At 32.2% G+C, this 144,179-nt stretch overlaps 2 protein-coding genes and 2 long non-coding RNA genes across 5 annotated transcripts; 3 read left to right on the top strand and 1 right to left on the bottom strand.

Annotated features, from left to right (window-relative positions):
• The first annotated feature begins 38,253 nt into the window (after window positions 1-38,253).
• LOC127723195 (uncharacterized) lies at window positions 38,254-40,345 on the top strand. The gene is made up of 3 exons (XR_007991936.1): window positions 38,254-38,355; window positions 39,109-39,197; window positions 40,267-40,345. It is a non-coding gene; the product is annotated as an uncharacterized LOC127723195 (long non-coding RNA).
• Window positions 40,346-40,356: 11 nt separating this feature from the next.
• Window positions 40,357-116,373, top strand: LOC127723193 (MAM and LDL-receptor class A domain-containing protein 1-like). Its single transcript, XM_052229717.1, has 43 exons — window positions 40,357-40,521; window positions 61,456-61,530; window positions 62,716-62,790; window positions 63,695-63,785; window positions 64,389-64,536; window positions 66,423-66,519; window positions 68,063-68,254; window positions 68,566-68,692; window positions 70,433-70,546; window positions 72,951-73,057; window positions 73,616-73,734; window positions 75,358-75,497; window positions 76,039-76,152; window positions 76,898-76,992; window positions 77,480-77,609; window positions 79,099-79,274; window positions 79,728-79,812; window positions 81,703-81,822; window positions 82,634-82,728; window positions 83,432-83,561; window positions 85,741-85,916; window positions 86,895-86,976; window positions 88,003-88,338; window positions 88,926-89,023; window positions 89,545-89,671; window positions 94,568-94,758; window positions 95,510-95,591; window positions 97,148-97,270; window positions 98,745-98,845; window positions 99,270-99,402; window positions 99,777-99,949; window positions 100,685-100,763; window positions 101,265-101,393; window positions 102,191-102,297; window positions 103,609-103,741; window positions 104,179-104,351; window positions 104,861-104,939; window positions 105,192-105,311; window positions 110,710-110,816; window positions 111,718-111,853; window positions 113,438-113,610; window positions 115,310-115,388; window positions 116,167-116,373. Exons 2-43 carry the CDS (start codon window positions 61,498-61,500, stop codon window positions 116,169-116,171), a joined length of 5,130 nt encoding a protein of 1,709 aa, XP_052085677.1. The 5' UTR covers window positions 40,357-40,521; window positions 61,456-61,497; the 3' UTR covers window positions 116,172-116,373.
• LOC127723194 (uncharacterized) lies at window positions 90,406-92,990 on the top strand. 2 transcript variants are annotated; one of them, XR_007991935.1, is made up of 3 exons: window positions 90,406-90,728; window positions 91,880-91,989; window positions 92,872-92,990. It is a non-coding gene; the product is annotated as an uncharacterized LOC127723194 (long non-coding RNA). The 2 variants fall into 2 exon arrangements; XR_007991934.1 differs by lacking the exon at window positions 90,406-90,728 and having other exon boundaries at window positions 91,424-91,989.
• A 13,883-nt stretch (window positions 116,374-130,256) lies between the features above and the next one.
• LOC127723192 (uncharacterized) lies at window positions 130,257-134,813 on the bottom strand. The gene is made up of 2 exons (XM_052229716.1): window positions 134,745-134,813; window positions 130,257-132,148 (listed from the first exon to the last, which is right to left on the bottom strand). The coding sequence occupies exon 2, from the start codon at window positions 131,488-131,490 to the stop codon at window positions 130,447-130,449; it is 1,044 nt and encodes a 347-aa protein (XP_052085676.1). The 5' UTR covers window positions 131,491-132,148; window positions 134,745-134,813; the 3' UTR covers window positions 130,257-130,446.
• Window positions 134,814-144,179: the final 9,366 nt, after the last annotated feature.

Below are 144,179 nucleotides of genomic sequence, written 5' to 3'. Positions count from 1 at the left end.
ATTCCAGTACTTGCATTCATAGGTTGTACTGATTTAGAGAATAATCAGTCATCAATTATCAGACGGCAATCAGTCAAGATTATAAATATCTTTCTTTTGACAACTAACAGAGTTACATGTTTGAGTGAACGAACGGGTTTCGTTGTGTAACAAGATTTTATACTTTACAGAATACAATCGATGCGAAACTCTGGCATTTTTTGTGTCTATTATGCATTCCTCTAATGAATAAATCTCTCATTACTGAAGGGATTATATTGTGTTACAGACAGAGAGTGGGAACATAATCATGATGGAGTAGAAACAATCAAATAACAATGTTTAAATGTCAATGAACAGCCTCGAAACCATTTCTTAAAACACTGCTTGATATTAATAAATTAATCAACCAATTGTCAGTATGAAAAACAACAAATAAATATGAAAAAAATTAGCAATGTATTCATTGTTTACAGAACATAAAAGACAAGGAAGTAAAAGTATTAAATCAGAGGAGAAGACTGTGTACTTATTACTTGTTAGGAAAAACAAATAAAAGGAAATTGTTAGATAATCCATTATGTTGTTGTGACAATTTAAGATCTATGAAAAATGAAATGGTGTCCCTATTATTGCAAAAATGTCAATACAGACTAAAAGCAATGTATATTCAAAGAACAATGTATTAAACTGATCTGCGGCATGCCTATTGTCAAGGCTAAACTTATGAGTTAGTGACTCAATTCTTTTGCTGTTATAATTTTTAAAAAATCAATCTAAATTACGGTGTAATCTCCTTCATGCATTGCTCTGATTCTTGTTTCTTGTTTGCATATACAAGTTTGGTCTTTATCGGTTTTTCTATTCTTCTGAGGTTGAAAATTATTCCCGAGAACTTCACCAATCAAGTAGCGTATGCTTCTGTACTGAGATGAAAAAACGGACATTGGTTGATCAATGTTGGCAGTTTGACATGGTAAGCCTAAATATTTTAAAGCCGAGAATGCATTATTACTTGAATATGTAAGGAGCTAAACATGTATCTGACCAAAAGGTACCTAAAAGTCATAGCCAAGTATACTTAAGATCGACTTTGCCTGATATCATTGTAAATACGTTTTGTAGAAAACGAACAAAACAAAACAACACTTTATAACTTTCCTGCGTCCGAAATGCTTTTTTGGATTTACTTTCATCAGGAACGCTAAAAGCCGAATATTTGGAAGCCAAGGATGAATAAAAACAGAAACAGTTTTAAATTTATCGATGAATAATTGATCATAGGTCAATGTAAATGTAGGCGTGTTATGAATAATTTGCAGTCGCATGATTCAAGTTGCGTCATTGTGTTGTCTTAAGAATTATGTTCATCTGGGATAATGATGTTTGTATTCGTAGCATTGCAAAAAAGTATTTTCAGTTTTTTTAGCCAATTACTGAATAAACGAGATATCATTGAGATGGGAGCCATCTCTGTGGGCCCCGCTGTGAATAATGTGTGGTAAAAAAATTGTATCTTTATCATTGGACATGGGGTTGTCAACTAAAACCGAAGTTTATGACCTTGAACTTTGACCTAAGAAGTTGTACATAAATTATGACACACCCTCTGGTGTTGGTTTATATACATGTCAAGTATAAACTTTGAAATCATAACGGTTCGCAAGATATAGAGCGGACACGATCTTTACCATAGGACATGGGGTTGTCAACTAAAACCAAAGTTTTTCACCTTGACTTTTGACCTAGGGAGTTTTACATACATTATGACACACCCTCTTGTGTTGGTTTATATACATGTCAAGTATAAACTTTGAAATCATAACGGTTCTCTAGATATAGAACGGACACAATTTGTTACGGAAGGACGGACGGACGGACGGACGGACAGACGGACAGACGGACGGACAGACTGATCACTATAGGGCGTCCGCCATTCGGATGGGCCCTAATTACTGCTGTCATTTAGATATTGACGGATATTGTCTCCAACAAACTGGAAACGGACGCCTAGGGATTTATTTTTATATCCTGACATCGAGTTAACTGAGCATTACAAATTCTATTTTACATATTCGTGTGTCGTTTTATCAATAATTTACAATTTAATGCATGTAAATTGAAGCTTACGTTATATACCCACAAAATGAAACAAGTATTAACATTGATAATTATAATTCGGAGTTCACTTGTTACTTATTTATTTGTACGCACAAAAGATAAAATATCGAGAGAAAATGTTCAAACATTCTGGGGCCTGTTTATCGTCCTAACTTAAGAACACCTATTAAGGTGTCTTAACATGCTTAAGATGGTATAAGAATGGTAATAACTTTAGGAAATTTGTGTATTTGATTTTTACTCAGTAAATATCTAGTATTTTTACCTATTTTTACTTATTTAATATGTTCTCGTTTTTATCCAATAGATATTACAATATCCTCGCTGATAATGAAAATAGAGGGTCAATATATATAAGTAAATAATATTAAATAAATAAACACAGTAATGGTTAAATTATCAAATATTATTTACCTTTAAAAAAATCCAGTTAAAACACACAAAAAAAGATTAGGAAAAAAGGGGGTTTATTCCCAATTCGCCTGTGATCCGTAATGAAATAGGGTTTGTACTCAATATTTATATGAAAGATGCACGAGACTTGCCTTTGAACTCGGTAACGTATAAAACCGTGAAACTTCGAATTAAACTCACTCAAAAATATATAATGATTGTTACCTACTATCTTTTATTACTTTTCACTATTTACAAATAATTTGTTCAATTATTATATTAAACGTTGTTACATTTTATTGGTTTTTGTGTTTGTTTCATAAAGTTTGAATGTACAATTGTTAGATAAATATTATTTATCATCTTTAAGATAATACTGATAAGATTACATTCCTAATTTTTAACCTTGCAATTATTCATTATTGGTGATATTTGATGCATTCATAAACATTTAAAACTTTTTTAAATCCTTTTTTTCTATACGTTAACACTTAGGACAGCGGTTAGGACATCCTAGCTAAGATAGTCCTAAGATAACTTCGATGTGCATGATGAGACATGTCGTAAGTCGGTCCTAACATTATCCATATTTATTCCAAAGATAGTCTTAGGACAGATCCTAGAACAGCTTTCATAAACAGGCCCCTAGAGTACATTATTTAAAACTTCTTTGCTCATCTGATAGTTCAAAACTAACCATTTGTAATCCAAGTGCCAAATGTTAAAGAGCAAAATATAAACCAAACAAAAAGAACAACACATGCTCAAACACATTTACATTGAACGAATAACATTGATTTTTGAACAAATATCAAATGTTTTAGGACGATTAATTCTTATATTTTAGTCCCACATTATTTATGCAATTTCTCTATGCATTATTGTTTGTTTTTATTGTTTCTCTTTTTTCATGTTTTTACCATTATTTTCTATCTGTAAATGCAATTAAGTAATTTCATGTAATCTTCATATCGACAATAGACAGCCTATGTTTAAATGTTTGATATCACTGAAACAATTTACTGTGCATTGTTAACAAATTGGGACATTATTTTTTATATGCATGCATATTGTTTGTGTGGAAAAAGCTTAAAATAGCACATATGCATGTGAAGTGCCAGTCTTTGTAAAAGTCGGGCAATTTTGAACAAAAATCAAAACATGGTAGGAAAAAAACCACCGACCTAACCATCCCATTTTGAAGTTACCCTCATCCTGAGTTAGAAATGGTAGGTCTTTCATTTCTGTGTGTCAGGTAATTCGAGAAAATATCTAGATAACTTTTGGGTAGAATGAAAGCAAATTACAGAGTTAGCTCCCCTTAATTGTTAATTTCTAGTGCATTTCAACCAAATTATATCTTGAATTACCAGAACAGCAAAAAGGAAACGAATGTTATATTCGTGCACCATTTTACATTTTAAACATAAATTAATGTAAACTTGAGTGGATTTTTTGTTTGTCATGTTTTCACCACTGCCTGATTCTTAGACATATTTACACTTAAAAGATTTTGATTTTACTTTTTGCCTAATAAATTTTGAAATGTGGCTTCCAGCATTTCAAATAATCAGTTAAGAAAAAAAAACAATTGTCCTCAATATTTTTTTGTTTCACCGCTTTTAGCTTTAAAATTGTCAGAGCACCAATTCAGTACCCTTATATGATTAACCTAATTTTTCAATGTTCACATCTTTTTAGATATCTAACCTTAAGTTTAACTTCACATGTAGAAACCAGGTATATCCTGAATTGTACATGTATCACCTCTTTATATGCCAATTTTCAACCAATGTTCAAAGTATCGTAGTGAAACACAACCGTTCGGAAGTCAACAACAACTAGAAATAACTCCTGGGTTTCTTAAAGTCTTAAAAAAGTATACTAGGGAGCGCATTAATCATCAATATTTAATGCAAAATGAAGGACAATTAAATTTTGGCTCAAAAAGTTCTAAATATATTTCTCTGTCACCAAAGGTTTCAGTATTGCAAATGTGATTGTAAGTTTAAGTAATCAATCTCATCAAAAGCACTATGATTTGTCAGGGAAGGGTTACTTTTAATTTACATCTAACACCTAAAAAGACAAAAAAAATTATCAGAAGTCTTTTGTTTTCCTCTTTTCTTAATCCATGGTCAATATGTAAAAAATAAAATCATATCTTAACATCATGCAACTTGAATTTCCTCAGAGTTCGGTGTTTTTGTTATTTTACATTGAACTTACTGTAATGTATTACTTAATTAGAAAATACTTGAAATACAATTTCTGACTACATGAACATAAACTTTGATCAATTTTGGTTGATTTTTTTCTGGTTTGTCCTACGGCTTTTAATGTTTTTTCAGCTTTGATCATGAGTTTAAACAACTGTCATACAAGTGAGAGATTTAGCTAGCTATAAAACAAGGCATTACCCGACATTTTCTTAAGAAAATGCCTGTAACAAGTCAGAAATATTGCAGTTGAGTTTCACTTGTTCCGATGATTGATAGCGTTTAATTTTGTCAGTTTATATTGACTTCCCTTTGAGAATTTTCCTTGAAGTTTAGTATTTTGGTATATTTTTTTTAGTAAGAAATCAAAGGTGATAAAGTGTCAATGATTATTGCCCCCTCCTTTTTATCAGTTATCAGTAATGTACATCATAAATTGATAAAAAAAAATGTTATGGTCATGAAACATTTTTCAATTACTATAAGTCGATCAGATTTATGGTAGAAAACTTCTATTCGCGACAATTTATAGGATTGGAGTCCATTCATGCAGTATTTACATCATGCTATGCTATCTTCCAAATACATTGAATGACACGATAATATTATAGGCAAACATCATGTTTTTTCATGAAATCTTCATGACAACAATTTGTTTGCTAGTTAACAACCTATCCTTAATTTCACAGACACAACTTACTGTGCATTGATAACAATTTCGGACAATTTTCAATATATGCATGCATATTGTAAGGATGGAAAAAGCTAAACAAATTGAAATATGGCTACCTGCATTTCAAATAGTTAATTAAGAAGAAAAAATCATTAGTTTTTTTGTGTTTTGTTTTAACGGCTTCCGCTTTAAATAGACAAAAACGTTTATCGGAAGTCTCTTGTTTTACTTTATTCTTAATCCTGATCAAAGTGTAGTAAATAAAATCACGTCTTATCATGATTCAATTGACATATTCAAAATTCGAAGCTCAATTCCGACTGGCAGTAATGTATGACTTTAATAGAAAATACTTGAAATTCAATTTCTGACTACAGCAACTTTTAATATCAATATCAATTAACCCTTTTTTCTTCAGTTATCAGTAATGTATATCATCAACTGATAAATTATACAGTTATGGTCATCAAACATTTTTCATTTATTATTAATCAATACTATTTAAGGTAGAAAATAAAGGCAACAATAGTATACCGCTGTTCAAAATTCATAAATCGATTAAGAAAAAACAAATCCGGGTTACAAACTAAAACCGATGGAAACACATCAACTATAAGAGGAAAACAATGGAACAAGAGAAACACTGAACTGCAACAAAAACAAACGCCAACATACATAGAAAAGAACTATTTGATAACAACTGTATATATAGAAAACTTTTATTGGAGACAAATTATGGGATTAGGGTGAAGTTATGCAGTTTTTACCTCAGGTTATGCTATCTGCCAAATATATGAATGACGCAACAATGTTAAAGGTAAAAAAAGGTATAATTTTAGGTAGCAAACAACCTATGTCATAAAATATATATATATAAGTAAGGTTAAAAGGTGCATTCACATTTCATGGGAGTATTTTTCCCCTCTAATGTTTAAAATTAGCCGTATTGTGATATAACTCATAATCGTATATAGTAGAGACTTAGGGTCTTTTGATTATAGGTCCTTGCTTTGAGAACTCGAAATTAAGGTCAATGAAAAAAGTAGATTTGACGTTCTAGATTTCTACATTTGCTATAAATTCGTATTTATACATGATAGAGCCATGGGGTCTTTCGCATTCGGTTGAAAGACATATGACCATGAAAAGGTGATCCGGTAGTGACCTAATATAAACTGGAAATAACCATTTACTGCACTGATGTATTTCAGAGTACCTAGAACCAGATATATTTGGATTCACTGTATCGTAGCCTATCAGATGAAACCGGGAGTGATTTTTTTAAACCGGAAGTAGCAACTTATCTGCCTTATTTCAAACAAAAGTTTAAAGAAACCATATAGTTTTGGAATAAGCGGAAAGTAAGCTAATATTTGACACCGTAAGTGACTTTGATAAAGCGTAAAGTGACTTTTTCTCTCCCTTATTTGATGACAAAAAAGTATTTAAAGTTTTTTTTTCGAAAATAATGTAAGATAAGCTATCTTCTAACACCAGACATAGTATTTTTCATCCAAAGTTTCTTATCTGAAGTTAATTAAGGTGAAAAGACCTTCCATTGTTTTCTGAGCATTTATTTTTTAATCATTATTATACTCTTTATTGGACACGGCATTGTATAATTATTAGCAAGACAAATTAATTGCAATCTATATATCAGGGTCTGGATGGGGTTGACAGGACTGAGAATTAGTGGGGGGGAAATGAACTGAGAACAATTAGCAAAAATATAAAGGATAGAGAATAATGGGGTGCAAAAGTATAAAAAATGATTATGGAAAATAAAAGAATAAGTTAATGTAATAATATAATACTGATTGCAGATCTGAGCGAAGTACAGAATAAAAAAATCATTTAATCACAGAAAAATAATTTTCAGGAGAATTTTTTATAAGCGTTATTTTCAAAGATAAAGAAAAATGCCCTTAAAATTTTTAAATAACAGACATTAAGAACCACCATCCAGACCCATATATATGTTCAGTCAAAAATATACTAAGCGCGTCCCAATAGATATATGACTGCAACTCAAATTAAACTTCACCTTCATGCAACAGTCAAAATGAGGTTAAGGAATAACCAATTTGAATGAAATGCAGATCAAAAGACGACGATTTGCTTACAAGCTCCATTGTAAGAGGAGCGTGGAAACAGGACCTGTATTTCGATCAGATTGAGGAATTATACAAGAGTTGTGTTCTAGTACTAAATGATGCTAATTTATGACATAAAGGGGGCTTTATTTACACCTACATTACTAGTATATTCCAGTCTTTTTGAATTATTATATAATGATACGATATATTAATCGATTTAGGATATTGCTTTGTCGCAGTTTTAATAATTATCTCTGCATGCATTATAAAGTATTGCCTTTTCATTTGTTTCATCCTACAGATCTCCTGATTAATATAAATCTCTGTACCTACTTCAAGCTTCGAATCCTTAGTTAAGCCTTAATCTTGATATGTATATATGAGAGTTTGTTATCGGTTTGATATAAAAGTAGACCAAAGAATTCTAAACGTGCGCTAGAAAATGACTTCTTACTTCACTCGAGACTGATCATGAATATAATGTACATAAGGTTGCATTTCCCGGGTAATCAAATAGGCAGTACGCTTTAGTATAATACAGTATTAAAATATCAGGTACAACAAATTCAATATCATTTAAACTATCAGTTCTGATTAACTGGTCAGGTCCAATCTTAGTACATTTTCCCGCTTCGAGACCAGTTTTGAAATGTCAAGAAACCCATAAAGAAAGGTAAACGTTGCAATCAAATTCTGACCAGGATGCATTGGCAATTATGGATTCCGAAAGATTTTCTTTGATCGTTATGTGCGTCTTGTTACAAAACCTCGGAATAATGGATCGTTAATTTCTGTTCAATAAGTACCGTCCACTAAGCCAATAAACGCTCCATCAGAGGCTTTGACCTTGAAATATATTGAGGACTTTAATATTGTGAATATCTATTTCGTTTTGATTTAGTGACTAGTTCACATTATTTTCCGCAGTTATATTCAATAAGTTTTCTTTAAGTAAAGATTCCATATATTACATATATGACTACAATCATATTAGATACAAATACATAGATTACTTTTGAAAACGGTTTATGATTTATCGACTTCTACTCTGATAGACAACTTCTGTTAAGAGTCTCCTAAACTGAGGGGAAGAGAGGGTGAAGGGAGACAAACAGAAAGTAGAGAGTACCGCCCGCATAGGTACAAGCATTTTAGTTCTGGTATGATTTGTATGAGACATTTTGTCCACAAATTTCTAGTTTATAAATATTATCATTTTCAACTAAGATTGAAAATCCACAGACACAGCTAATATTTGTCGTTTACGGCTGTTATGTCAAGGCCCTTATGGTTGTCATGCTTTCAAATGTCTGAAAAGTTTTGCTTTTTGGGGAGGGGGTTAACGGAATATTCAATTTTACTCGTTGCTTGGACGGTTTATTTATTTCACTTATGTACACATTTAATTCCTGCATTTGTTGGGGCAAAATATTCAACATTCTGTTCCATCCTGTTTTGGGTAAGAATATTTTATTTCAGTTCTTACCAGGCCAGAATGTTCATGTCCCAAACCCCTGGAAACAAATGGTCAATCATCATCTAAACACGTTCAATGATTTTATAGTATCTACTACATAGTTACCGCACAAGCGAAGGCAAAATGGTTTATACTTATACATAATATTTGTACATATATATTTGACATGGGACAGACACGTGAACATGAAGCAGGGTTTAACATTATTTCTTTTTATATTTTTACCCTCCCCTTTTTTGTATATGATTAGTTTAATAAAAAAAAAACAAGTATATACAAGAATAAGAACCTGAATTGAATGACCTACATGACCAATAGGGATGTTCGTTGCTCTTGTTTTTCCCTTTTTTTAGTTATTCAGAATCTTCTAATTTTATTGATGTCGTACTATTACAAAATTTGCCCGCTGAATCCTCTTCATCTTTTCATAATTTAAGTACATATAGTTTAAAAAACTATTTTTGAAAATGTTATAAAATACTTTTTATTTTTTTATAGGGTTAGAAAGAAAACAGGTGGCTATGTTAAATGAATGAAAAATCTAGAAAGAATCGTTTTCCTCCATATTTTGAATGGCTTGTATCTCAAAAACAAAGTCAGGGACCTTCCATATGTTCTGCTTGTTAAGTTCCATTAGTTATAAGCTATCAATTCTAAGCAGTCTTGCAAAAAGCTTGTTTTTTAAAACAGATGAGCAAACATCCTTACAGTTAAAATTGCTAAAATATTTCCGTTAACGACAATTTATGTCCCTTTGATGATAACGCGCTCTGTGATCAAAAACATACGATCGTCATGTGGGAAAACCGATAAAAATTAAAGGTTTATTTGACATTTACGGTGGCGAAAAACGACGTTTATAGATATAGATTTTTAATGATAAATGATACGCTGTCCAATCAGAACGATTTGTTCTACAAAGGAGGTACAATGGATAAGCGTTGGTTCGTTAAAATGATACAATGAGCCCATCAACCGAATGAAATGGTTTACAATCACTGACTATCCATTGTTTATCCACTATAAAAACCACAGTAATCAATATTCAGACGTCACTGCAGTAGTATAAACATAATTGATGAAAATTCAACTGTTACAGAGGAACTTGTCATATGAAGATTGCCAAACTTAAATCTAAGTTAAGAAACCCATAAACAACTTACAATCAACTTAATATGGATAGAAGAACCTTCACACTTGCACTATTATTATAAAAAAAGACTTGAACGGACGACGAATATTTTTGTACCGTGCTTTTTGTCTTTGTAAACGTATAACTTAATAGTTTTGTATATATTCGCTGCACAAATCTCATCGGTATTCGCAAACTTAGATAGAAAAACTCAACCAACTACCACTTGATACTTGAAATGTGTATAACAAAAGAAGATGTGGCATGATTGCCAATAAGACAACAGTCCGGCAGAGACCAATTGACATAGAATTTAACAACTATAGGTCATTGTAAGGCATTCAAACGAGAGGACTAACGATCTAATTTTTGTACAAAACAATGAACGAAAAAATTGGAAAACCACTGAATTAGAGGCTACTGATTTGGGACAGACACATACAGAATGTATCGGGGTTAAACATGTTTGCTGGCGCCAAACCCTCCCTCTGACCTGGGATAGTGGTGTATCAGTACGACAAAAAAAGGGGGCTCAACTCATTTGATCGATACAAAGCCCAAAAAAAATCTTACCACAAACACAAGAGACACAATTTACAAACTAGAGAGTACTGGAAGTAAACTGAACGCCAGTTACAAAGTCATAAATTTAAGAGATGAAAATGTAAAGTTCTTCAATTTAGATATAAAAAATAGCGCTTAAGATGTGCACTCTAAAGTTAAATATATATAAGTATTTAAAGGATATGTAGTAACTAGTCAATGAGACAGCAGCTCAGCAACAAATTACCGTTATTCATATTGTAGTTGTGCAACACATGCTTGTATATAAATAGACAAGGATGTACTGTTGAGCACTGAAAAGGGTTGATAATAATGACTAGAAGATGCAGTGAATACATTTCGTTTTTTTTTCTATCTCGATCGCTTTGACATTTTTTAATACTGGGGTTTAAACCTTCAGCACTAGAGTTTACATCTCACTCCAGTGGGACTTTACACCTTAAGCGCTCGACTTAACAACGTCAGGAAATTTTCTAGAGTTTACATCTTCAGCGCTAGTTTTTACATCGACATTGAAGAACTTTACATTTTCAGCGCTTGAGTTTATAACTTTGTAACATGACTTTACATTGAGCACTCGAGATTGAATCTTTAGCTCTAAAATTTACATCTCTAGCGCTTGAATAAATATTTTCAGCGAAATAATGTTCGTCTTATATTCAAGACTATACATCTGCAGCATTGGACTTTATATCTCCAGCCCTTGACTTTAAATCTCAAGAACTTTACTATACATCTCCATCGCTAGATTTAAATATACATCCAGTGCTTGAGTTTACATTTTCATTGCTGGATTTTATATCTACATCAATTGATTGTTAATCGTCAGTGCGTGACGTTAAATTTTAAACAATGGACTTTTCATCAAACCGTAAACGTAGAAAACTGATATCCGCAAAATAAATATAATAATGCGAATGTATGAATCTAACAAAGAAGGCTACACAATTTCGTCAAGTCTATCCCCTGATTCATTTGACGATAAACACTAAGGGATAAACCTATATAAAATAGTTGTACTATATTGGGCAGTTGTTAATAGCTAAATAGTGCAACAAAGAATTTGTTAATTTTTTAAAAAAATATAGTGTCGATATGTACATGTTGATTATCAGAAATAAAATTATTAAGAATGAGTGAGTGCTGCTCATAATGGACTGTTTCCCAATAATCTAGTGTCCCTTTCTAGGACATAGTAGTCCATGATTTAATCCTTTCGAAAGAAACTTGACAAAAGAAATGTGCAAAAAATGAAACATAGGAAACGTTATGAACGTATTTATCTGATGAAGAAGAAGGCCATTTTAAAAATGTATTTCTTATTTCTGTGTACCTGGAATAAAACATGTTTCTGTCAAATGATTTAGACCAATAAACAAAAATACTACCATACAAAAAAGAAAACAAAAAAAAAACAGCAGCTAAAAAACACCGTTACATCGAATACTAGTAACGCCACATTTTTAACAAATGTCATATATTTTTTAAAACCTTTGTAAATGGAACAATTATCTGATGAATGCTTATACTGGTTCGTTTATTTGATGTTATTGACAATATTAGACATTTATAAGTTTTCAAAGAAATTTATTTGCCAGAAACATCTGAAAAAAACACTAACAATAGTACAGAGATGTTATCTTCGACATTTCTCAAAACTGTAAGCAGAATCAGGGATTTGGTCGTTGAGAGAAGCACATTTTTTGTAGCAGAAACAGATATATGTATCCGCCATCTGCAATATTTGGTAGGACAGGCAGACATGTTGCCATTAAGAGCAATACAATAGTATCAATACAGAGAGTATATCCATATTTGATGATGGCAAACTGCTGACTAGAACTCAGGAAACTTGGAATCATCTACAATAGGTATTTTAGTATTACCGTAAATGGATGCTTGTGTTTTGGGAAAAAAGGAGGGCCAAACAACAATTCAATGATTTATCAATTATTTGGTTTTCATCTCATCAACTTTTAATTTCGTACAGGCTCACAGTAACAGAAAAAATGTAAGTCATGATATAATCTCCCAGGTTCATGTAAGCTAGCATAGAAAAAATAATTTGCAAAATTGGCCTCTAGATTCTTTAGTTTAAAGTTGTAAAGTGAATAAAGGACAAATTTAAAATAAACTTTCATTTCTATTGGGTTTCAAGTACAAATTATACGATTTTAGCCAACAACAGTTTAACCACTTAACGTGTAATTAAAAGTCATATCTTAAATATTTTGTGTATATACATATAGGATGTAAATACAGGACAATTGTATTCATTACTGATACATTGTATAAAGTAGGAAAACCGGGATGTCTTCATTCACCTTTGTGATCATTATTATTATTATTATTATTATTATTATTATTATTATTATTATTATTATTATTATTGTTGTTAGTATTATTATTATTATTATTATTATTATTATTATTATAACCACCGTGTCCATCAATCGGCCACATAAAATATTTTCCCAAATATAGTGCTTACATGTATCAGATGCACATTTATCTAAATGAGAATCAAACATATTGCTGAACAAAACTTAATTTCACAAAAGAACTACCACCACCTTGCACTTTTTTTTAATTACTACTATTATTCATAGCAACAATTCAGCATTTTTTTCTATCAGATCATCATTCTTTTTTTCTAGATTTGTAGATTTAAAATGAATTAATCAGTAAACTGCGTGTACTGTTGCCTCGTATTTATAACTATAACTATTAATATAGTAATATTTATAGACTTATTAAACAAAACAAAAATTAAAGAAATCATAAATAGAGACAATTATCTTGTTATACAATGCACTAAAATAGGTTTGATCTTAGTCAGCTGTATTGATAAGTTGTTTCGTATATATATATATATATATATATAATACTCATCACACCAAAATAGTATGACGAAAAGATGAAAATATCAAATCGTGTAAATTTCTAATCGGTTTTTTCCCTTCATTTCCGTGTGAAGTGGTTATCGGTTTTGTACTTAATTTATTAAATATGGTTCATATTATTGCAGTACATGGTTGTTACAGCATCTGGGGTAGGTTGAGAACAATAAACTAAATTATTACCATACAAAAAAGAAAACAGAAAAAAAACTGCAGCTAAAAAACACCGTTACATCTAATACTAGTAACGCAAAATGTTTAACAAATGTCATATATTTTTTAAAACCTTTGTAAATGGAACAATTATCTGCTGAATGCTTATATTGGTTCGTTTAATTGATGTTATTGACAATGTTAGACATTTATGAGTTTTCAAAGAAATTTATTTGCCAGAAACATCTGAAAAAAACACTAACAATAGTACAGAGATGTTATCTTCGACATTTCACAAAACTGTAAGCAAAATCAGGGATTTGGTCGTTGAGAGAAGCACGGTTTTTGTAGCAGAAACAGATATATGTCTTCGTCATCTGCAATAGTTGGTAGGACATGCAGACATGTTGCCGTTAAGAGCAATACAATAGTATCAAGTACAGAGAGTATATCCATATTTGATGATGGCAAACTGCTGACAAGAACTCAGAAAACTTGGAATCTACAATAGGTATTTTAGTATTACCGTAAATGGATGCTTGTTAAATATTATAACGTGAGCTATATTTGTAAATGAATAAAAGACAAATTTGAAATAAACTTTCATTTCTATTGGGTTTAAAGTACAAATTATACGCCTTTAACCTACAACAGTTTTACCACTTAACGTGTAATTAAAAGTCATATCTTAAATATTTTGTGTATATACACATGATACATATAGGATGTAAATACACGACAATTTTATTCATTACTGATACATTGTATAAAGTAGGAAACCCAGGATGTCTTCATTCACCTTTGTGATCATCATTATTATTATTATTATTATTATTATTATTATTATTATTATTATTATTATTATTTTTATAATAAATCTTATTATAACCACCGTGTCCATCAATCAGCCACATAAACTGTTTTCCTATATATAGTGCCTACATGTATCAGATGCACATTTATCTATATGAGCACATGTTTTTATGAAAATAGAAACAAATATATTGCTGAACAGAAATTATTTTCCCAAAAGAGATACCAACACCTTGCATCTTTTTTTATTACTACTATTAATCATGGCAACAATTCAGCGTTTTTTTTCTATGAGATCATCAATCTTTTTTTTAGATTTGTAGATTTAAAATAAATTTATCGGTAAACTGCATGTACAGTAGCCTCGTATTTATAACTATAACTATTAATACAGTAAAATTTTATAGAATTATCTAACAAAACAAAAATTAAAGAAATCACAAACAGAGACAATTATCTTGTTATACAATACAGTAAAACAGGTTTGATCTCAGTCAGCTGTATTGATAAGTTGTTTCTCATATATATATATATGATACTCATCACACCAAAATAGTATGACGAAAAGATGAACATATCAAATCGTGTAAATTTCTAATCGGTTTTTTCCCTTCATTTCCGTGTGAAGTGGGTATCGGTTTTGTACTTTATTTATTGAATATGGTTCATATTATTCCAGTAGACGGTTGTTAGAGCATCTGGAGTAGGTTGGGTGGTAGTAATGCCATTTGTATTGGTAAGGATACAACAGCAGACAACGAAAGCGCACCCAGTCACTTCCAAGTGGTTGTGGAATACATAACAATAGTAACAAAACAGAGAAACAGAATTGTACCCTGAGCATATTTCATTTGTAATACACCTCTGAACCAAGCGGTTGTGGAATACATAATAATGGTAACAAAACAGAGAAACAGAATTGTACCATGAGCATATTTCATCTTAATACACCTCTGAACACAGAATAAAATATCGATCCTTTTCATTATTCACTTTTTCATTTCCGTAATAAAATAATCAAGCGTAAGAAAGTATATCAACATATTCAGTACCGTTCATTTTGAAGGCATGAAATCAAACACGATTCTCTGTGAATGTACCAAGAGTTTAATAGACACATGATGGCACTTTCTGAATGGAATTAAGATTTTGCATGAAGATATTTTTAAGCTTGTTTTAGATGACTTCGAGAAACTTAAACTTCTTAAAACTGACAGAACGACCGTTTCGAAAGCAGATGAGTCATCACAAAACCTTACAAAATCAGCAAAGGTAGTGGGGAATGGAATTATAGCCGTTTTAGTCATATCGTTAGTGATTGCGATATTCATTGACTAAATGCTCAGGATGTTTACATAAACGTTGCAGGACGAAGATTCCGATAAACAGGACAACTCGGAAGGGAGAGCTAAAACAAATGCTGCTGCAATTAAACAAACCAATATCAGTATAGGGACGATAAGACAAAGGAGAAAGGATTAGCCTGATAATAAAAGGGAAAAACATTATTCTAACATCCTCTTGCTTTGTAAACAAAACCGTGTTTTGATTATCACAGTATATATCTGACACATGCGCACAAACTTTCTGTTTTAATTCCCATCATTTTCATTTTTATTCTAATGAAATATATATTTTAGCTGTCTATATAAAATTGTGTTATATATTGTTGTTGAATAAGAACAATATATTTACCCCAAATTAATTTTTTAAACTTATACAAATTACAAAAGAGGGCAGCAAGAATCATTTTAAATGCAGGTTTTGATATCTCTTCATCAGTTATGTTTAAAAAGTTAAAATGGCTTACCATTTATAATAGAATTAAATATTTTATGATAGTGATGGTTTATAAGAGTATGAATAACCTAGCACCTGAATATTTATCTGAACTATTTTCAAGTTGTTCCGTTGTTAATAAATACGCATTAAGATCATCTTCCCAAAATAATATATTTGTTCAACGATATGACACTAACTATGGTAAAAGAACATTTATGTATTCTGGACCCTTGTTGTGAAATTCCTTGCTTTTGACTTTGAAAGAAAGTAAAATTATAAATGATTTTAAAACAAAATGTGAGAACTTTTCGCAATTTTAATGTAACAATTTTACTAAGGATATACTTTTTATTTAAGTAAGTTGTAATTGTTTACCTGTACTATATATGTGTTCTTGTATGCAGTGTAGTATGTTTTTTTCTTTATTACCCTTTTGTTTATGTATTATTTTTGTTAACTGCTGTGTAACCTTCTGAAAATAAAGAATATATTATTATTTGTAGTAGTAGTAAATATGAAAACGGCTGTAACCGGTAGCCTACTTTATGCAGCTGGAATGCGGCTACACAAAAATGGAAAATTCACAATAAGAAAATTTAATTCAGCTACCTGTTATTTCAATGATTCAATTAAGAATAAGTTATACACTAGTCTCTGAAAACGATATTTTGTTTCTCTTCCTCAGTTCTTTCAATCTTCAAATAAGCCCAAGGATTGACGGATCGTCGAAATATGGTCAGGCCTGGATTTCTCTATTTCAGGTAGTAAAACGAGGTGTCCGTAAGGCAGTGCAGGATATGTAAATTCCCAAACACGTCCTTCTTAATAAGGTTGTGAAATCCTATGCATCGTGAAGGTAGAGTGGCAAACTATCTGTGCGTTAATAAACATTGCAACAACTCCCTGAGTGTTCCGTTAAAGTAATGTTTCAAACTAGAATGTTTGCCCTATTCCATTTTATCAGAATTTTTCAAAGGCAGTTGAATTTACCCATCCTTCATCCTTCTTGATCTACCTTGAAGACCAAACCATTGTGTTAATTGTTTATTTTTTCTTGATATAGATATGCATGAAATATGTGTGATTTTACGTTAAACAAGCAATGATAAACATGTTTAATTGTTCAACTAACTATTTTACGATTGATAGAAAAGGTCATGTTTAGATTTCTGTCAATTAAGAGCCTGTAAATGAGAAAATCATGCAATATGCCAAAAATTGTGTGAAAACAAGTTTTGGAAATTAATGTTATGTGACATGTAGGTACTGTGTGTATACCATCAAAAGTGAAAATATTTCATTCTATTTTTTGAAATAATCAAATCTATGTTTAGAACTTATTCAAACATTGGCACAAGTATTTCCTGTGAAAAAATTGCCATCTTTGAAAAATTTGTTTGCCAATTTATGCAAAGTGTTGTCATTTTTTGATAGGAAGCAAGTTTAGCACGTTTTAACCGTCAAATGATAAAAATCTCGCCCACTTTTGAAAAAGGATTGGTACATAGAGGTTGGTGTTGCCTACTGTTTAAAGTTTATAATTTGTAAGATAACACCTGAATTTTGTTTATTTTGTGCTTTTTATATTTCATACTGTTGAAATCTTCAGTGTGTGTAAGCTTTTGCTTTGCAAAGAAAGTTTTAGTATGTTTTAAGCATTTCAAAAAATCTAAAAAATTTAACGAAAAAAAGGAAGAATTTCAGACAGAATATCCTATGTATTTGCAGACCAACCCCTCAAGACTAATCAAAAGTTACTGATATATAGAAAATAATTTAGGGGAAAATACGGCACATATAATATTAATTAAAATGTAATGCAGGCCCTGACAAGACAGTAGTTCGTTATTTACTAGAATTGACAGAAACATATATAGAATGAGGTGAGATTATTTCATAAATCAAAAAAGAATTGATTCACACCATCATAATACTGTATTTTTCAACTTACTTACGAATAACAAATGGGTTGTAAGTAATTATACACGTATTCAACTGACCGCTCCTGCATCTAGCATCCTATACTCTCTATTTTCTCTATCTATATTACATAGTATATCCGTTTGTAAATTGGTTCATGAATGGTGTTGAAGTAGTCAAAATGTAGAGGGTCTTGTTGGGGTTTACATAATAGATAATAATTGGCAAGAAGAGCCGAATAAAGGCCAAAAAGCAAAAAATATAGAAAAAATAGACATAAAGGAATAAATAATAATGGGGAGCTTAGTATTAAATAATAGAGAATAATGAACAAAATAAATGATTTTAATAAAGAATAGAGAAATGAATGACTCCACCCAGACTCTCATAATATTTGCATTCTTAAAAAATACAAATGCTATCGAGCAATGTGGAAATTTGAATTAAAAGTGAACATGTTTGAAAGATATGTTTATTAATACAAAAAAATACGCAAGTGAGACTAATAAGAATACAATGTACATGTATTTTACGCATTTATTAGATTTTGCTAAGTGATGCATTGATATACAGTGGAACATCAAGTAAACTGATAAATAGATGAAGGTTTTACCTCCAGTATGCAGGGAAATATTGAATTCATATTCAGCATGTTCAGGTTGACAACTAGTAATGTAATACATGTATTGATATAAAACCTGCTTACAATTTGCACTAGACCAACACAATATGCCGGATTGTTAGTTCACAGTCCGCTGGACTGAAGACATGTTGCCCTACCCACACACCTTATTCTGACTCAGGGCAAATTGACCAGTCCTTGTTATTACTCCTCAATTCCACTGCCTAAGCGGAGAAGCAGCAAATACAAATGTTCGAGTCGATCATTAATCGAACCATTGGTATCCCGCATTTGGCGCGACTACGCTACAACGAAACCACTTTATTGCTTTACATCAGTAAGATAGGCCACCAAATCGAAGCATTGTTGTCAATTACTCACACTGTAATTGAAGAAGACTTTAATTGACGATAAAGATCAAATACACTAGTAAATCAATTTGGAAGGTAAAATGTCTTTTTGATATGAGCAGGTCTTTAAAGACTGAACAATTAATTGGAAATTCGTATTCATTCTTTCAGTCACTTATCCACTGCAATGGATTTAGTACTGTTCAAACAATTTCCTTGAGGTCAATAAAGATGTGCTCAGTCTACTTTTAATACTGTTCAATTGTTGTCTATTGTCTGTACAAAACAACAAAGTACTGGATTGTCTGTAAACCTGACGGACAGTATTCAGTTTGCATAGATCTGAAAAGTACATGTACTTAATTAAAAAAAAAAAAAAAAAAAAATATGCCATATATGCGTGCACACCTAGTACAATTGTGTCTGCAATAGCCTTCAACGTGCAACCACGTGACCAAAATTATGGAAAGCAAATATGTAAACATTGGAAAAGTTTAATTCTTCTATCAAAATTGTAAAAAGTTCTTCAAACGTGTACTCTTAGAAATTACATAAAGGTCAGCGACAATGAACAGTTTAATATTTAGTTTTTTATAGTAATAAATAAATATATATATATATATATATATATATATATATATATATATATATATATATATATATATATATAGTTTTTCCTTGTTTTACCCACCTCTTTTACAAAACAATAGAGTTACAGTTTAACATCTCATAAATATATATTTTTACTTCCGTATATTTTAGGTATTTTGTATTATAATACAATGTTATCAGTGAAAACAGTAATATTATATTGAGAGCGGGGAGGAGGGTTATCGTTTACATACGTAGGAAGTTTAATCATCGTAGAATTGTATAAAATGTCCAGTATTGTAGAATTACTTTGCATATGGTAATGCAGTCATGACTACATCGTTACGTTACGTTTGGTTAGCAACTGTTATAATCTGAGTTTGTCATTTTTTAAAACTACTATACATTAAATTAAAGTAACTATGCACTTACTAGAAATATTGTTCGCATATGAAAGATTTCAGATGTAATTAAAGTCAGAAGGTTCAAAGTGATAGTACTTTATCAATTTAATGGTGGCATACTTATATGTATTTTACACTACTTTGAAATTCAGAACTATTCAGAACTATTCATGAATACTTGAATTACTGTGAATTGATCATTCATTTTTAAATTTTTAAATAAAATATATCGCTTTTGAGGAATAACTATACTAAGTAATTATAGTTTAGCAATATATATTTGAATTACAAACCTTTGAATTTAAATTTTCCAAAGTCGTGGAAGTACCTTTTAAAAAAAGTTATTGGTCGAATAAAAAATGCAACTTATGCTTTATTATCTCAGCTACCACGATTATCTATTGATTGTTATGTTTAACGTATAGTCTATTGATTGCTATGTTTAAAATATAGTCGATTTATTGTTTTGTTTAAAGTATAGTCTATTTATTGTAACGTGTTTATGTATATTAGATACTAGCACTCTATTTATTGTTTATGTCATTAAAAAAAGAAAATGTGCCAATGTGACAACTCTCCACCAGAGACCAAATGGCAAAAAGTAAACAACTATAGGTCAATGTTCAGCCTTTAACAATGATCAAAACCAAACTGCATTGTAAGATATAAAGGCCCTGAAATGACAAATGTAAAACAATTCAAAGAAAAAACAACCGGCCTGATTTACTAGATTGTAACACACAATAAAGGAAAAACAATTTCTATACCAATAAAAATATTCTTCTAAAATTTGAATAAGTTTATTTAAAGGATCAATAATTCTACCCGGATCGAATCTAAATTCATGGGCTGTTAGTCTGTTTTGAAACAATTTTGTTTGCTCATTATATATATTTTTGTTACAAATATATATTAATATGTGTTATTTTTATTGTTAGATTTAAAGGATGGTTTAGCAAAGCTGAATGCATCTATTGCAGTGGCAGAAAAAACGTGTATTCAAACAGCAGGTATGTATGTAAATTAGAGTAAAAGAAAACAGAGGTGTTAGATACCAAGGGACAATCAAAATCAAGTTGAAAAAATTCGGAAACATTACATTACTTATACTGAACTTAAGTATCTGACCTATATAATATGTATCGCATATTTATTATATATTAATTAATTAGATATAGGATTAAACACATTTTTCTAGAGGTTATTGATGTGTAAACCGGGGCGATTAACTCACAAACTGAATAAAAGTCCACATCAATAACCTCTAGAAAAAATGTGTTTAATCCTTATAATTATAAAGCCAAACATTCGCGATTTTTAATTAACAATTTGTTTTTGTTTAATGGCTACTATTTACCATCAAATGCACAATTGACATGTCGTAACTAAGGAGTTAGTCACCATATTGAATTTCTCAAATACGTAAATGTTCGATGAATGCATCAGAATCTGAAATGAAATAGCAACTACCTCAAAAACTTCATTTTATTGAGATATTATCGAAGTGTAAACCAAGGGAAAACATTCTAACTGACCAATCCGTTTCAAGTATTTATAGATATGCAAATCATAAAAGAATTATTCATTTGTAATGTTTAATATTTTAATTTTTTTTATTTGAAAATTTCTAGTAAACATTACAGATTCATCAATTCCTACTATGTTTTCGTTATTTTCAAAAGCTTTTGTGTTTATATTTGAAGACGTGTCTAATGTTTATATAAAAAAATGAAAACAACACGTTATACATTTCATGCGTCCAAAGCACTTTTCTGGATTTACTTTCGTCAGGATCGCTCAAAGCCGAATATTTGAAAGCCAAGTATGTATAACTTGTTCCTATTACTTTTGCTATTCTTGGGAATGAAATGTAATTGAACTAAACTGCAGAATGCATAATACTTTCGATACTTACTATTTAAGAACAAGTAATGAATAATGTGGAGCAGGATCTGTTTACCATTCCGGAGCATCTGAGATCACCCCAGTTTTTAGTGGAGTTTGTATTGCTCCATCAGTAGTTTTCTATGTTATGTTTTGTATACTGTTGTTTGACTGTTTGGTCTTTTTTTTAACTATGGCGTTGTCAGTCTATTTTCGACTTGTTAGTGGTATCTTTTGCCTCTCTCTTATGAGGCTTTTCCCAGACATCTCTGTTATTGCATACCCCACAAAGGGTGACTGGAATAGAATAGGTCACTTTGCTTTTCCATCGACCGGCATTTGAAGCTTTGTCAATATGGGGCGTCTGTATGGCTCTGCGGGATGTACGCATCCACATCCGGTCAGAATGTATTGGGAAGTTCAACCAAATGCCCCGATGAAGAGAGAGACTGCCACGTTCTATGCACGATGAAGAGAGAGACTGCCACGTTCTATACACGTTACAAACCCTTGCAAAAACTCTTTGAGGGGTTCGTTGATGGCCTATTGCAAGGCAAGTTTTCCGTCCCTTTCCAATATACCCTCATTGTTCAGTGGCAGTCCACATTTCCACCAGCTTCATCCTGAACGGCATCTATAACAGGCCCTTATTTTTGTATGTATTGTTAATTTGTTCTCGTCCTGAACATGCATTAAATTTGTCCCAATGGACGTTAAGCAAACATTAATCAATCAATTATCAATCTGTTATTGCAGTACATAGGAATAATACATGTACATGATAAATATGACTACTTCCTAGATATTTCCTTGATAGTTATAATCTAAAATGCACTTGCCGAAGAGAAACTTACCAAATTAGAAGGTTCACAAGAATAGTGTACAAGTAACCAGATTGCATTAGTATATTACATAAATGAAAATACGAAGATTTGGTGTGATTGCCGATGAGAGAATTTTCAACCAGAGACCATATGACATAGAAGCCTTCACCAATGAGCTTAACAATACCGCATAGTAAGCTATAAAGGCCCTGAAATGACAAATATAAAACAATTCAAATGAGAAAATAACCGGCCTGAATAACTAGTATGTAAAACACAATAAAGGAAAATCAAATATGATAGACAGCAACAAACGACAACCATGGGACAGTGGTGTAACAGTACGACATAAGAGCAAACCATAAATATAACATGTATAAGTTGAAAAGGGCTTAACCCATCAAATCGACAAATCGATACAAAGCACATAAAGTCCTTAACAAAAACGCAAATGACACAAAGTACAGATCTGAGAAGACTCGCAGTTACTGAAAGTTAGTTCATAGGTATCGACAGATTGTAGAACAGGTACAAATCAATATTTTTACCGGCAAAAACAATATGCAAAGATCTAATTGCAGTGTTTAACTGGTTACCTATTTTAATAAGTTTATTTGAAGGATCGATAAGTTTACCGTGATCGTATCTAAATTGACGGGCTGTTAAGTCTGTTTTGAAACGGTATTTCGCTCAGAATATTTTTTGTTCAATATATATATATATATAAGAAGGTGTTATTTTTATCGTTAGCTTTAAATGAAGGTGTAGAAAAGCTGAATGCATATCTTGCAGCGGCAGAAAAAACGTGTACTCTAACAGCAGGTATGTATGTTAAATAGAGTTAGAGATAAAATTGATGAACGATACCAAGGGACAACCAAAATGAAGTAAAAAGGTTGGAAAAGTTACATTACTTATACTGAACTTATGTATATGAGCTACACAAACTGTATCGCACATACATGTATATTACATGTATTATATAATAATGCATAATACATAATTCATTTGTAATGTTTAATATTACTCTTTTATTCGAGAATTTCTTGTAAACACTACAGATTCATAAATTACTAACATTATTTCGTTATTATTAAAAGTGTTAAAACGCTTTATGCACGTTACGAACCCTTACAACAATTCTGTGAGAGGTCCGTTGATGGCCTGTTGCAAGGTATTTGTTCTGTCACTATCCAAAATACCCTCATTTCCCAGTGTCAATATTTCCCCAACCTTCATCTAGGACAGCTTCTTTTACAGGACGTAACTATTGTATTTATTGTTACTTTTTTCTTGTCCTGAACATGTAGGAAATTTTTGCCAATGGACGTTTAGCAAACATCAATCAATCATTAATCAATCAATATATTATTGCAAAACATAGAATTGTGTACAAGTTACCATATTTAATTAATTTATTGCATATATAAAAATATGAACATGTGGTATGATTGCCGATGAGAGAACTCTCCACCAGAGACCATATGACATAGAAGGTATCACCTATAGGTTACAGTACGGTCTTCAACAATGAGCAAAACCCGTAGGCTATTAAAAGCCCCCCAAAAAAAATATAAAATATTTTAAACCAGAAAACTAACGGCCTGGTTTATGTTAAACACAATAAACGAAACGCAAATATGATATACATAAACAAAACGACAAACACTGAATTACAGGCTTCTAACTTGGAACAGGCACATACCGAACTTGGCGGGTTAAACATGGTTGCCGACAACACACCCTATCCCTAACCAGGGACATTGGTGTAACAGTACGACATAAAAACAAACTATACAAATCCGGTTGGAAAAGGGCGTACCTTAACAGATCTATACAATGCAATATAGTTAGAATGAATTACGCATGGTATATGAAGTGTTTTATCTTAATTGTAGTGTCCTGTCAACTGGATCTTGCATGGAAATAGTTGTTACTATTTCAGCTATGATTTGACAACTTGGAGTACCGCAACGGTATGTAAATATTTTTTATCTGCTGCCTTTCGTGCAAATTTTTTAGAATATTTAGAATGTTTTATGACTCTGGTTTCTATCTAAATATGTGTGCATCAATGTTTTTGAAAGTACTACGCATGAATCTTTGGTGATGACGGTTAACATACGCCTATTATGTACACAGGCGCTTTGTAATGGACCCCCTTTTTTCCGAAGCGAAATTCATTCAATATGATAAAAGTTAAATTTCTTAATTTCTTTAGTAGTTTAACTTTATTCACGGTTTTTATTGCATACGTATGATATAACAATAACAGTATACTATGACCGATACCCCCTCTATTCTTACTTCCCAAGAAATGTTATAAGCTCCGAAAGGACGACAGCGTGCTTCCATAATTTTTACAGAAATTTTTTTATTCTTTTCAGATTGAGTGCCAAAATAAAGGCGGATACTTGGTTCAGGTTGACAATGATCGAGAGAATGCATGGTTGGTGTCAAAGTTGAAAGGTATTTATTTGCAATACTGTGATCATCTGCCTAGATCTTAATATCCTCTATTGAAGACAAAATTGGCAAAAGAATTATAAAAGACACAATTTTTCTTTTAATATTCCAAAAATTATGCCAAACAATCTTTTTCTTATTATCTCCCTTCTAATACAAATCTATCAGATATCTTGAGACGTTATTTCTGATAAAGAATCACATACAAAAATCCCGCTAAACATTGTTCTCGTCTTAATGGAGTCTTACACGTATGACGTCATCGAAAAAATTTTAGTATCAAGCTTAAAAGCCAGACATGTGTAAGCTTTGTGTACGTTTCAGAACGAGATAAAATTTGAGGTTTTGAAATACTTAAACTGAATCGTCACAGAGGACGGATGATGTTATATTGTTTATGCTCTGTCAAAACGTATACCATTTTGGACTTAAACAGATGCAATTTTTTTTTCAAATCTACATATTTTTTATTCTTTTCTTACTCAGACGAAGTATGGATTGGACTTACTGACATTCAAACCGAAGGACGATGGCGCTGGCAGACAGGGTCTCCTAGTACTTATAGTAACTGGCAATCTGGTGAACCAAATGGTGGAACAGGACAAAACTGTGCACACTACTGTACAACCAAATGCCACAAAACTTATGTTGGTTGGAATGATGGTTCTTGTACTGTTCCAATTGGATATATATGTGAACAACATTAACATCATTGAAGTTCCTTTGATACATCTTTAAGAATGATTTTTTTAGACTATTCTTTTAACTTTGTAATTTGCCGACATATTTCTATATGAAAATTAGCTTTTCTTGACATGTAAGTTGTTTTCATACAAAAGAACAGTTTCAAACCCATTTTCTGAATAAAGCTGATTGCAGTTTTATTTCTTTTGTTGGTGTTTTCAGTTAACGATATAATCTTATTTTGTTTAATATATAAACATATAATGTCATATCATAAATGTATCCTTGCACATGACAAGAGTCTCTGTGTCTCAAATAAATTGCACCTGTTACAAACTTATTTAGAAGCGAAATACTAAAATTTGAGTATCGAAACGGGCAACTTTAAGATTAAAGAGGAGATCAGTATAAAAGGCGAATGATATGATTATCAAAATTTTTGGTATACATGTAACTCAAAAAAAAGGAATCATGAATGTAGATATTGAACAAAAGGCCGCATCATATAAAGATCACCTAAAGTGTACAAAATTTAAGATTTCTTTAATCACACCGTCTCCGTGATCACGAATAACAAATAGATTATACACGAGTTAAACTGAAGACTCCCGACTCTGGCTTCATATACTCTTATTTTTTTCCTATTTTTTATCAAATCCGTTTACATATCGGTTTATGAATTGTGTTGAAGTGGTCAAATAAAAGAGGGTCTTGTGGAGTTTACAAAATAGCGAAAAGTGCAGAATAAAGGGCAAATAATAAAGATTGAAACAAGTAGGTAAAAAAAATAAAAAATATATAATAATGGGTTGCTAAATTATTAATGATAGAGAATAATGGGCAAAATAAATAAAGAATAGAGAAACATGGTCTAAAAATAAAAGAATAAAGAAACACGTGACCCCCCCCCCCCCCCACCCACTGAGACCCTCATTGTATGTAAAGAAACACATGACCCCCCCCCCCCACCCACTGAGAGCCTCATTGTATGTACATTATATGAAATATAAATGCTTCCGATTGATACAGTGCTTTTTGTCCGAAAAAATTCTTTTTGTTCCTAACTTTTGCTTTTTTTCCGCTTTGCTTCTTGTCCGTAAAATTTGCATTTTGTCCGAATCTTTTGCTTTTTATATTTTTGTTTTAGATTTCTCCCTTTGCCAAAACCACCAGTTAAATAGACGTCACGACCCCGCAACGACCCCGCTGTGACCGCACAACTTTTCGATCCCACTAATCTCTGTGACGTCTCCATTTGGACCACGTTACAAGAAAACAGTACATTAGCCCATGGTATCCTTGAAAAAATATCTTCCGTAGTTTTAGACAATGGCAACATAAGAAACTGAGACTTCAAAACATCTAAGTTTTGTTAACCCCATTTTAATTCATCGTTGAAGGCCGAAAGCATCAGTGACCTAAATCTTTGACCTGTTGACCCCGAAATCAATAGGCTTCTTTCCCTTCCCTATATTTTCTATCAGTATATGTTTCATTCCAATCATGCAAGGGATATTCAAGTTATCATTCGAAAACAGTTTATTTCGGTCGCACAAAAGGATGGACAGACGGATGGCGGAACGGACTGACAATGCGATAATATGCTCCAGATATTTTTTGGGGAGTTTAAAAAGAAATATGCTAGAAACCACTGTGAGTGATGATATTATTAATTTTCTCCTTTACAACATCTACGTACGTTTCGGCAATAAAGTTTATCAACAGGTTATAGTATTCACATGAGGCTCAGCACAGATTGCGCCCCTTTGATAACATATTTGTTCGTGTATTGTAATAAATCACAGTTTTTGTCAAGCCCTGTGAACATCCGTCTAAATCTATTTGATAGAAAAAATGTATTACACTTACCGTTACTAAATTGTATGTATGTTATTGCTAAGATTATCAATAATTCTTTACTTATACAGCTGATATATACCTCCAGGAAACAGACTTTTTAATTATGAGGAGTAGTATTTATCCCTTTCTTGATTTGACCATTTCAGTATCACACATAAAACTGTGTGTTAAAATTTACGAAATAAAGACGATTGTTTCTTTTCATTTTAAGATGATGATGTTCCTTTGGTCTCTTCTTACGGTATTTTTATTTTCATACTCGTCGGTTATGCCGTGTCTGTACTGACGTATTAGATGACAATGTTCATGATCTATGTTAAACTGGTAAAGTATCTAGCCTGGCATATTGCTACAACTAATGAATTAAAACTTGTACTGAATTCTTTCAAAGATAATAAAGATTTGGTTTGGAAGTTTGTACTTGTATTCTTGAGCTTCCGTTTCATATTATGATTTTCTTGATAGATGGTTGCTGCTTATAAGGTCGCTCTTAAATCATGGGTTCCTATTGGTAAATTTGAAGTCATTCCTCCGAATGTTTAATAGATGTCGACATATGATTTAGTTGAATGTAATGGTATATCTGTGTCCCGAGCACCTGACATCATTCCCGTGTTTTGTGTTGTTCAGTCTATTGTTATATGTGTAATGTTTTGTAAACTGTTGTTTGTCTTTAAGTCATGTTGTTGTCTCTTTCTTAATGATTTGTTAATTGTATCCTTTAATCATCTGTCTTAATTTTTTTTTTATAGAAAGGATAAAATGGTCCCTAACTTTGAAATTCATAGAAAATAGTCGTTTAATATATATTTATATATTAAATTGACCGTTCTGAAGAGAAAATTTGAGATTTCATTTTTCAAAAGACAGGTACTGATTAAAACATTTAAGATTTTAAATTTTGACCTGTCTAAATTGACTATATGTTTGCGCATTGGTCTTAAAAATTAAATTAAAATATTTCGAACTTAGGACTATTCGAGTAAATCGTACGTCAGTACTTTGGTTATTTCCCTTCCGGCAAAGACGAAGAGAACTATAGATTTGCACTCAAGATTAGTACGTCCGGCAGTTGCCATTGCATATCATCAGAAGTAACCAAGTGACGTTAGGGTAAATAAATCAGCAAAAAAATGTTACCATTGGAATAAGGAATTCTTCAAACATCTGAGTTTTTCGCATTTTCTTTTGCTTTGGTACATTATCATAACATGGGAAGTTACTAAGCGATAGAATGAGGTTCATTGAGGTTGAGCGATTTCTACCTTAGTTGTGGGCTTTGGAAACATGTTTGAAAATATCAGCTTTCCTATCTATTTTTTGTCATGCTTAAATCAATTGATTTATTCTTAAATTTTACACTACTTACTGTCGTCAAATGGAACTGTTGTTGATAGTTACTCCTCTGTTCCGTAGTGACAATCCTGTCCTCTTTACTTCAATTGTGATATCACCTAATGAGACTTATGAAAGTTTTTTACGTGTAACTAGTTTCACGACGGGTGATACCAGTGGAACAAGAACTGCTTACTCGTCCGGAGATCCAATCTTTAACCCTAGGTTTTGTTTGGTTCGTGTTACTCAATATTTAGTTTTCTGCTTAGTGTTTTGTGGTCTTTTATTTGCCTTGTCTTGTTTTTCTTTTTGCCCTGGTGTTTTTATTTCAAAATGTAAATGTAAATATGTAAATATTAAAATGTCAATTTTCAAAATGAGACTATTTTGGCAGTCTTTGTAAAAATAAGATGTGGTATGATTGTCAATGAGACAACTAACCACATGACTCCAATTAACGTGGATTTAAGCAAATATAGCCCACTGAACGGCCTTCAAGCATAAGTAAAACTAATACCGTCATGCAGTTATAAAAGGCCACGACATGACAAAAGTGAAACGTCTAAAACGACAAAACAATTAACGAAAAACAAAAATGACAGACAGCAACAAACAATAACCACTGAGTACATGTATAACCTCCTGACTTGGGACAGGCACATACGGACTGAATATATTTTCAAACTTAATGCAAGGATTATTAAGACCTGAGGCAAATATGTCAGACAATTTTTTTTTAAATATGAATAGAGATATCTGACAAATAAATGTCTAATAACTTTATCAATAGTTCTTAAATTAATAATTCTTTTTGATTTTCCAATTTAAAGAATGACTTTTTCCTATCTTTTGCTTAAATTTTTTGCTTCGATCCCAAAGAAGAAGAGCGGGAACCCTGATTTTCCATTTCAATTTCTCGAAATTATGTAATAGAAACCCTCCTCTTATTCATTTATAATTTACATATATACCTACAAATTTTATGTGATTTTTTGGGGGGAAATGCTGATGCTGCATCGCCGTAAAGGGTGGCTGTGGTTCTATTATATGCATGTTTTGCTCTGTCAATATGAATATGCCTGTGAAAGAAATTTAGACAATTGAATTTCTGTTGGTACAACTATTAAAAGTGATTTTTTGTAAACATTAGATTTAACGTTGGAATTTACTGCCATCTTTCAGTGTAAAAATTGGCTTCTCTCGACATGTATAGCTTGCTTTTTGGTGTGAGCCAATGCTCCGTGTTGAAGGTCGTACTTTGACCTATAATTGTTTACTTTTTACACATTGTGATTTGGATGGAGAGTTGTCTCATTGGCACTCATACCACATCTTCTTATTTCTATGTAAATTGTTCATTGTTCATACAAATTACCAGTTTCAAAATTATTTTCTGAATAAAGCTGATTGCAGTTGTTTTCTTCTGTTAGTGTCTGCAGTAAACGTTATAATCTTCCTGTGTTTATACAAACATGTAATGTCATATCATATGCTTGTTTTAAAGCCACAAGAGTTCCTGTGTCTCAAATTGCTTTCCACAGGGACGCTCGAGTCAAACTTTTTCATGAGAAATACTAAAACTGGAGTATCGAACCGGAAAACTGGTAAAATGTATCTTTTAATTTATTCAAGTACCGATGCACTGGCTGGTCAGATGTTATCCTGCAGGAATGACAGTCCGTCACCACTGGCACCGATCACGTGTTAATAAACGACAGGAGTGACACCATTTTCAGAATGCACGACACATGTTTGTAGAATACCCTTTTGTGAAACCAAATACGTTGCTTCATGTATAGACTCCTCTTTTGATAAATGTGTCGGAAAAGTGCAAATAATCAAAAAATAATGACGCTAGCATGCACGTGATAACAAAATGATTTCTTCTACAGGCGATTTTGTAAATCACAAAACTCAAATCAAATTTCAAGCAATGGTAAAGTTCTGACCACGAAATTGACAATAACCATGGCAACGATTGAGAAAAGCGCTTCCCGAATAGACAACGTTCATAGAAATAAGAGTTTAACATTCAAATCTGCAGTTTGCAAGTTGATATTATTAAGTAACGTGGTTTTATTGACAATGAGACAACTATCCACCAGTGACCAAATGACGTCGATGTAAGCAACCAAAGGTCACTGTTCGGCCTGAAACAATCAATGAGCTAAACTTTTATCAATTAGTAAGCTATATAAATGTGAAACAATTCAATAGAGGAAACTAACGGCCTAACTTATGCCAAAAACAATAAACTAAAGGCAAGTCGACGACACCCACGGAATTACAGGCTCCTGACTGGGGACAGGCATCAAAAGAATATATTGGGGTTAAAAAGGTTTGTAAGCGCTCAACCCTCCCTAATCTGACGTAGTTGTGTGATAGCAAAACTATAAAAATCAACCATTTTTATGTTGTATGTACTAATCGTCCATATTTTCCTGTCTCAAATAGACTTATTTTCCTGAAACATACATGTCATGTGCACTGAAATTGGTACAGGATGTTTATGTCATTACGTTTATAATGGTAATTTTTCAACTTTCCTCGCCCTTCTTCTGTTAAAATTTGAAAGTTGAAGAGAGACCGACCAAAATTAAGGAGAAAAAATCGACAAAGAGAAAACAAAGCAGTCTACAAAACACTTAAGGTGGTACCTAACACTACAGGGAGATAACTCTGTAAAAATCAACTAAACGTTTTAATTACGTTGTATTGTTAAGGAAATAGTAAGCTTCTCAATGATCAAAATTAGTGTTTGTCAAACTGCTATATAACCAATGAAATTTTTCTGATAGGTGGTTGGTTCAAATTATTTGAAATTTTTATATTTCTGTTAAAGGGTCAAAGTAAACATTTTGTCAAAATTTTATGAAAATTAAACGAACCAAATTAGTCAAGGTGTTGGGTACCACCTTAAAAAAATGAAAGACTGAGCAACACAAATCGGGTTGATCTCAGGTGCTCCGGAAGGTTACGCAGAGCCTGAGCAATAAAATTTATACCGGGATTGTATTATTCATATTAAACAAATTTTAGTAGATTCCGATGTAGACTGTGGAATACACCATTCTCTTTTGTGCGATTTTGTCCTACAACTCATGATCGAGTTACACATTATTGTTATAAGCACCCAAAAGATGAAACTATGCTTCCATATTTTTTCTTTTCTCTAAGGTTGAGTTCACCCAAAGCAAAGAAGTTTCTACGCGATGAGAAATGTGCTGTTGTTTTTCAAAATAGGTTCATTGAGTATAGCTGGAGACGGACTGGGTATAAGTTATTTCACAAACAGAATATGAAACAAAAAATGCCTCAATCAAAAAGAAAGCCCAACTCCAGCGGAACAAATATAGATAAAAAAAGATATACAAAAAGTCATAGCAATATATTAATGTTTTTGAACCCCCAAATGTCTCACAGCTAGTTTAAATAATCTAATGATATCATTATCAAAATTCGTGGTATACATGTACCTGTACCTCAAGAAATTGAAGCATATATGTAAATATTCAACAAAATATTTTAGCGTTCTTTAAACACTCCGTTAAAATACGAAAGATGAAGAGATACTGGCCAAAAATAAAGCCAAAAACGACGAAGAAACAAAAAAAGCAGTCTAAAAAATAAATACCAAATACAAAATGGAAGACTGAGCAACACGAACCTCAGCAAAAACCAAGGTGATCTCAGATGCTCAGGAAGATTAATTAGAACCTGAGCAATAAAATTTAAACCGGGATTGTATTGTTCATATTGAAGAAATTTTAGTAGATTCCGATATAAACTGTGGTATATACCATTCTCTTTAGCACGATTGTGTACATGTACGTCCTCGACCTCATGATCGAGTTACACATTATTGTTATAAGCACCGAAAAGATGAGATCGTGCTTCCATTTTTTTTTTCGTACCTCTAAGGTTGGGTTCACCCAAAGCAAAGAAGTTACTACGTGATGAGAAATGTGCTGTTGTTTTTCAAAACAGATTCAGTGAGTATAGCTGGAGACGGACTCGGTATAAGTTATTTTACTACAGAATATGGAGGAAAAAATGCCTCAATCAAAAAGAAAGACCCACTCCGGCCGAAACCAAATATAGATAAAAAAATTATATATACATAAGTCATCGCAATATCTCAATATTTTTTAACACCCAAGGTCTCACATCTAGTCTAAATAATCGAAAGATATCATTATCAAAATTCGTGGTATATATGTCCCTCAAGAAGTGGGAGCATATATGTAAATATTCAACAAAGGGTTTTAGAGTTCTTTAAACACACTTCGTGGTCATGTTGTAGCGCGCTCTCCAATAGTGCGCATGATCCTATATTAAAACATCCAAAACTGGCATCATTTGTCGCCACGACACCAATCGTCCAGCTTCGAAGACCTGGTCTTTTCAGGGACAGAATTATGTATCTTGTTAGAGCGACATGACGAAATTTGATATTCGCTTCTTTAATCAGCTTTTCCAGTTTTCATAATATGCATTTTTTTTAGAAGTCTCATTAGGAAATGAGAATCTGTATTCAATATGAATATTTAATTCCAATATAGAAAACATAAATATAATAATAATATTTATGCAACAAAAGTAAGAATTTTATAAGATATTCTAAAGTCGGTTTATTGAATTTGAATGTGTTCAAGATATTTCAGCATCTTTTAAAAATTACGCATTCCCCATTATTTATTCGCAATCAGCTATATGATAATTATTTACCAACCAGATGAAGATAATTATATGCCTTCATTTTATGTAGTAGCTAAAATGTAGGCGTGTAGCGTGTGCAGACACTTCTTATCGCATCATATTCAAATCATATGAACATGTTGTCATGATATTCATGTAATATTTGCCAATGGACGTTAACATTAATTCATTATTATGATCTGTTTCTATCTGGAACGCATCGTTATTTCGTTTTCGTTCTCATTAAATTAACAATCTCTTTTGTTGATTATTATGAGGCAAACGTATTACTTGTTTATAACCACTGGGTCGATTCCACTGCTGGTGGAGATTTCATCCACGAGGATATCACCAGTCCAGTAGCCAGCACTTCTGTGTTGACGTGAATTATCATTGATATGATTATAAATATACAAAACCTTGATTTTTCTAAATACTAAGGATTTTCTAACTCAGGAATACATCACCTTCGCTGTATTTTGCAAAAACTTTCGGAATTTCGGGTCCAAAATGCTCTTTAATTTCGTACTTTATTTGGTCTTTTTACTTTTTGTATTCGAGCGAAACTGACGAGTCTTTTGTAGACGAAACGCGCCTCTGGCGTACAAAATTTTAAGCCTGGAATCTATGATGAGTTTTTTTTTTTTTTTCTACAGAAAAAAAAATCCTTCTGATACAGATTATGTCTTCATACTGAAATGCACACCACAATGGTGTGATGTCCTACCGCAATTATTGATGTGTACAATAAAAGGTAAAATAACACAATTACCAAACTCTAAGGAAAATTCAAAAAAGGTTGGTCTTAAAATAGAGAAAAGACCAAGATAAGAACGTTTGTCACAGTAAAGAATTTGGCTGTTTTTCTCGAATATTTACAAATGTCATACATGTATATGTGTACATGAATGGATAGATTTGACTACAACTGAAGTCCATGCATATCATTCTAATATTTCTACTTTTTGAACTAACTAATATAAAAATAAAAAGGTGTGGTATAATTGTCAATGAGACAACTTTCCACCACAAACCAAATGACGTAGAAGTTAGCAACTATAGGTCAACGTACGGCCGTAAATAAGACACAAATCAATCTATGACACATGTAATTGAATTTAAGATAGAATCATTGACAACTAAAAGAGAGGCGAACGATATTTAAGGGGTATTAAAACTCGTAGTTCGATGATAGTCAAACTGACAACACAATGGCAAACAGTATACAAATCTAAAGACTTACCAACAAGAACCCCACGAAAAACTGAGGTTCTCCACAAGGAAAGTTACAAGCTTTTTAGTGTTATATTTCTTATTTTCAGGCAAAGACAAAGAATACTAAACTTGATTCATTTCTGTATAAGCAGTTTCCGAAACATCCTTTCAGTTTGTTGACATTTATTCTCTCAGCTATGAAATCAATACCAGATTGGATAGTAATTCCGGGATTGTGTTGATCAGGTTAAAATTAGGATACTATTCAATTTCAAAGATTTGTGCGAGTACATTATGTACATAAACAAAGGCCTTTTTGATCGAGAAATAAAAGTGAAATCGTAGGTCTCGATCCCTTCCCTATACATGAGCACAACCACTCTAGCCGTATTGAGTTTGAAAAGACTTCAGAGATGACCTCAGCTTTGGAGATGCTGACAATGCTACATGTGTCAAAGAGATATAACCCTTTCGAATGGATATGCTTAACTGCAGAATATAGGGTTAAAGTTAATGCAGTTTTGATTTTCATATGAATTTCTATGCATTTTTTATATAATTCATTTTGGATTATGTCATTTTAAGATCGAATTTGAGTTGTTCTTACAACCTACTATACGTTACATATATGTTTAAACTCAAAATGAAATGTGAAACTCTATCATTGTAACGAGTTAGGGACAGCTACAACTGAATTTATTTCACCAACGGTCAATTTTTCCAAAGAAATATTCTTCAATCTCTATAATTTACAGTATAACAGCTTCATGTGTGTACTTTGAGGTTTAAACAGCATTTTGTAGTATTTTCAGAGTTCAGTTTAATAAACAAATGTCCAAACGAGGGCTCAAACCTGCAATTTTGAAAACTTATGCCAATTTCGAGTACTTACCAAAAATTTTACATTTTAAACTAATACCACATTTTGCAAATACTTTTGTATGATATATAGTACCCAATAGCAATAAAAACGATATTTCTCTTGTTTGTTTATATGGTAAGTTGTTACAAAATTCTTCATTTATATATGAGGGTGTGGATGGGGGTTTACAAAATAGAGAATAATTGGCAAAAAATATAAAGAATAGAGAAAAATGGACCAAAAAAATAAAGAATAGAGAATAATGACGTGCTAAAATATAAAGAATAGAGGATAATGGGCAAAAAGTATAAAGATTAGAGAAAAATGGCCTAGAATATACAAATGAGGGACCCGAACCCAGACCCCCATATATATTTCGTACTTTGTAATAGTTGAACTCCACCAGATTTCATTCATGATATATATCGTTCGAATTGGACACCGTGGGTGAAATAAATTAACGGTAAATTGACTCTTACAGACTACATTAGTCTTTAATTTACATGCTTTTAATCGCAGGTATTTAATCTATCGTACAAATTTAAATTTCATTTAATCATAAACTAATTATTCAACTCCATTTCACTTATACCTCTTGTGGTTTATGAATAACAGTAAATGAAACTGTATACGATGAGACAGCAACCCAGAGATAATAGATAACGAATGGTTGACATTATGTATAAAACAGATAAATAAACGAAAATCAAAGGGAAGCAACTGATTTGTTTTTCTGATAACAATTAGTAACAGTCTTGTTTACTTTCGTTATATTTTGTGCAATATTCCAGTAGCAGTCCAAATGTCTACCCTTCAACCTTGCCATCACCCTCCCCGGCCCCCACACTTGAAATATCTTCCTACTTTAATAATTGTTTATAGTTACTCGTTCTGAATATGTACGAAATATTTGCCACTGGACGTTGGTCCTGAATATGCAGAATATGCATGAAAAATTTCCCACTGGACCTTTTTCCTGAATATGCATGGAATATTTCTCACTGGACCTTAGTCCTGAATATGTATGAAATATTTGCCACTGGACCTTTGGCAAACAACAATCATTCAATGATCGATGTACACTGAAACTATATTCCACATGCAGTAAACAATAAAACTGAGAATGGAAATGGGGAATATGTCAAAGAGACAACAACCCGACCAAAGAGCAGACAACAGCTGAAGGCCACAAAAGGGTCTTCAACGCAGCGAGAAAATCCCGCACCCGGAGGTGGTCCTCAACGTCTGGTTAAATGTCCAAACAGCCACAAAACTCATGGGTGACGTAAAGACTGACAATTCCTTCTGGAAAATAACAGAAGGCAAAAGAACCGAGACCTGTAATACAATTAAATGAAATAATCTCTAAGCAGAAATAATCTCTTAGCAAAGGTATGATAAGAATACTTATATCATGGAGATCTTTACTGGGTTAAAGTACTCATTTGCTTACTATAAATGATTCTACTTTTAATAGTGTAAATGACATTTAACAGATTTGTAAGTGACGTTATAAGGCGTGCATAATTAAAAAGTCTTTTCTTATCAATTACATGGGTATTAATAATTAGCATTAAATTGTAAGCCTATCACAAACTATACTGGGACAGTATTACATGGATGAAAATATCACTATACCTTAAAAGTTCAAGTGATTTTCAAACGAAAGTTCCATCCTTTCCTAATATTAGGGTACGGATGGGATTCATTCATTTCTGTATTCTTTATTTTTTCTTTATTATTTTTATTCTTTATATTTTAGTTTAGCACCCTATTATTCTCTTTTCTGTAATTTTAGGTTTATTTTTCTCTAATCTATGTTTGTTAGCTCTTTATACTGTATTTTTTGTCAATTATTCTCTATTCTGAAAACCCAATCCGGACCCTCTAATATGAACGATATCCCGCCAGTAGAATTATTATTGAATAATTACCAATATCATGAAACAGCATGTATATAATTGTATACAACAAACAATTTCTTCTTTCCATGTCGTACTTAGTATCGAAAAGAAATACACAGAGGACAGAAATTAATGGCCTTGAAAAAATAATGTTCAAAAATTTAAAAGAAATTCAATGTTAATGTTAAGATATTTTAAAGCTTCATTTAAATGATCTAATTAGTGGGGATGAAGACTTTAAAATTTGTTAGATTATAGTTTATAAAATTACTCGTCTGTGGTCAACCAAAAGCTGATTCATAGGTATATATATACATATTCCAATATACCACTTTAATCTTGCTTACTTTAAACTTAAAGTATCAAGATGCTGATACTGTATCTGTGTTGTCTTTTAACAACCTCTCTGACATACGCTTTGCCTTGGAAAGACGGTAAGAATATATAAATGTTTTTTTTAAGTGTGGAACTGGCAATAATAATTGGGATCTCTCATATGGCTTAGAGCAAAGCGTAGTATTTATTTATTTATTTATTTATTTATTTATTTATTTATTTATTTATTTATTTATTTATTTATTTATTTATTTATTTATTTATTTATTTATTTATTTTATTTATTTATTTATTTATTTATTTATTCATTTTTTATTTTTTATTTATTTATTTCTTTATTTCTTTCTTTATTTATTTATTTATTTATTTATTTTATTTATTTATGAATAAACGAAAAATAACAAGGTACGATATTCCAAGAGGGCCAGAAAGCCTGTTATTTACTATCTCGGAGAAGATGAAAGGGTTGGCAGTACAAATAAATGATATATAGACTAAATGTTGCCCTCAACATATGTCTCATGGTTAGTTTAGTCGTTTGGTTGCTGTCTTATTGACACATATCCATTATTATTTTATTAATATAAAAATAAAATTGATAAATTATGATTCTATCCTAGACACGAACCACTCAGTATTCGGTTCTGAGTTGTGTCAGAAAGTGTACATGTGTTTTAGCGCACCCAAAAAATCCAATGTAATCTGCTGGTTTTTTTTACAAAATATGGTATATTCATATCACATTTTAAAATGTTAGGTTCCTCAATATTCGCACTGTACGTTAAACACCCGATAAATTACCAAGACATGACGTGCAATATGTTTCAATTATAATTTTACTTTATTTCCAGCAAAATTAGATAGAAGAAGCGATATTCGAAGTCTTCTCCATGACGTCTACAGAATAAAAGAGAGGGAAATATACAATACAGAAAAGGAGGTAAGCGTTATAGTTTATTTCATAAACATGAAATTCAACATAGTTTTTTCCTGTATGGGACCAGCTGCTGCTTACTATTCCTTATCATATTAGTTCGTACCTGTGCTTTTGGTGGGATTTGGTTTTCTCAGTCTTAAGTTTTTCGTGTTTTGTGCACTGTTTTTTTTTTTCTTTTCTTTTGGCCGTGGTGTTGTCTGTTTTTCGTCGATTTATGGGTTTTGGTTGTCCCCTTTTATTGACTTTTTCTGTCTAATTGTCATTTTTCTTTTGACAATGATGTTGTCTGGGTTTTTTTACTTATAAAAATAAGAAGAAATTTGATATGATTGCCAATGAGACATCTCTCCACCAGAGACCAAATGACAAATAAGTTAATAGCTATAGATCACCGTACGGCCTTCAACAACTAGCAAAACCTATATCGCATAGTCAGCTATAAAAGGCCCCGAAATGACAAAAGTAAAACAGTTCAAAAGTGAACACTAACGGCCTAATTTATGTACAAATCAATGAACGAAAATCGAATATGATACACAGCAACAAACGACAACCACTGAATTTCAGGCTCCTGACCTTGGACAGGCACATACAGAATGTGGCGGGTATAAACTAGTTTGCCGGCGCAAAACCTTTCGCCTAATCTGGGACAGTAGTGTAACAGTACAACATAAGAATAAACTATAAAAACCAGTTAAAAAGGGCTCTTTTTATAATTATTGCATTGTTATCTCCTCCACTTTGTAAATGTATTTGTAGTTATATCTAAACTGGAGGAAATTGTTTTTACAATCTGATTGAAAACAAGATAATGTGTCCACGCTTTGCTTGCATGTTAAGCGTGGACACAGGGTCTGTATTATTGACAAATTGGTTACTGAATATTTCAATATAGACATAAGAAGATGTGGTATGATTGCCAATGATACAACTCAATGTCTACAACGGAAATTTATTGAAGGAATGTCTTGGATGCTCACGGTCGTTTTCTGCATTTTGAATGAAAAAGGTAAATATAAATTAATATTTTAATGGTACAATTGTGAATACAATTCTTTATTTTTATTTCTAGCCAGAAAATAAGAAGACATTGTCAGAACTGGAAGACAAAGATCTACGAAGAATAAAAGGAATACTACAGAGAGTGAAGTCCGATCCGGAAGAGAAGCAAATTGAAAAAATAAGCCTTAAGCTCCAACCAGTTCCAGAAAATAAACGAAGTCTTTTAAGGGAAAGAAAGCGTCATCTAAAGTTAGTAAATCAACGACGACAACCAAAGAAGAATAAAGGTCGTAAAAGTGAAAAATACTATTTAGAAAACCCAAAGGTAAATATGATTATCAACAACGCAAATTAAAAGTTTCGGTTCCGGTTCGCTAGCTTCTATCATAATTTGAATTTTCATTGTCATATAAATTTGCAGTCTGTTGCCACGTTTCTGTGATAATTGTTTGTCTGACATGAAATCCTATAAAATCGTCGTTGTTAGACAAACTAGTACGTTAAACAGTATATATGTTGACATATTGTATAGGCACCAGCTTTGAGGGTTTGGATGGGGGTTTACAGAAGAGAGAATAATTGGCTAAAACTATTAAGAGTAGAGAAAAAAGACCAAAAACATAAAGAATAGAGAATAATGGGGTGCTAAAATATAAAGAATAGAGAATAATGGGCAAAATATCTAACGAATATAGAAAAATGGTCTAAAAGATTAAAGAATACAGAAATGAAGGACCCCCATCTATACCCTCAGCTATTGTTGAAAACAGTTTGGTGACCATAAGATTGTTTTTGGTTATTTGTGTCGTCTGGTTGCTATCTCATTGATGTATAACGCAGATTGCTTGTTTAGATTTATATCAATGAATCCAATTTTCACATTTGTGATAGAAATAATCACCATGTCATTACATGTGTCATGATACTTTATGATGAACTTACTAGCTTATCATGTGACGCACGAGAACAATATATCCTTTCCTGACACTTTGATATATCCTTTCCTGACACTTTGATATATCCTTTCCTGACACTTTGATATATCCTTTCCTGGCACTTTGATATATCCTTTCTTGGCACTTTGATATATCCTTTCCTGACACTTTGATATATCCTTTCCTGGCACTTTTGTATATCCTTTCCTGACACTTTGATATATCCTTTCTTGGCATTTTGATGTATCCTTTCCTGGCACTTTGATATATCCTTTCCTGACACTTTGATAACCATGGGTTAACTATTTATAGACTTGTAGAATCAAACCTTAGATATTGTATGAAATATACGTCACCGACTTATTGTTTTAGCCCGTCTGGATGTCTTTTTTTTGTCGTTGGAAGTGGGTGCTGTTTTATTGGTGTATACTCCTTACTTCTCTTATTCGTGATTTGAAGATTGGGCTGGCGATAACAGTGCATGCCATTTTTCATTTAAACATAATGTGTATTGATGGTCTAGTCTATAGTTGCCGTTTCAGAATCTAATGCATTCTGGGTAATATATTTTTTAAAAGTGACATTCAAAGAAACGTTGTGATTGGCAAACAACACTCCAATTAATGGAAGTTCAATTAATGACGTGACGTCATTTTCATTTGGGATACAAATAATGATTACCAATTATCCTTTAGTTACTGAAATGGTGATACACTATGGTATTTTCAAACTTACTACTTGATTACTAGCCCTACTAATCAATACCCGGATGTGCTGAACTACATTTGTACTTTTAAAGTAAAATGAAACTTCTAAATTTATCGCGACACACACCGAAAACGGATATTAGCATGCTGGTTAATATCTGCGTAGAACTCCTCCCCTAAAAGATAAATATAAACTAAAATTTACTAAAAGAAATAAATAAATAAATAAATAGATGAAACGCTCCTAGTAAGATATTTCATGAGTTTTAGATAACTACAAACAGTTATTCATGACCATGCAAAAAACCTTATCATTCTATCACCTGAAATGCAGAAAGAGAAAGTTCCTGGTAAATGTCAAGGAATCGTAGATGAATGGGTCGACAGCATGGATCACTTAAATGACAAAATTGTATGCATAAAATTTCCAAAGCCCAAAGGTTTTGTCTTCACGGGCTTTTAAATTTTGAATTTAGTTAATAATCTGGACCTTTTCTCTGTTACATGTAAAGAAAAGTTTGAATCAACCTCAGTTCAACTGATGTAGTTCTTGTATACAAAAGTACCTTCTCCGCTCCGGATATCCCAATCCGCAACCGCTGAGGGATCGGAATCACGAGGAGTAATTTTAATGAAAAGTTTGTAGCACAAGGATAAGTTTGTAACGGTGGATAAATAAAAACTGGATCATATTCCCACGAACAATGTATGCTCCGTGGGGATCCATAGTTTACCTTACTACAGCGATAAACACTTAATGTTGTCATTAACTGAAAAATGTAGTAACAAAGTAACAAGTGCTTTGGACGCATGCAATTAAAAACGTGCTGTTTTCATTTTTTTTTCGGGAATGTCGATTTCTGTCAACTCACTTTTTTTCACAATTTGGGGTTCATTTATGGATGGGAATAACGTTGTTTTTTTTTTGTAATTATATTTTTAGAACTATAATGGTAGCCTTTTCAGCTGCAGTATGAAAACAATGTCAGATAAATATCAACTATTTCGTTCTCTGCACGAAACAGTTAGTTTTCTCGTTTGAATTGTTTTACATTTGTCATTTCGGGGCCTTTTAAAGCTGTCTATGCGGTAAAGGTTCTGCTCATTTGTGAAGGCCGTACTGTGACCTATTGTTGTTAACGTCTGTGTCACTTGGTATCTGTTGTAGACTTGTCTCATTGTCAATCATACCACATCTTCTAATTTTTATAACGACTGTGTCTGTTTTTATTTTTTGTTTTGTTTTGTTTTTTCATTTTTGCGCAGTAAATTTCTCAAAATCTACCGGTCGGACAGAAAGAAAATATACATACAAATAAAACATGCATACAGTATGATGCCAATAGTTAACATCAAATATATTTCTGTTTAAAAAGTATGAAGCAAACTGGACATCAGTATATATGAAGTTTCAATGTTTAGTCAAATAAAGATTTTTCTAATTTTCGACAGATTTTTCGGAATATTGTATTAAAAAGTTTGATTTTGACCACGATAAGGCAGGAAAAACAAAACGTTGGCCTAAATGTTAATTTTATATACAATGATAGCTTTGGCCTAAATGCTAATACCAAGATGTGTTTATTTTGTAACTAATGTAAACAATTATAGAAGTATTGCACTTTTATTTTAATGGTATAACAGTCAGTACTTAGAGATGTAATGTTAGTCTCTTATATCTTCTAAAAGAGATCGATAAAAGAAATATGAAATTCAATAAACGTAATCAAATGCACAAAATTAATCCAAATGCCAATAAGTATTTAACATCGCAGTTGACATTTATTGATAAGCAGTTTAATATTCTACATGCGAATTATGATTAAATAAATCATGATTAAATTAAGAGTGCATATATAGTTGCAATTATACAAAAGTCATGTAGTTTTCAACTAGCACAAATAATTTAGAAAATAATTCAAGGTGTACTTTCCACTGTTTTTGAAGGTTGTTTATTAAATCTGTTATGAACATTAGTTTAATAATTTACGTTTTGTAAGTCGCAAAGTGTTGACATTAATCTTTCATACACGATTTATTGGCACTTTAATGTTTATAAATATTTGCCTCAATAAGAGAAATTACAATAAAAGATAATATAATGGCATGCATCAAAATAATTTGACTGCAAACATAAAATAAAAATTATAAGTTAATTTAATAATTAGTATAGGATCAAACACATTTGCAGGAGTTCATTGATGTATAAACTGGACCAAATAAATCACAAACAAATGACTATTGAAAGTAAAAGGACTTTGAATTAAAATGTTTGTAAAGTTTCTGAATGATTTGGTCCGGTTTACACACCAAGAAAAAACTCAGAAAAAAATGCGAAAAATCCCTATAAGTTTTCAGTTATTTTGTTTTTTCAACTATCCTGATTGAAAACTTGTAGACAAGGTTTGTGCGTGCAACGTGTATTTAAGAGCCATATTGTTTATATTGGTTACGATATGATTTCGGCGAATAGGGTCTATTACTTGACACAAAAATCACTACCGGAAGTGCTTCTCTCGTGACGTCTTAATTACATGTTTTGTTTATCATAAAGCTTGATTATTATCATTTTCTATTACAATATGATCTTAGATATTCAATTATTACCATCGTTGTGCTTTTAAAAATTGAGATATAGGGAAAAATTACTATTATCGATCTTACTCGCAAAAGTATCCTTCCAAATATTGCCAAAACGGTAAACTTATGGGTCCAAGCCGGAAATGAAAAAGACGTTTACAATAATAAAATAAATAGTAAAATTTGTCATTGGAATTGATAAATTGACAATATATCCATACGAATTAAAGAAGATAAAGTGTATAAGTCACTGAAACAGTACACAAATAACACAAACGCAAACTGAAAAGGTTGGTTTAAACAATATTTTATTCGATAAGTCAAATCATGCTATATAATATAATATTATGAAAGGTTATCTTGAGGTCATCATATATATATGATCTTCACAAATACACAACTTCAAAAACAATATGTCAACCGCTAAATCGTCATGATCATAAACAATTTTTGTGAATAAAGTTAATTTTAATTTTAATTTTGATTTTAATTTTAATTTTGGTTAAATTTGAACCAAGTTCAACAAACGCAAAGGGCTCTTAAGGATTCAACTCTCCCCATTTAATTCCTATAGTGCCGTCATATTTGAAATTTGTGTTAAGTGAAATACCAAAAAGTAGACAGAAAAACGCGCAATAAACATCAGTTCAGAAATGCACTATAATGGTTGTTTGCCTGTTTCAATGGTTTTCGATTGTTGTTGTCTGCTATATTTGTGTTTTGTTTTTGTTTTTTGTTTAAAGCAGCCCGTTCGTTTTTCTCGTTTGAATTGTTCATAATTGTCACATGTCGGGCCAAGTTGTCTTTTTGGCAATCATACCACATCTCCTTAAATTCATACACTTTGATATCGGTATTACAAAAAACAAAAACAGGGTGAAACAATATTCCCCAATATTTCAGACCGTTTAAAATAACCGAAAATAAGCCCAAATGACGCCTTTTTATTTCACCAATATCGACAGCTGTACTTCCGAGTAGATTTCATGGAGCAACGATCAACAAAAATGGATAATGAATTGATCTGCACTGTGCAGATTTTTATGCCCCACCTACGATAGTAGAGGGGCATTATGATTTTCGGTCTGTGCGTCCGTTCGTCCGTTCGTCCGTCCGTCCGTCTGTCCCGCTTCAGGTTAAAGTTTTTGGTCAAGGTAGTTTTTGATGAAGTTGAAGTCCAATCAACTTGAAACTTAGTACACATGTTTCCTATGATATGATCTTTCTAATTTTAAAGCCAAATTAGAGTTAGACCCCAATTACACGGTCCACTGAACATAGAAAATGATAGTGCGAGTTAGGGATTCGTGTAATATGGACACATTCTTGTTATTGTGTATTTTAGCTTTATTGCTTATGGTTTTGGTAGGCAAAAGCGGGGGTTTTTGCACAAGTAATACCATCTATATATTTCATATCTTCAAAGTAAGCAAGCATTTAATCTTATAGGCAGTGACTTTTGTTTAGATTAAAACGATCTCAATAAAATGTATCTTTTAAAAACATGAAGATTCAAATCCTAATATATCATTTTTAATAACTGCTAAACATATTTAAATGTATGATAAGAAGCTGACAAATCATGAATAAGGTTGTTGTTCAATGTATACTGTTATTTGTAGATACATAATTAAATCATGAGAAACCTACTGGCCTGTGAAAATATGGAAGTAAATAAATCTACAAATTGCTTTTAATTTTGTTTTAAGTAAAGTCTTAGATCAAAAGATAGAAATAAAAAAAAAAACAAAAAAAAACATGAGAATATTTTGGTGCGAAAAACTCAGGGTACCGTTTCACAAAGCCTTAATTCGTAAGTCTACGTGTCATCGTACGTTCATCGTAAATAAATTGTAGGTTTTACAGTCGTTTCACAAAGCCGTCGTAAGTTAAGATGAGCGTAAATAATACGTAAATCCTGGCGTAACTTACTACAGCTATACCCAGTCGTATCTCGATCGTAGTTTTTCCGCGAATATGAATTAAACCATATCTAAGATGGCTTTATTCTCGATCAAGATGTCGCAAATGTTAGAAGACGAAGAAGAATCTTCAATATTAGAACCACACTTTCTTCGTTTGATCATTTTGAAAATGAAATGGATATTATATCCAGATACAGACTGGATAGACACAGTATAAATGAAATAACATTGGCGAAAGAACCAGATATAAAACATGATACAAATAGGTCCCATGCACTTACTCCTAAAACGCAGGTTTTGTTAGCTTTGCGCTACTCACTGGTTCTCTGGTAAAGCGCTCATTTTATGACGCTGATTTGTCCCACCGTAACTAAGCAAAACTAACGACTTCGAGTTATATATACCCGTAGCTTGTTATACTTATATCTGATATTTTTATATTTCTTTATTATCTATATTTTTAATTTTTATAAAGTTTAGTACATATTGCACAACGATAGTGATCGTACCGGCCGTCATAATGTTTTCTTCGTAAACCTGTGATTCCCGTTAATGGATAGAAGACCAAGCAAGACTAAATATTTAGCACAACATAGAGTGTGATATGAGTTAAATTTGATTATAAGGTTACCATAAATAATTTTGTTTATAAGGTAACTATAAATAATTTTGATAAATCGTCATTTATTCCAAATCATATCAGTCTTGAAAACTAAACAAAGTTGAAAACTGCAGAGATTTGTTAAGCATGTAATCTCCGTGGAATGGTATATCCTAAACAAACACCTATTTTGAAAATAAATTCTACATCCAACAGATCGATATCGGTGTCAACATTCAATTTTATACAACGTCTATCTTTAGATTCACGTATTATGCTTTATAAATGACGAAATCATCGAAATGTAATCTCCGTGGAATGTAATCTCCGTTCACGTTTTTGTGGGTGCTTTCTTTCACGTCCGCACTTCTATCGAGTATGGCATGCCAAAAAAAAAAAACAGTTTAGATAATAATTATGGATGGCGAATATATAAATTACAGATCAATAACTTACATTTTAATTCAGACGACATAAGAAGACACCATGTAACAATTTTAATTAGTCAATTGTTTTAGTGAAACAGAGTTGCTTTTTTTCTTAGATCTACAAAAAACAAAAAAAAAAAAAAAAAGGAACTGGATGTTTTTATATTAATATAAATGCAAGTAAATAATTTTAACCCGTTTTCAATATTAAAGATCTGAAACTTTTATTATTAATATAAATTTGATACAGAATTTAATACTATTAAACAATCATGCAAGTAGTCATAAAAATTGCTCTGCCTAATGAGTTTAATAAATCATATTGCACAGGGAGAAAAGCTTTTAAATTCTTTCTTTCATTAAAAATGAAATTACGACGTCGGCTGAGAGGGCATGGTATATATTGTCCGTTACATTTATTAACAACACCTTGTACAAATATTCTTTTCAAAAAAATAAAAACAGTTAAATAGAACAAACAAAACTATCCGTCACAATGATATATGAGGGTCTGGATTAGGGGGGGGGGGGGGGGGGGAGGGGTGTGTGTGTAAGGGGGGGGGTACATTTCTGTATTCTGTAATTCTTTTGGCCATTTTTCTCTATTCAGTAAGAAATATGCTTATTCTGTAAATTCTTGTGTTCAGATCGTGCATATGAAAATTTCCTGTTGTATCATGATTTTGACATGATAGATCTTTTTGTCTGTATCAACGACATATGTATGACGACACTACCCCGTGACCCCTCACCCCTGAATCTGTCACTGTACTGCATAAATGATACCGTTTATCAATTTTGATTAATATCTGATTAAACAAAACACGGGGAAAACTATTTTAATTTCTTTGTAATAATTTGGATATCTGGGATAATAAGCAGTAGATAAGATGACTTTAGGTATATTTGATCATACATGTATTTGGTTTGTAATATGAGGTACTAGTACTGCAATCTAATAAAAGTACCGGTAGTAAATCGTAAAAAGTAGATTTAAGAGAAATCTGAAATCTGATAGAATAAAAATTCGATCACCTGAACTAGATATTATTCTTGATAGCCCAACTGTTCAACAAAATATAAAAATATTGCCTATCGATCAATTGTTTTGGAGATTATTAAAATATATTTAACATTTATTGGTAGTGAAAAAAAAATGTCACACCCCCCAAAAAAAATCAAAGACAATGTTATCCGTCCTCGAGTATCAGTCTTCCAACCCTTACCAATAAATTGTTGTTTTAAATTGTAATGGATTATAGATCTTACAAATATGAAACTGAAGACGACATAAGAAGACACCATGTGCTATTTTAATTAGTCAATTGTTGTAGTGTAACAGAGTTGCTTTTTTTCTTAGATCTACAAAAAAAAGCACAAAAAAACGAACTGGATGTTTTTATATCAATGTTAATGCAAGTAAATAATTTTAACCCATTTTCAATATTAAAGATCTGAAACTTTTATTATTAATATAAATTTGATACAAAATTTAATACGATTAAACAATTATGCAAGTAGTCATAAAAATTGCTCTGCCTAATGAGTTTAACAAACCATATTGCACAGGGAGAGAAGCTTTTAAATTCTTTCTTTCATTAAAAATGAAATTACTACGTCGGCTGAGAGGGCATGGTATATATTGTCCGTTACATTTATCAACAACACCTTGTACAAATATTCTTTTCGAAAATAAAAACAGTTAAACAGAACAAACAAAACTATCCGTCACAATGATATATGAGGGTCTGGATTAGGGGGGAAAAAGGGGGGTGGGTGGGTTTTACATTTCTGTATTCTGTAATTCTTTTGGCCATTTTTCTCTATTTAGTAAGAAATATGCTTATTCTCTAAATTCTTGTGTTCAGACCGTGCATATGAAAATTTCCTGTTGTAGCATTATTTTGACATGATAAGATCTGTTTGTCTGTATCAACGACATATAAATATTTGAATCTACATTTTAAATTGATACAAAAAATCAAAATTCTCTGACCTATAGATTTTCATAAATGGAGTCTTAAATATATCCATAATAAATGCACTGTATCAAATGCATATATGAGAACAACTACTTAATATAAACTGCTACGCGTCGCATACTATATATAGAGGCATGCATCATAAATCTAAGTTGAAAGACAAATTCTAAAAGCTTTCTTTGACAAATTTTATACTAACTTCATTTTATCAAGTTTAAATTACAATTTCTAAAATAGAGCTAAGAACTGTTTGTAATATTGTAAATTTAATTCGTTTGAAATTTTTATTCAAATACGCTGTTGAAGATTACTATGCGCCAATAAAATACAATAATTTTGTATTTAATAAATTAGTGTCTTCGATAATGAAAAATTCGTCATCGAACAGTCTCATTATCATGTCGGTATTCGAAATGACTCGTTTCATTGTTATTACAAAAAATAGGCCATAATAACATGACAGAGTTTTTTTTTTTGCTTCAGAATGTAATAGATAAATATACAAAAAGCAAAGTTGTACCCTCATAAGCCTGGAAGTGGATAGTCACATATAGTTAACGGCGTTTTTCTCACAATGATGTTCTACCTCCATAAGCCTGGAAATGTCGTGGCGGGTCACATATAATCAATCCTTCTGACTTCATAACTTTTGTTAGAGAGTCGGCTGAATTAAGACGTTATATGATGAAAATTAATTAATTTCCTTCCGTGAAAATGCATCGCATGTACAATAGAAATGAATCGCCACTACAGTGAAAATGAAAGTCTAGTATCATTATTCGACAGTGAACATGAATCGCATTACGAAAACAGCATAGTGGAATTTAATTCAATTTCAACAAGCTGAATAACAAAACCTGTTTTAAGTTATACAACATTAATAATTATGTTAAAAGGTACATTTTTCTGCAATTGAAACTTAACTGCTGCTTTTAAATCTCTTGCACGCTCTGTTCGTGAACTCTTCTTAATATTTATCTATTTGTATATCAATTTTACACCTGGATGGCTGTAGGCGCGATGAAAACCCGTCCGCATCTCATACCTATATCATGAATTTATAAAAACAGTACACATTATTTCTTATTTCTTATTCTATTCAAAAATCATGAATTTGTCGTCTGTTTATTTATCATTCTACATTAGAAATCCATAACGGATACAGTGAAAATGGTATTTCAGGATTCGCACATTATATACACTGGTTTTGTTTATTTTTATTGGACTTTCTTTTAATTCTTTTTCAACGACAACGCATGCAACTTCTTATTTCTTGTTTGAAAATTCTTCTCTTGGTCATAAATCTGAATGAAATATTTGCCACTGTACATTCAGAAAACAGCAATCAGTCAATCATATCTCCTCTAAAATTGCAGTACTATAATAACTTTAAACATTATCAAATAATTGTTAAAAAATTCGTTTAATCCTTTGATCAGATATAAACACGTCTCGTCACTCTCCTATTATTTCAAATTTCCGATACAAAGAAAAAAAAAGTATTATTGAATATCAAAGGAAGTAACCCATCAAAGATACAAGGCTTATGTTTCGTCTACAAACGAAAAACATACGAACACACCCACTCACCTGATTCGCTCGTCCTTACAAATATAAAAATTTAAAATATAAAAACAATTATGTACAAAATAAAGGATAAGGTCACCCCGGATGCCGCACAAATGCCAAGGCAACGAACGAGAAACCGGAAAGGACATACTTGGATTCCAAACCGATACCGCTAAATACCCAGCTGTATTCCTGGTAGAGGAAAGCCGAAAATCTTACAATAAAGCATCTCGGAAAGAAACTACCGATCCATTAGGGGAACAACAGCTAAAACCCTCAGACATCAAATAGATTGGTCTGATAGTTTCCCACATGGAAACTACTAATGGATTCCATCTGACCACATGTCTCAAACAAACCTGAAAATATCTGCAGAAACTTTCCTCAACAAAAAAATATAATCCAAAACATAAAATATAAGATGTAAGGATAACAATATTTATCCATGAAACCAATTTGGCAAAACAATTTCAATGATGTTGAAGGATTCTCTCTGCAAACGTTAACATTTTCACGTCCGCTCTCATCGGCATGCTCGACTCATCGATCTGTGAAAGAAGAGTGTGCCATATTCCGATGTAAATAAACTACGATTCACACCTCCTGTTTATAGCTAGAGTTCCGTTTTACAATACATGTACACTTACGATGATACACAGTGCGTAACTTGCGATCAACTGAGTAGTCCTTTACGATGCCTTTGTGAAACACACGTAACGGGAACGTAGAACCATACGTAAACGGATCGTAAAATGATACGGTGATCGTAAGTATAGAAGGCTTTGTGAAACGGTGGACAGTTTATTATAAATTTGAAGGCGAGGCTATGTGCGTACCATGACATTTCTTTCTGACGTTTATTACCGGGCGCTTTCTTTAGAATAAAAGTATAAGCAAGTTATATTAACATTACTTCAGATACTTTAACCTGAGAAAAATAATAGCTGCTAACCTTCTACGTCATTTGGTTTCCATAGTGCATATTTGTATTTTACTAAGTGAAACATAAAAAAAATAGACAGAAAAACAAACAATAAACATCAGTTCAGACAATCCATATACATGTAGTTGTAGATGCCTGTTTCAAGTCAGGAGTCTGTAATGAAATGGTTTTCGTTGATTGCTGTCTGCCATATTTGTCTGTCATTCAATGTTTTTGTTTTTTAATCTTAAATCTTTCGTTGTTCTCGTTTGAATTGTTCATCATTGATGTCATGCCGGGTCCTTTTATTTACTTACTGTTTGGTATGGGATTTGCTCATGTTTGAAGGCCGCATGTTTGTTTACATCTTCGAACTTTGGTCTCTAGTGGATAGTTTTTTTTTGCAAGCATATCACATCTCCTTATACTTGTACACTTCATACTATCGGTATTGCAAACAACAAACACAGCTGAAAACAATATTCCCCTAAAAGAACGTTTAAAACAAGTGAAAAAAGCCCAAATAATGCCTTTTTCACTAGTATCGGCAGCTGTACTTCCGAGTAGATTTCATAGAGCAACGTTATCAACAAACATGGCCAATGAACAGATCTACACTGTACAGGTTTTTATTGTGTATTTTAGCTTTATTACAAATGGTCTAGGTAAGCATGGTAAGCAAAAGGAGAGGTTTGTGCACAATTAAAACTTTTATATCTATCTTATTTTCAGTAAGCAAGAATTTGATGTTTTAGGTAGAAACATGTGTAAACATCTCACCTTAAGTTTAGATTAAAACGATTCCAATAAAATGTTGTTTTTTTAAATATGAAGATTTAAATCCCAATATATAATTCTTAATAACTGCTTAACATATTTAAATGCCAAATAAAATTCTGACAAATCATTTAAAAGGTTATCTTATACTGTTTATTGTTGATTGATGAGTAAATCATGAGTAACCTATTGGTTTTTGAAAATATGGAAGTAAATAAATATACTAATTGCTTTTAATTTTGTTTAAAAGTAAAGTCTTAGATCAAACGATAGAAATAATAAAAAAAGAAATTGTAAATATTTGGGTGCGAACAACTCAGGTATCAAGGACATTACACATTTGAAGGCGTGGCTATGTGCATCCAGAGGCATTATTTCTGAATTTTATTTCTCAACGCTTTCTTTAGAAAAAAAAGTGTAAACAAGTTATATCCACATTACTTCAGATACTCTAACCTTAAAAAAAATGATAGTTGCTAACCTTCTAGTAAGTCATTTGGTCTCTGGTGGAGAGTTGTCTCATTGGCTTCTTATTTTGATAGAACTTTGTCTTCTAAATTTCAAGTTCAACAAAATCAAACGTTTCTTAAACATTCGACTCTTCAATTTTTAATACTGATAGTGCATATATGTATTTTTAAAGTGAAATATTCAAAAATAGTCAGAAAAGCACACACAAAAATAGTTTAGATCGCCCTATAGTTGTAAATAGATATAAGAAGATGTGGTATGATTGCCAATGAGACAACTCTACATCCAAGTCAAAATTTATGAAAGTAAGACATTATAGGTCAAAGTACAGTTTTCAACATGCCTGTTTTAAGCCGGGAACTTGTTAATAAATGGCATTCATTAGTTGCTGTCTGCTATTATTTTTTTTCGTTCAATGTTTTTGTTTTAGCTTAAATCAGCCCGTTCGTTTGGTTTTTTTTTCCTTTGAGTTGTTCATCATTTTTGTCATACCGGGGCCTTTAACTGTTTGATATGGGGTTTACTCATTTTCGAAGGCTGCACGGTTGTTTACATCCTCGAACTTTGGTATTTGGTAGATAGTTGTCTTTATGGCAATCATACCACATCCCCTTATATTCATACACTTTATACCATCGATAATACAAACAACAAGAACAGGTGGAACCAATATTCTCCAATATCGTCTCAAAGACTGTGTAAAGTAACTGAAAGCACGCCTAAAATAATGCCTTTTTATTTCACTAATATCGGAAGCTGTACTTCCGAGTAGATTTCATAGAGCATCTCATCAACAAAAATGGATAATAAATTGATAAATTGATCTGTACTGTGCGGGCTGTAATTGTGTGTTTAATCCTTACTACATATGGTCTATGTAAGTAAAAGGGAAGGTTTGTGCACAAGTAAAACTACTTTATAAATGTACTATCTTCAGAAAGCAAGTATTTGCTATTATATACAGTAAGATGTGTAAACATTCCTCTTTTTGCTTAGATTAAAACTATTCCAATAAAATTGAGAATGGAAATGGGGAATGTGTCAAAGAGACAACAACCCGACCATAGAACAGACAACAGGATAAGGTCACCAACAGGTCTTCAATGCAGCGAGAAATTCCCGCACCCGGAGGCGTCCTTCAGCTTGCCTCTAAACAAATATATATACTAGTTCAGTGATAATGAACGCCATACTAAACTCCAAATTGTACACAAGAAACTAAAATTAAAAATAATACAAGACTAACAAAGGCTAGAGGCTCCTGACTTGGGACATATCATATATTATGAAAGATATGAAGCTTTAAATCCTAATTTATCATTTTCATTAACTGCTAAGCATATTTAAATGTCTAATAAAAGCTGACAAATCATTTAAAAGTGTCATCGTATACTGTTATTTGTAGATTTAATATGATTTAATCATGAGAAACCACTGGCTTGTGAAAATATTGATGTAAATAAATATACAAATTGCTTTTATTTTTGTTTAAAATAAAAGTCTTAGATCAAAAGATCGAAAGAAAAAAATAACATGTGAATATGTGGGTGGTAGAACTGAGGTGTCAAGGATATCATAAATTTGAAGGAGTTTCTATGCTCGTGTTATGGCATTATTTTCTGTAGTTGATATCTTGACACTTTTTTTAAAAGGAAAACAATATAATATAAATAAGAAGATGTGGTATGAGTGCCAATGAGACAACTCTCCATCCAAGTCACAATTTGTAAAAGTAAACCATTATAGGTCAAAGTACGGCCTTCAACACGGAGCCTTATTATATCCACTTTACAATAGATGCTCTAACTTAAAATAAATAAATGAATATATAAAAAGAAATGAGGTGCATAACAATATACTTCAAAAAATGAAACAACATTTAATAAATGACATGCGTCCGAAGAGCTATTCTAGATTTACTTTCATCAGGAACGCTCAAAGCTGAATATTTGAAAGCCAATGATGTATAAGAACCGTAACAGTTGAAAAGCAATCCAACATATAGTATAAAATCGATTAAAACAACTCACGAATATGTTATGCCTCTTGCATCAGATCTACTTTCTAGTATACATTTGATGGTTAATAAATATACATGTATCATGATGTAATTTAGGAGATAATTGTATTGTATTTTAAGCTTAGCTTTCGTAAAATGTTTACGATTTTGCCGTCGCAAATTGAGTTTCCCTAAGGATGCGTAGCGGAACCAAGTAAACGGACATTTGCGACAGTAGAAATAAGTTTTACGAATGCCAAGCTTAAAATACAAAACAGTTATCTCCATTCTAATGCCACCTACATGTATTGAAATAAATTCCATATTATATAGTAAATATTTTCGCTTTCTTTTTTCTTCTCTTTGCTTTTGTGTTGTTTTTTCGTTGTTAGATTTTTATATTACTAGTTAATCTTAACATAATTATGCACATTAATTATGTTTAGATTAGATAAGAATATATATAAATCCTAACAACCAAAAGCAGCAACAATGAATCATTTAAATCTCACACTAAAATTTCGATCTTAATTTGGGTATTTCCAGGGTTAGTCTATACAATTTTTAAAACGGGAATTATCAATACTCTTCCATTTTGTTACTTTTCAAGATTATCTATATCAAAGAAATTGATTTATTAAACCCCCAAATTGGATCCATAGTTTTGATACATGTATATATGGTAAAAATATATAGTTTGCATATTTTATGGGGGTTAATCATTTTCGATTCTTATTACATTGATGAAACTAGCTGAGACTTTAAATGTCAAAATAGAAGTGAGTAATAAATTTAGCAAACGCTAAACAAAACTTGAAGTAGTCTTTGACTGTTATACAGAGTGCAACTTCTGTCTATCATGACATTAAAGAAAGTATAGTTTCACCTAAAAATTGCGTTTCGGAGGTTACGCTGTCAATCAATTTTGTCCTTCATGTCGAATATTTTTTATAACGAAATTACATCTGTTTCACTCAAAGGGTTCTTATTCTAAAATCCTAATGCAATTCGTTTGTAACGACAATTTTCATTGGACGTTGACAAATATTTTGAAGGGTTAAATTCCACGTTCTACCAGCCGTAACGAAGGAAAGCCTCCATTTTGAATTCCCATTTTTTCGATATGTAATTTCTCAAAAAATAAATTTTTAGTATCGCTAGGTAAACCCAATTTGCGACAGTAAAATCTACTTTTTGAGAAGGCCAAGCTTAAAATTCAATACAGTTATCTCCTAAGTTGTAACATCCTACTAGAAAGGCAGTAACATCCTACTAGAAAGGCAGTAGCAAAGAGTCTACATTATATACTTTAAACTATTTAAAACATTTTTACATATTTTCATTAAAACGAAATGCTATTCAGCGCTGCCGGTTGCTGTTGACGCCATTTTGATAAAAAAAAAAAAAATAATGTAAATTTTACATGTTTCAGTACAAACTTTCATCAACTGACTACACTGAATAAAATGAATTAATTTACATTAATATATGTACATATAGATTAATTCCAACAAAATGACGTTGTTGGGCATGGTTTATTTCACATGTAATTCTTAAGGCCCGAACAACATCGTTTTTGTCCATAAATCAAATTACACAAACTGCCTGTATTGGCAGTTTACAACATATACTCACCCGACACTTACAAAAGAGGAATTCGAATCTTCCTTCGCTGTACTGGATACCAAAATGCCATATCAAGTGTTCTTAGATAGAACGGTATATTGTTAGGTGTGCTAAGTGTTCCACGAAACCTCTGTCCTAACTATTTTCATCGATTGTATCAAAAATCAAAGCCGAGCTTCAAAGTTACTGTAAAACTACCCACACTAGGGGTGATGTCAACCAGATATAGAACCTAAAATAAATCTAAAGATTTGTAAGAGTACACATGTTCTAAGATTAATATCTTTCTACTTGAATCAGTAAAACATGTATATTATTTGTACATTTTATGTAGAGGGTTTCAAATATTTTATCTGAAAATTTAAACAGCGTACAGCGTAAGCTTAATCGAAAACATAAGCGTACAAACTAATTCAAGAGTTGACTACATGTATGGAAGCCAAATATATACTATGACATTAATAAACGGAAATTTCGCTCCGAACCTCAGCCTTTCTTCTGCTTTTTCTTGTCTAGTATTCGAAACTTTTTTATTTGTAACTTTTTTATGCGCAAGGAAATTTTGAAAACAAATTTTGTTTTCAAATTGTACGATGGGTCTCCTTTTTTACGAAAGAACAACGGTTAAAATATCATACTGAACTTGTGTTATTATATATAAATTGATTAATTGTTAATGGATTATAGTCCAGTGGCAAATATTTTATGCATGCTCAGAACAACATGAAATTAAGAATATATACAGTAGGTAGGTCCTGTAATAGAGGTCGACCGGGATGAAGGCCAGGAAATTTGGACTGCCACTGGGAAATGAGAATCAATCTAATTAAAATATAAAACTCTGGTTTCGTTATCTCCATGAGAGCCTGTGGTCTCTTGTGGAGAGTTGTCTCGTTGACAATTATACCACATCTTCTTGTTTCTATATGTGCCATGTAAGACTATTACACGCACTTATTAGTTCTGAGTGCTATGTTTGTTTTTCTACATTAAAAAATTAAGAGGGTCGACTAAATGTAGGGTGTTATTAAGATGAAAATTATATGATAAATAGATATAAGAAGATGTGGTTTGAGTGCCAACGAGACAACTCTCCATCCAAGTCACAATTTGTAAAAGTAAACCATTATAAGTTGGAATGTCAATTAAAGGATTGTCACGCTGCTTCGTATGAATAATTGCAAAGCGTCTTGTTGAGATAGGTTTTTATTCTTAATAACTTAAATATCTAAATATCTAAATATTTAAGTGATCTGTTCACAATTTTGATACTTTCAGTTAATTATCAATAAAGATTTATTTCATTGATAAATCGTAAATATAAACATTTTTATTTAGTAAACACAGATGTGATATGAACCATAAAAATAACATAAAAATTATTTACATAGACTAACATACATCAAAGCAGATATTAAAATGTTAACCTAGTCTAGATAATTACCTTATTAATAGTTATCATTACAGAAATTTTATTTTCAGAAAGAAAAAAATTGGGTGCCATTGCACGACTTTAAAGTCTCCGACATACCCCCATGCTTTCTTACGTGCCGTTTAACCGCTATCAATTATGAAATGAAATAAAGTGTATGTGTGTTCTTATTTACCGTTTGTTATCCAACTGATCTTTTAAAAATGAGAGAATTAAGTACTCAATGAAGCAACACGAACACTGGCTGTTATTATACATGTATTACATACAGAATTTGGCAATTAAGGCTGAACTTTGTAATTATCTGATACATACACAAAGAAGGAGATGTGGTATGATTACCAATGAGCCACTAATAAATCGATTTTGGACTGAAACGGCCATTTTTATATCATTAGGTCCTAATGAAAAGGCTGAACGAAAAATAGTAAGCAGTCTTCACTGACATACAGTTTTCAGTCAATTTTTAAACCTACTAACTGCGGTAAATTCAGTTAGTGTATACTGTTCAGTGTTTACACATTTCGTTTGCATTCAAAAAAGATATGTTCAGTATTTTTTACAGATTGTTCAGTACTGTAGCTTAAATTGAGATATATAAAACATCAACATATTCAGTGAATTGCCTGTAAAACTATACATAAACAGCAATATGATTGCTGCAAGTGAAATGAATGAACGGTACTGACTTTACAAACAGAATACAAGTGACAAATATTTCAAACTCTTATCAAGACTTATCATTCAATTTGGCTGCGTTATTATCTACCCCTACTACTGTATGGGATAGGCTAAATTATAGAGACGTGTGACGAGTGACGTTATTATCTACCCCTACTACTGTATGGGATAGGCTAAATTATAGAGACGAGTGACGAGTGACGTTATTATCTACCCCTACTACTGTATGGGATAGGCTAAATTATAGAGACAAGTGACGAGTGACGTTATTATCTACCCCTACTACTGTATGGGATAGGCTAAATTATAGAGACGAGTGACGAGTGACTTTATTATCTTCCCCTACTACTGTATGGGATAGACTAAATTATAGTGACGAGTGACGTTATTATCTACCCCTACTACTGTATGGGATAGGCTAAATTATAGAGACGAGTGACGAGAACATTCATCGTTGGTTGGTTGTTTGTACCAACCAGTGGTAAATATTTCATAAAATTGAGAATGGAAATGGGGAATGTGTCAAAGAGACAACAACTCGACCATAGAACAGACAACAGCAGAAGGTCACCAACAGGTCTTCAATGCAGCGAGAAATTCCCGCACCCGGAGGCGTCCTTCAGCTGGCCCCTAAACAAATATATATACTAGTTCAGTGATAATGAACGCCATACTAAACTCCAAATTGTACACAAGAAACTAAAATTAAAAATAATACAAGACTAAGAAAGGCTAGAGGCTCCTGACTTGGGACAGGCACAAAAATGCCTACATATATGATATACAGTGGGTAAACAAATCTCCAATAATAAAGATAAGCTCCCCAAGGGGGTCTGATGAATGGAAATATGGTTACGTTGGTCTTCTTCTTACGGGAAGTATATCCTTACCAAAGTGGTACGTGCATCCGTTTGGTTGTGCAAGATGTGCAATTATGTAGCCACATCCGGTCATAATTGGGACGTTAAATCCGATGCCACGTGAAAAAAGAGTGTCAAGCTCTCTGCACGTTAAGAACACTTGCAACAACTGTTTGAGGGGTCAGGCACTGTAGTTGGCATATTGCAAGGCGAATTTTCTGTCCCTATCCAATAAACCTTCATTTTCCAAGTGGCAGTCTAAATTATTACAGGACCTACAAATGTATCTATTATATTTATTGTTAATTTGCTCTCGTCTTGAACATAGAAATAAGAAGATTTGGTATGAGTGCCAATGAGACAACTCTCCATACAAGTCACAATGTGTAAAAAGTAAACAATTATAGGTCAAAATTCGGCCTTCAACACGGAGCCTTAGCTCACACCGAACAGCAAGCTATAAAGGGCCCTAAAATGACTAGTGTAAAACAATTCAAACAGGAAAACCAACGGTCTAATCTATATAAAAAACGAGAAACGAGAAACGAGAAACAATTAAGAATCACATCAACAAACGAAAATTACAGAAACCGATTCCTGACTTGGGACAGGCGTAAAAATGCGGCGGGGTTAAACATGTTTTGTGAGATCTCAACCCTCCCATGAGTTGTTTGGTATACAGAGAGCGTGGCATTGTTTCCAGTCGAAGTATCGGATGTAACGTCCTCATTCAGTAGACCACGTGTGGCTTAGTGTTTATATATCCTGCTCAACCAAGTGGACGAAAATTACGCGGAAAAGTGCGGGTTTGCAGGTCGTGTTCGCTTAGAATGAGAAGGTAAAGGTACACTCGAGGTTGAAATACCATTAACTGGATGATCTTTGAATTGTGTATAGATACTGCTTGAAATAAGAATGAAGGCTGAGAATACAAGATATTTGTGGCCACCATATTTCTGTTATATGAAACTGCAGAAAAATACTATTCTTCATCTTCAAATCAAATATTTAGTAATAACTTTGAAGTAAGGATGATACGGTAAGATATACATAAGTTGCCATACATAAGACGATAGATGAAGATTAGAATCATTATGGTAATTATTGTTGAAATCAGGAAACTTCAATATAATATAATTGTTTTCATTATTACTATTAGAGGAGATATGAAACATTATAATGCATTATCGTTTGTAACGTTCATTTTAATTGGATAACGCCACCTATTTTCATGGCATCAATTCAATTCACAATTGATGCTATGAAAACGTACGAGCAAGCGCAGACGACGTATGACAGATTTTAAATATATGATTTGACGTTGTTTTCTGTCAGTTTCATTAGAATGGAGATAACAATATTGTGTTTTAAGATCCGATGGCATCAATTGGTGATTTGATGACGTCGGAGCTTAAAATACAATACAGTTATCTCCGAACTGACGGGGACTATGAGTCTGTATTCATGTGAAGATCCGGAATAACATATAATATATCAATTCTACTGTTTCCAGGAAATATCTGCTGATAACATATAATATATCAATTCTACTGATTCCAGGAAATATCAGCTGATACATGTAACATATGATATATCAATTCTACTAGTTGTTTCCAGGGAATATCTGCTGATAACATATAATATATCAATTCTACTGTTTCCAGGAAATATCAGCTGATAAATGTAACATATAATATATCAATTCTACTGATTCCAGGAAATATCTGCTGATAACATATAATACATCAATTCTACTGTTTCCAGGAAATATCAGCTGAAAACCCTTTCGAGAAGGATGTTGAAGCCATGCAAATCGAAAAGAACGGAAAGTATCGCCAGGTTTGTCTTTATTTTGTATATTTTATTATTTTATAAGTAAACTAACGCTAAAAATGCTAAAAAAAATCGCTGAATAAAGACAGTAGATGTTTTTTTAACGCTGCATGAACTCCAACCATACTATGCTCTTTTTTTTTTTATTGTAGTGGTATTAATCTTGTAGTTGTAAGTTTTATATTCATTTTATATACTCACGTTTTGTCACCGCGGGCCTTTTATAACTCATTACACGATATGGGTTTTGATCATTATTGAATGCCTTACGGTGACCTATAATTGTTGATATCTTTGTCCTTCGATATTTTATGAATATATTGTTGTTGTATAATTGGGAATCATGCCATAGCTTTTTATTCATTTACTTCTATTGGATATAAAAAATTTTGATTGATTTTGACAAATGTATTCCGAAAATGAATAAGAAGAGCATCATTGTTCAAAACCAAAATTGTAATGATATATATTAATTTATCTTTTAAATACAATTTTATCAATTTTAGTGAGAAAAACATGTACAATTCGTAAATTTGTATCAAAATGCCGTCAACTTTTATATGTAGCGGTGATAAACGTTTTGATTTTATTGAAATTCATAAAAGTTTTGCATAGCTACATGTATTGACGATTAAAGTCCAGACTCAAAATTCTTAAAGTTAATTTTTCACATATTAAATTTATAGTTTAAACCAAACTTTCAGATGAATTTGATAAAAAAATATATGCCCAAAGTATAATTCTTCTTGCAAAAAAAATGGATTTAAAGAAAACAAAAATGTACTTTCACATTCAAAATCAAATATTAAGTGCTTGTATTTGTTTTTGATGATCGACCTTAAGTTTAAGTCGTCTTAATACCCACTTAGGTATGATACAATCTCGTTATGAAAGTTAACATAGACATCAACCAGGAGGGTCTGGGTGGTGTTTACAGAATAGAGAATAATGGGCAAAAAGTATAAAGAATAAGAGACGCTAGACAAATGATATAGAATAGAGAATAGTCGGGTGCTTCAAATATAGAATAGAGAATAATGGGCAAAATGAATAAAGAATGGACAAAAATGGTCTAAAAAATAAAGAAGAAAGAATTGAGGAAACCCCATCCAGACCCTCAACAAGGTAGCCAAAGTACGATTATAAAGAAATGTAGATATTCTGAATAATAGTTAATATGTTCTGTTACAGGCTGAAGGTGCTAGGCCTCGACAGAAAGCGAAACTCAAGGGAGATAACCACGATGAACACTTGATAGCCGAAAAGGTAACAAAACACCGCATCGATACCGCAGAAGTAATTATCAGCAGTAATCTGCGTTACACGATTGTTAAGTCCTTTCAATAAGCAATGACAATAGGATCGCAGAAAAAAACATCTAATGTACAAGCTAAGAAAACCCAATATTTTGAATGGCAATTTGGAACACAAATCTTTTTGTAACCTCCGTAGTGATAGCCGATAATAGAATGTGAACAATATTCATGTAAAACATGATTTACGCTCGTACTCTCACGTTTCCAGTTTCAGTGAATCGTGAAATTTGAATCTAAATCCTGATTTGAGATACTTAAAATAAAATGTTCACTGTAATGAACATATACACCAAGTTCCAAGCTGATGTCATCACAACTTCATTGTATACTACCTTAGCCATGCTGTGTCTTTGACGTCTTATCGCGATCATGTTTATTCCTTAAGAATGTTCGCTCCGCCTCAAGCTTTTTAAAAGACTGTTATAAATTGATAGAATATAAATAATAGAACTTAAAAAGTAAAAAAAAATTACAGGTCCATGTCCTTGTTTTTAGATTTGAGCAATTGAAAATTTGGCGGGAAATGATTCTCTCTAGGATTTTCATTCAATTAACATTGGCACATTATTTCTTTAAAAAACTATGAAAAAAACAAGGTTTTTTTTAAAGATTTTCAAAAAATGGCTTGTTAAACTCTATGTTATAAAAATATAAAAAGAAAAGTAGGGATTAGCGGGCATAATTTTCATTTGATACTACATGGATAAAACTAGAGGATTCCGAAAATCTGACAAAAAAGTCAAAAACATGAGTAGCGAATATCCTTACTGTTAATGAAGTGTTTCATAACTGCTTCTTCTAAAACAAAAATATATTTAATTAATTTTCATTTTGATATACTTTTTATGTTACAGCCTGGTGGAACAAAAAGGAATTTTGTCTTAAACCAGTGGTATATATGGCCAAAAGGAATTATACCTTATGAAATAGCAGCAAATACGTATAGTATGTATATATATACAATAATTGTCAAAAAAAGATTCGATATATAATTGATTTTGATAATAATTTCAAACTGCTATTTTTGTTTCATAAAATTTAAATGATTCTGTCTCCCAAATATTTTATTTTTGAAGAAATAATTAAAACAAATAGAAAATGTTATTACAGATCAAAGAATTTAAATACAGAAAAATATTTAACGAATGACCGAACAACACATTAATTCACGAATGCGAGTACTTATTATCCACGATGTTCGGACACGAAATAAAGATTCTTGTAAACTTAAATTCTTCGAATTATCTTTTTTTTATATTATATTGATCATGGAATTTAAAAAAAAAAATAAAGTAGAAAATGCAAGGAACTTTGTCTTTTTATGCATCCTCAATGCGTTTTGATGCAACGTCGTCGACAGGATCGTTGACAACACACACTGGTGTACGACGTCAAAATTGTGAAGTTATCAGATCGTATTTATTTTTCTGGTAATCAAGATATTTCATTGTAACCAATGTTATAATAAGTTATAATTAAGAAATGATTTTAAGGAAAATGATAATATGTTATTGTATTTCATAAAATATCTTTGACAATTAATTTCAGCTGTAGACGAAGAAAATGCAATTTATTCGGGTATTAAACAGTTTGACAACCTAACTTGTATCAGATGGGTCCAAAGAGATGACCCACAAGCTTCATTTGACAATCTGGGTCACAACGAGTATGTCAGGATAATGAGTGAATTACCAGAGTAAGAAAACATCTATCCTTCTTGATAATGCATGAATCGAAGTAAGAACACACCTATCCGTCGTGATAATGAATGAATCGGAGTAAGAACATTTAGCCGTCATAATAATGAATCAACCTGTGTAAGAACACACCTGTCCGTCATGATAATGAATGAATCAGAGTAAGAACACACCTGTCCGTCATGATAATGCATGAATCAGAGTGAGAACACACCTGTCCGTCATGATAATGCATGAATCAGAGTGAGAACACACCTGTCCGTCATGATAATGCATGAATCAGAGTAAGAACACACCTATCCGTCAGGATAGTGCATGAATCAGAGTAAGAACACACCTATCCGTCATGATAATGCATGAATCAGAGTGAGAACACACCTGTCCGTCAGGATAGTGCATGAATCAGAGTGAGAACACACCTGTCCGTCAGGGTAATGAATAAGTTAGAGTAAGAACACACCTATTCGTCAAGGTAGTGAATAAATTTGAGTAAGAACACACCTATCCGTCATGATAATGAATGAATCGGAGTAAGAATACACTTGTCCGTCATGATAATGAATGAATCGGAGTAAGAACACACCTACATGTATCTGTCAGGATAATGAATGAACCAGAGAGAGAATATACCTGTCCGTTAGGAAATTGAATGAATCAGAGAGATAAAACACATATCCGTCATAATAATGAATGAATAGGAGTAAGAACACACCTATCCGTCAAGATAATGAATGAATCAGGATAAGAGTACACATAACGTATAGTGGTCTAGTTCGTTAAAATGCTGTAAGCTTACATAGTATATTCAGTTAAGATATTGTTTTCATTGCCAAGCCTAGATCGACTTATCTACAATGTAGATTTGGTAAAATACCGTTGAAATTCTAGTTTTAAGCACTTCAATTTCGAAATTTGTTTGGCCTTCTAACTCATTTTATAAGTTCTTTTGTAGAAAAACACGCATTAGTCGTTTTGAATTATACAAAATGAAGATAACGCTTTATAAATTTCATGCATCCAAAGCGATTTTATGAATTTATCTTCATCCGGAACGCCTAAAGCCAAATATTTGAAAACCACAAAGATGTATAAGAACTAAAAAACAGATGAAGGGCTATATGATCAAAAGGATCCTAAATATAATAGCCAAATCCATCTAAGGTCGACTTTGCCTGTGGGAGTTCATAAGCCTTATCTCTTTTTTTAGTTTTTGATAAAAATTATAAATCTTCCATACCTTGTTTAAAAACAGTATTGATTCATAATTATTTAAACAATGTTTTATATGATTTATATAAGTTTTTATAAACACATTCCTATCAAATGTACATGTGTATCCAAGGTCTCGAATTGACGCGATTAATATATAAATAAGGAGTTGTGGTATGATTGCAATTGAGACAACGATCAACCAGAGCACACATTACGTGGATGTAAGCAATTATATATCACCGCACTGCCTTCAATATGGACCAAAACCAATACATATAGTCAGATATAAAAGGCACCGATATTACAAAAAGTAAAAAAAAAAAAAAAAAAAAACTCAAACGAGAAAAATACCGGCCATATTTATAACAAAACTTTTTACAAAAAACAAATACGACAGACACGAAACAACTTCACCAAATGATTTGCAAGGCTTCAGACTTTGGACAGGCACATAAAGAATATGGCGGGGTTAAACAAGTTAGATAGCGCCTAACCCTCCTCTTAACATTGAACAGTGGTATAACAGCACAACATAAGAAGAAACTATCGAATGGCTTGACTTTATAGATCGGTAAGAAGAATAAGAACATCTAACATAGGTTTCTTTGTCTTCAAAAACACATTTTCAAAAGATTTTAATCATATTAAACTAATCGATTAACTATATTTATAGTTATAGTGGATGTAGATCGTGGGTGGGAAAAGTAGCTAGTGTTTTAAGTACAAATCCATACCAGTCACTTACTCTTACTCCAGGCAACTGTATGTCGGTGAGTAGATTTACAACTTATAACTTTGTGTCAAACACTTCAACTCTTTGTACATAGGAACTACATATTTTGTACTTCTGTTATGCTGGAGTTATATAAGAAATAACCAAATGCGAATTACCTTCGGAACGTTACTTTCACGAGCAACACAGCCGTTTCAGAATCCAAAGAACTGCAGATGTATAGGGTATTTTATTGTTCGTACCCCAAAATGAAAATAAAGTCAGGTCATTGGTTGAATTTCAATGGTTTAGAACGTTTAAAACCAACCATGATGCTTTGGTGTACACTTTTGAAAATATTAACCAGAATGCATTAGATTCTGAAACGGCCATTAGTAGAGCAGATACTACTAACGCTTACAGAGCATCTGAGTTCAACCACGGTATTTGGATTGTCCAGGGTTAAACACATGTTAGTTTCCTGTTTAATGTTTTTTAAGGTTGTTTGTCTTTTCGCCGTTTTTCTTTTCGGTCATGTAATGTTGTAACCTACCGAATTGGACTGATTTCCATGTTTGTATTTACAAGATCAGCACGACGGGTGTCACATGTAGAGCAAGATCTGCTCACCCTTTAGGAGCAACTGAGATCAGCCCCGGTTTTATTTGGTGGGGTTCGTGTTGCTCGGTATCTAGTTTTCTATGTTGTGTTTTGCGTACTGTTGTTTGTGTTTTTGGGTCTTTTGGCCTTTTTTGCCATGGCGACTAATGAGATTGACATTCACCTCTGTTAAGTTACGGTTATTTGTTTTTTTTATTTGTTTTCTTTTCGGTCAAGTGTAGTCTGTTTTTATCGGACAGACCATTTTTGATTGGCGCTTTTTGGTTTCTTCTAGATTTTTCTTGTTTGGGCAAACAGGTATATTTTCAGAAGAATCGTCTGTATTTATCAAATTGATGGTTAGTTTTAGGCCAAAATAAGTCGTATTTATGAAGTCGAACTGATGTTTGGAAATATATATACAGTATATAAAAAGGTATAACAAAAATACAGAACTCCAATGAAAATTAAAAAAGGGGGAGTCCATAAAAACTGACAAATCAAACGTTTTTTATCAACGGAACAAGTGAAAAACAACTGCCATATTCATAACTTGGTATAGGCATTTTCCGAAGAAATATGGTTAGTTAAAACTGGTTTTATAGCTAGCTAAACCTCCCATATTTGTAATTCAAATATCAATGAGTCACAGTGTTCAAATTCTGTACAGCTATTGCAAGGCTTCAAACTTGGTAATAGTCACTTCATTTGGGAAAATATGTTCAATATTTCCCAAAGTAATTTACAAAGTCATGATATTACATTCGTAAACCTAGCTCCATTGTTACATTCTGTAAGCTTTTATAGATATGTAGTTTCAGAAAAGTCTTGGAATAAATAACCAAAAAGGCATTTTAAGTTATAGCCTTCTTAGGTTTACTATCCAGAAGGCAGTAGCAAATTTAATTAAACTGAAAATTAGATTGGTATATTATTGAGAAATGTTCGATATTTTTATTTGTTTAAGAGATATACAGTAGTTCATTTTGTATTTATTTCAGAGATCTACAGTAGTTCACGAGATGTTACATGCTTTGGGTGCTCACCATGAACAAAGTCGACCAGACAGAGATAGTTACTTAAATATTCAATGGCAAGAAATCAGAGAGGAAAAACGGCACAACTTTGATATTGATAACGTTGCAACAGATGTTTCATATGATGGGTCATCAGTTCTGCAGTACAGTGTATATGTGAGTTGGTTTGGAAGGGCGTCATTTTTTTCTGTATTGTGTTATATTTAGGTTATTTTCTCTATTCCTTTTTTTAGTACATTATTCCCTGTTCTTTTTGTTTTGGCCTTTACTCTATTCTTAATATTTTATTTATCATATTATTATTGGTGAATAGTTGTCTCACTGGTAATCATACCACATCTCCTTATTTTTATAATGAGCTTGATTATGAATCAAAATTATTGAAACTTGCAACGTAACCATTTTCAAATATACAACGTTAAAGTTGTAAATATCAACTTCGTTTAGACCATAAACTTCATTTTCAGGCTAGTTCGACTAACGGTGGAAAGACTATACCATTCATTGACTACAGATTAGAATTTCTTGCGAGTATTGCTGATGGTCTGATGTTCTATGATGTACTTGAAGTTGACAAAGCTTACGGATGTTCTGGTAATATCTGATATGAATAACATTGGGTGTAGAGTAAACGCCAACGAATCCAGAAAACCAAAACGAAAAACATTAAGATTATCTAGAGTGCAACAGACAGGCGTCAACAATGAATAGATGTCTATGCAATATGTCAAACACTCATAATCGACCGGAGTCGTTCTGAAATTGTTATTAACACCAAATTATACTAATAAACGAATTTTAATGTGAAACGGTCATTTTCTAGACTAAGCCACAGCAGTAAACTCAGTACTGTTAAGATCATCTGCTTGCAGTCAAGCAAGATCTGTTCGGTCTATGTTTAGACTGTTCAGTTGTTTCTAACCTGTACACATCAACATCATACTGAATTGCATGAAAAGGTACTGACAAGGGACTAGCACAGGAATATGAGGCGGGGTCAAATATATATCTCAACACTTTCCCCCTTTTAATCACAAACAGTGGACCTATAAACGCACATAAAAGAACATACTATAAAAATCAGTACTTGAAAAGCACTTAACTCTCAATTACCCGTATAACAGAAAACAAAAAGGAACAATAAAATAATAGACTATATAATTATGACAGGGTTTGGATGGGGGTTCTTCATTTCTGTTTTCTTTAATTTTTAGGCCATTTTTCTCTCTATCCTTTATACTTCTTGATGCCAATTATTCTTTATTCTTTATATTTTAACATTTCATTATTCTCTTTTCTTTATTTTTTTGGTCCATGTTTCTCTATATTTCATAATTCTTGCCCATTATTCTCTATTCTGTTAACCCCAATCCATACTCTCATATAATACAGTATAAAGGAATGTTTTAAGGTACAGAAAGCACAAGGGAACTACTTAATCTGCTAAAAAGATATCAAGCCATCCTGCTTTCAACTATAGATTTCTGAGTCATTTCATTATATAATATCCACTCCTACTGGAAAAACGACTGAACAATACATAACACAGTCTTTCTCGATCGAACGATTTTAATAAATATCACTATGTCAATGTTGTTTTGTATACTAAAGGATTACCAGTCTGCATTTATAAACATCATCTGGATACGTCTAGATTGTCAATGTCCAACTTAACATCTTGATTTGTCAGTTTAAGAATATCAATGTTGTTTAAAAAGTAAAATCACAAAAATACCGAACACCGAGGACAATTCTAAACGGAAAGTCCCTTATCAAATGGCAAAATCAAAAGCTCAAACACATCTCACGAATGGATAAGAACTGTCATATTCCTGACTTGGTACAGGGATTTTCTTATGTAGAAACTGGTTTTGCAGCTAGGTAAACCTCTCACTTGTATGACAGTCGCATAAAATTCCATTATATTGACAACGATTCGTGAACAAAACAAACTGACATAATAGGTAAAAATGTCAAAAATACGGGTACAGCAGTCAACATTGTGTTATTATCTTAATCACTACAAAAACAAGCAATTATGTTAACAAAGACAAGCAAAAAGGCATATAGACAAAGCACATCAGCAAGAACGAAAGAGAAGAATACAAAAATTTACCATAGCACAACAACACAATGACGGGATTTAAAGTTTATTCTGGTATATTTAGCCTGTCTGAATCAAACATCATGTGGATAGATCAATTGATGTTTGGAGTTTTTATACAGTATTATGGCTTCTTTATATATAAATCTGAACGAAGATGACAATGATACCACATCTCCTTATTCTGTATTTACATAAATATAATTAAGATTCTACGTTCATTTTGATAGCTCAATGTACCAATCTTGGATGTCAGAATGGAGGGTTTATGAATTGGGAGTGCAAGTGTTTTTGCCCTGACGTGTTAGGTGGTGACACATGTGAATTACCAATATCAACCGGAAGTAAGTATATTTGTTTTACTTACAAGTATCTGATACTATTGATTCCAATTACTAGTACTGCAGATTTTGAAAATCAATGTTTTTTGGGGTTTTTCAAATCGTTTTTTCATACTGCACATAACACATTTTTAAAAAATAAGGATTTTGTGTTTGTTCTCAAAATTCATAGTCATACATGTTATATGCATAAGAAAACTTCAAAACTTATACTCATCTTGTACAACATAATGTTTCTCCGTATCTAGGCGTAAATGGTGATGCAACTGGTTGACTCGATGTCCTGATTTCTATTCATCAGATGAGAAGGTTAGACGAAAGAACATTCCGATATTTATTCAGCTAGTCGATTCCGCTATTTAATTATGCATACTCGGAACAGTTGACTTTGGTAAAGACATATGTTCAACCTTTAACATCTCCCTCTCTGGTGAATAACCCTTTGTTAAAGTGGGGCGTTTGTTTTGCGTGATATTAAATCCGATACTCCATGCTCTCTGCAAGTTAAAAACAATTTACAATAATTGCTTTCTGTGATGTATGTTACAAGGCAACATTTTTTTTACCAGCGACTGTGCAAAGCCTCTGCACTGCATCACAGTCGTTTTGCTTGCAAGACCTACCAATTGTAAAAACTGTTTCATTTGTTTTCGTCGTGATATATATGCATGAGCAGTTCCCAATAAACATTAAGCTAGGAAAAATCAATCAATAAATCTTATTTATTCCTTTCTTCCTATCTACAACTATCTTGATGGTTCGATGATTCACTGTAATGTAACATAAAAACACTCACTTTATATCACTGTGACTTGACCGGAAGTGTTGCTCTCCACCTATTGCAGTTTATTCAAAATTCTGACCAAATTGCAATTTGTTATATCAAACCAAACTGTTCAACTGGTCAGAAATGTTTAAAAACTGAGGTAGATATCTACAGTCAAGTAGAAAAGTGCAAGGTTATAAAATAAAGCATACTTACAATCCTGTTAGACTTGAATTCCACTTCATTGAAATTTTGAAAAAGAATTTCTATACATTCTTTTATTGTTATTGTCTTTCGAAATGTGACAATATATCTGGCATATGCTTTACTCATATCTCTTATTAACAAACATATGTGCCTAGTCAGGAACCCGGGTCATTTTGTTGTATATCGTTGTCCGTCTGTTCGTCTGTTCATGTAACGTACAAAAGTCAGAGAATGCTTTGGTCCATTTCTTGAAACCGGTATGGGATATTTTAATCTGTAGAAGATACTACCTTTCGATTTGATATTTTTTGTCGGGATTTGTCGTTCCAGTGTTATGAGACTTTAATTGTCGAATCAACTTTTCACTTACACCAAACTTACTCAAACATACGTATACATATGTATATACATATGTCGATTTACTCGAAACTTTACGTTGTTTTTTGGGAATGGTAAGAGTCATCTCCCTTGATTTTGATTTTTAAAATAAAGGCAGTTTTCACGATTGAAAAAAATTCCTGAGAAATGTCTATATATATATTGTTTTCTGGCATACATAGCATTTTTAATTTTACTCCATTTGACGACATCAGAATTGTAGAAAAATTTCTGCTGTGAATAAGTTGTTATCCATTCGTTTGATGTATTCATGGTATTTGAGCTTATTATTTTGCTATTTGATAAGTGACTTTCCGTTTTGAATTTTCCTTGGTGTTCGGTATTTTTGATATTTTATTTTTGATCTTTGATATTGATTAGCCATATTACTTATTGGGGTAGACAATAGAACTATGATTGCATGTAGTACTTAGATATAAGACGATGTGGTATGAGTGCCAATGAGACAACTCTCCATCCAAGACCCAATTTGTAAAGGTAAACCATTATAGGTCAAAGCACTGCCTTCAACACGGAGCTCCGGCTCACACCGAAAAGCAAGCTACAAAGGGCCCTAAAATGACAGGTGTAAAACCATTCAAACAGGAATTTTACTACTTTACAACTTTGATATAGAAGATAGACAACATTAAATTTACTTAAACTGAACCATTAATTGTCGGTTAATTGTTAATTGTTGTAACTGAGTTTTTTTTTCAACACTGCAGGTTGATAATACGCATCTATTCAAACACAGAAAAATAAGAATTCAAACATAATATAAGAATAAGAATATGTAGTATGATTGCCAATGAGACAAATGCCTACTAGAAACCAAATGACATAGAAAATAAATAACTATGGTCATTGTAATAAGGTCATTTTCTTACAGTAATAGTACATGGTTATAAATCGTGTTCATTTAATGATTTCGAATATGATACTTAAGAAAAAGAATGAAAATGAGGTAACAATGATAATAATATAATAATAAAATAATAATTATAATGATAGTAAAAATAATAATAATAATAATAATCATAACATTTTTACAAGGCTGTGGTGGGGTTGTGAACGTAGGTGCTGGAGAGGAAATATATGTAAACTCGCCTAACTATCCAAACAACTATGACACAGGTTTAAAATGTACTTGGCTTATACAGGTAAGTGCTAAGCGATTAGGGTTACTGTATACGAAAAAACTGTCGGCGAATCAGAAAATGGGAAGACAATAATACAATAACAGTACATATCTGAAGATTTTGATAAAAAAGATAAATAATAGGAAGTCCATCTATGCCTGTTTAAACTAATCACTTCAAGTATATATATAAAACATATTCAACTTTTTTGTTTTTTATTTGCAGGATTATATATGACTTTAATTCTAAGCTTGAAACAATTGACAATGCAAAACAAATATGATGAAAACCAATTTACTTAGAGAGATTCATAGTCAAAAATGGTAGTTTTTAAGATAGGTTCGTGTGCTTATTTCAGAGGTACGAGCATTTGAGATAAGAGGTGTTTTAGGCAGAAACCAGATAGCTCTCGATTGTCATAAGAAAAATCAAATGTTCAGGTGAATCTAGCAAATCCTGGTTACAAATTATCAAGGAAATGCAAAAAAAAACTTTTAAAAAAATTCTTAAGTCATTTTTTTTTATAAATGCATTTGAATGAGGTTCAAGCCATGAGAGTTGAAAATCTATTTTTTACAGGGTGTGGATAACAATATTTTACGTGGGACAATTGAAGATATGGATATCAGCAATAATGGAATGGCTTGCTTTCATTGGTTGCAGTTTAGGTACAATTTACTAGGACAGACTGGACCTAGGTAAGTATAACTTTCAAAAAGTTTTATCACTTCGGCCATCTGATTTTGGAGACCCACATTGTTTCTCCATGATGCAAAAGAATGACAACTTTGACTTCGATACCAATACGGTTATTGAATATTCCTAATATGAACCTGTGGTCAAAATGAGAATGTTAAATCCGATCTTTCGTATAGATAAACTGACACACTCTGCATGTTAAAGACCCTTGCAACAACTCTTTGGTGTTCCGTAGGTTGCAAGTTGCAACGCATTATGTATTTCCCTAATCCACCATATGTGTCTCAGCAAATCATGTTTACCTGAAGAATTAAACTTTTTTATTACATTTATTTGATAAAAAATGTATTTCGGGGCAAAACATCGTTACAAATGATAGAAAATTATACGCAAACTAAATAAAAAATAAAAAGTATATTTAAAGAAAATTAAAACTGTATGCTGTAGATATAGAAAGCGTTATTTTTATTTCAAATAGTTAATCATTGTTGATTGTAGGTTTTTTTATACATATTTTAAGTTAGATGTCGAGTTTCGGAGTTTTATATTTTTGTTGTACTGTTTTTCGTTATTACCTGCACACTCATTGCAATTCATGCTTAACACTTGACAGTATTCAGAATCCTCTTATTTTTATCCTCAAATTTATTCTGTTATCTAGGAGTAGCATACTGGAAGAAGGTTATTCAAGAGTTTTATTATTACTTTGAGAGTAATTTCTGCAGACATTCTTTGCAGATATTCGATATCAGAGGGACCTAAATCGGTGGTCTATCGGTCCATCCGCTAGCAATGTTTAATCACATATATTATAATAACTTTGAAAGATAGGAATCCCTGATACTAATAAATTCTTCAAAGATATCAGGATTAAAATGTTGTACGCCAAACGACACATCAGTGACGCTCGAATCTAAAGTTAAAAAAGCAAAATAGACTAAGGCATGATTTCATAAATAAATTATAAGGTTTTGGAAAACTGCAACTTGAATATAAGTTTCCACAGAAATCGAAAGAAATGCTGAAGAATATATTTTACAATTCACACAAAACTCAAAAGTAAAGAGTTCTATGCCATACAATTCCATTAAAACACATCAACAACGTTCATATTATGAATCTCGTAGTCTTTATTTCTACTTTTGCATGTGGCTTGGTACTTATACATCCCGCCATTGTGTTATTGTGCTATGGTTATTTTTGTATTCTTGTTTTTCGTTTTTTGCTTATGTGCCTTGTCTATATGCCATTTTGTTTTTCTCTGTTGACATATTTGTTTTTTTTATAGTGATTAAGATTATAAAACAATGTTGACTGCTTAACCCCTATTTTTTGACATTTTTACCTAATATTTCTGTTTGTTTTGTTTACAAATTGTTGTCAATATGATGGAATTTTGTGCGACTGTCATACAAGTGAGAGGTTTAGCTAGCTTTAAAACCAGGTTTAATCCACCATTTTCTACATAAGGAAATGCCTGTACCAAGTTAGGAATATGACAGTTGTTTTCCATTCGTTTGATGTGTTTGAACTTTGATTTTGCCATTTGATAAAAGACTTTCCGTTTCGAATTTTCCTTGGAATTCGGAATTTTTGTTATTTTACTTTTTGTACGTTCATAGGAGGTGTGGTACAACCAAGAATGAACTGTGGGATGCGACGCCAGATGAATTTAAGAACAAAATGATTATCCAGTTCGACAGTCATATTGATGAACAAACATCAAGAGGGTTTCGAATGAAGTTTAAATCTATCGGAACAGGTACATATATTTTGATAACAAGATTACTTTTTGCCAATTGTGTAATTCTAACAATGCCGCTTCACTGATGTAGGATGCATGGGATGGCTGTAACGTATTAGGAAATCTAAAGTCTATAGAATAACTTTGAAAGTAAACCGACCTAAAAAAGGAAATACTTTTTTATAGTTTTATATAATTGATGGATTTTGAATGAACATTACCTTTTATTTTAATCGTCTTTTGGATCTAAGGGACAGAAACAATATCACAAAAAATTATTTGATGGCTATCCAACATTTTAAACAACTAAATGAGTAGAGGGAAAGCAAGGTTATTGTTAAATAACTTATAACACAGAAATACAATTAAATCATGTTACTCTCATTTGTGTTCGTTATTATATGTTAATGTTTTATATAAGTGTAATTGGTAAAATTTTATGGATTTGTTTATTTTAAGAAAATTGCGGTTACAACGTAAAATTATTAGGCCAATTTGTACATGATGTAAAACATCTCTGAAAGTTAATTTATTTTAATGTGTTTGTGTTGTTATTTAGGTTGTATAAACCATCCATGTAAATTTGGATCATGTGACAGTCCTTTGAATTCGGACACCTACACATGCACATGTAACGAAGGATTTACAGGAGCAAATTGTGAAGTTCTAACAGGTAAACGTTTTTTTTTTTTTTGATTTATGCATAGACCATAGACAACGCTAAAAGGTATTCACGGTATTACCGTTTGTACTACAATAGGGATTTACTTCCTTAAAGGGGATCTTAAAGGAAAATCATACGTTTTAGTAATTCTATTATGTCATCTATGATTTAAAAAAAATGCATATTTATTACTTCCAAGGTTGACAATGGTATAGAAATATGGCATCTCCTGACTTCTCCCATCCGACAAGAATATTCTTTGTAAAGATAGGCGCAGTTAGGCTATGCGAAATGTCGAAACATGTCTCGTCAGAATTTGTACGTTTAGAACTATGCCTCTTGTATTGAGAATGCCATGTTAAACATACATTGAAACTCTAGTAAACATGTCTGCAGTCTTCATGTTACCAATAAAAATGACTGCCGGTTTCAACGTACCCTCATTTTCAAGGTTGTAATGCCTTTACTTTATCGCGGTTGCACAACTTTGCAGAATCATTTATTGGATTATAATTGTTCTCATTTCTAATATGCATAAGATATTTGTGCCTGGACGTAAAGAAAACAATAGTCAATCAATCAAAGCCACAAGGCAGTTAAAGGCCATCCAAACATCATATTCAGAGTGGCTTTTTAGTTGGTTATGGATTATTAACTTTTGTTGATGAGGACTTTTTTTCATTTCTTCGTTTACATTTTCTCTAGACATGTGCACCGTATTTTTATATATTCTTTTTAATTATTAATCTTGCAGATACTGCATCATTGGGATGTACGGCAGAGATTGGAGAGTATTGTATGCTGGCACAGGATGAAACAAATGACAACTTTGACTGGACTACCTATACGGTGATTAAAAATTCCTTATGTGCATTTATTTAACATTTGATAAAAAAATAATGTTAGAAAGAAACGGTTTTTATTCCTTGTCAAAAAAAATGCATTTCGGAAAGTACGAAACATTATATATCATGTTTATGATAGACTATATGAAAATAAAGAAAACATTGAAAACAAAACGAAACGAATATGCTTTATCTCATTGTGAATTTTAGCTTTTCTTCTCGTAAATGATCTTCAAGTAGATATTCGAATTGTGAACTGTAAGCATACATTGTTTGCTACATTTTCTAAACTAGGTTGTAAATGGTCCGAACTAGATAATAAAAAATGAAGCTGTGACTTTGATATCAAACATGTCAAAAATGGCTCTGATGTGAAATATATTTAGTGGGAAATGTCCCTATGTATATATTTTTAAATTTTACAAACACTAGTCAAAACAATACAATATCATTTCGATACATTAATGACTTTGTTCTCTCAATGTATACAGGGTGATACACCAACGACATCTAGTGGACCGGAGAATGCTGTTGAAGGATATGTTTACTTGTATACGGAGGCATCATCACCACGAGTAGTCGGCGAAAAAGCTGTTATGTTCACAAACATATCTATGCCTAGTAAGAATTGTTTATAATTTTCATCATTACGAGTTCAAACCCACTCTAGCTGTGACTCCAATGAAACGTTCCCTGTTACTAAAATGACACGTTACCCTTTGCTACAATGACACGTTCCCTGTTACTCCAATAAAACGTTAACCGTTACTCCAATGAAACATTTCCTGTTACTGCAATGAAACGCTATGAAATGACCGTTACTCCAAACATGCCAAAGGAAAGTATAAAAATATATATTTTTGTGTTAATGTATGCTTGAATACTGGTTAATCTAACGTTTATTTTATAGATTCGGGGCGATGAAGAGCTTGTAAGATTGGTTTTTTGTTGGAAGTGTGCTAAATCAATGTCTTTTAGTGTTTTGTGTCAATGGATAGAGAGGATTTACCTTTGCAATAGAATATCTGAAAAAAAAAACGTTAAGAATCAACTGAAAACCCTCCAGTCCCTTTCAAAAGTGTAATTTTCTACCATTTCTATGTCTATTAATAACATTAACGGTACAAATTTTTCTGCACCAGATGCGCATTTCGACAATAAATGTCTCTTCAGTGATGCTTGGAGCCAAAATTTTTTAACTTTCAAAAAGCAATTAACTAACTGATACAAATAATTTCCATGTAATTTAATTTTGATTTTTTTCTACATATTTTTAAAAGTAAAAAGGGATAGAAATCTAGTTTCTCTTAGAGAAAACAATTTTATGATGTCTTGAAATTGATACACGGGGAACATTCTATTTGGTCTGATGAAAGAATTAGTTTGTATCATCTAATAGTTATTAAACGTTCACATAAACTGAAAATGAAAACTAGTTAGAAGAAATATGCTCTATAGAAATAATTTTAGCTTTAGAACGTTGGTGAAGTTTATTAACTATTGCTGTCACTTGAAACGAAACACAAATTATCCTCTAAAACTCAAAAAGAGGCAATTCTTAACTCTTATCATTTGGAATGCATAAACAAAAAGAAATCAGTTTAGGGAATTGCAGTTTAAAACCAGATATTATTCGAAATATAGATTCAGTTTTTATATTGGTCCATTTCGCGCTCCTAACGGTTGACCCGAACCACCGATCTCATTCAGCCACTGCTTACAGAGAATGAAATGTCATAGTATACAGAAAGGCTGGTCAATGTCATAGTTTCAAATGAGTGGATAAAACGGTTCAATAGAGTACGCATTCATCCATCCTTGTCTTTGTTGTCCATAAAATTGTACAGTGCATATTAATAAAGTAAGTATGCCACCTTTACGATTAACTGTATTTATGGACCGTAGAACCTTTGGTGTTTTCATATTACATAAAATGTAAAGCTTGTTATTAAAAGAGTTTGTTATGACATATTAATTCTTCATGTCTGCAACCATTTTTCTTTGCTTGCATTTATAAGTGCATTGATCCGTTTTATCCCGGTTGAATAACGGGATATAATTGGTCAAATCAAAACAATATTGATAAGAGAAACTTCGCTCTGTTTTCCAGGTATAAAGAGATGTTTTCATTTTTCGTATCATATGTACGGGTCCCAAATTGGCACCTTAAACGTATACTTCGAAGATGGACAAGGAACTAGAACGACAGTATTTACAAAAACAGGAAATCAAGGAAACCAATGGTACACAGAAAGTATGGTCAGTCCGGCAACAGATGGACTTAAGGTAAGACAAGACGGTATAAGCTTGTTTGGCAGGTGAGCAAAGAGTTTTGAAAATTTCAATTCCTATTTTTGTCTCAATGATTATTTTTTTAATTCAACAGTTACTTTTAATTTTCAAAACACCTTATGGGTTTTGAACACTTTCTTTATATATTCCACCTGTTTGTGTAGTAGTGGTTTTTTGTTTGTTAATACTAACATGCACATGTTTTTGTAAAAGTATGAGGTAAAAAAGTGAAGAATAAATCATTAAAAAACAGAGTGAAATACATTAGTTATAACCTAACGATATCTCCATAAAATAATGAAGAGAAAATACAAACATAGACAAGTTTGAAAATGGTCACTGAAACACTAAGCGTAAAGTAAATCCTAATTTAAATGTTGAAGATGTGCTTAGGGCATAACCTGTTCGTATTCTTTACTTTAAGATGTCCTATCACTATCATTTCAGGTAATATTTGAAGGTGTGATGGGATCAGGGAGTAGGTCTGACATGGCATTAGATGATGTATGGCTAAAACCATGGACTGTTTGTGGTGAGTATTTACAAAGTGTACCAAGGTTTATTGTTATTTATAGATGCTGACTATGTAGTTTAATTTTAGTGAATGAAAATAAAAATGTTTTGATCCTTATACGGCAAAATGTTAAACCAATGAATGATAAGAAGCAACAACATGTAATGTACGTTTATACATGCTAGAAATCAATTGTAAATACATAATAATTATACAAAATACAGACAGTATAACCTCTCGTCCCGTAAAGGTCATTTAGATGTATTCGACAAAAATATGATAATCAATCATTGTAACCTTGTAGGGTTGATGAACCCGAACTTTGTTTTCATTTGATAAACGCCGATTGTATTTCCAGATTTAACCAAAAGAATGAATAATGCCAATGCAGCAGTAGCTACACCAACTTGAATGTTAAACGTCCTTTTTACCCTATATTATGTGCCTCAATTTAATGAACACCCTTTACAGATTTCCTTAATCCTACGGCTTTTATCCATATAAATGAAATGTTCTCAAAACATGTAAAAGAGATGATTTCTGAAAGTTATCCTTGATATTTCTTGCAATGGCGACCATTTTAAATTGTGAAATCAAACTATCGAGAATTAATGTCAAAATTAATTTGGTCAATGATTAAAATGTGTTTCCTTTACGAAATAATGAAAAACTCCAAGAATTGAACTGAACAAACAATAATACTTCATTTTGTTGATAATTCCAATGTTGCCACCGTGTGATGCATCAACCATTCACAGCTTAATAACATATTTCTTATATTTATTGAAAAGTAGGATATGATGAGCTTTAGCTATTTCTCCTATTTGCAAATCTCCAGTTTCTGAAAGGTATTAATTTCAACATCGAGATAGCCTGCCTCATTTAATTTTTATCACCTAAGATCATCCGAGGTTTTTTCCTTTTGGGGGGGGGGGGGGGGGGGGGGGAGGGGGGGTCGTTTTGCTCAGTCTTTAGATTCTTGTGCTGTGTTTTTGTAGACTGTTTTTGTCTTTTAGTCTTTTTGACATGGCATTGTCAGTTCGTTTTCGACTTATGAGTTTTACTATCCCTTTGATATCTTCCACCATTCTTTAATAAATAAATTTAGTGTATTTACTGTCTTCTGATTGGTTAAAAGTATTACCTTTATTTTCAATGTTGTCAATTTTTATGGCGACACGCCCACTCTGACGTTGTGTATTCATACGTCAACATGTGTGTACGTTGTTATTGTTAATATAAATAATATAAAAGGCTCTTTGAGCCTTATCTTTGATAGAAATTTATTTATAATGAATGACAATAATTTATTTTGAATTTATTGAACCATAAAATTAATTTTTGACTCTTCACATTTTACATGTGAAGAGTCAGAAATTAATTTTATGGTTCAATAAATTCGAAATAAATAATAGTCATTCATTAAAAAATAGCTCAAATGTGTGTGAATTATTTGCACAATGACGAGGATTAGTTTTAACCCCGAATATTTCAACATTAAGGAATTCATACCTGAAAAATTTCATTTAACAAAAGGATAAATACAGTTTGTTGTCTAAGGAAATCTTTACGATGCTTAAATTATGCTATTCCGAAAATTTGACTATTGACTGCTTTTTTAATTGTGATAAAACAAGACCGCATGTCCTGTTTAATTGCTTTTGGTTCTATTGTTGTTGTACATAATTCGTTTTACTATAATCCACTGCAATTTGGGTACCCTCACGTTATAGCTGATAGTGGTATGAGGAATTCGTTCGGTGTCCTGTTAACATTTAAAAATGGAATTAACATATACATGATGTTTTTTATTCAACTCTTTACAAAGAATAGTAAACTAAGCTGTGTGGCAATGTGACCCATATTCCTGCTCCTTGAGATAGTCTTATACGTTTATTTTATCCATAGGATGCAAAGATGATGAAAATCCATGTGCATTTGGAACGTGTAACAGTGCTTTCAACAGTAACACATATACATGCTCATGTGATCAAGGATTTGCAGGAACCAATTGTGATATACTAACAGGTAAATTATTATTTCTATGAAAAAAATGTAGTTTTCTCTCATTAAGTCGCAGTTATAACTATTACATTTAGGTATACATGATACATATTGTCATTCACATTATGTCATGATGACAAACATCTCAATTACTTTCTTTCGACTGTTTCTTTTTTGTTGTTTCGTTTTATATATTATTTTATGTATTCATAGATTCTATCATCATGATTATTTATAAGTAAATATTGATCGATTGACTTGAAATTGTCTTTTATTTTATTTATAAGATAATTTGATATGCAAGATGATCAGAAGACTACTAGTAATTAAAATTTGAGAGAAAAAAACTTCATCTTGAAAAATTGTTATTAAATGTTCTTTGAGGCAGGTATTTGAAAATCAAAAGACAAAACATATCAACATCAGAAGTTCAGCCAATTTTTGATATAACCATATGAGACTTAGCATGGAATTTGTATTTGCTATGTTCATGAGTAAAACGACGGATGCCACAGGTAGAGAAGAATCCTCTCATCCATTAGAGCTTCTGAGATCACCTCCTGTTTTTGGGTTATTGTATTTCTTTCGTTAGTTCTCTAGGTGATGTTTGTTGTTTACGTTTTATGTTTTAGTATATTCTATTGACGTTTTTTTTAACGACTTATGATTATCATGTCATTATCTTCTGTCTATTTTCTTTCCTTTTTCTAAAGCAAATACAAAAACTCAGTCTCATCACTTGTAGAACATTTTGCATTGAATTTAGTGATTTCTTTTCAAATTAGTCCTCTTAATCAAACTCAAGTTGATCGTAACTACATTATAACTTTTGTAGAATATGGAGTAATAGGTTGTAATGGTGAAGCTAATGAGTATTGTGTGTTAGAGCAGGAGACACAGAACGATGACTTTGATTGGATATTTACAAACGTAAGTACATCATAAACATTAATAGTTATCAAAGGTACCAGGCTTATAATTTGATACGCCAGACGCGTGTTTCGTCTACATGAGGCTCAGCAGTGACGCTTAGATCAAAATAGTTAGAAAGCCAAAACAATTACAAAGTTGAAGAGCATGGAGGACCCAAAATTCGAAAAAGTTTTGCCTAATACGGCTAAGGTAACCTAAAACTCAAATAATATATAAAAACCGGCAGTGGATATGCCAATATGCTATAGCAAATACAGCCTGCTTTAAAGAATGGTACACATATTATTCATAGAAAAATTAAATTTATAGTAATTTTAGTTATATATAAATATGTTAAACGCAACATTGCGTGTTTTACAATTATTTTATCCTATCATTAACTGGTCTCGTCATTTTCTCATTTTCAATATATTTAAAACTTATGTCCACATTTACCATGCATTCCTTACAATATTCAAAAACTTCTTTGAATCGAAAAAAACAAAGATATGATCGCCTGTGCTGAGGTAAGTCGTGTTTGGCGCTAAATCGCAAGTGACTAGAAAAATGGCTTCTATCTGTGATCTTTATAGTAAACGGTGCTATGTTTAAGTAATCTTGTAATGGTAAAAAATATTCACAGTAGTTACGAGTAGCCTAAGTGTGTTTGATAACTTTTATTTTAAAGAATAGTGTTTTATGGAATATTTATTTCAAACAGGCCAGAACGCCTTCTGCTGATACCGGCCCTGAGGCTGCAAAGGTTGGAACAGTATTTATGTTTATTGAGGCGTCAAGTCCAAGACGAGATAATGAGAAAGCAACTATGGTCACTAAAATGACTTTACCAAGTATGTATTTCACAAGTTTACATGTATCACCATTTGTGTAGGTTATGTTGGATTATATATCTATATATAGGAGTTATCTGTTATTTTTTACAGTACACACACATACAAGTATGATTCAACACACTTTCTGGTCATACTATGTAAGTTAAGTAATCGTTTGTTTTATTTTCAACTGAAGGATAAAGATAAAAACTTTGCAAATTTCACAGTTCAATCCATCAAAGGCATGTTACTCTCTCCTTTCGACATCCAATCAAGAAAATCAATAATCAATAACATGCTTAAATCATGCAAATTGACAAACAAGGTGAAGAGAAAATATAGAGTTAGTGTTACATGGTTGTATATTATATAAATAACACATGACTGAGAGGGAGGGTGATAGAGCAGGTAGTTACCCTGAGAGACAAAATTGTCATCCAAAATTTCAAGGTTGAAAAGTTTATTTTAGGGGTAACAATCTGCTCTTTCACCCTCCAAATGTGTTACCCGGTATTTAGTGTATTATACTGAATGTTCTGTCATTATTTTCTTTTAAATTCTAAATGAAAATATATAAACTATGACTTCATGTACATTGCAATGTTACTGTCATTAAAAACAAAAGTGAAGCAAGATGTATTAAGGATGTTCGCTACTCTGTTTCAAAATAACAAGCTTTTTAAAAGATTATTATAAATTGATAGTATATAAATAAAGGAACAAAAAAAGCAGAAAAAAATAAGGGTCCGTGGGCTTGTTTTCGAGATATAAGCCATTGAAAATTTGGCGGGAAATTATTCTCTCTAGACTTATTATACATTTACCATTGGCAACCTTTTTCTTTTAAAAGCTAACAAGGGTTTTAAAGGATTTTCAAATATGGCTTTTTCAACTATATGTAATAATATTATGGAATGAAAAGTAGGGATGAGCCGGCAAAATTTTTTAATGGCAGTACATGGATAAAACCAGAGGATTCCGAATATCTGGAAAAAATTCAAAAACAAGAGGAGCGAACATCCTTAATTTTATGTTGACAGTCTATAAAAGAGGCTTGATGCCGATATGTAAAGCTTGAGAATTGTCTTTAAAATTATTGATATAAAATATAATTTATTTTCTTTTAAATAACCGACTTTATGACTGTATTATACTATTAACATAAAATCAAGAAAAAGTATGCTTATCTATATGAAACTCTGTATAAACAATTTCAGGGTATTATTGTTAAAGTTGTAGCAGTAACGTCTTTGCAATATCTTTATTAACCACCACATTAAACATAATTTGTGCACGCAACGGATCTGTTTTGATAGGCAACTGATACCGTAAGACATGAATGACTTGTAAATGTTAGCAACTAAAAATCACAGTGCGACGGTTAACATCTAGCAAAGCCCGAACCGTAAAGTAAGCTAAAAAAAGGTCCATTCATGACAAAATATTAAACAGTTTAAACGAGAAAACCAACAGCTTAAATTATGACAAATTTACAAACGAAAAACCAATGAGACAGATACATGTAGCTACCAATGAACATGCTGAAAGGAATTACAAACACTATCGCAAAGGAAAATTTCATTAATCTCTGTTTGTATAAATAACAGTTAATTGTTCATTGAATTAATTAAGCCACCTTTCTACATTTTTTTATTTTAATTTATTGTAAGTTTCATTTGTTCAACATGTTCAAAGTTGACTCATTTGTAAAACAAACATTACAATTCATTATTTCACAGCTACTAAATAAAATCCTCAAAGATATGAATAAGAAGATGTGATATTAGTGCCAATGAGACAACTCTCCCTCAAAGTCACAATGTGTAAAAAGTAAACAATTATAGGCTTTCAACACGGCGCCGTGGCTCACACCGAACAGCAGGCTATAAAGGGCTCCAAAATAACTAGCGTAAAACAATTTAAACCGGAAAACCAACGGTCTAATCTATATAAAAAAAAACAGGAAACAAAAACACTTATGCGTAAATGCGACATTCAAGGACAATTAATTGGTTATGACCAATATGGCATAGTAGCCGATATTTTTTTGTCCTGAATTCAGGACTGTACAAACCTGAAACAACAATCGATAAAACATAATGCAATTGTTGCACATATAGTCTCTAATATCGCAATAACCTAACTGACTAGCATATGAATAAATGTGTTATTTTATTACATCTTGTTCATGTTACAGGGGTAGATAGATGTCTTCGTTTTTGGTATCATATGTATGGAGATACTATGGGTACCGTGAATGTATACACCGAAAATGCACAGGGAACACGTACTCAGATATTTACAATGTCCGGTAATCAAGGAAACCAATGGAATGAAACAGCCATTTTCATTCCAGCAATGGATGGTTTGAAGGTACATTGATTTAGTAGAGTTTAATTATAGTAACAAATGATTTAACTAGTAGAAGATAGCCTTTCCTAACACGACAACTTTCGCCGTTTGAAGTCATAATTCTCAAAGAACATCTGTCTATCATATCTAAGATAATCATGATAATCACGAGGCACATTTTTGGTAGGGTATCAATAAATATTTTCTCGAATTTCTGTTTCTTTAAAAGCATGAATACCAAGTGTTTTTTTTTTTGTATTTTCATTTTCAATATTAGTATATACCAAACAACATATTTTAAAAAAACATTCCAAAGTAGTGAGCGGATCATAAGACAGAAACCTTGTCCGTTAGTGATTGTTAGTCCGTCATTCAAGAATTCAAGAAAGATCTTCATTGATGTATGTTAGCTTTATTCGAATCGGCACGATATTTGTCTTGATACTTAATCTGGTTTGGCTGTTGTAACAACACCTCATATGACTTGTGTTGGACATTTTGTTATGGTATAGATTCTCATACACAAAATTTTGAAGGTGAATAGGTGTATAACTAAAGACTTAAATATCGCAATATGTGTACTAGTATTCCAATGTTTCATAAAATGATGTTTTGGAAGATTAGTACTCATTTAAACTGTATCAACATTAGGCAATTATTAAGTTTTAGATCTGGACTAATGGTGTGATACCATTGGTATCCAAAGGATCCAGTAGAACTAAATCGTTATAAAAGGTGTCATTATTCAATTCATAATAGTTGTAAAGTAATCTTATCTATATATTTGTCTTATTGCCGTCAAATGCATGTTAAATTGATTAGCATGAGAAAGTGAATTCTTTTTTACTAATGAGATACTAGTACTCTTACTTTAATCCTGGTATATATGAGTTTATTGATGAATTATGTTATCGGATCCTTATTCTGACCTTCATGCCTTACTAACTGTAACTTTGCAAATGAAATTATTTCTTAACATATCATTTAATTATATCTTAGGTATTTTTCGAAGGAATTCGTGGCAGCAGCTTTGCATCTGACATTGCCTTAGACGACATAAAGTTAATACCAGGCACCTGCGGTACGTATTTGTCATGTCCCCAATTAAAATTATTTAACTGTTTATGCGTATGACCTATTCAGTTCCTTGCTTTTATTTTGTCAATAAAGCATCCAATTGTTGTACTTAAGATTTAGAAGTGTACTATGTATACCATTAGAGTTAGTATTGTAATAACAGGGGTTTTGTCGTACGGTTAACTGTAATATGTAGAAGAGTGTAACGTTAAGTACTTTTAGTCGAATATATAATATATGAAAAAACATGCATTTTACAGTTGCAGTTACCTTTGTAGGGAACATGAGCAATCCCGCTTTTTATTGGGTTTCGTGTAGCTTGTTTTCCCTTTTTAATGTCTTTTTACATTTTGTCAATTGTATCGAATGACATTTGTAGTTTCAATTAACGACAGGAAAACCCTGGCGATTGTTATTAAAGTATATCTGTCATCGACCAGTAAAAGGTAAAATAACAAAAACACCGTGCTGCAAGGGAAATTCAAAATGGAAAGTCCTTTATAAAATGGCAAAATCCAAAGCTCAAACACATCTAACGAAGTGATAATGTTACCAATGAAACGTAGGCGAAAGTGATTAAATCATCTCTGTCGTCAATCAGTTAGCGATGTTCTTTCCAATGGAAGCACAGGCGACGTGAGCATGCCTATTTGCGACTTTCATTATGCTAGATATCCGTATTGCATTTTAGTTACGAAATCGTGCTTAGGGATATGCAATATGCAGGTTGTCTCTAGTCATGTAAGGAAGTGTAACATATTGAATTTTATACAACTAAAGAATGAAAATCGCTTCTATCTCTCTGTCCTTAACGGACGGAGTGAACATGTATGTTTGGTTGACAGTTTTTTTTTTAAATAATTGTTAATGAACAAAATGAAATTGCATGACACGATCGTCTGAAGATGTATTACTCAACCTTATACTACTGTCATATAAATTGCAACTTCATTTGAAGACTTGTTTAAGGCCATGTTAAGTTATTTTTATCTTAAAACGATAAATTAACAACCATTATTTTCATTTCCAGAAAATCCTCTTACAGAATCAGATACTACTACTACAACAACCACCACTACACCTACGACAACTACTACACCGACGACAACAACTACACCGACGACGACAACAACTACACCGACGACCACAACAACTACACCGACGACCATAACTACTACGCCGACGACAACAACTACTACACCGACGACCACAACTACACCGACGACCACAACAACTACACCGACGACCACAACAACAACACCCACGACAACAACAACTACACCTACGACAACAACTACTACCCCGACAACAACTTCTACACCGACAACAACTTCTACACCGACAACAACTACTCCAGTTGTTACAGGTAAGTCTACTGATACTAATAATTTGTAAAATTTGAAGTAAAGAAATCGCTATAAAAAGTTTAGCTATTTTACCACATAAATGTAAAGTATTCAGTTTGTGTTTTAGAAAAATCTGCAAAAAAGCATGCCATTAATTGTAAACGAATGACACAAATTCGTATATATTGCAATGTATGCAACGGATTTACTTCATTAATGAAAATCTGTTGATGCTTTGATACGGTAGTTGTATTTAATCCGTTTAACTATTATTAAAAAATCAAAATTCTAAAGGTTTATTTAAATAGATGTATTTTGATTTGTCCCTCATTCTTTCTTAGTTGTATCGATCAAACATGGAAAGGTGTAAACATGATATTTCCTTCAGTCAATACCAAGTTTTGTTAATTTTTTAATACGTCTCAGGCCCATCGTCCAGATGTTCGTTCCAGACGGACAGGATAGACGTTTTTTTGTATATCATAAAACAAATACAAATTACATTTCTGTCATGTGTTCTTCATCATTTGTGTATTTTAAATCTGCAAAGGTGTTGACACGATATATATACAAGCAATATACATAGTTTTGTTAATTTGTCATTCAGGTCCAGGTCCATTATGCAGATGTTCTTTTCAAGCTGGCGAGACAGACTGTTGTTTACAAGATGCGGTTGACGATCAACTGAACTTTACAATTAACTCCGTACGTATGATACCCTTTTCAAAATAACAAATTGTATTATTCACTGAAAAAAACCAAGAGCAACATATAACAAGGATAACATTTCTATAAAAGAAAAATTATTAACGGCTGTAATTGACGGATGATGCATGTACAGTAGCGAATACTAACACTTTCAATGCATCTAGTATCGCTACTTGTTGAAGTTCATGCGAATCCCAGAGTGTTTATATGTTACCTTGATTTATATCTTCTTAATCGATTGATGAGATTTGTAAATAATCTATGTTCAGGGTCATGAGGCATGCGTTATTCATGTTATTGGATTATTGAAAAACCTTGATAAACCTTGATTACGATGCACTGATTTGTATATTTTAGGCGGTTTTGAATTATATTATATTTGACTAAAGTCATGAATTTTGATTGAGATGAAAGTATCAATTTATATTTCTGTACTGTAAGTCTGGTATCTTTGATGATTTCTGTTATAACACCAATAAAGACTTACAAAAATATCTTGTTATTTTTTTCTTCTTCAGGGATTCACATCGTCTGTAAATACTGGACCAAATTCAGCTTTTGAAGGATCTAGCTATGCTTACATAGAGGTATCAGGACAATCCAATGGAGATAAAGCAAGTTTGGTATCAGATATTTCGTTTGAAGGTAACTATTTGACCAATTGGTAGAACAGTATACACAAATAGTTACTGTATTTGCACCTTCCCAGCAAACACACAACATTTTAAAAACATTTTTTAAATGTCATATGGACGTCTCTCACAAAATATTTCAATAAGATATCATTTAAACATAAAACAAATGTTTATTTTATTGTTTTTGAAATGTTTTATTTCTAACATTTAAGTAAAATGTTTTTACAACATTAACAAAATATTATTTGCTAATATCTTTTATTCATGTTCTCAAACATTGTTCTAAAATATCCCGTAGATATTTTATAATATAAAAAAATAATATTTTCTTCAATTGGTATTTTATATTTTAACAACATTTAAAGTAAATATTTTCCAAATATCCAAAAAACATTCTGCAAAAAAATGTTTTACAGAAAATATAGTTTTGCTATTTGCATAAAATGTTTTATAACGTAAAATTAAAATGTTTTACATAAAACATCTGAAAAATATCAGCTAAATGTTTTCTATAAAATATTCTGACATATACATTACTTAATAATCTTACTGATATTTTATTCAACATTTTACGGATATAAAAATAACATTTTATTTAAACTTTATTCAAAACCCCACAAACAACGTTTTGTGGAATTAGCTCGTTTTTTTTTTTCAGGATATGATATAGTACTACATTTCATCAATATCATGACAAGCAAGATACTATGGTTAAAATCCTTAATTGATATCTTGAAGATCCTTTAAGTCAGATTTTATTCCTTCTTATATTAAAATTCAAAAGAGTCAACATTAAATTAAGCAATAATGTATTAATAAACAATCACCTTTCTTTAATGTTTATTCATTTCGTTCGTGTATATTTTAGAAATTAAGAAATGAAAACTGTAACTGTACTAAGTTCAATTTTCGTATCGTTTATATGCCTTACGGAAAACCGACCTTTTCCGGAATCGACTTTTGTTTTATCACCGGAAATGATTTTGAAATTTGAATTTCGAAACGAAGACAGGATATCAACAAAGAGAGCCAAGAAAATTGTTTGTTACGCGATATATAGTCACTTGGTAAGAATGATTAATCTGTTAAGATGAAACTTGTGCATTCATTGTGTGTGTTCAATCATAATCGGAACCAAATTACATCTGTTTCTGGAGGTGCGGATCAAGGTTTTGAAAAAAGGTGGGCCCCTGCCCAAGGCAAGCAAACGTTTGGAGTGATACTTGTAAATAGTCTATACATTTATCTTATAAGTAGCTCCATCAAGCATCTACGTACACCAATTATGTATTTGTTCATTGATATAAAAAATTATAAAGATATGTGGCTTGTGTGTTTGATTGCCAATACACCTTATCGCTATTTGTCCGCCATTACTGGCCATGGACATCACAAAAGTTCCCGTAAAATGTTGACATCATATTAGAAAATATTTGACACCACAATTGAAAGTAATACACCTTATTGCTATTTGTCCACCATTACTGGACATCACACAACTGTCACAAGTTCCCTTTAAATTTTGACGTCATCATAAAAAATATCTGATGCCACAATGGAAAAGTGATTGTTGTTTGACGTCAAAAGTTCAAGCAGGATAGATTCTCGGGTCAAGCAGGAATAGCGATAAGGTGTATTATTGTATGACGTATGCTGACGTAAAAAGTTCAAGCGGGACAGATTTCCAAATACTGAAATAGCGATAAGGTGTATGAGACAGTTATCCACCAGAATCTAAATGACTGGATAAAAGAAATTATAGGTCACTGTACGGCTTTCAAAACTGAGAAAACCAATGCCATATAGTCCACTTTGAAGCCTTGAGAAACAAATGTTAAATTTTTCTCAACACAATTGAAACAAAACAACTAACTGCCTACATTAAATACACATTATGAAAAAGAAATTTGACAGACTTAAACCAACAACAACTATTGCAGTAAGCATGACTCAATACCTTGTTTCCGAGGCACACAAACAAGTTACAATAACACTAATATAAGCACCATTTGAATATGGAGATTTTTTTTTCTAGTAAAATCAGTGTATGTATGTATTTGCAAAACAGTAAATTAAATTTCCCTTAACAGCTTAATGAACATTACAAAGACTATGTAAGACTTCAGTACAAGCAAGATGATATAAACTGTTGCTTAAAATTATATTTATTGCTTCATACACATAATGTACATACAATGTATCTTTTATTTTTTAACAGGAGCTAAAAGAAAAGCCACAAAGGACAAGTTCAATATGCAGGTTTACAATTTGGAAGTGGCGCAGGTTCTTTGGAATGTCTACAACCTTTCAGTAGAATTTTTTTTTGAAGTAAGATTTTTAAATACAGAATTACTGTTATTCCATATTTAATTCAAATATTTAGCATAAACAATGCATTACATTCAAGATTAAGGGCATGTATACAATACAGAAAAGATATCTGGATATTTGAATAAATTATTTTTTTTGTGACAAAATAGAAACAAGTTGTTTATTTAAATCAATCTTTTAGTCCAACAGTGTGCCTTCATAAACAACATATTTGCTTTCCTTTGAAGTATTTCAAATACATATAAACAACTCATTTAATGACATCTGTGTGTTTCTCGGAAGTTAAGTTATATTATTATCATCATTGCGAAAACAATGCGTAACACTTCGATAAGTTATTATGTGCCTATAGTATACTTCTAGGACTGTATCATATGCCCTTAGATACAAATGACAAGTTATAAACTATGTCACTCTACAGAGTTTATCACTCAAAACATGCAAAAAGGACAATAAGATGTTTAATGACATTATGTAGCAGGGCTTTTAAAGGCCCCTACATTATATACAATGCATTTAATTAAAACTAAAAAAAACAAGAAAAACAACAGCCTGATTTATACAAAACAATAAAAGAAAAAAATTATGATAGACAACAATCAACGAGTATAATGAAATAAGACTTTTGACTGGACACATATCTAGTCTAAAGTTTTTTATGTGTTTTTTTTTAATAACTAAATGAAGTTCAGCGTGGCATATTGCTCTCTCTTAACACAGTCAGCCATTTATCGTCCCCTTCCGACAGACTATCATCGTTATTTGTTTCAAAACTTTAAAGGGGAGGGGATGTATATCCTTCAGGCAACGTGAATCGTTCTATAATAAAGGAATGTGCAAGAAGTTTATATATGAATGTAAGATTATTTTTTTTTTCAGAAGCATGGCACAGCAAGAAAAAGATATAAGACACTACAAGACATTCCAAGTGATTTTGAATAAGACAATTGATTGACTTTTTCAATGTATTCTTAAATAAATCAAATAGTTGATGTAAATGGTGTTTTGTTCTCATCTCTTCAGCCAATTATCAATGATTATTGACTTAAGATGTAACCCTATTAGAAGTGTAGCGTTTTAGTTTAGAAAGAGAAGTTGTATTGAAAAATCTGAATTTGGGACACAAGTTTTAGTCAATGTAACTTAACTTAAAAATGTGTATAATGTTTGCATAATGTCCAATGGCATATATGTCATGCATGTTCAGGTTGACATATGCATGATGTGTATAAGATAGGTAATAAAAGTTGAGAGTGAAAAACTAAACATTATACCATTGTGGTTGGAATAATGGGCTTTCTTGCACTGTCTGTCGTCTGTTCACCTATATTTGTCGGATTTTGTCCAACAAATATTTTCATCACTGTTTTTCCCAAAACTGCTGATAAAGATGAGTTCATATTTAATGAGCTGCTTGATAGTGATGAACTGTGATGTGTGAACATTTTTGTATCTGGCACCTGTTTCCTGTTTGCTTATACATTATATTTCAAAATGTTGAATGTTCTCACATTTTTCATTACTTTAATTAGTAATGCTGATGAACAGAATGACTTCATATTTGGTAAGTGGCTTGACCATGATGAGTTGTGTCTGCCATTTTGGATGTGTCAAAATTTGTAGATACTTCTTGTTTTTAGAGACTGAATTGTGAATTTCATATGCTTAGCAAAACAACTGATTTATTCTTGTTTGTATATAGAAGTAATCACTGTGTATAAATTAATTTAACTAATGATTTGTTATTTAAAAAAGCAGGAAACTCAATCAAAAGTACAGAAATTTTTATATTGATATGATCTTGATATCAACCAAAAACATCTTCTTAAAACATTTTGAAAACATTTTTTAGGCACAGTCTCACTTGCAAGAAAACATCCAAAAAACATTTTTATAACATTATTTGATGTTCATGATGTTTTTCAAACGTTCAGAAATATTTCTAGAAAATATTTTTTAAAAGATTATTAAAATGTTTTATACGCCATTGTTTTTCACATTATCATGATATTTCTTTACAACATTTTAATTATATTATGCAAATATTTTAGAAAATATATTAGAAAACGTTTTAGCGATATATATTCTACCATACATTTAATGTTTTTCTCACGTTTTTTTGTGATATTTTCATGACATTAGACACAACATTTTAAAAACATTCTAAAGATGTTTTTGTGTTTGCTGGGTTAAATCAGACAGCAGCTACTCTCGTTTGTCTTTTTTTTTTTTATTTTTCTTTGGTCATGGGGTATTAAAGTATGTTAAACGGACTTTTCCGATCCATCAGTAGAACACATTTTTATGAGGAACACTGGAGATGTGTAATCATAACAATTGTAGTTTTACATTTGAACAGCTCTAGAAATTCCGGTATGGAAAAGAAAACCCTCAATGAGTTGCTCCAAGGGTTCTTTAACATACCTTTTCGGACCAGAAGGTTACTGTGTATTTACATTACACCCAAACGGACGAAATGAACAATATTAGATTCTTCTCTTGATTCAATCCTTACCTGTAAGGGCTTCCAAATTGGCTAATTATATTTCACTATACTTGTTATGTTTTTTTGCAGGTCCCGCATATTGTCTGTCGTTTGCTTATCATATGTATGGGAAAGAAGGATATATGGGAGACTTGGTTGTTGGGACAGGAACCAGTAGTACTGGTAGTAACATAGATAATGTATTGCTGTCTAAAACAGGCAATAAAGGAAATGTATGGTATACAGCTGCTATTGACTTCTCTGGCAGTACTGGACGAAAGGTATTAAGTGTTAACCTTGACCGTCCGTCCATTCCGTCTTTCCGTCATTCCGTCCGTACCAATTTCGATGCAAGGCTTAAGCGGGGGCATTCGTGTCCTCAGACACATTCTTCTTTTATTTTCAAATAGCTTTAAAATAGTCCAATTCAAATGTATTCTTATTAAATATAAACATCATTACACAATTAATAGCTGTTACCTGGCACTGATTTGGTTATAAGAAATATTAGTTCGGGTGTATGTACTTATACTTATTATGGTTTACATGATCTTGAAGATTATGAGATAAAGTCAATTGTCATGCCCGTCGATTGTTGATGACTGTTTCAACACTTATAACAAATATCATTAAAAGATAAAAAAGATAGCAATTAGAATTATATTTCACAGTTTGTAGAGAACTAACACTAGCTTCTATATTTCAGGTACTTGTCTGTATAATTTACGTTGCCATTCATGTAACATTCAAGGAATGAAATAAAGATAATAGTATAGTTTAAAGATATGGTAGAATACATTTGATCAAACAATACATAGATCTATTCAATAATCTGATTCATTCAAAACAAACTAATGACACTAAAATGAATTTATATATGAAAGCTTGCACGAGGAGTACAAATGTAATAACTGTTAATTTTCCGCCACTGTTTTGGTGCTTTTGATTTGCTTACTTTGTTTTGTACAATTATATTTGTAATGTGTTTTTCAATGTACAAGATTTAATCAAAAATTGACATTATATTTCCAGCTCATTATAAGTGCATCGAAAGGATTCACTGTTCACGGTGATATAGCTATTGACGATGTAACTGTTCATCAAGGAACATGCAGTAAGTTTACTGGAAGAAGGAGACGATCATTTGATTTTCGAGTGCAGGGGGTTACGAGGATTTTAAAAATGTATATCCCGTCCTTTTAATGACTGAACATAAATAATTTTGCCCATGGAGGATGAAAATTCTGCAAAACAAAATGCCAGACATAATTGTGTGTAATTTTAGGAAAAAAATAAGCATGTGTAGAAACAGATGGAGATGAATGTTCAATCCGCAAAAAAAATCCCCCTGGCCTCCACAATGGTCGTCTTCGAATACCATTTGTCAAAACTAAGGTTTCAATGTTTTTTTAAATAAAATTTTATTTATCTCGGTGTTAAGTTGAATCAAACTAACAAATCTACCTTTCTCCGATTAAAAGTTTTGTTTTATAACGGAAAGACAAAATACAAACTGCAGAATATAAACCGACATTTCCTATTTTTGCTGAAAACTGAAGAATTGAATTATACACAACAATTCACATATGAAATGGAAAATGATATATGTTATCATAAAAATGTAAGTACTCTCAAAGGAAATACATTATTAATTCTTGTTTTACGATGTTCATGTTTAATTTTAAAACAATAGTGAAATTCATTGGACAATTACATCAGTTATTTAAGTATATTATCCGAAAATATTGGTCGCAATTGTGTCAATAATCAAATGATGTAAGATAGATCAATAATAGTATACCAAAATCCTAATTTGATTTACAAATCAAGATTAATCCACTGAGAGAGAGTAGCATGTACTCTCAAAATATCGAGACCGGATGCATCCACCAGATAAGCGTCTCCTGCTAATAAATAGATCACCCGTCATGCTGAGGCTAGGTAAAAAGAAATTCCTCAACTTGCAAAATTCAAGATTGTTTGGCCAAAAACATTATGAATGCAATTGTTCAAAAAAACGAACAAAATCTACCTATTTGCGATTAGGAATAGACAAAAAAAACATTGAGCAACAGCCGTCAAAGGCGTGTTTGCCTTATCACAAAATTTTACAATTGTATTCACAAAAAGAGTAATCTTTTAGTGCCGCTAAATAAAGCTTTCGAAATATTTATAGTGTTAACAGTAATGAAAGATTATGACATGCATTGATTTAAACCAGTATCTTTGATGCTTTTACCATTTTTTAACCTTATCACTCTGAATGGGCCACAACGTATTTACTGATATATGATTAAATTTCTGAATTGACTATTATATATATATGTTTAAAATTTTAAACTTGAGATAGAGTCAAATAGAGAAAAACATTTATATAGAATTTAACTTCGGAAGCATGAAGTGTTTAAGTGTTCCCACGTATTTCCTATAAAATATAAATTACCCCCAGGAATAGGTTACCTCATATTTATTTGGCGAACACTTTCGGAAGTTTGGGTCCTCAAATCTCTTCAACTTCGTACTTTATTTAGTCTGTTTAACTTTTTGATTTGAGCGTCACTGGTGAGTCACTAAACGCGCATCTTGCGTACAAAATTTTTATCCTGGCATCTTTGATTAATTTGTTTCTTTGACAAAAAGGAAAAAATGAAAAATGCTTTAATTTTACAGGTAACAATGTAGATCCATGTTACAGTCAGCCTTGTAATATGGGTGGGACTTGTTTAAGTACTGGTGGTACATTTTCATGTAACTGTAACCAGGGTTATCTAGAGAATGACTGTTCTGTGATAGGTTTGTAATTAATATTATAATACTGTTAAATAAAATTGAGAATGGAAATGGGGAAGATGTCAAAGAGACCACAACCCAACCAAAGAGCAGACAACAGCAGAAGGCCATCAATGGGTTTTCAACGCAGCAAGAAAATCCCGCATCCGGAGGTGGTCCTCAGCTGGCCCCTAAATAAAATTGTGTACTAGTTCAGTGAAAATGGACAAATAATTAAAAAATTGAGAATGGAAATGGGGAATGTGTCTAAGAGACAACAACCCGACCAATGAGCAGAAAACAGCCCAAGGCTATCAATGGGTCTTCAACACATAGAGAAAATCCCGCACCTGGAGGCGGGCTTCAGCCTATTTTTTTCAGAATCTAATGCAGTCTGAGTAAAATTTTGAAAAGCATTCAACAAAACGTTGTGATTTGCTTATAACATCCTGAACAATGGAAATTCAACAATTGACGTAACGTTTTCTTCATTTTGGTGTACAAATTATTAGATTACCCATAGCTCTTTAGATTCAGGAAAGGCAAATTCTGCTGCGTGTTTGAAAATTAATTGGGTTGTATGGATGGATTGTGTACGTTTATCTTTCACCCGGAAACAAAGAAACTTCTGTCTGATTGGCAATTTCATCAGAAATATCTGACCAGATAACTTGACGTTATTTTGCAGATTATGCACTGGCATATTACTGTGTTACTTTTCAGACAATAAAGTATTCTTTCTTTTACACAAATATATATCAGCTACTGCAGATTTTTAAATAGACTGAACCGATGTTAAATGACTTCAAAACAAATAAAATTTAACGCAATTAACATGTCTAAAAATAGACTAAATGAACATAAATAACCAATTTATTGTGCAGTCTTACAGGATCGGATGAAATCAAAATAAATAAATGAGTAAACAAGTTATTATAGAAAATGTAAGCCTACCATTTCAACAATGTCTTGAGTCAGACAAAAATGTCAAAATTAATATACCTTGCATGTTTTTTGTAAAGGTATTTCCGTTACTTACTGAGGGTGAATATCTATATCGACTGCACAGATGGAATGTTACAATGTTGTATCTGTCTGTGTTTTAGTTAGACACGTAATTGTCACACCCCAATAGAATACTCAGGACATTCCGTTTTTTACACTGAAGAATAAGATTATCATCAATAAGATTATTTTGTTATTTATTTGGAAAATCCTGTCTTGGACAATAACCTTTAAAAATCACACAGTATTATAAACGTAACAAATGCCACGATTGGGAAATTGTATGTCACTGTGACATGATAACAAAACGAATTAAAAAAGAAAAAATCATGTATTTATCGAAAACGAAACGAGTATTAACGGATTTTACTATTTTGACAGTTCCTAAAAACAAAGAAGGGCTGTTATCATATCCATGATGACGGTTGAGGATCACTTGAACTTGTTGCACTTATGAATATCATACTTGAATATAATCTTAATCAATTTACAGATAAGTCTAACAGTGACAACTTTCTGTGTGATTATGAGACAGACATAAATTGTATTTTCAATAACGTGGAAGGGGATGATATTGATTGGCGTCCAATCGAGGTAAGTCACAACAAATAGCTTATTTTTTATTAAATTAAAGGCGTTTTGTTTAATTTTAGACTCAATGATGAAAATCCTAATTTAAAAGTAAAAGAGGTCGTCGTAAATGACAAATCGATGATCATAAAAGAATATTTCTATTGTTTGTTTTTGTTTCATGGGCAGAATTTGTTAAAGAAATATTATGAAACTAGCTGGAGAGACATAGAAATATCAATTGCATCAATATACCAGGCTTATAATTTGTACACTACATTGTAGATAAGCGTTTCGTCTATTAAAGACTCATGAGTGATGCTCGAATAAAAAAAAACTTAAAAGGCCAAATAAAGGACGAAGTGAAGTTGAGAGAGAATGTGTTACAAGAAACGGCATAATCTTATATATGATAAATATATCAAATTTGTTTTGTTTTTTAACACAGGGACCTACACCAAGTAGTGGAACAGGTCCAACTGCCGCTGCCTCTGGGACGAAGTACATGTATCTGGAGGCCTCTGTACCCAGTGATAAAGATGACGTTGCAGTCATGGACACGACTAAATATAAACTTCCAAGTATGTCGTCCTTCAGACGAAAATCAAAACACAAACAAACAACATAGCAATATTGAATAGGCAAACATAAATGCTGAGTATCTTAAAAGATTCGGGCATAATACAAACTACATACTTCCAATAAGTTGGTGTAATGATAAGCGTTTTTCTGCTTTGCACGCATCACCTGTCGTGCAAATCCACACTCGGTCAAAATGTCACAATAAAAAATACGACACTATCGGTAAATAAAAACGGGAATACATAACCTAAATTGTATGGTAACTGACGTTAGAAACCATCACGTCATTGAAGATTTGTTATGGTAATGGACATAACACCATTATTCTCTTGCATAATGTATGATACATGTTCATGTCAACGTTTTATTGTAGGTGGCGCATTCTGTTTGTCATTTTCCGTTCACATGTTTGGGAATCCTGGCAGTTTTGTTGTATCAGCTGGTGAAAGAAATGGCAATATGAACTCAATTTTGACTAAAACTGGTGACCAAGGGGATTTGTGGCAACAGACACAGACAACAATTACTCCGTATAACGATCTCGTGGTCAGTATATAAGACTAAGATGTCATTAGGTGTCTGGTGGAGAGTTGCTTCATTGGCGATCATACCACATCTTCTCATTTTTGATACATTTACTACATTTGAAGTTAAATTTTTCAGTTTCTTTTATCATATCAAGTTCACAATTATAGATAATGACTAGTGATTGTTTATATATAAACAGTGATTTAAACATCGTGAATCGCACAAAAAGTTCAATCACATCACTTTTTCTGTCAAAATGTATCAGCAAGTCAGAACTGTTTTGGATAATACGGTACATGGTAGATTCAATTTTATTGTTCGTGTTTTGTTTACTGTTCTACAAATGTATTTGTGTTAATATGAATAATATATATATACATATATATATTATTTTTGTCGTATTCATCATATAAAGATTATTAAATTTATTTGCGCACTTACAGGGAATCAACTTCTGTTGCTTAAGCTGACCTACATTTAACGGGATACAGACAACAAAAAAGTTCCGACAGGGATCAAGTGAACGGTTTATACTGAATAGGAAAAAACTACTCGTATAATATGATATACTTTTTATAAGGGTCATCTGTGAGATATTTCATTTCTTAATTTTTTCAAAATGACCTTAGTCAACAATTCATTTTTTTTTTGTACTACTAATCTGTATTCTGTGTATTCTTTTAGAAAGTTTTTTACAAAGATCTTGTAACACTTTCTTGTTTTTAACATACATCATTGAAGCCTTTCTTTCAGATTTCAATTAAAGGAGTTATAGGAACAAGCTGGCAAGGAGATATAGGCGTGGATAGTATTTCACTCACGAAAGGGCCTTGTAAGTAAAATTTATTGATTTAATAATGCATTTTTACAATAAAGCCATAATTCTGTTACAGGACCAACCAACAAAACACATGATACATACGTAGACTTAGTCGGTGATTTACTATCTCAAAGCAATAAAGAGGGTAATTTGGATACACAGTACATTAACAGTGCAATATATATGGTGGGTTAAAACTGGTTTCGAAAAAATATCTAAACCATCATCTTGTATGACAGTTTACTATAGTTCCTTTTACCCTCTGTTAATCCTTTTTTTTTTAAATTTTTTGATAAATGGAAATTTTATGTCTATACTGGATCAATCAGGTTTCAAATCGCTTTCCTGTTCAAATTATTTTGAAATGCAACTACATTTGTATCTACACCAGGAGTTGAAGAATTGTTATTTCTCAAGGGCAACGCTATTATTTGTTTTAAAGAAAAGATTGTACACTTATTCTTATGTCTAGATTAATAATCTAATTTTTAGATTTATAAATACCTTTTTCAGGTTCAAACATAGATCCCTGTGGGCAATCACCCTGTTTAAATGGCGGACAGTGCTCCCCGAACTTCAGTGATGGTACCTTTACATGCACATGTACATCTGGATGGGTAGGTGATACATGCCAGCTACAAGGTATGAAGTTAAACATATTTTGCGATCCAAATATCTTGTATTGGTATGTTCAAAACGTGTGTATACTAGAACATGAAACAAACAAAAAACAAACCGATTTACTATTTGTAACAAACTTGGTTAAATATTTAGAAAATGTGTAATATCTTACGATTTGTTATCGACTTTTGTTCATTTGATGCTCGAAAATTAATTTTTGCATATATTGAATATGAAATCATTGATTAGTCGGGCAGTTTGCTTTGGTCAATATATTTCCGATGTTACAAAATACGATTGGGAAGAGTCAACGTCATATAAAAGACGTGAACAAAAAACTCATTGAATAGACTCTCAAGATATTTTTTTTTTAATTTAGACATTCAAGCATTATACCTTAGTCAGTGTCGACAAAGGAATTTCAACAAACTTCAACAAATGAAAGAAAAAAACCGAAATTAGTTGTGTAAACAGGATAATCATATTAGGTTGGAATGTATTATTTCACTTTTCAGTGTCATCACGCGTACATGATAATGAGCCATATAAGATTACAAACGGTACAATAATTTGAAGAAATTCAAATGAAAATTATATACTTAAGTTACAAATTATATATCATATGAAAAAATTGTTTGCAGTTTCGTTTTGATTTTTGCGGTGCGATTCAACTCCAGTTTGCTTTTGTATCACTTACCTCACAAAGCAAATCCATAATTAAGAAAACATTTGATTTTAACGATGTTCCCATGTAAGCAATAACTGTATATTGTATTATCAAATTTTCTTTTATATCGAAATAAATTATCTTATTGTAGACGTTACAACGGGAGTTACATTTACATGTGAATTTACGCCAGGCGAAAATGAGTGTGTTTTTACTAATACGCCAACTGGAGATACTTTTGATTGGACACTAACAAATGTAAGATTGATAAACGTAATTGCAATCAAGTTTAACTTTTATAAATAGATAACGAAGTTCTTTGCAGTATCAGAAATTACGTCATCAGGAAGCAATAATTGTTGATCGAGTCTTGAGCCCCATACTGTAAATTTATTCATTTTCTTCCGTCTTCAATATCTGCTACTGTTCGGGAAATATTTTCAATATATATATCTCATTTTAGTTAAACCTTTAAAACGGCATCAAAATTGAAAGAAACTTATGATGTGATGCAAATCAAATATAAAATAGTACTCATTTATTCTTATCAATTCAAATTTATCAATTAATTAAAATCAACTTCCTGCACCTATTAATCAATATGAAGTTGACACGACATTATATAGAAAGGTAAACCAATAAAGGATATATTAATCTTAAATTGGGTAGCAGATCGGATCTTTGATACCCATACCGTATTGCCTCGTATTTGATATCTTCTGCTGTCCGGGACATTTCTATATATCATTCTAGCCCATAGAATCTTCCCAACATTATAACATGTATAGGTTGCACTTTGTAAATACAGCTGTTTCTCAAACCACGCCTCTTTTGGGGAGATATTTAATATTCATAGGTATGTTAATTTGTTAACGTACTGGTTCCCATTGATGATCTCTGTGTTTCATCTCATAGAGACATCACTTGGGAATGTAACCAGTATAGAAAAACATGGTAGCGGCTAAATTTTAATTCTTAGGAGGTCCAAAAATGGAGGTAAGGGTAGTATAGAATTTTAGTATAAGTTTAAACTCTTAGAAGTTCAGGGCATATAAATGTTGAAAATATGCCGCACAGCCCTATATTTTGACCTTTGAATAAAATAGTAGTGCATATAAACTTTCCGTTCTGGGATATTATTTTTCACGAAACTTCATAGTAAAAGTGTCACAGTTTATGCCGCAAAGGGAGTTCCTATGGGAAATTGCATTGTCTGTATTTACAGAATTGCAACCTATAAGGAAACCAACGAGAACCGATATGTGTTACGTAATATTATCAAGACGGCGTGAATACCGTATGCAATTAGTAGCTTAAACTGAGCAGAACAAAGCAATTACCATTTCGCCCCCCCCCCCCCCCTCAAAAAAAAAAATTTTCTTTGACGTTCTTTGGTGCATGATTGTTTTAAATCTTAAACATTTTATTTTAGAAAATAACGTCAATATAAATAATAAAAAAGACACATGTGGCTAACTAAATGTAAATATACACGGTAACTGAAGTACTACATATGGACATATATTTGTGCTTTCAAAATTAATTTATGAGCTAAACTTACATTTTTAGGTCAAAACACCAAGCTCTAGTACAGGCCCTGATGTCGCATATTCTGGAGAATACTACGCTTTTACTGAAGCATCATCACCCAGGCAGCCAAATGATGTGGCAACTTTTACTTCCTCAACATTCAAACTACCAGGTTTCATGTTTAATTGTTTGATGACTCTTAATTCTCATAAATAAGAATAATTAATAACATCTGATGCTTAAATATGGTTTGTAATGAATGTAGTAAGAAAAGATACGTTTATGACGATAAATGTACTGCTTATTAAATAAAAATTATTGGTATTTGAAAAATAAGAAGCATGCATGACATGTATGACAGACAAAACAAAGGATTGTGTTTTGAATGAAAACCCACTTTGCTCAAATTTTAAGAATCCAGAAGTACTTAGGACAGCCAATCAAAAAATAATAACAAATCGCAATATATATTTTTTTCTAATTCAACTGAGCCTAGACAGCAAAAACTATTTATAAATTAAAAATACAATAGGTTTATGATATTTGTTATTATTGTTATATTTGTTAATAAATTCATACTTTGACTGTTAACTCACCTGTTTCTTTCAGATTCACCATTGTGTATGCAATATCACTATCACATGTATAGTGATCCTGGTTCCTTAGTCATCAATGCAGGTGAAAGAGGAAACAGTGAAAATCAAATTGAAATATGGAGTGGAAACCAAGGGGACCAATGGAATTCGAGCATTATTCAGATACCGCAATTATCAGATGCAGTAGTAGGTGTCTCTTATCAAAAATCATATTGTATCGTCTTTTCAATACATTTTAAAAGGAAACGCCCAAATTCTAAAATTATTGAAATAATCGCTTATACAACATGTATGTAAAATTTCTCATAAATTTTATTTATGATTAATTTTCTGACCCGTTTTATATAGTGTATGTATGACTTAGTGGTCCTAACGACCAATTACAAATATGTCGTGCGTATACCAGACATAAACAAATAAAAGTAAATACAACAGGTAGCATCTCTAATGTGGGTGGACCAGGACGAAGGTCGAAAACGCTTGTATATATTTCAATAAATTTCGAAACCCAAGGTACCCTCTAAATAGTGTACGGATATCAAAAACAAACTATTATTGACTACGGCATTGAATGACTTAATGGTGATGAGTTTGTTCAGTTAAATTTTACTCGTTGATTATGATTATATGTAGCACCCTATGATCATAGTTTCAACATATTTTGTCATCTAATTGAAGTTTTATCCAAATTTTAGATCTCAATAAAAGGTATTAGAGGACCTACCAGTAAGGGAGACATTGGAATTGACTTGATAACTCTACAGAAGGGACTTTGTGAGTACATGTAATTAACCTTAACAATGAACATGGTGCTGAAAAGAATCATGGAAACTTTGTTTATTATAATCAATTTAAATATTAAATAAACGACTTTATCAACAAGATTTTTTGTGCTTTCTTAATTTTAAACATATAACACCACTAGTATCAAAAGATATTAAACAATGTAATCAATTTATTGGTGGAGGGGGGTCAGTGCAAATAATTGTTCCTACATAATCATGCTTTCTTTTAATCAAATATCAGGTTCATCTCCATGTGGCAGCTTTCCTTGTCAAAATGGTGGAATATGTACAGGGAACCAGGACGGCACTTATCAATGTAGTTGTGAATCTGGATTTACTGGTTCCGAATGTCAGTTAATAGGTATACTTCAACTTCTAACATTAATGTGAGGGTTTTATAACAGTGATTAATATGTAGATATTTTCAACATGATCAATCAATGTATCCCATTTTATTATGGTACAAAATAAGAGCTAATCTTTTTTTTTTAATTTTAAATATATCTTATTGATTATTACCTGGTACGTCAACCCGAAGTTGTCCAGGGAAGTATCTAAGGGGGGCCCAAATTTTTACAGTCTCATTTGTCGGGGAAAATGCAAAATAGAAAAAAAACTCCAATTACAAATAATAAACATATATATATATAATTATCATCTATCTATATATTTACACATCACACCATATATGATCATTTGAATAATGTATTCATTGTATCTATATATGTTTTTCTCAAAAGAGCTACCTGTAAATATATATTAAGCAGTGTCGATTTTATAGCACTTCATTTCGTTCTTTTGTTATGCTAATTTCTATTACATTCTGGTCGAGTGATCTTTTGCCACTTGCTTCTCGTTAAAAATTATTTGAAAGGAAATGTGAATTCATTCATAAAAAGTGGGATTTATAATTTTGTTTTCCAAAAAGATGTTATTTCAAGATATGGTAAGTAAATATTTGCTTATAATACGTACCTGTTGATACAACTTGTCTTTGTTACAAGTAAATAATAGACATAGCTTATATACAAAATAGAAAATGCATAGTACATAGGGGAAGTTGATTGCAATGTATATGATAATTTATTCAGTATTGAAGTGGTCATTACACTACCGTGACCACGCAAAAATATAAAGTTATCTACAAAAAGTCTCACACATAGTAGATAAGGCTTCATTTTTCGTATTTTGCTCAAGAGATTTGAACAAAAATTCCATTTCATGTTTTATCATATTCAAAATCCTCAATTTTGTTATCCTTTTCTTTTGATATTTTGCGATGTTTCTAGTTTTTTAAATAACCTATTTCGTGATTAGAAGCACCGTATCTACAATTTGAAAATAAGATATATCTGCTTTAATGACACCCAAAATAATACTCATTTCCGATTTTTGTAATTTTCCAATACTCAATTTAAAAAAAAATTCCCGCCAAACTTCTTCCACCAGTTTACAGTATATAAAAAGATGAAATAGTGATTCATTTTCATTACAAAAGTGACACTTTCCGTTTGAGCGATTAATTGTTTTGTCATTTTTCTTCCGTGTAAATTATATTATGAATTAACTTCCATTGTTTCACTTTCCTGTTAGCTAAATTCATATTCAAATTGTTCCAAATATCTCCCCATGGTAGTTTCTTCCCAAAATGTATATTCCACTTGAACTGACTATTTGGAGTTGTATTACTTTCATTAAAGTATCGAGTATCTTTAAGGCACATTTTTTTGGCATCAACAACAACTCCATTTTTTCTAAATTGATAAGAATTTATTATTTTCATAAGTCTTCCAGAATTACTTTACACGAGGGTGTCTGTTTTTAAAAGGTCAATTTGTTCAGGCGTTAATGAAGCTTTAATGCGGCTATATTGTGCTATCCAGTTCCTTTTATCTGTTAGCTTGTTAAAATTTTCGAGAGAAGTTTTAAAAGATTTATTGTTTAAATCCCATATATCTTTATTTTTTTTATTCCACTGGAGGCAAAATTTGCATAACATATGTGATATAAAGCATGACCCTTGGACTTGAATTTTCAATTGCCAAATATATTTTCTTCTATAAGGTCCTCTTTCGTGGCGGAATTTGAGTTGTCTGCAAGTCGGTCCAGAAAGTAAAAAGATTTTTATAATTTAGACATGTTTATTTGCCCAATACCTCTAGTGTCCGAACAAGAACATAGAAAAAAGTCTGTATCATATTTATTCGTCTAGTGACGTAAACCAGTATTTACCTATTGTATTCCATTTTTTATATTTCTGAGTTTACAATACTATACATACTTTTCACCTGTTTTGATTTTATAAAGGTCCTAAAGTTTATCATTCCTATCCCCTCTTTTTTCTTTCGGTAAACAACACACTGTGTTCCGATTTAGTTTGTTTTTCCGTCCCATATAAAGGACTGTATAATATTATCTATTTGTTTTTCGAATATATCAGGAATACCTATCATTTCAATTTCGTATCCAATGATATACAGTACAAATGATTTAATAATTAAAACTTTTCCCGTAAATGTGAGATCTATTGATTTCCAAACCTCCGTACATATTTTATTTATTTTTTCTAACCAAATTTGATCTAAATCCACCCCATATTCGTGTTGAACTCCTAATGCTTTTACAGGCCGCTTAACGCCGCTTAACATCATCAGCAAACATATTTAGCTTTTTTTCAAAATAGTCCCCGGTTCTAGTCGGAAGTTTTATTCCTTCTATATATTCGGGTTGTTTCTAATTGATGCTGCAAGTGGTTCTGCTTGCAGAATATATAACATGGGAGCAAGTGTGCATCTTTGAGGAATTGAACGAGGTATGCTTACAAATCTAGAAGTAAACCCATTCGTTTGAATACACGTTTTAGCGTTAATGAAAAGCATTTTTACCCAACTTCTGAATTTTTCCCCAAAGCCAGATTTAAATAAACAAAAATCTATCTATTCCAACTCCGCCCTATCAATTTTTTTTTGTTGGTCCAAGAAAGAGATTGCACCCTCACTATTTTATAATTCGTAAAAATCTATTATATCTTGCAGTAATCTATTGCCTTGAAAAATATTGCGCCCTTTGACAAAACCATTTTGATCCAAATTAATTATTTGCGGTAGTACACTTTTTAACCTTTCCGCAAGTACTTTAGATATGATTTTATAGTCTGTGTTTAACAGCGTTATAGGACGCCAATTGTTTATGTCCTCTTTCTCCCCAGATTTAAACATACGCCTTATCATACCTCTGTATTGAGATTCACAGAGCCAATTTTCGTCGAACATTTCCTTAATAACCGCCACGAAATCGTCGCTTATCAAATACTAATACGTTTTATAAATCATCCAGAATTCCGTCTTCCCCAGATGATTTATCAAGTTTTCAACATTTTAATGGCCTTAGTAATTTCATCAAAAGTTATTATCATTTCACACATATTTTTATTTTTCTTCAATAAATTCATGATCTAGAGTCTGTAATAGATTTTCTGCAGCATCCCTATCCCACCCCTCGGACGTAAATAATTGTTTGTTGAAAGCTACTTATTCTTCTAGAATAGATTCAATATCATCTTTATACCTTCCATCTGAACGCTTTATACTAGTCAATAATTTTTCCGCGCCCCCTGTTTTTTTTCGAGTTTAAAGAAGTAGTCTGTAGATTTTTTCGCCTTTCTCATACCAATTAACATTAGACCTGATTCTGGCTGCTTCGGCTATTTTGTCGTAAAAATCATTAATTCTAGCTTTCAAATTATTTAACTCGTTTTCATTATTGAATGGATCAGTTCCCGTAATATTATCCAATCTTTTGTCCTACTCCCTTATTTATTTGTCTGTAACATTTAATTGCTTTGCCACTTCTATAGTAATACTTTTTATTTTTATCTTAGTTTCCTCCCACCATTCAAGATTATTTTCGAACTGATTTGTTTTTAATTTCCAGTTTCTCCAAAAAGTTTCGAACGTATTTCTAAATTTCTAAGGCGACTGCAATTGATTTAATTTGATTTTTGGTGTTTAAATGCCACTTTTAAGCACCACATTTGGGCTATTTCGTGGCGGCCAGATTTTATTGGTGGAGGAAACCGGAGTGCCCGGAGAAAACCACCGACCTTCGATAGAAAAACTGACAATCCTAGTCAATTAAGATTGGAGTCGAGTGCTCCCGCACGAGCGGGATTCGAACTCACAACCTCAGTGTTGACTGGCTAGTGATTACAGTAGTAACTACTTAGACCACTCGGCCACCGAGGCCCCTCGCGACTGCAATTGGATGCACCAAGTATAACTGTTTGAGGAGACGGGAGGGTAGCTTTTTTATTTTCAAACACACTTCCAGTTGTTTAATTTAATTCAACATTAACTTCCTCTGTGTTATTGTCCTCGATAAAATCAGTTGTTTGCGTCTCTGTCTTCTTGAATGTCATGCAAATAGCCACCACACATTTCTTGATCATCAGTCTGACAATCCCTTTAATATGACCTTCTTTCCCGCACCAAATAGCATATTTTTTCGGAGTGGGGACAATCTTATTGTATGTGCAGTAATAATGCATCGATAACATTTGCGTGCTACTTGATTTTGACGGGTAGGTTTGTATGCACATCGAGAAGATGGATGGTCTGTTTTCGTACAGTACTGACACTCTGGCCTGTTATTGTCCACGAATACATGGACACTGAATCTCTCGAATTTGGTTGCAGTTGGAATTATTGGGATGCAGTTTGTCAGTTGCGCATAACGTGTACCGGTCTCGATATTCGTATCTTTAAACAGACTTCTGCGGATGGACCCCTGCACAACATCACCAAATTTTGAAATATGGCCACATATTTTAATGTCACTCATTTCACACGGGGCATCTTTTAAAGTCACATTTGTAACTTGCTTTTCTACATCTATTTTGATGTAACGGTTTTTTAAGTTTATTCCTCGTGTGAGTAATGTATTGTTTGTGTTCTGGTCGTGTACTGTAACTATACATTCTTTCTCTGTAATTTGTATGGTTTGTATTGCGTTTTGGTCTACTAGAGTTGTTAGTTCATTTAATACATCAGTATGTGTAGTACCCTTGACGAAACTAATACCCAAGTGAATAGATAAGTGTCGCCTGAGTTGGGCTTTATGAGAATCTTCCATCATTATGAAATCATGTAAACAACTCACGGGTAACTCACAAAAACACAACAATATCTTCTCTAGATATAAGGTTCCAGCAAATAAATCTATGAATTCTAGAAACAGAGTCAATACCACTGTTTTAATCCACAAATTACTGCAACAAGATGAGTAAATTTATGGAAATTAAGTTTTTACTCAGAGCTCTGAAAACCTGGACTTGGCACATCAAGGGCACATAACTCCTTAAGTAAAAGCTAATCTTCATCCATGATTCATAAACGTGTAATACAACTAACTATATCAACAGCTATTAATTGTACAGACTAATGGATCAGATGTTGGATGTCTTTTATTTTATTGTGTCGTTTAGTTGCTATAAATTTAGCGTATATCCCATGTATAAGGGTTGTGCAGTTAAGGAATGCATGCCATAATTGACATTTAACGTAAAGCAAAATGCAAACAACAATAGACAATTCAAAATCATGCTACCACAGTTATAAAATAATAAGGGTTAGATTCTTGATTAAAACTGTAACATAGTGTCCCAGCTCAAGAAATGATAAAAATAGGCATAGAAAGAATTTATTTTGAATATACTATATTAGTCATTTCAAACTTTGGGATTTTACATTCTTTCATTGCAGACAAAAGATTAGAGACATCAATAGCATGTGATTTCGAGGACAATGAAGTTGGTTGTATATTTGAAAATGATTTATTTTACGATGATTTTGATTGGAGGAGACGAACAGTGAGTAAACATACCTCCATATATTATTTTTTTTGTACCATCATCGAATTGGCATGCAATCATACCATATTTCCTTATTTGATGTCATATATTTGCAACCATATTTTGATCTCAGAACTAATTGATCGTTCTGATGATGTTTTATGCAGTGATTAGGGGTTTGTAAAAGCATTCATATTTAATGATAAAACACATGCGGAACTTATTTTTGAAATGTACTTTCATGTAAGAAAATATTATCATAAGTTATTTTAGTGAATGTGCATTTTTTACTGCTAGGGAAGGTGTTCTTGTCATCGTAAAATATTAACTTACATTGGTTTCAGACAAAGGTTTATTGACTATCAAGTTAGTTCTCATATTTTCTTGCTATATGCAAGATTTTTTATATGCGCAAATGCACTACCAGTTCAGGACTACACAGTGGTGTACATTCACTTTTTATGACGTTGAAGAGTTTTTTCGGAATGCATATATCGCACCAAACATATAAAATGTAGATGGAAGGTATATCTTTGGTCTGGTTAGGGAATGATGCGAAACTGTAGTCATGTTTTATGGATGTGTATTGTTTGATACATATACGAAAAGCTTAAGCACGAAGATGGTAGAAGAAATAACTGGCAGATATCTCGTTCCGTTGAATTGAAATGGTTATACATATTTTTTTTCATTTTTATTCAATTTCTTCTGCATGATTTTATTTCTATTATGACTACATGCTATACACTTTTTAGAAAGAAAACAAAACCATATCATTCCCATATAACCATGCCACTTGGTCAACACAATATTACGCCAGTGGCATCAATTGTCTTATGAAATAATATTCTTTGATTCGCACAATAATATGCCTTGCTAGAGGAAAAGCTTACTTACAGTTCAATTTCTTTATTAATAGGGTACGACATCGAGCGTTAATACAGGACCTTTAAATGGGGCAGAATCAGGATCCTTCTATATGTATACAGAGGCATCCTCACCTCGGATACAAGGCGATTTCGCAGTAATGGATACTTACAAATATAGACTCAAAGGTAATACTCATATGATTTGGATTTGAGTTTGCATACACGTTTTTCTGTAATTTTGATCCACCAATACGCCCAAATTAAAATCGATTGAAAGTCCAAAACATGGTTTGAAACTTTATCTTTTAAATCGTCTTTTGAACCGGGCAAATATGTGCACATTTGATGCGCAACAACTTTAAACAACAATTTTTTTTTCCACATGAAAAAAAGAACGGCCTCGTAGATCAGTTTTTGTTAGTACAAAACTGCATGTTTTCGTTTTGTAAAGTTTAAGACAAGCCAACGAAATAAAATATATCAAGTAATATGTTAGAATAATTTTATATTAGACATTAGACGATTAAGTTCAACACAATATTAATTTTTCGTTTTTAAAAGAAATAATATTGTTCGAACTGAAGTTTAAATCATGATTTCAATAGTTTTGTTTTTATGTGTCATAGTTAAGAATCCCACTGATTCCCACCACAAATACGCCGAAGATGATATCATCAAAATGCTGGATTTGTTTTATCGACAACAAGTTTGATGGATTGATGTGTTAGCTGACGGTTCGTTATCCAGTGGGACCTAATTGTGCACTTCTATTGGTCAATTTTGTTTGTGCTCATATGACACAGAATTCCTACAGAACCTTCTCAAACACAAAATGAAAAAGAAAACATCTTGCAAGGTTCTTTAATTTTACTATCAGATAAATTGATGATGTCCTATAACTCAATAACCCACCTTTCAATGATTGCTTACACTTCATATATTCCAGTAAACTTGATATAAAGGATACAATCTAAATTAATAGGTCTACTTCGTATCTTGATATTTTACTCGATATTGACAAAGATGGTCTACTTCAAACTAGAATCTAAACAAACGTGAAGATATAATTTATTTTTTTTAATTTTCGACGTCCCTTTTCTGAGCAATAACATCTTCTCTGTTCCGTAGTATAGCGTTAAAATATCTCAGTTAATACGTTATGCTCGTGCATACCCACACTATGAGGACTTCGATAACAGTGGTGTGCTCCTTGCACCTAAATTCCTCAAACTGAGTTACGTTAACATAACATATCTCAGTTAATACGTTATGCTCGTGCATATCCACACTATGAGGACTTCGATAACAGAAAGAAACGACTAAAATCGAAAATACATGAGTTGTACGATCATCATCACGAGTTGGTTGACTAATACTCCCTGTCTGTGTCTCATCTTACTAGCGACATAAGCGGTCTTTAGCTACAAGTATAGTCGTATGCTCTGTAATTTTACAGATTGTGTCCTTTCCGTGATTGGGACATTTTGAATGAGCTTCGATGCGCATAGTGAGTGATGTATGCATAGCAGGAGAGACGCTAACCCTTTCGATGAACCCGGTCTCACTCTTTTGATTCCACCAGTTTGTTATTGTTACCTTGTTTGTGTCTTCTCCGACAATTTATTGATCTGAACATCATTAATCAACTATTGCCTACATTTCTTCGCCTTTTTATTTCCCACTGTGTATCGTCTCAATCTTTTTCCCTCGTATATCTATATACTGTATTCCGAATGTTACATACTTTAAACTCAAATATTTTGATTTCAGATTCTGCATATTGTCTTTCATTCTCTATCAACATGAGGGGACAACCTGGTGAATTAGTCATTTCAGCTGAAGAACGTACTGGTAGTTGGTATGGTGAAGTGACATATTCAGGACATCAAGGGGATGATTGGTTTATCGCCAATATCAACATACCGCAGATTTCAGACCCAGTGGTATGTACACATTGCGTTTATAAACGACCTTGTCCAATCTTCGATGTTCAATCGATGAGTGAATTATGCGAAAATGAATAAGAACTATTTTTTGGTTGACCGCGTTACCTGTCGAATACCAGTTCCATCTAATACAATGTGCATATCAACCTCGTATAAAAGGGGAGGGATCGAGTTTAAAAACAAATTCAACCCTACAACATTTTACCTTGCCTATCTCCAGACCTGATGGCCTTTCATTTTGACTTAACTTATCTCTACTATAATTTAATTTTGAAGGCACATGTTTAATATACTTAACATTTTGAAATTTCTTTTAAGATTTTGAGAAATTTTAAATATTGACATATTTTATAGATACTTATCTATTTCTGAAGACAATGCTGACCTCTAGATGGGTCATATTCATTTTGTATTGTATAACTGCCTGATTTAAAATAATACCCGGATCCTTTAAATGAAAATAACACTTTATAAACTAAGTGTGTCCGTAGCCATTTTTCATTAGAAACAATCAAACCAGAATATTTGAAAACCATTGATTTGTAAATATGTAGAACCGCCAGGAGCTGTACGACAAAAAGGAACCAATTATAGCCACATGTATCTAGTTCAACTTTGCCTGAGGGAGTTTTGACCATAGTTTCTGAATGTTTTTCTTTATTTGTCAACGGTGTATATAAACTTTTATATATATAGTATATTTAAAATAGTAGGTTGAAAATCATGAAATTACAGAAGCGCTTTAATTTTGCATGAGCTGGTGATACCCTCGGTGACTAAAATCTCATCAAATATACCAGGCTTATCAATTGGTTCTCCAAACATAGGACTCATCAGTGCCGCTCGAATCAAGCAGATGGAAATACAAATCATAGTCCATCAAAAGTGTTTTCGACCAAATGATGGCAAATGAAAATAATGCTATATAAGCTGCATGCGTCCGAAGCGCTTTTTTTGAATATTTTATTGTAGTTTTATTGTCACCATCACGAATTGGTCAAGAAATTTCGAAGTGTCGTTTGTAAAAAAAAAAAAATAAAATCATGCTCTCGTCCTGAATATGCATTTAATTTGCCACTGGACGTTAAACAGCCATCCATCCATTTGTTGATGTGTCAGTGTCAACTAATTATCGACATCTTGTTGTGGTCTTGGATTTTTAAATACCAAAATAGTCGTCTGATCTATAATTTAACTGAAATTTAATATGTTTCCTATTCCCGATTGCGATATACCTTGATATCTTGACGAGTGTAGATTTGCATGGCGGTTTATCATGCATAACAAGAGAGGATTATCATGTCGACACACCAGTTTTGTTTGTTACCTTGAATTTTAGTCTTAATAGAAAGTAAAATAACAAACATACTGAACTGCTAGGGAATTCAAAACGGAAAGTCCTTTATAAAATGGCAAAATCAAAAGCTCAAACACATCAAATGAATGGAAAACAACTGTCAATTTTGTCATATAATACAACATATGATTATTACATGTAATATACAACTGCAATTGATACTTTTTAACCAATAAATGAATGTTCTGTTGATGTATTTATGCACAGGAATTTTAGTTTATTTACTTTGAAACAGCTAAAAAGGTTAAAGTAAGAAACATGGCTTTTTACCAAATTTCAGTTTATTAAATTTACTTTTGAAGGAAATTTAAATGTGCAAGTTGTCATGATATTTTACAGATTTCAATAACAGGATTTATAGGCAGCACTTCTAAAGGAGACATAGCTATTGACCATATGGTCTTGACAGAAGGACAATGTAAGTATTATGTGCTTTACTGATTGGTTGTTTTTTGCTTAAAGTGCAAAGCTAGAATACTCATTAATAGCAGAAGGGATAACAATTTATCAGTATTTTAAGTTCAAGAATAAAATAAAGCTGACATAACGGAAATTGGTTTGTGGTACTACAGGCAGTAGGCAAATTTCTCAATTGAATTCTTCTATTAAGAGCAGAGCAGTGAAAATTGGTAGTGTCAGATCATGTGCCTTAAATAAAATAATTAAATCAAATTGAATTAGATATGATTGCGTTTTATACATCCAAAACACAATTAATTGGTTCTTAAATATTCACACATATGATGAAGTGCATGCGGTACAGTCGCGTTACAGTGATAAGTCTTTCATTAATTTTCAAGGCGATAACAGAATAACAATAAAAGAAGGTCAAATATAAACTGCTGAATCGTCTACGCAAACCAAAACCTTTATAGCAACTTCAATTATATTCTGGTAGACACTGGATTAAGTCTGGAAACCTATTCAAACTGTTAGTGCACTTATCTAAAACCAAATATAAAGGAGAATTATTTCAGGTTCAGCACATTCTAGTCAGAGATTGTGACAATGCTCATTTTGTAAACTCGAATTCTCGCGTAGATGTAATCATACAAGGCTTTCTCCTTCAAATCAGCAAAAGTTTATGCTTTATTTATCTGAGAGTGTGACATTTCTGAATAACCTGTTATTATTTTTGGCGTACATATTTGATATGCTTTGTGTATCAATATTAATATTTTCTCTTATATTTTCAGGTTAATTATATATAAGACGAAAACGACAACATGAACGATGGACAAACGATATATTTAAAATTTTAAAATAATTTATAATTGTGCAGCTTATCATAAATATGAATTTTTATTTTATTTCTCAATACGATTGTCAATTTAGATATTCAACAATGTGTTTCCAGTAAATATATTGTTCAAAATCTTAATAAAGCTGCGCTCTACAATGCATCGATTAGTTTTATTCACATTTATGTATTTGAAAGATTGCTTGCTTAACGTTCGGTTGTCAATAGTCACATCTTGTTATAGTCATGTATAAGAGTGAGGAATCACTAAAAGAATGAAATTCAAATCGAGTGTGTATTTTCAAAAATGATTGAAAAAGGATTGGAGTTCGGTATTTTAGTTGTACTTTATTAGAAGATTTTAGGTTTGGCTAGCAACAAAACCAGGTTCAACCCACCATTTTTTTCTTAAAAATGTCCTGTACCAAGTCAGGAAAATGGCAATTGTTATCGTATAGTTTGTTTCTGTGTGTGTTGCATTGTCGTTTGTTGTTTGTTCACTTCAGTGTTTCTGTTGTTTCGTTGTCCAAATGTACTATATTGTATTGTTTATTTGCGTAATTCTCTGTCCGTAATGTTGTACTGTATTCATGTCATGTAATGGTGTCATTTTATTGTTATATTTAACATTGCCATAAAAGTGCGAGGTTTGGCTAGCCACAAAACCAGGTTTAACCCACCATTTTTTTTTAATAAAATGTCCTGTACCAAGTCAGGAAAATGACCATTGTTATATTATAGTTCGTTTCTGTGTGTGTTACATTTTAGTGTTGTGTTTCTGTTGTGTCGTAGTTCTCCTCTTAACTTTGATGTGTCTCCCTCAGTTTTAGTTTGTAACCCGGATTTGTTTTTTTCTCATTCGATTTATGAATTTCGAACAGCGGTATACTACTGTTGCCTTTATTTAGCTCCTTACAATTATATGGTTTGACATCAAGCTTTAAATACAAGTTTAATAGCAGGCTGTGCTACTGTTACTGTACTATCGCCTGCATGGATCACATAATGTTCATAACATTCCATTAATTAAAAAAAATAATGCCGCTAGCTTGAACATAATTCATTGCGATCATTTTGTTAAATCATTTTCAAAATATTGTTTCTCGCTAGAAAAAAAATAAAATTTTTGTTTGTTTCACTTGAGAACGAAAGCAATATTTTGTATGGCCTAATTTGTTTTAGAAAAAGTGCGGAAAGTTTGATGGGTTTAAAAAAAAATAAATAATAACTAAAAATAAACTTCATTAAAAATATTTTTTCTTTCTTTATGGCAAAGTAAAACAACCAAAACGTAATAAAGATGATATTGTCTGGTAAAATATAACCACTCATACACACCTTATCAACATAACATATATTAAATGTCATGTTTAAGTCATTTATGTTTAATTTTGAAATTATCAATTTCCCCCACCTTAGTAGCAATATACTAACTTCAGCTGCATATGGGATATACATTTCCCAACTCATTCGGTATTCAAGAGCTTGCAGCTGCTACTCAGACTTTGTAAAACGTCACCAGTGTCTGAGCAGAAAGTTGATGAACCAGGGTTATATCAAAGAACGTCTCGTCTGTTTTTCTAAACAAGTACATCGGCAGATACCAAGACCTTGTTGATAAATATTCCGTATCAACTTCACAAATAATATACGATGGTCTTGAAGTTTAGATTCTAGGTACTGACGTTGTTCATCATCTTAATTACGTGTTATAGTGTTCTTTTATTTTTTTTTGTAAAGTAATACTTTTACTGTAAAGTCTATTTTTGGAAATATCCGTTTGACGTGGCTCGGTACTTATACATCCCGTCATTGTATTATTGTGCTATGGTAAATTTTTGTATTTTTGTCTTTCTTTTTTTTCTAATGTGCTTTGTCTATTTGCCTTTTTGTTTTTCTTTGCTGACATATTTGTTTGCTTTTATAGTGATTAAGATTAAAACACAATGTTGACTGCTGTACCCTTAATTTTGACATTTATACCTATAATGTCTGTTTGTTTTGTTCACACATTGTTGTCAATATAATGGAAATTTTATGCGACTGTCATAGAAGTGAGAGGTTTAGCTAGCTATAAAATCAGGTTTAACCCACCATTTTTTACACAGGAAATGCCTGTAGAAAGTTATTTTACTTTTTTTGTGCTCTACTTGTGCCACTAATGGAATCAAAACATAAAAAAAACAATCAAGTGCAAATTATAACATTTTTAAGATCAATGAAAGCCAAAACTAAAAAATAATGGTTTTGTCAAATACGGCTAGGGTCACCTTAGGCAAAATACTCGCAAGGGGGAGGGGGGTTCTATAAAAAATCACTAGACAAGTTATATGTTCAGATTTCGAAATTAACAATTTTTCAGCTATAAATGACCATAAACTACTATATATGAACAGGTAAAATAAATAAACTTGGAGTAATAATAAATATGTTAAAATGAATATAAGAATTACAACTGTGTTTTGATTTCGCTTGACGAACATAAACTACTAGCATAACTAGCGATTTGAACAGTCCCATCCTCAAATCCGATCCAAATATTGTCTTGTTCATCTACGGAACAACACATTGGGTTTTTGTCAAGTTTATCTTTCTGAACGCATTTGCCTTCTAGATTAAATATGCATTGTTCACGTCCTTCTTGGCAGGAAATGGTGATTGTGCCGTCAGCCATGAATCCAGCACCGACAATGTAAAAACTTTCTTTCATGCTCAATTTTGGAAATCTTGTCTGCATCTGTCCAGTTTTGCCCACGACAAGCACCCACGAATCGTTTTCTGGACGACAAACCAGACAGATCAGTCCATCCTTTCGTTCACATATTTGAACAGGATTTGCAATTTCACTTGTTATAGATATTAATGAGAGTTTTCTGGAAGCAATTTTATTTCCGCTACTGTGCCATTGAACTACATACGCGCCGGCATCAATAGAGATTCTGTCAAAAAGACATAAAATAATCTCATCTGTTGTGACGGCTTTTGATATACAACATAACTTTAAATCGCCATAGTTTATGTCTGTTACAAAATTATATGATGATTTGCGAGTAAATTTCGATGTTGTAGGTTGCCATTGCTTTAAAGCTTTCTTGTGTATAAATCCTAAAAGGAGATTACTTCTAGCATCTGTACACACAGTGGCCGGTTTTCATCCAATGGTTTAACCAATTTAAACTTTGCTTCTTCCTTACTACAATCGAATTCTGTGACGTGGTTGTCTATCAGCCATGCCGAGAACCTCTCATGCTTTGGAACAATAAACGATATTGGTTTTTCTGTGGGGATAGTGCGCAATAATTGAAAGTGTTTCTTATTCATTTGTGTTGCCGAACAGTAGAAATCACTTGAACTGTCTTCAACAGACTGTTCAATTGGACTGTTCATCACCGTTTTAGGAATCGTTTCTTCTTTGCTAGGTTACACGACTTCATATTTTCCGATGTCCATTTGACCCATAATATGTTGTAACTTATTCCTGATAGCAATTTCTTCATTAAACTGGTAGACTGGTTGTTGTATATTAGGGACTGTATCATAATAGGGATCATGTTCACAGAGCTTTTCTAAAGTCACATGATACAACGGTACATCTGTATCAAGCAAATTGGTTCCTTTGGATTCAATTTTTTCTATTATATCATCTATTTCTACTATACGTTTTTCTTGCCTCTTGACAAATCTTTCGAATTCATCAACGGCAGGTTTTTTTCTCATTCTGAAAACTTTCAACTAACTGTTTCTGTAATTCATCTAATGTAGTATTTATTGTTTCTCTCGTTGAATTTATCAATGTAATTTGCTGCTCTATCGATTTCTCAAATTCAACCTTGCCTTTCTCAGCCTTTGATACAGCAGTACGAGTTTCCGGAATTTAGGATTCTTTTGCAGCGCTCAAAATTTTTGAGAAACTGTTTCTTTTCTGTGTACCAAATTCCTTAAGTTTTATGAAGTCATGGTTCTTATGTGGCCCGGTTATACAATCGTCACATAACGTAATATTACAATTTCTACAATAAAACCTGACTTCTTCTTGTCCATGCTGGTCGCACACAGATACTGAGGTTGTGGACATGGTGACTGTAAACATAACAATTTCACTCAAATATTACCGTTAATATTTTCTTGTACTATGATAGATATCATTCAGTGTTTTAAGCGCATTGTGCCTTATAAAATGCTGATGATTGCTGAATACTCTTGATGTATTATTGTTCGTGGGACACCAATTTTCATGGATTTCGAAGATAAAAGTAAACCACGAATTTTTATGTTCAACGATTTAAAAATGTCTGTATGCTTGTATGCAGATTGTGGCAAAACCATAAAATCAAATACGAGCGAAAATACAATTTTTCATCAATCCCCCAAAAATGGTATGCACGAACATACATGAATCCACAGTATTTAGAATCATGCAAGTTTTGAATTACTTTACATTGTGTAATCTGATTTAAAAAAGACTTGTATTTTTTACTTGCAAGGAATTAAAGTAATGTACCTTCTATATGTGATAAATCAAATTGATGTGTGTTTGTGTCCTCTGTTGATGGTTTTGTCCTGCAGGAATAGTGAGGTTGGCAGATGCTTGATAGCATTTTATAAAAGTAAATTTAGAGTCGAGGTGATTCAAAGTTTGATATAAATTACTGATATTTGTTGATTGTTAATCAATTAAGTTGATTAGTATATGATCAACGCTGTGGAAGTACACATTAGCTATATCACAAGTAAATACCAAACACATTATACAAGGATAAATCAAAAGAGAACTTGCAATATAGTTTTGAAAAGTGTGATCTCTGATGCAATATATGTCGTGCATGATAATATTTAAAAACAAGATTGTTTCCTAATCTGATTTCGCTTGGTCATATATGCCTCAACAATTTTTGTTCAAGTTTGGTTCGGGAAGATATAAAAAAAAAACAACATTGACATTTTTTAACTGCAACTTTGAATTTTCTCAATTTTTTCTCGATAGACAGTGTGTGGTTGTATGTTGCCGTGTAATATGTATAAGAGAGAGAAGATATACAATGTGTGCACAGACAATTACGGCTCCCGCAGTTTTTAGTAAATTTATGCTGTCATGAAACATTACTGTTTTTTTGTTAGCAGTTGCTTAAACAAATAATAATGGAAATAAATTTTTAACATTACTCAATAGTGTATACAATATGTTGACGTTAAAGAGAAGATATATCTTCCTCTCCACATCCTATTTTTATTCTGATAAAATAAAACCGTTAACTGCCGTCTTATTCTATCATAGATATGACCTAACCAGCAGCTACACCAAGAGAGCAAGATATGCCCTTATTTTGCACATTGCTGGTGTTGCAAGAATAAAATGGAATATTTAAAAGACATTTAATAAGAAGTTATTAAAATAGCTTCATAGAAAAACCTGCGATTGGATTTCCCTATGCGTACAAATATTGCGTCAAATATGATTGTTCAGCCACTAATCATATACGTTGATTTATATGACAATAATGTTTGAATTGAGTTTAAAAATCCCATAACTCTGGAATGACAAACCAAAATTTTAATATAATCAAAAACCGAGTCTAGATTCAGCATTCCCAAAAATAGTATTAAGTTGGTTTGAACGGCGTAAGATGACATTCATTCAATATGATATGACATCAGTGGCGCCTGCAAACAAAATGAGTAATGGTATGTTATGCTGTGTGTTAATCAAAGGTTTCTGCTTAAAAGGAAGCTATCAAATCCATTATATCCAATCCCGTCAACTTTTCCACTAATGTGACCTACCAAATTAGACTCATTACCGGGTTTATATTAAAATTGAGCAACACGATGGGTGTCACATGTGTAGCAGGATCTGCTTACCCTTCCTGAGCACCTGAGATCACTCCCTGTTGTGGGTGGGGTTCGTATTGATCAGTATTTATTTTCTATGTTGTGTCGTATAGACTGTTGATTGTCTTTTGGTGGTTTTTCGTTTTAAGACATGGCACAATATGTCAGTTCGTTTTTGACTGATGAGTTTGATTATCCCTTTGTTATCTTCCACCTCTCTTTTTCCAAAATATAAAAATAAAACCAGAATGCACGCTTTGTCTTGGTAAAATATCCCCACTCGTAATTCAAAGTATTGAAAAACAGGAAGTAGATGTCTAACAAATAAGAAAAGTGCTCATATTCTTCACAATCTAGCTGCTGACGACCAAATACGAAATAATTCTGTTCAGTTGTACCTAAGAAAAAAGTATTTGTTGGAATATAGGACTAGGTAATAGCCCTACTCTTGATGGGGTATAAAAATCGATTTATTTACTACTGAAATGATATGTTTTATGATGTCGGTTACTATTTGCATTGTTATGTAAATCATTTGAATTGCCACTTATAAATGATAGATTGAAATTCATAAATCACAATCATCAATTGAAAAAGATAGGTTTACGGAAGTAAGAAGAGATTTGATTTATGTATGTATTGATCATGTTATTTGCACAGACATATATTAAAAATTACGTTTCCAAATGATTGCCATACTTTAAAAATTTAGAAAATGTCACTTTTGCATAAAATGAGACGTACTATTAAACTGACATTTTTGAACAATTTTAATATATTAATTTATCAACAATATGTACTTTTGTTTGTTTATTGTTTTGTTTTTGTTTATTTAATTGGGGAAGGGAAAGAGTATACAATTATAGTAGATTTTGTCAATCCGTCGAAAAAGATGTGGTATAATTGCCAATGAGACAACTCTCCACAAGAGACCAAATGACGCAGAAATTAACAACTATAGGTCACCGTACGGCCTTCAACAATGATCAAATCCAAAACCGTATAGTCAGCTATAAAAGGCCCCGAAATGACAATGGTAAAAAAATTCAAACGAGAAACCTGATTTATGTACAAAATAATGAACGAAAAAAAAACAAATAGGATACACAGAAACAAACGTATGTAGTTTATTAATAACTGAAAACAATGTCAGTTGCAATCTGACAACATGTATAACGTTATGCTTATATTGAAAATGACACATTTAACATAAGTTGACTTATCAGTTCTTCCCTTTGCAAAAGCTATTGCAATGAAATCAGCATAAAATTATGAATAAACTCATCAGAGATTCCAGGATTAAAATTTTGTACGCCATACGCGCGTTTCGTCTACAAAAGACGCTCGAATCAAAAATGTTAAAATGGCCAAATAAAGTTCAAAGTTGAAGAGCATTGAGGACCCAATATTCCGAAAGGTTTTGCCAAAAACAGCCAAGGTAATCTATTCCTGGGGTAGAAAATCCTTACTTTTTCGAAAAATTCAAAATTTTGCATTCAGTTAAAAGCGAGACACTTTCTACACACAAAGCATCGGATTAAACGTCAAAATTCTGACCATATCAATGTTAAATCATGTCAACACAGAAGTGTTGACTTCTGGGCTAGTGATACCCTCGGGGAGGAAAAGATTATGAGGGGAGGGGATGACAGCAGTCAAAAATAACCCAAACACATAATAAGAACAATAATTAAGGGTTTTCAAGGATAACATACTTGGATTGATAAATAAACGTTTGTAATAAAATGAAATCGCGACAATCTCGAACAGAGTGGATTGGTCGACTGTTTGTTTTACGTATGGCAGATATGTCATGCTTTTTTCAGGACGAAGGCAAATAAACAATATATACTACGTAGGTCCTACAATATGGGGTCGAACGGTATGATAGGCAGGACATTTGGAATGCCAATGGAAAATGAGGGCATGTTGAATAGGGACAGAAATTTTAGACTTACAATAAGCAATATACGGACCTCTCAAAGAGTTGTTGCGAGGGTTCTCATTGTGATTAGGGCGTGGCACTCATTCTACACGAGGCTCCATTCTGACCGAATATGACTGCGAATTAAAACATCACACTAAGCAAGCTTTACTGCTGGTCGGAAGAAGACTAAGATATACATATTTCCTTACCTCAGTCTTCATTTTGTGTGAGAGTGGGGGAGAAGCGTGTACGTTTGAAGGTTTTGAGTGTTCTGTTTATGCCTATTTTTTAATCCTATATATTCATGACTTTCGAAACTTTTTTGATTGAAGCTTACTATTTGAAGGTTATTCAAGAAACACGTGTAATAATGCGTAAATCAATATCATAAGTTAATTTAAGAACATCAATGACTAATACAAACCTCTAAAAAATATATACAAATAGCAACAACAACAAAAGACTGCTTCAAAAGAAATTCCTGAACATACAGTAAAAAACGTCCAAATTCAGTTTCAGGTAATTGAGAAATCATAAGTATTAACGTTACTTCATTAACCATTGTCTTTCTGAATAGCTTTGTTTGGCAACGTTATCAAAAAAATAAAATACAACATGTTTGTGCGAATGTCATCCCAACAATTTGCACCACGTAGAAAAATGTAACGTTAATAAATGATCAATATAATTGTGAAAAAAGTTAAAGGTCGAGTCTACAAGGAGATCCATGTATATTAAGCAGTGATTTTCAAATAGCTATTATTACTAGTTTTAGTAAAATATAGAAACAATGTTTTATTTTTGTTTTTGTTTTTACATAAAAAGATATTAAAAGAAAAAAAATACGTACTTCTATATCAAATCTGCTAAACCTCGCTGAACGTTAAATTCACATTAAACATCTCATTTTAAAAACAGCCTTAAGTTATTCAATCTATATATATATAAAACTTGACAATTGATTGGCACGCGGTAGTACCTCTTATGCTTAGCAGTTTTAGTAAAGGTTAGATATGTTTGTTATTTGATGTATTTCGTGGGAGAACACGTTTCATTGTGTTGGTTGTAAGAAATTTATTGCTTTATAGATCCTTATACTGTATAATATATCAAATGCAAATATGATAACAATATGGCATACCTGTGTGCATTATCTGGTATAATCAAGAAGAGACATTGCTTGAGTGTTGCTCACTCAATTGTTAGGAGCAAATATTTTCCAAATATTCAGGACGATTACAAATTAAAAAATCGATAAGGTAGATATCGGTTCTGGATGATAAGCGTGAAATTATATTGCCACTGGAAGTTAGAGGCTTCACGGAACCTGAATGACTCATTCAACATTGCCAGCTCGCTTTAAGACCAAGTTTAATCCACCATTTTCTACATAAGAAACCAAGTCAGGAATATGACAGTTGTTTTCCATTCGTTTGATGTGTTTGAGCTTTTGAGTTTGCCAATTGTTAAGGGACTTTCCGTTTTTAATTTTCCTTGGAGTTCGGTAATTTTGTTGTTTTACTTGTTTATATACACAGTATGACTAATATAATCTTCGATACAGAGCCACTCGTAAGTCCTTTTGTAAATGGTGAAGTCATTTGAGGAAATAACCCTACAAGGAGTCATTTGCGGATTTGTCACTACAGTGTCTTTCGTTTCTTATCTTGCTGATTATTTTAGCAGCTTAAAACTTACCACCATATTTTTTGCCTGCAACAAGTTGCTATCTGGACTATGTGTTGGCTGTCTTTGTATGTACGTCATTTTTATTCTCGAGAAGTCGGGGTTGCTGTGTGTTCTTTCTTACAGTCCAATATTTTCGATAGTTCCTTTTATGCAGTTTATGTATAAGTCTTATTCGGTAGGTCACATTCGAGGAAAAGAGGATGGGACTGTGGTGACAACAATAGGAATATATTCGTCGTCATCTGTGAAACAAATATATCATAACGGTCAACCAACTCGTGATGGCCTCCGTAAAATTTTCGAAGGGATGATTTCAACTTCACTGCTTGGAACTCTTGGTTCACTAGCTTCCCTGTAAACAGCAATCCTCTAACAAGAAACGCATGGTAGGAAATGCAAGCTCTGGAATATAGTTATAACTGGGAGATGTCTACTCCATATGTAGGTGATGTTGGAATGTTGCAACATAGAAATTGAAAGTTCAAAATTGGGAAGCTGACATCATCTTTTTTGTCGTAAAGTTATGTTCTCAACCGACCCTCACTGTCAATTTATAGATGTAGGCCAAGATATGAGGCTTACATATCAATAAATAATTACTTTACCCACATTGGCAATTATTTCGTGCATATTGTGAACAAATATAGATTAACGATCAATAATAAATATGTTGGTTCTGGAAGTGATGTCAACCGGGATGATAGAAAACTGAAAAGTTGGATAGGGGTTAAAAATATAACATTGCAACAGGCTAGCTAAATATATAAATGATCCCTCAGAAAGATGTTGCGTATGTTCTTTAAAGTGGAGATAGCGTGGGATTTTAGCAACACGAGGAATCGGATTTGACGTCACTATTTCGACCGGACTTGTGTTTGGGTATTCATACATCCCGGACAGCAAAACAGTCCTTGGCACAGGTTTTACATTCGGAACTGGAGAAGTCCAAGAACGACTATATTTCAATACTCCTGTCCCTTTTAAATGTGGATTGTTTTAGTTAACCGTAGTAGCAACTAATGAATATCATGGTGTATTAGACGATGGAAAAATCCAGCACACTTAACCAAACATTAAGCAAATGAACAGTTGTAGTGTTGCTTTTCTTGGTTTTAGGTTGGAATGAATCTGCCAACAGACATATGTTGTACAAAAAATGTAAAGACTTTGTTGTATGTTTGTTTTATGCTTTTTAGGTAGTTACTTATATACAGAAACCCAGCTAGATCAGAGAAATATGATTTGATGAGGGAGTTTATTATACTGTGAGTGAAATAAAAAGTTGGAAAACGAAGAATTTTCTGTATTTTATTTCAATAAACAATCTACCAAAAGTAAATGATAAATACCAAAGATGACATGCTTATGGTTGATGCTAAAATACATCTGGGAATATTTTAATAGAACTACGGCAGGCATTTTATTGAAATAAGAAATAAGTTAACATTTTCACATTACCTACATTAAGTATTTTGTATTAATGTTAAGTGATTTGTATTAATAATTTATCAATAATTTCTAATCAATTTTGAGTTCAATTAATATTTTTATTTTAAGTTGTAGAAATTTTTTTATAACTAAACCCATAAAGTGCAAATAGATGTGTACATCAATATGCAATTTAAATTTTACACCCACTGAAGTAAGTGCCCAAAGCATTTCGCAACACATTGACATGTTCATAAGAAGAGGCACAAAATATATTAAACATTGCCAGAAAATTAGCATGTGGAACAGCTGAATGATATCATCTTACCAAATTAGTAGGCCCCATTGGAGATTGGTCTATAAAAGTACAATTATCTAGACTTCCATCATATTTTATCGTCTGACTGTAAGAATGATATATGCCACCCAAACGTCTCCAATCCAGCATGTAAACCCATGCTAGAAGGCACATCGTATGGCTATGTTCGGTAAATAAATAAAACACTGTCTTGTTTTTTTTTAATTTATTGTTGTTTTTACTGTTATTGTTTTGTTTTGTTTTTTTTTTTTTTTGAGGAGGGGGGGGGGGGAATTCCTTTTGGACTTTATTGGAATATTTGCCACTGAACGTTCGAAAAACAACTTAAGTAGACAAACACAGAATAGGAGAAAACCAAACCTTGGCCTAAGATAAAATGTTAAAATCAAAATGAATTGCGTCAATCGAGGACATCTCGTGTCATATTACTGCCTTATCTGTATTATCAGTAAATCAGAATACACTTAATTCATTCGTGAACTTAATAAAATGTTGTCGATATTCCTAGTTATTCTATTTGCAATCCTCACAGCTTCTATTGCAGAAACAGATACTGTAAAGATATTAGCCGATCACCTTACGCGACTTGAATCGAGCCAAAGAATAAAAATACAAACATGAAATTCAAAAACTTAAGAAAAAAGTGTCGATACTTGGCCAAGTTGTTGCAAACACGGGCCTAGAAGAGAGGCGAAAGATACCAAGGGGACATTCAAACTCATTAGTCAAAAAAGAACTGACAACGGGGCAAATGAGTTTGGTTAGCAAACTTAACCAAAATAAATCATTTCAATGGGGAAAATATTTTTAATTATAAAGATATTCCTTTATATAAAGTGTTATGCAATTCACGGCAACTTTAAATACAGTTCTTGGACATATTTTCTAAGACTTTTGATGTTAAACCTTCAATTTACCACAATTGTAAATATTTTCATTGAAACCAAAAAAATGAAATAAATAAATTTTGGTCAAGTAAGGAAGTGATAAATTGGATAATTAATTAAAACTGAAAAACAATATTCTATCAAAAACAAAAAAAGTACCTTTATTATTTACCTCCAGTTGCTTCGGTACTGACATGATTAGATGTAAAAAGTGGAAAAAGATACAACAAGAGCAATCAAGAAATCATTAGTTGGACAGCATTGCCTAGAGACAGAAACAAATTTACACATGTTACAACAGTTCACAAAAACCGAGGTTAAGTAATTTAAACCGGGGATGACATCAGGTGCATTCATTTCAAGTAAACATTTTGTGATAAGTTGCATTCGGTGATAGCACGGGAAATATTGTGTCATTTGGATTAGGCTTAGGTTACAATTCTCTCAACACAGCATAACACTTTTTGTTTTTTGTTTATTGTGCATCTATTGGTGACATACATAATCTGAATAAAATATACAGAATAAAACGTTCGCTAAATTTTTGTATTGTTATTTCTGCACATGTCCAATAAAGATGTTTCTTAACAAACGACATGCATGCAATATATTGCCATTTTAGTGTTTCAGTCTATACGTGCGATTTTTTTTTCGTGTCCTTTTAACTGTGCGATGCGTAAAAATACGCAACAACTCTCCCGAGGAGTGCATACATTTTTGTAAGTTGCCTGTTGCAATTAAACATGGCTTTCCCTTTCAGTCTTACCTTCGTTTTCAGTACCGGTCCAAATTTTCCATTATCCATCTGGAGATACGAGAACAAATTATATACATTTATATATTCATTATTAAAGAGGGACGAAAGATACCAGAATGCCCTCACCGGAAAAATTTCCCATAACTAATTGTTACTGACTTCACGTTAAAACCGCAACATTTAAAATCCAGTGATGTATAAATATGAAGAAACGTTTGGAACTTTATAACCGACAGGAACCTAAAAGAACATCTAAATCATCAAAAGTCAATTTGTCAGAGAGAGCCGGAATTTAGTTTCTTAGTAATTTCTTATTTACGAACGGGGAATAATAGAACATAGGCGGAAATTACCAAAGGGGTATTCAAACTCATAAGTCGAAGAAAAACTGATTCCACCATGGCAAAAAAAACAAAAAACAAACAAAAACGACGAATGGACGGTCAACCAACCTGTGATACTGTCCGTAAAATTTCGAAGGAATTTCATCATCTTAACCACTTGGAACTGTAGGTTTAATAGCTTCTTTGTACGCAGCAACCCTCTTTCAATGAAATCATAATAGGAAATGCAGGCTCTTGAATATCGTACAAACTTGAGGATCTATACTCAATATGCAGGCGCTGCTGGAATGTATCTACAAAGAGATGGCAAGTGCACAATTTGGAAGTTGGAATCATCTCTTTTGTCGAAAAGTTCTGTTCTGAACCGAGAATTTATGTTAAAAATCGTGTCAGAACTGAATAACCTGGCTTATGATGCTTTTAAGGACTAATAATCCACCAGCATTGATATCGACCCACTTCTAGTCAATGAATATAACACTTATAAATTCCTTGCGTCCCAAGCACTTTTCTGGATTTACCTTAATCAGGAAACCTCAACGTATAAACCCTCAGTATTTGAAATCCAGGGGTGTATAAATACATAGAAACGTTAAGGGCTATACCCAAAAGGGACATATAAAGGATATCGCAAATAATCTGTCAACTTATTTGCATGAGGAAGCTGGAATCTTAGTTTCTTCATAATTTCTTAATTAATCAACGTGGAATTTCAGGGAAAATGTTCAAATTCATGTCTCTACCGTAGCCCGTAGCACCGATTACTGACTTGATGAGACCGTTGAGGAATAGCAGTTCACCAGCATTGATATCTACTAAGACTGCTAATAAAAAAAAATATATTACTCAACTTCAATTCGAAAACATATACTAGTATAACTGTTTAATTACATGAAAAATCATGATTTCATTAATTTTAATTAGCGATGACTTTGCCACATTGCAATGAATTTATTTTACATCCTCTAGAGGGTTAAGTGTATCTACGATAATTATTGTGTTCATCAATGAATACTGAAAGTAACTTATCATGTAAGTCATTTTATTTCAGTTATTTTACGCAACATAGTAAAGGCAAGCCGTTTTTGTTTTATTCGCAACCAGAAGTTTCCTGTTCTGTTTATCAAAGTAAATAGCAGATGGCTTCGAAAGACCGTCCACGCTGGTCAAAATTTGTTTGTGGTGTTTTCCATCTTTTGATATAATGACAATATTCGCCGATTCTTCTCCAACAACGTACACGTTTCCATCATTATCTTCAGTTATGCCTCTAGGACACTTCAAAATTGAACATTCTTTAAATGTCCAAACATGTGATCCATTACGGTCACAACAAACAACGCTGTCATTTTTATTGTCAGTGTAGATAATGTTTTCGTTTAATACAGATACGTATGACAATACAGGTAAAGGGCGACTAATCACGCGAGATATGGTATATTTCACAATATCTATGCTGTATATACCCAAACCTATGACACAGACAAACAATGAGTTGCCATCACGTGTAATACCAAATGAACGGCCAGGAAGTTTGATAAATTTCATTATACTTCGTCTGTGTATGTCTATGATATCGATACCGGTCTTCGTATCTGAGTCCCCAGATGTAACGGCGACAGTTTTCTCATCCACAAATGTTATATCAAGTCCACAACTAGGATGAAGCGACATGTTATATTTAAACGTACCATCGGACGCAATAACGTTCATCATTTGATTAATGACATGGTCAATGAAGAAAAAGTCTTCATTGACCGACATGCAACAACCTCTTACAACCTTTCCACCAGTTGTAATATTTTTATGTAAAGTTAAATTGACATCGTAAATGGGCCTTTTCCTCGGTGTAACTTGCAACTGGGCTTGTGAATCTTTAGCTCTGGTAAAACCAATGTTGATTGGTCGCGTTTTTATTTCAATTGATCCAAAAGTCTTCACACTGTTCAAAATACTACTAACCCCTTCGTTTACCTTACAAACAAGGTCAACTTGTTCCAAACATTGTGTTCCATAGCAATGACTGCAGATATTGTTCATTTTTATAAACCACGCTTTCCATTTCTCTGATTCCAATAAATGTTTGAAGATTTGTAGCATCTTGTTTGAGACTTTGGAAATTGACCTGACATTCTGTTATCATGCTTTCTTTTTCATTGACCGATGGTAAAATCTTCTGAATATTCTCTTTGCATAGAAATTCCTTTTCGTCAAGATCTTTAATAATTTCATTTTCAAGTTGACCTAAATGTTTGTTTATTTTTATTCTAATTTGATGAATATATTTAACATATCGTTTTTTCGTTTGTTCAATACTGGCTACATTATCCTTTCGATCCGTCTTTATTCTATTAATGTTTTGTAATAAGTCTACCAGTCTAGTCTCTAAATCCCGAAACTGCTCGGAGGTCTTGGCATTATGAGTGACTTCATCAAGTGGAATGACCGCGCATTTCTGATGATCTTTAATGCATTTGAAACAAATAGGCAATGCATGTTCAACACAGTATTGGAGATACGTTTCGTTGTGGTAGGTACATGACTGTTGTATATCAGTTATGAATAACGGAAGAGACTTGTATTTGGAAATTGGTATGGGTTCGTGATTTCGGGTGGCTTTAAGTACTTTATGATGCTCTTTGCACTCGTCACAAATGGCTTCTTCGCAATCGGGGCAAAAGTGTTTAGATGTTTTCGTTATCTGTCGAAGTGAACATATTCCGCAAATATTTGTATTACTAGCCATAGTGATATATATCTGAAAATATAAATTCTAAAGATAGATATATTGATCATAAAGTATTATTCCCTAAATTCTTGTAAATTATAATGGGTAAAGGGGTGGGATTTTGTGTCTGTTTTTTTTTTTTTTTTTTTTTCTTCCTGTTTACTTGTGTGGGTGACGATGGATTCTTTTTACTTTTTGTATGTTGTGTTTTGTATGGAGTTCGAGGTTGGTTTTGAAAAAAAATGCACATGAAAATCAAAGTTTTTCATTTTCTGGAACATAAACTACATATAACTTTTATGTATCTAGGTCCAGCTATATGGAAGGGAATATCCGCCATAATTATACATTTCTTTATTTGTAAAATGCAATTTCTTAATTTGTAACATGTAATTTCTTAATTTGTAAAATGTAATTTCTTAATTTGTATTTTTTCCATCCGTTACAGGAATTTCTACAATTCTTGATTTGTGAACTGTATAACTTCTTAATGTGTAAATTCTATGTCTTAATTTGTAAATGCATTTTCTTCTTTGGTTACCCCAGTTACATATGAAATTCTACAATTCTTAATTTGTGAAATGTAATTTCTTTGTTTGGGTCACGTTTCTTAAGAACAACTACAAGTTACAAATCAACAAGTTACAAATCAAGAAGTTTTACAAATTTAGAAGTTTTACAAAATTAATCAAGAATGAAATAGTTTCACAATATTCCGCACGAGGTTGCTGTAGATCCATGTCAACTCGTACCTTAGCCAACTCGTTCTCAATATCTACCAACTCGTACTTTTACCAACTCGTACCCAATATTTTATTATCTATATGCATTTAAGTTGTTAAGATCTTTTATATAACATAGAAACATACAAATACAATTAAGTACAGCTTTATTGATTGGTAATCTGGTGCAATTTGTTTTCAAATCAGAAATATCTAAAGTTAATCATTCGTCACGGCTTAGACAATCAGCTCTATATTCCTGGTACTGTATTAGACGAATCTAGGACAGAGCGTACCAGCTCTTCGTCAACAAACCATGATCCGACCCCAAAAGGGTCTTACTCTAGTGATATCCCACGGCCTAGTAAAAGACAGCAACAGGGGCCGTCCCCTTGTCCACCGATCGCAAATGCTCCACCGACTTCTGGCAGATAGGGGGTTGGTGCAAGAGGACTATCTAAAAGAAATCGACCAGTAATGAAACTGTAAATAGTGAATATAAATTGAACAACGATAGCTTAACGTTTTGTTTCTTCAACGGTTGTGGGCTGAAGAAAAGACTGCTGTCTCCGGATTTCATTGACATTTTACTTGGACATGATATATATCTGCATTTTTGTTGAAACGATGTTAACTAACTTATATAAATTAAACCTACCAAACGATTATATTTATGTTTTTTTTACTAATTTTGAATTCATGTGCTGGCTTTATCGCATCAAAGAAATTCGAAATGCATTCATATGTAAACTAACTATAAAAATCTTCTTGAACACATGTTCAACACAATAATCAGTAAAAAAATGCTCCATAGAATGTGAGAGAAGGAAATTTTTTACTGATTTTTGCGGTGAACATGTGGTTCAAGAAGATTTTTCTAGTTAGTTTATATAAAAATCTGTGTTTTCATATAAAACCTTCTATGTTAATTTTTTCGTTTAAACAACCCCATTCTATTTTTGTAGGTTCGAGACTATTATCCACTAATGATCACTGATTTGAACATTGTATGATTATAATTTTTCAACATGTATATAAAATAAATTATCGTTCAAATAATTTCATTATAATCTAAGACGAATGATTAACTTTAGATATTTCTGATTTGAAAACAATTTGCATCAGATTACCAATCAATAGAGTTGTACTTTATTGTAATCTGTATATTATATAAAAAAAAACAAGAAAACTTTAATGCGTATAAATAATAAAATATTGGGTACGAGTTGGTAGATATTGAGAACGAGTTGGACACACAGCGACCTCGTGCGGAATATTGTGGAACTATTTCATTCTTGATTTGTAAAACGTCTTGATTTGTAACTTGTTAATTTGTACGTAACTTGTACCAGTTTTTCTTGAGAAACGGAACTTCTCATTGGCTGGCAGCGGTAACAATTACACTGACACATTCTCCCACAAACGTGACTCAAACAAAGAAATTACATTTCACAAATTAAGAAATGTAGAATTTCATGTAACGAAGAAAGAAAATACGTTTACAAATTAAGAACTTGATGATTGCATTTACACATTAAGATCAGAAGTTACATTTCACAAATCAAGAATTGTAGAAATTCATATAACATGTATAACGGATGGAAAAAATACATTTTACAAATTAAGAAATTGCATTTTACAAATTAAGAAATGTATAATTATGGCGGATATTCCCTTCCATACAGCCATACCTTAAATCCTTTCTAGACATCGGTTTGTTTGTACTCGGACAATATCGGAGTAGATATTCATTTGTCACAGTGGTGTAAACGCGGCCATATTTTTCATATTCCTTTATATATATATATATAGATAGATTATTTATAATTTTGTTTTGTTTTGTTTTGTCAGTTTATTATGTCCAAGATAAAATATATATGAGAACGATATTTAGTACACCTTACCTGAATTATATTATCGTATAAACAAGAAAGTGTAATCATCCACCCTTTTTAACCAGGAAATAAAAAGGTCATATGATATAAACTTGTAAGCTAAATATAAATATTGTACGGAAACCCCGCTTGCCCACTAAGTGATATTTCAATGTACGTTGAAATTGTATAGTATTAGATGGCTTTTGCTCATTGTTGAAGGCCGAACGGTGACCTATAGATATTAACTTCTATATCATCTGGTCTCATACCACATCTTCTTATCTTTATAAATAATATTTAGAATTTACTTTGAACTCATTGAAGAGACTGTTTTTGTGTGTCTAAAACAACTTGCCTGTGACTCTCTTAAGCATGTGTTTTTTTCCCTCTACTTTTCGATTTTTCTTGGAGGGATTGGGGTAGGGGAAATCTTTGTGTTTGCTCTTTCCTTTACTGTTTTCATCTATTCATATGGAATTGTCTTGTCTTCAGGAAAATCTCTCATCGCTTATATATAGAACGTGTAGAATATAATCCTTCTTTTACTTGCATATTTGTTCGCTGAGATGTCTTTCCTATTTATAGTTATACATGTTATATACATGATTTTTGGGTGAATCCCAAACAGTAAACAAATTTACGAGTATATGTTCTTAATATTTTATTCCTGCCTTAAAATATCGATTTATATAGCCTTTATCTTACGCAATCGGACTTCAACGCCATACTCAAACAGCTTGATAAGCTTCCGAACGGAAAATAAATATATGCAAATATATTTCATCAAAACATTTAGTTCAAGAAACACATCACATATATACAAACGGGGCTTTTCAAACGAAATGTTTCCCAAACAATATTTATTTTGTCCCCTCGTGTTTTAGGGTTTTCCTCTTATGTAATTCATTTAGCATGTTTAGGTTTGAAAAATTATTTGTAGATCTACAATTTGTGAAGCTAACAATGACTGTTTTTTTCACTGTTCCAACCATTGTAATAGTGAACAAAATCTAGGTGTATCTAAACCGTGTATCCTTTCCGAAATAACGGGATACCATTATAAAAACGTATAAAGGCAAAATGTTCTTTACTGGTATCGAATGGAGGTTTCCGGTCGATCTGACCTGTTGATCAGTGCTGTTAAAGAATATTAATTTAACAACAACCAGTCATGAATGGACTCTTATAGAGTTTTGAGGTGTCAAACTGGATATTACTATATTCATTTACATTAAACTTGGTCGGAAACATTTAAAATGTGCCTTTAAAAGAAAACTCTCCAGAAGAGCTTTTATCATAACATTGCATCGTATTAGAAATTATAATTTACAAGATACTGATCTGGAACTTTCATCACATATTTCAAATTCAAATCTATTTTCAATTACGAAAGTTTTTAGAAAGTGAACAATTTGACAACAAAAGACATTTTTGTTGATCAACTCAAAGTTGGAGAATACAAACTGGGAGACATAACGATTATCAGAAGCTTAAACAGAATCGCGAGCTGCTGCCAAGCTGTAATAAGCTATGTCAACACTGTTAAGTAACATAACTTAATAGAATTTACATGAACACATGTGATTGTACTTTACGTTTATCGATTTGGGCTCCGCTCACTGCCGGACTACTTAGTGTATTGCATGCCTTTGACGTATTGCATGAAGTTATGTGACTTTTAGTTTTTTGTATTGCATATATGCATTTAAATGACGTATTGCTTGAACTTACTTTAACTATAGTTTTTTGGTTTTTTTAACTGTTGAAGTATTATGAAATAAGAATTAAAAACTAATGTCTTCCCTTCTTTTATTTATATATTTTGTATCATGTATATATGATAAATTCATTATTGTCGTCTGCTTCAATTTTGCAATAAAAAATGTACGGATGAGCTTCCAAATTTTCGCATGCAGTATCCATTGTCCGAGCTGGACGATATGAACCAAGTATAGAGGGTGTTGTCTATGATGATGACTTATCCTTGTATTTTAAGGCTTTGCGAATGAGTGTACTGCCAATAATTTTGAAAGGGTAGATAATAACACATAATTCATCTTCGTTAGCCAATAGCTCTGGGGAGGAGGGGACTGGATCGTAACCCTTGGCTAACGAAGATGCACATAATTAGGCTGAAGTAGATAATATTTTTAACATGCAGTAACAGGCTAGATGGTGATTATACCATAATAACATGTATAAATTGGTGAAAGGGTTAAACTTTCTCATGTTATACCACCATCGTGGTTCACAGCTTAAATATAATATGGTACAACAAACCGAACCGAAAGTAGTGAGACTTGGTTAGAATTAGACATAATTTGCCGATCTATGAAATATACTAGTATAAAAAACAAACATGGAAAACATTTAAGGAATGACTGTAATATTTTTTTTGTCTATGAAGAAATAACATCAAAAATGTGGTGCACACTGAATAACTCGCGTAGCGGGTTATTTTAAAGTGTACACCACATTTTTTATGTTATTTCGAATAGACATAAAAAATATTACAGTCATTTCTTATAATTTAATTCTAAATTCCATTTTAAACCGGAGTAAACCATGAAAAAACGCTGATGACGTCACGGTCACATGACAAAATTATGTCTATGAGCTGATAAACAAAACAACGTCAGCCAATCAGAAGACGCGTTACATCCAAAATTAAATTATTGTGTTGTGTTTTCGCTCCACCAGTGTTTTAATATCCCTGCATATGCCTTGATATTTCATCCTTAATTTATAAAATTTTGGACCATTAGAACAATGCAGAAGTATTCAAAGACGTCTTGAAAATCAAATACATTTGATTGACAAAAGCTTCAGTAAAACCCTTGCTGAAAGTTGCTGCATTGCACGTTAAAATCTTTTGCAACAAAAATCAATAGGTGACTATTGCAAGGTAAACAAACTATCCATTAGGCCGTTAGTTTTCTCGTTTGAATTGTTTTACATTTGTCATTTCGGGGCCTTTTATAGCTGACTATGCGGTGGGGTTTTTGCTCATTGTTGAAGGCCGTACGGTGACCTATAGTTGTTACTTTCTGTGTCTTTTGTTTTTTACTTGTGGAGAGTTGTTTCATTTGCAATCATACCACATTTTTTATTTTAATATCCGTCAGACTATTTCCTGTGGCAGTCCAAATTTTTATGATACTAGTCAATATAAAAAGGTAGATGAGATGTTATTACAAAAAAACACATACCAAGGACCAATGGTAAAGGTTATAAACAACTAAGGGCCACAGAAACGACCTTCAGCAACGAGCAAAATCCGCACCGTGTATAGTATTAAGTTTAAATACCCTCACGAAGACAAAATGTGAAAAAATTCAAAAGAGCTAGAAAACTAAGTTCCTGATTTATGCTTAAACAATAAACGAAAAATAAATCTGACAGACAGCAAGCAACGACAACCTAAGTATTTTGTTTCTGTGAGAGAATGTAAGAAGGTGCAAAAACAAAAAAAACAAACTCACAATGGGGAACGAGAAATCAACTCTTTATTTGTAAAATGTGAAACTGAAATATCCAAATCATTAACAGGACAATTGTTGCTGTTTATATTACATATATTTAAAGTGAGTTCCCTTTTGTACATACCCACAGAATAACTAGAAAAGTCTTAACCATTTACAGCAAAAATATCACCAAGGTAACTGTAAGTATTTGTTGTTTTCTCTATTCAACATTTTAGATAGACGGATGTGAGATTTGCAATAAACTGATTCATGACAACATAAACAATACAGGATAGAGAATGCAATTAAACGGCACAATCCATGCTTAAATGAACACTAACTTTTATTGCAGAAAATACATTTTGTCAAGGGGGACGCGAACAGCTTTAATATTTTAACATGTTTAATCTAAGCTTTATGTTTGTTTTTTTTAGGCAGATATTAAATATCATGGTGCATACTTTTATATTTTTGTTTTTAAAGATTGTGTGTATATTTCATGAAGTTGAGAAATGTTAATGACAGTCAAACCAAAATCAAATCATGCGGGAAAAGTTTAATTTATCATAAAGTCGGGATGTCACAAAACAACAGTATAAGTAAGCTCTTTAAGCTTTTATAACCGACAAATACACACATATATACAATACTGATGTTAAAGCATAAAAGACATACCACATATGTGTCATACACAGTAATGCAAGACCGCGAACTAAGCAGGTAAAACGATACACATTATATGCGCTGCATTTGTTTGCACCTGTCCTAAGACAGAAACCTGTTTCAGTGGTTGTCGCTTGTTGGTGTGTTTCTTAAGTGTTTCTCGTTTCACGTTTTTAATATATAGATTAGACCGTTGGTTTTCCTATTTGAATTTTTTTACACTAGTCATTTTGGGGCCCTTTATAGCTTGCTGTTCGGTGTGAGCCAAGGCTCCATGTTGAAGGCCGTTCTTTGACCTATAATTGTTTACTTTTTACACATTGTGACTTGGATGGAAAGTTGTCTCATTGGCACTCATACCACATCTTCTTATTTCTATAAACACTAAGCTAAAATCTACAAGTAGCATTAAAGCAGCAACAAAAAACACTACAGTTTTTATTACTTTATCTTTCTAGGGCGAAGAATATAATTTAAAATCTGTGATCGGTCAGTGGTGCTTACATCAACAAATGTACATATTCCGCGTCAATGAATATTTTCATGTATAGCAGATCAATCTCTGATGTGGATTCGGGGATGTTGACCACAGCTTATAGTAGTTATTGGTTGACGGACAGACTGACGACACACGTTGCGTAATGAGACTAAAACAAGTAGAGAGAAGAAGACAAAAAAATATGATACAAAAGTTAACTTCTTTCAAAAAAAACAAAAAAAACAAATGGCAACGTTTCTAATCAGATTTGATAACTTTCGGAATATTAATGAATAACTGTCTTTCATAAACAAATCAAAAACAGTAAAATCTGTAATATCATGAACCAATTTTGTAGTTTTTCGGAAATATATGAAATCTAGGAATCATGTTACTAATATATATTTATGTCCTAGATGAAATTGGTCAAACAAGTAAGTAAACACTACCTTAACTACCTCAGTATAACCTTCTTCTTCTTCTCTGGATCTTTACACCCTTTATAGGGTAACCATACTTTCGTATGTCGAACAGTTCCACCACCAAAAAAAATTTAACAAAAATAATGAAAATTAACAATCATAACACAACAACATTATATACACTATTTACATTAGGAACTTTAAAGTTTTTATGACTATTAAAATGAGAAGTTTACAGTTTTATAACTTTTTACATGGGAAGTTTAAAATTTTTACGATTTTTAGGCAGTTAAGCTGCCTTATGCGAGCACCCTAGATTTGTGTTCTACCCAATAAATGCTGAAATACGTGCCATTGTTATTATCTAGCTGGATATAATGTTATTTATAACTAATTGAATAGTTTTTTCATACTTTTAATTCTGGATTACAAAAATATGACCAGAAAAAACCTTAAATGATCGTCGAACCACCCAAAAGTTTTGAAGTTGCACATAGGAAGTAGAGCACATTAGGAATCCTTATGTAGTTTATTATCCCCTGTGCTTTTGGCTAAGATGTCAAAGAACAATTGTATGAAATATTTAATCGCCGAAAATCTTTAAAGACAAGTAGTTTAGATTTCCCAAATGGCAAAAGTCGTAGGAATATTGTTTGTCGTCAATACGTGTTACAACTACGTCAGTAGTCTATTAATAAGTTCCACTGTTCATGCTGTTGGCGGCAATTTCAAATTAGAAGACGAAATTTTCGTATCTTTTCAATTTGGAGGCAGGGGTTCAAATTAGCGGTGGTCCGAGGTCCGCGACCTTCCACTTTTGCAATCGGACTCTCGACTTGGTTACTAGCTACTTCCGACGGACCTTTCACTTGAAAGAAAATTAAAAATAACTTTGCAAACCTTTTTACCAAAGTCTCTAAATAAACGATCTCAAAACGTATTTTCATCTTTATTATTCATGACAGCGATGTTCATTTTGTTCAACCGCTAGCTTTATACAGACAATCGCCTACAAGTAATGTGTAAATTCGAGTAAAATCGTATCTGACTGACAAAAACAACATTGAAAAACAATGGATGCCGTGTAGACAATTACAATATCGGGTCCGATTCCGGAAGCGGATAAGGGTAATTCCGGGTTTTGGAGATCAACTACAAAAAAAAATTTCAGGCAGGTGACAAAATACATCTATGCATGGTAAATAAATATAAACACTAGAAATGGAAACCAAAAGATATATGTAAAAGAAAGAAAAAGCAAAAAATATTTGATACAGAAACTCAAAATTACTTTTTGACAAATTTTAATGTCAAAATCCAATACAATGTGACAGCTGGGAACAGTATATCTAACAATATATATGTTCCTGGTGACAGTATAAATCTTCTTTATCAGTGATAAATGTTGATAATGCATGTAAGATGCTTTTAAAGTGTAAACATATTACTGCAATTTTTTTCTCAATTTTGAAGGGTCAGTTAACATAGCTGGAAGTTTCTTACTTTGTTTTCGCAAATAGTGCAACTAGATTATATGATACCTGAATGTAAGCAAATCATATGATATATAGGTGGAATCCTTTGGGTCACTCTACCCCCTCCTGTTTGATAACTTTGAAACGGATGAGATCCCCACCCCTAAACCATATATATTCATGTATGGGACTATATAACTAATCAAATGAAATATAGGGGGAAGTCCCTAGGGTTACCCCACCCGTCCTGTTTGAGAACTTGGAAACAGTCGAGATCCCCACCCCTAAACCATATATATTCATGTATGGGACAATATAACTAATCAAATGAAATACAGGGGAGTCCCTGGGGTCACCCCAACCCTCCTGTTTGGGAACTTTGAAATGGTCGAAATCCCCACCCCTAAACCAAATATATTCATGTATGGGACAATATAATAAATCAAATGAAATATAGAGGGAGTCCCTGCGGTCACCCCACCCCTCCTGTTTGAGAATTTGGAAACGGTCAAGATCCCAAGACAAGACAATTTATTTAAACTTAAGCACACATATGGTGCTACAAGAGGATAACAATTATACATTAACAATTACATATATACTTATACATTTACAAGCAAGACACACAATAAATAAATAAGTGATATCATACAATAAAATTGAAATAAACCATAGTTGGTTGATTTGTTTGCAAAATTCTTAATTGCAATGTGGATATGAAGTTATTGTAACATGCTTTGTATTATGAAAATATTTTTTCAATATGTCTTAGAAACATGCACACTTTTGTTAGCAGTGGCACGTTACATTGTGATAATAGACCAGTAAGTTTCAATTGGGAAGGATTTTGTGTGTAATATGTTGGTATATATCTTTCTCTTAAAGACATAATTTGTTCATTGGAGCATACAAAAAAATAATGATCCCATAAACCATACATATTCATGTATGTGACAATATAACAAATGAAATGAAATATAGGGGGAGTTCTTGGGGGTCACCCCACCCCTCCTGTTTGAGAACTTGGAAACGGTCGAGATCCACCCCTTAACCATATATATTCATGTATGGGACAATATAACAAATCATATGAAATATAGGTTGAGTGATTGGGGCCACTCTACCCCTTCCTGTTTGAGAATTTGAAAACGGTCGAGATCCCCACCCTAAACAATATATATTCATGTATGGGACAATATAACAAATCAAATGAAATATAGGGGCAGCTCCTATGGTCACTGTAAACCATCCTGTTTGAGAACTTGGAAACGGTCGAGATCCTCACCCCGAAACCATATATACTCATGTATGGGACTATATAACAAATCAAATGAAATATAGGGGAGTCCCTGCAGTCACCCCACCCCTCCTGTTTGAGAACTTGGAAACAGTCGAGATCCCGACCTCTAAATTAAACCATATATATTCATGTATGGGACAGCAGAACTTATCAAATGAAATATAGGGAGAGTCCTAAGGTTCACCCTACCCCCTCCTGTTTGATAACTTGGAAACAGATGAGATCCCCACCCCTAAACCATATATACTCATGTATTTGGCAATATAACAAATCAAATGAAATATAGGGGAAGTCACTGGGGTCACCCCACCCCCTCCTGTTTGAAAACTTGATAACGGTCGAGATCCCCACCCCTAAACCATATATATATTCATGTATGGGACAACATAAAAAATCAAATGAAATATAGGGTTAGTCCCTAAGGTCACCCCATCCCCTCTTGTGAATGTTTTAAGAACTTGTAAAAGTTTGAGATACCAACTCCTAAACCATATTCATTCCTGTTCGTCATTTCAAACAGATTTGAATGACATACAAGGTCAATCTCATAGGCATCACATATGCATATCACTTTACTAGACCTGATCAATGTGTACTAGACGTTGCCCAATGTCAGGCGACCATGGGAATGAATAATTATGGCAGCTTTGTTTGGGAGACTTCGTAACAGCATTCTGTTACAATTATTTCTTGTTTATTATAAAATTTTATTGATGCAAAAAATGAGGTTTAAAGAATTTACCTTAATTATATTTTGAATAATTTCTGGTTCTATAAAAAATTTCATTTTAATATGGCTCATTTTAAAGAAAACATATCTTTCAAGCCCAAGAGTGTTTGACCAACTTTATTATAATCACCTGTCATTTTATTCCAAACTTAGACATCATGGACTTGGGGTGAAGGCGGGGGTCATTTACATTTACTATGGGCAGGTCAGTCAGACCTCACCTTTGATCCCTGTAGTAGTAAACATTTGTCTGATTTGTGTCTCATAACTTTTGCACTGTAGAACACAAACTCAGTTTTCTTTCCAGGGAAGCAAGTCCATGCATACTATTACAAGCTCGTACTAAGTCAACTTGAACTACTAACAGTCAACTAATACCAACGTTAACTATCAACTAGAACAACTGCAATCATTTCGAACTTGTACCACTGCAGACACATGACCATTAAAAATATACTTGATATATGCGTTGCTTTTGAAAACCTTGATAAAATATGAATTATTTGCCTTAATAATTAATTCATTAAATGAACATAAGTGCACAATATATGAATGTTTAATGTTTGTTCTTTTAAATCTTAAAAAAAATGAAGCAACATAGCCACAGTTTTCATAATTATGTTTGCTTTGGTTTTTGGTTAACTGCCTACAGCGCTTACAGTGCTTTGATTTTTTACTTCGGGCAGTTTAAATTATTTTTGGTCTGCTGATATCAAAATTTAGAAAAATTTACAGCAATTAAAAAAAATCAAAAAAAAAAATCACATATTTATACTTTTTAGATAATTCACAGAAAAGGAAATAATACAATATTTATAGACTATTTTTAAGATAATTTGACATTCATTTATTTACTGTGTATTATGAGAGTAAATAGAAGAATAATGCTTTCGAAAATATTTTATAGTTAATTCGCAAAATCATGATTTA

The sequence above is a fragment of the Mytilus californianus genome, unplaced genomic scaffold (genome assembly GCF_021869535.1).
Source record: "Mytilus californianus isolate M0D057914Y unplaced genomic scaffold, xbMytCali1.0.p SCAF_13, whole genome shotgun sequence".
NCBI classification, from domain to species: Eukaryota; Metazoa; Mollusca; class Bivalvia; order Mytilida; family Mytilidae; genus Mytilus; species Mytilus californianus.
Note: the sequence above shows the minus strand (reverse complement) of the source record. Positions and strands in the feature narration are given on the sequence as shown.

Coding starts and splice junctions, on each gene's coding strand:
- LOC127723193 (XM_052229717.1), top strand. CDS start 61,498: ATGCAAATCGAAAAGAACGGAAAGTATCGCCAG. Junction 76,153..76,897: donor AAATTGTGAAGTTCTAACAG/GTAAACGTTTTT, acceptor TTAATCTTGCAG/ATACTGCATCATTGGGATGT. Junction 99,403..99,776: donor GACTAAATATAAACTTCCAA/GTATGTCGTCCT, acceptor GTTTTATTGTAG/GTGGCGCATTCTGTTTGTCA.
- LOC127723192 (XM_052229716.1), bottom strand. CDS start 131,490: ATGCTACAAATCTTCAAACATTTATTGGAATCAGAGAAATGGAAAGCG.